Raw genomic sequence first — 144,179 nt, 5'->3', positions numbered from 1 at the left:
CCTCTGAGTGTCCCTGGCAGCTACCTGCTTTGCAAGAGCAGCTCCTTTCCTGGCTGGAAGGGCTCCAAGCCTCAAGGACAGAGATCACCCTGACTTTGGCTCCACTTTAACAAAAGTCTCCTTAGCAATAGCATTTGTACCTAATGTTTAAACAGATGCAATCAGGTTCTCTACCCAAGGCCATGTAGCCAGCTGCCAGCTATGGCTCAAACCCTAGAAGATGAACAATCACGCTAAGCAGATCCTATGCTTGGCCAAGTTTACTGGTTTCCTTCTTTTTGGAGAAAAGCTGGAGGAGCTGCTGCTGACAATGTGGCACAAACCAAACCGTCTCTCCCTGCCCCACTAAGTGCCCACTGGAGAGAGTATAGACCAGCCTTCTGACAGAGATGCTACTTTCATGCCTCATCCTCACAGAGAATGGTACGACAGATTCCCTAAAGGTACAACAGATTCCCTAAAGGAAACAGTGGAATAGAGGTCCAGGGGATAATCTGGAGGGACCTCAGCCCTTTCCCCTCCCCCGAAATTTATTTTAACAAAGATCTTGTAGACATCCGCCCAGAGCTGAAGCTAGGGGGCAGGATTCCCTATATCCTAGTGGAACAGTTTTCATCAACCACAGACAAATGGGTCAGAGAGATAGTGAGCCAGGGATACTCCTCCAAAAGATAGTGGAGCAAATAATAAAGCAATCAATTTGCAAACATCTAGAAGACAATAAGGTAATAAATAATAGTCAGCATGGATTTGTTAAGAACAAATCATGTCAAATCAACCTGATAGCTTTCTTTGACAGGATAACAAGCCTTGTGGATGCAGGAAGTGGTAGACATGGTATATCTTGACTTTAGTAAAGCTCTTGATACTATCTCGCATGACCTTCTCATAAACAAACTAGGGAAATACAACTTAGATGGAGGTACTACAAGGGCGCATATAACTGGTTGGAAAACCATTCCCAGAGAGTAGTTATCAGTGGTTTACAGTCATGCTAGAAGGACATAATAAGTAGGGTCCCGCAGGGATCAGTTCTGGGTCTGGTTCTGTTCAATATCTTCATCAATGATTTAGATAATGGCATTCCGAGTACACTTATAAAGTTTGCAGATGATACCAAGCTGGGAGGGGTTGCAAGGCTTGGAGGATAGGATTAAAATTCAAAATGATCTGGACAAACTGGAGAAATGGCCTGAAATAAATAGGATGAAATTCAATAACAACAAATGCAAAGTACTCCATTTAGGAAGGAACAATCAGTTGCACACAAACAAAATGGGAAATGACTGCCTAGGAAGGAGTACTGTGGAAAGGGATCTGGGGGTCATAGTGGACCACAAGCTAAATATGAGTCAATAGTGTAATGCTGTTGCCAAAAAAGCAAATATCATTCTGGGATGTATTAGCAGGAGTGGTGTAAGCAAGACACGAGAAGTAATACTTCTGCTCTACTCCATGCTGATTCGGCCTCAACTAGAGTATTGTGTCCAGTTCTGGGCATCACATTTCAGGAAAGATGTGGACAAATTGGAGAAAGTCCAGAGAAGAGCTGTTTGCCGGCTCAGGGAAGGGCTTAGGGGAGGGCAGAGAGTGTCTAGTGGGGATGGCAAGAGGCAGAGCGAGGCATTCTGAGGCTTTGACACAGCTTAAATATGAAATGGGCAACTTTTTAGATATCGTCTCCCAGCACTTCTTGCATTCCTGGGGTTGCCCATCCCAGCCAATTGTTGATCACCCTTCATACACTAGAATATTGTGTATCACCAAGCCAGCTGCACCTGCATCTCCTCCTCTCCCCAGTATGGAAATCAATGCTTGCACATTTGATTCACGCCATCTGACAACTTGGTAGCAGGATGGTCTAATCTGGGGCAACATGCTGCCGGATAATCCAACATGGCACAGGCACCAACTTTTCCCTGGGGGTGCTCCACCCCCACCATGCCCTGAGGCCCTGCCCCAACTCTGCTCCTTCCCCCAAGGTCCCACCCTTGCTCTGCCTCTTCCTACCCCCACCAGCCGCTTTCTGCCCTCCCCTAAGCCCTTCCCTGAGCTGCCAAACAGCTCTGCGGCAGCAGCCGCTCCCATCAGCTGATGAGCAGGAGTGGCAAACAGCTGTGGCTGGTGGGTGCTGAGCATCCACTATTTTTTTTCCCTGTAGGTGCTCCAGCCCCAGAGCACCCATGGAATCGGCACCTATGCAACATGGAGCTGCCTATCAGCTTAATCATGAGGTACATGCAAAAAGTGCCAGCAAACAGAGCTGTAAACAGGGGAGTTTCAGTGGGAATTTGAAAGGGGAGTTTGTATTGCGGTGCTTGTTTGGGGTTTGTTTTTCCTGTGGGTGCTGGTGCTCTGTAGTTTGTATTTCCCAGATTAACAGGATTTAGGTGGGACGGCTATGACAGATACAGAGGCAGCAGTGGGAGAGACCCATGTCGTGGAAGACACAATGGAGATGACTGGATGTGGAAGCTGCAGTATGTACGTGATACTGGAGGTGGTACCTGGAAAGAGTTTTGTCCGCATGAAGTGCAATCTCATAGAGCTGATAGAAGAAAGATCCGAGGACTGGAGATGCAGGTGGAAAGTCTGGTTGAGTTTAGAAAGGGGTTCAAGCGGATTATGGAGCAAAGACATGAGGCAGCTGAAGGGAAAAGCACAGACTTGCAGATGGAATCAGGACTGAAGAATTCTGAGGGGAGACTGCTGGGTGAAGAAAATGGGCAGTGGAAGCATGTGACTCAGAGAACCAGGCATAGGAAAAGAGGGGCTAGTGAAGGAGAAATAGAGCTCAAGAACAGGGTTGCAGAGTTAGAAAATGAAGAAGGGGCTCAGCAGGTGGTCACTGAAGGTGGAAGGGCAAGGAAGAAGAGAAGAGCGGCTAGTCCTATAGGAAAAGGGGATGAGTCAATGGAGACTACACCAAATATGAGCCCCAGGAGGATACAGGATGGGTTGAAGAGGATCACAAGGGAGAATAGGAATGGAAAGAACTTGCAGCCAGAGGGAATAGAGGATAGACCAGAGAATCACACCTTCACCAGGAAAAGGCAGGTCTACGTGATCGGGGACTCCTTACTGAAAAGAATAGACAGGCCTGTAACCAGAGCTGATCCAGAGAATAGAAGGGTGTGCTGTCTTCCAGGTGCTAAGATATGGGATGTGGACTTGAGGTTGAAAAGGATCCTAAAGGGAGTGGGAAAGAATCCACTGATCGTCCTTTATGTGGGAACAAATGATACCGGTAGATTCTCGCTGGAACGTATCAAGGGAGACTATGCCAGGCTGGGAAAGACGCTTAAGGAAATCGAGGCTCAGGTGATCTTCAGTGGGATTCTGCCTGTTCCTAGAGACGGGCAACAAAGGTGTGACAAGATTATGACTATCAACAGATGGCTCAGGCGAAGATGCTATAAGGAGGGCTTTGGGATGTATGGCCACTGGGAGGCATTCATGGACAGAGGACAGTTCTTTCGGGATGGACTTCATCTGAGTAGGGAAGGAAATAGACTTCTAGGATGGAGGCTGGCACAACTGATTAAGAGAGCTTTAAACTAGGAATCTGGGGGAGATGGTTGGGAGATGTCCAGGTAATCTCCACGCCAGATTTTAGCATTGAGAGGGAAGAAAACAAAGTAAGAAAGGATACAGCCGTGGGTAGGAGAATGGACATAAGAAGGAAGGGCAGTGTGAATACCAGTCTAATAGGTCATACTGGCTGTAGAATGTCCATGCCTAATCGGGTACAGAATGTGAGCGAGGCCAAACAGCAAAAATGAAGATGTTTGTGCACCAATGCGAGGAGCCTAGGTAACAAAATGGAGGAACTAGAGCTACTGGTGCAGGAAGTGAATCCAGATATTACAGGGATAACAGAAACATGGTGGAATAGTCGTCATGACTGGACTACAGGTATTGAAGGGTATGTGCTGTTTAGGAAAGACAGAAATAAAGGTAAAGGTGGTGGAGTAGCATTGTGTATCAATGATGAGGTAGAATGTAAAGAAATAAGAAGCGATGGAATGGATAAGACAGAGTCCGTCTGGGCAAAAATCACATTGGGGAAGAAAACTATTAGAGCCTCCCCTGTGATCATGCTTGGGGTGTGCTATAGACCACCGGGATCTAATTTGGATATGGATAGAGCCCTCTTTAATGTTTTTAATGAAGTAAATACTAATGGAAACTGCGTGATCATGGGAGACTTTAACTTCCCAGATATAGACTGGAGGACGAGTGCTAGTACTAATAATAGGACTCAGATTTTCCTAGATGCGATAGCTGATGGATTCCTTCATCAAGTAGTTGCTGAACCAACTAGAGGGGAAGCCATTTTAGATTTGGTTTTGGTGAGTAGTGAGGACCTCATAGAAGAAATGGTTGTAGGGGACAATCTTGGTTCAAGTGATCATGAGCTAATTCAGTTCAAACTGAACAGAAGGATTAACAAAAATAAATCTGCAACTAGGGTTTTTGATTTCAAAAGGGCTGACTTTCAAAAAATTAGGGAAATTAGTTAGAGAAGTGGATTGGACTGAAGAATTTATGGATCTAAAGGCAGAGGAGGCCTGGGATTATTTAAATCAAAGCTGCAGAAGCTAACTGAAGCCTGCATCCCAAGAAAGGGGAAAAAATTCATAGGCAGGAGTTGTAGACCAAGCTGGATGAGCAAGCATCTCAGAGGTGATTAAGAAAAAGCAGAAAGCATACAGGGAATGGAAGATGGGAGGGATCAGCAAGGAAAGCTACCTTATTGAGGTCAGAACATGTAGGGATAAAGTGAGACAGGCTAAAAGTCAAGTAGAGTTGGACCTTGCAAAGGGAATTAAAACCAATAGTAAAAGGTTCTATAGCCATATAAATAAGAAGAAAACAAAGAAAGAAGACATGGGACCTCTAAGCACTGAGGATGGAGTGGAGGTTAAGGATAATCTAGGCATGGCCCAATACCTAAACAAATACTTTGCCTCAGTCTTTAATAAGGCTAAAGAGGATCTTAAGGATAATGGTAGCATAACAAATGGGAATGAGGATATGGAGTAGATATTACCATATCTGAGGTAGAAGCAAAACTCGAACATCTTAATGGGACTAAATCGGGGGGCCCAGATAATCTTCATCCAAGAATATTAAAGGAATTGGCACATGAAATTGCAAGCCCATTAGCAAGAATTTTTAATGACTCTGTAAACTCAGGGGTTGTACCGTATGATTGGAGAATTGCTAACGTAGTTCCTATTTTTAAAAAAGGAGAAAAAAAAGTGATCCGGGTAATTACAGGCCTGTTAGTTTGACATCTGTAGTATGCAAGGTCTTGGAAAAACTTGCACCTTGAAGTCTTTAATCCATGAAGCTGCAATAAACCAGCTCAGACACAGGTGAGCGGTTTGTTGCAGGAGTGGGTGGGTGAGATTCTGTGGCCTGCATTGTGCAGGAGGTCAGACTAGATGATCATAATGGTCCCTTCTGACCTTAATGTCTATGAGGTGGCAAACAGTGAAAGTATGAATATGAGCTAAGTATGTCAAAGGGAAAAGGAACTGGACCTGGAGACAGCCAATATATTGTGAGGATCTCTTTGACACTGATGCAGGACCCAGACACAGATGCAGAGATGGCAAAGCAGCCAAGCCAGTTCAGCAGGAAGAGATCTTATCAGGAAACTTGGCGCTGCCAGCAGCAGGTATGTGGCTTCTTCTTGTGAAGTGTACTGGTGGGGCTCATTGTGCAAGCTCCAGGTTCTCATGAATGCTACCGTTCGTGTTTGGTAAAGGGTGGATATAGCATCACATAAGAATAGTCACGTCCACCTCCCCTCTGGCTCCACCATTCCTTCACCACAAGCAGCAGCTGCTAAGATGCCCCAACTCCACCTCACCCCAGCAGGTCACTCCAGCTGAAACACTTCAAGGTTAGCTTCCCCGTGACCCTCCACTTCCAGCTGCATGGGCCGCTCATCCTGCTTAGGGTGAAAGTATCAGCCTCAGCATGCACAGCGATTGGCTGACCCGTGATATGTGGCCAGGCTAAAAATCACGGACAAGGGAGCGTGGGGAATGCCGAAAGTAACACCAAAACTGCAGTGTGAAACTTCTAACATGAATAGAACTTTATTGCAAGAGATTGGCCATGGTACCTAGTAGGTAAAGCACTGATACTGCTTTGTATCTCTTAGCCTGTACATTGGACGACAGCATCTTTGACTCCTGATCCTTCTAGGATCCCCTGACGGGGGGGGGGGGGGGAGGGAGGGCTAATTTAGGGCAAACAGTGATTTAAAAAGCCAGCTCGTAAGTGACCAGAGATGCTAGCAAACAGTGGAGTTTTGCGAAGGAATTTAGAGATGGAGTGTGAGAGCTAGATGCACTTAATAAACATTCTCTAAACTTAAGCCAATAATCGTGGGTGGCAGGTAGGGGAGGCTGAGCCTTCCCTGGGCTGGGGAGCCTGCAGCAGCACCACCGGATGCTCTCCCTCCTGGCACTCCGGGGCTGTGGGTGGCTGCGGGAACTAGCCAGCCTGGGACAGGGGCCGGCAGCCAGGGTGGGAAGCCTCTGGGTTCCGGGGTGCACAGAAAGGCGGGGTCTCGGGAGGAAGGGGCAGGGTTGGGGGTTAGCCTCCCCAACCAGAGGTTCACAAGCTGCCCATGCCAATAATCCCCCAAAACACATGCACACACACACCCCAAACAGACCCTCAGCAAGAGTAAAACTAATGACAGAAGAAGTCCAGCAGCAGAGTGGGGGCTATCCAGTTTATTGCACTGAATTCCGCATGTATGTTTATCTGCCTTGTGGACAGGTGGCCTATGTGTGTCTTCAGTGCAAGAAGCTCTTGGCCCTCAGAGACCGAGTACAGGCTCTTGAGACCAGAGTGGCTGAACGGGAGATGCTAAGGGAGACGGAGAGGTTCATAGATGAGATTTTTCTGGGACACAATGGAGCCATCCCACCCCACCCCCCAGTCTGACAGCTTCTGTGTGGTTGAAGATGAAAGCCTTTGGGAAGAGAACATCAAGTAGAGAAAAGGAAAATGGTCCAATAGTTGGGACCTCTTCACATGATGTCATGGGATGCTCTCGCCCTGAGGATATGCCTCCAAGGGAGGAGACTCCTGTTATTAGGAAGAGGTGGGTAATAGTAATGCGGGATTCGATTATTAGAAATATGGATAGTTGGGTTTGTGATGACTGGAAAAGCAGCATGGTGAATGGCCTGCCAGGTGTGAAGGCTCCGGACCTCTCAAGGCATCTAGATAGACTTATGTTCAGCGCTGGGGAGGAGCCGACAGTCATGATACATGTAGGTACCAGTGACACAGGGAAAGGTAGGAGGGAGGTCCTGAAGGCCAAATTTAGGCTGCTAGGGAAGAGATTAATGTCCAGGACTCCCATGGTAGCATGCCCGCGCCATGCTCCGAGCCAGTGAGAGAGGCAGAACCACAGGCTCTTAATGCATGGATGAGATGAGGATGTTCAGAGGCGGGATCTAGGTTTATTAGGAACTGGGGAGCCTTTTGGGAAAGAAGGAGCCATACAGCTGAGGTTTTCAAACTGTGGGGCATGCCACCCTAGGGGGCATGGAGGAATGTTCGGGGGGGGGCATGTTCAGGGAGTCAGTGACACATGAGAATAGACTCAGTGGACCACCCAGCCTTGCATTTGTCTAGTTTTGTCTAGGCTGTGTGTGGGGGAGGGGGAGTGTCAACCAAAAATTGTAACTCAAAGTGGGGACTCAGTTCTAAAAGTTTGAAAACTGCTACTATACAGGAAGATGGGCTCCACCTAAACCAAAAACGGAACCAGAGTGATGGCATGTAAAAGGTTGTAGAGCAGCTTTAAAACTAAGGACCCGGGAAAAGCCAACCGATGCAGAGGAGCACTCAGTTCACACAGACGCATCCCTTAGGGAACGATTTATTAAAGGAGATCCCTATATCCTAGTAAAAAAGGAGATGATAGAAGTTGATAAAATACAGGTAGGAACTAAAGAGAAACAGTCAAACAAAAAAGAATTCCATTCAATTACATCACATGAAGGGAGACAACTAAATATTGACTAATTTTGTACTTGCTTGTGTGCAAATGCCAGAAGTCTAAATACTAAGATGGGTGAACTTGAGTGCCTGGTATTAAATGAGGATATTGATATAAAAGGCATCACAGAAACTTGGGTACAAAATATATAGGAATGACAGCATAGGTCATGCTGGTGCAGGAGTGGCATTGTATGTGAAAGAAAGCATAGAGTTAAATATAGTAAAAATCTTAAATGAATCAAACTGTACCATAGAATCCCTATGGATAGAAATTCCATGCTTGAATAACAAGAGCATAGCAGTAGGAATATACTATTGAGCACCTGACTGTGATGGTGATTGTGAAATGCCTAGGGACATTAGAGAGGCTACAGAAACAGAAAACTCAATAACAATAATGGGGGATTTCAACTATCCCCATACTGACTGGGTACATGTCACCGCAAGATGGGATGCAGAGATAAAATGTCTAGACACCATAAATGACAGCTTCTTGGCATAGCTAGTCCTGGAACCCACAAGGGGAGAGGCAATTCTTGGTTTAATCCTAAGGAGAGCACAGGATCTGCTCCAAAAGTTGAATATAGCTGAACTGCTCAGTTAATAGCTACCATAATATAATTAAATTTAACATCCTTGTAGAGGGGGAAATCCCAAAGAAACCCACCACAGTAGCATTTAAGTTAAAAAATGGGGACTATACAAATATGAGGAGGCTAGTTAAATGGAAATTAAAAGGAACAATCACAAGAATGAAATGCCTGCAAGCTTCATGAAAACTTCAAAATATTATAATAGAGGCTCAAACTACATGTATACTCCCAAATCATAATTAAAAAAAAAAAACAGTAAAAGCACCAAAAACATACCACCAAGGCTAACCAATAGAGTAAAAGAGGCAGTTAGAGACAAAAAGACATCTTTTAAAAAATGGAAGTTAACTCCTACTGAGGAAAATAGAATGGAGCATAAAATCTGGCAAGTCACATATTAAAGTGTAACTAGGAGGCCAAAAAAAGAATTTGAAGCACAATTAGCAAAAGACACAAAACCTAACAGCAATCTTTTAAAGTATTCCAGAACGAGGAAGCCTGCCAGACAATCAGGGGGGCCACTGAATGATTGAGGTGCTAAAGGAGCACTCACGGAAGACAAAGCCATTGCAAAGAAGCTAAATGAATTCTTTGCATCGATCTTCTGTGCAGAGGCTGTGAGGGAGATTTCCCACACCTGAGCCATTCTCTTTAGGTGACAGATCTGAGGAACTGTCCCCGAGTGAGGTATCAGTAGAGGAGGTGTTGGATGAAACTGATAAATTAATAAGTCACCAGGGCCAGATGGTATTCACCTAAGAATTCTGAAGGAATTCAAATATGAAGTTGCAGAACTACTAACTGTGGTATGAAGAAAAGGAGTACTTGTGGCACTTGTGAGTACTTTTCTTTTTGCGAATACAGACTAACACGGCTGTTACTCTGATAACTGTGGTATGTAGCCTATCACTTAAATCTGTCTCTGCACTAGGTGACTGGCAGACAGCTAATATAATGCTGATTTTTAAAAAAGGCTCCAGAGATGATCCTGGCAATTACAGGCCAGTAACCTTAACTTCAGTACCATGCAAATTAGTTGAAATTATAGTAAAGAACAGAATTATCAGACACATAGATGAACTTGATTTGTTGGGGAAGAGTCAACACAGCATTTTAAAAGGAAATCATGTCTCACCGATCTATTAGAATTCTTTGAGGGGGTCAACAAACGTGGATACAGTTGATTCAGTGGATATAGTGTACTTGGACTTTCAGAAAGCCTTGATGGAGTCCCTCAGCAAAGGGTCTTAAGCATCTGATGAAGTGAGCTGTTGCTCACGAAAGCTTATGCTCAAATAAATTGGTTAGTCTCTAAGATGCCACAAGTACTCCTTTTCTTTTTGCGAATACAGACTAACACAGCTGCTACTCTGAAACCTGTCATTAAGCAAAATAGGCAGTCGTGGGATAAGAAAGAAGGTTCTCTCGTGGGTCAGTTAAAAGATAGGATGCAAAGGTTAGGAAAAATGGTCAGTTTTCACAATGGAGAGAGGCAAATAGCAGGGTCCCCCAAAGATCTATACTGGTACCAGTACAGTTCAACATATTCATAAATGATCTGAAAAAGAGGGTAGATAGTGCGGTGACAAAGTTTTGTACCTGTCTGTAATTATGGGAGGAAGCAGTACATTAAAATAGGCGCAGGTGTTGAATGTCTGGTATACCAGGAAGGGATTGCTGGGCCAGAGTACCAGCTCCTAGAAATAGTCTTTGGGATCCACCTTGGCACCAAAAAAAATGGGGCACAAACCCCAAGGGCAATAGGGCTTGAATGGTTTCACACATTTGACAGGCATGCTATTGGTGAGTATTTCTAGGATAAGGAGCAATCAGTTTCTGGAGGGGTAGATGCAGGAGTAAAGCTCTGACAAGCAGGGTTATTGTTGTTGAGTATATAAAATGGGAAAGTTATCTGTAGAGTACAGCAGCAGTAGCACCCAGAATATTTTACAAGAATGACTGAGTGAATAACCAGGGAGCCTGGGATACAGATTTTTTTTCCCCTCTGGGGTGGGGTGGTGGGACATTGTTTTGATTTTTGAACAATTTTAAGGAAAACTTTTGTTTAGAACAAACAGCTTCTGTGACCATTCTTACTCACACCTTGCTTGTCCTTATGAACCTTCACCTCAGGTGATAAGTAGAATTCTCATTGTCATCTGCTATTCAGATGAACACACCTGGCAATTTAGTTTATTTGTTGCTTCAGAGGAAACTGGATCAAACTGCTATCACTTTATGCAGCATTAATGGGCTTAGTGTTTTATTTACTCTAAATGAAAGTGCATATCACATCAGCAACAGTGAGCATGAAAACAAAAATGTAATGGGTCACTTTTACGATGCAAGAGTGAAGTGAAGACATACCTGTCACGTGATTTACTTCTAATACTTGGTAAAGTAGTTTTAGGTGGAATAAACAGGGTATCCTAGTAAGACTCACATTCCTATTTTTTCCCCACTTCCCTATTTCACACACATGTTGAGACCGGAAGCAACTTTTCCCATGTTTTTATGCCAGTCCTTTTGGGGTTTTTCCACTGTTACATTGTTCATACCACCACCACCACCACCTTTTAAATAACATTTGCAATTGTTGTTCATTCATGCATTCAGTTTCATGACATGGGAGTGTGACTTGACACTAATAAAATCTTTCTGCATCCATAGTAATTAATTACAGTTTAGTAATCATTTTAAATGTTCCTACTATATAAATGTATTCATGAGCTTGCTTGTTACAAGCCAACGTCTGATACAGCCTTGTGAGGCAGACATAATTGCTTTTGGAGAGGTATACACATTGAAAAAAGTTTTGTAAATAAATGAAAGTTTGCTAGTGATGAGCAAGTGGGATGGGAGCTAACAGTTTGATGAATCATAGGAAATTCCTACATTTTTTTCAGGGGATTCTTTTACTCATGCATAGGGTCTTAAGAAAGTCATTAACCTTTGTTATTACAAGTTGTCTATTCCGTCTGGTCAGTCACGTAAACCATCACACTCAGATATCACGTGAACACGTGCCAACGTGATCTTAGTTACCCATACAGCTTCATTTATTTGGGAGCACATCTATACAGCAGCTGCGAGGTGTGATTCCCAGCCTGGGTAGATGTACACATGCTCACTGTGCTTGAGCTAGCTCCTAAAAATAACAGTATGGTCAGGACAGCTGCCTGAATATGTACCCAGGGAGTTGGATGGCATTGTACAATTAGTTAAACCAGTGCTACCTCTTGCATGTAAGCCCTGATGACCAGCCCTCCTGGGAAAAGGTCATATTCCCCGCACTTAAATAGCCAAAAAGAAAAGGAGTAATTGTGGCACCTTAGAGACTAACCAATTTATTTGAGCATAAGCTTTCGTGAGCTACAGCTCACTTCATCGATGAAGTGAGCTGTAGCTCACGAAAGCTTATGCTCAAATAAATTGGTTAGTCTCTAAGGTGCCACAATTACTCCTTTTCTTTTTGCGAATACAGACTAACACGGCTGTTACTCTTAAATAGCCAAACTAGTTCATTTCATGATGGGGATGGAGGAAATGTAAGGAGCCCAGAATTTGTCTCTTGGCTTTAATGGGAAATTGCATAATAAAAGGCTGCAGAATTCAACCTTAAATCTTCAGAAAGCATTTCCAGCCACAAAATCAGAGCCTCTCGTGTGGTCTCATTTCTTTGCCCATAGACTTTCCTTCTTCCAAAAAAAATACAGCTTTGCCTAGAAAGTCGCATATTTTCATTCTCCACTCAGCCATCCCACAAACACATAGCACCTATAAAGTACTCAACAAAAACATGAAGACCAATTCTGATCCCAGCTCCTGTATGCCACTCTAGTGGCATATAGGGAACGTAAAGGAACCACAACTGGCTATGGGAGAATTCTGCTTCTTCAGTAGCAGCTTAGGATCACCAGAACCCATGAGTTCAAAATAAAGAAAAATCTAATGTCTTAATAATCAATTTAATCTAATATAGGACCACAGACACCAAACCACAATTTCTTAACCCTAATGATGTGGTTATTGCTTGCTGCAGGACAAAGATAAGATTGCTTGAGTGCCTTACCTGTGCATTTCCACACTTTTAACAGGTTTTGATTTTTTTTTTTAATGGAATTTTAACTATGACTATCTTGAGTTTCTGTTGCTTGTTTTGAGGATAATTACAACATCCCTGTGAAGTATTTTACCCTAAATTACTGATATGAACTCTCAACCTTCACCCCATTTTAATGTAGTTTTTGTCTCGGAGTAATCTCTTACTGTCATAGTTTTAGATACTCAGTTTAATCAGATCAGATTTAAATAAAGTCCTTACTACTCAATATAGTATGAGTAAAGACAAATATGAACTGGTGGATGTTCTAAAATACTGTATGTAATATACATACAGTACTATTTACATGGATTTGCACTGTAGTGTACATAACTGTACATACTGTGTTATATTTATTTTTTTATTTTACATCTTTTTTAGATTATTATGTATATTCTAAATATGAAGAAACATTCTGGATCACACAGTGTATAATCCCCTCATACCAGCTAGTAATTTTCCAGTTATTAACCACATCATTTAATTTCTTGGATGTTTGCATAGCCCCTGTCTGGCATGAAGAAAACACGCTGCTTCTGATATCATGTGGCTACCTCCAGCGAGAATAGTCTGAGTCTACACACTGTCACAGCAATGCTAAATACAAGACAATCCAAAAAACAGTTCTGAAAATAAAATATGTGTTGGCAACTTGTGCTTCTGGGTATTTCTGTACATTTTGGGGGGTGATCTAAAACTGCTTTGATTGTGCCTTCCAGCAAATATAGGTACACAAAAAATGTTTTGTTATGTTTCATTTAGGGTCAGATCATTCCTGTTAGCCATAGTCCACAGTTATGGGAAGTGTACAGCTGCATCAAACCAGAGCAATCACCATGAGGCATTCTGCCTTAAGGGTATGTCTACACTATGAAATTAGGTCGAATTTATAGAAGTCGGTTTTTTTAGAAATCGTTTTTATATATTCGAGTGTGTGTGTCCCCATTGAAAATGCTCTAAGTGCATTAAGTGCATTAACTCGGCGGAGTGCTTCCACAGTACCGAGGCAAGCATTGACTTCCGGAGTGTTGCACTGTGGGTAGCTACCCCACAGTTCCCGCAGTATCCGGAAATGAGATTCAGAAGTTCGCGGTTCTTTTCCTGTCTACCTGGCCAGTGCATCTGAGTTGAGAGTGCTGTCCAGAGAGGTCACAATGGAGCACTCTGAGATAGCTCCCAGAGGCCAATAGCATTGAATTGTGTCCACAGTACCCCAAATTCGACCTGGCAAGGCCAATTTAAGTGCTAATCCACTTGTCAGGGGTGGAGTAAGGAAATCGATTTTAAGAGCCCTTTATGTCGAAAAAAAGGGTTTCATCGTGTGGACGGGTGCAGGTTTACATCGATTTAACGCTGCTAAATTTGACCTAAAGTCCTAGCCCTGGTCTACACTAGGATTTGAGGGGATAGCCACGCGGTGGGGGGAGGCAAAATGCGACCTTGTAACGAAAGCACATGTGCTATGTATGTAATGTTAACAGCAAGGTTTACCCTGAAAGAGTGTAGCCACTGTTTTATACAATGTGTCTTTTTAAATACCGCTGTCCCTTTTTTTTCTCCACCAGCTGCATGTGTTTCAATGATCACAGGATCTTCTCCTTCCCAGAGGCTAGTGAAGCTTAGAAAGAAAAAAAAAACACACTCGTGATGAAATGTTCTCTGAGCTCATGCTGTCCTCCCACACTGACAGAGCACAGACGAATGCGTGGAGGCAAATAATGTCAGAGGGCAGGAAAGCACAAAATGACCAGGAGGAGAGGTGGAGGGCTGAAGAGAGTAAGTGGCGGGCTGAAGACAGGGCTGAAGCTCAAATGTGGTGGCAGTGTGATGAAAGGAGGCAGGATTCAGTGCTGAGGCTGCTGGAGGATCAAACCAGTATGCTCCAGTGTATGGTTGAGCTGCAGCAAAGGCAGCTGGAGCACAGACCGCCACTACAGCCCCTGTGTAACCAACCACCCTCCTCCCCAAGTTCCATAGCCTCCACACCCAGATGCCCAAGAACGCAGTGGGGAGGCCTCCGGCCAACCAGCCACTCCACCACAGAGGATTGCTCAAAAAACAGAAGGCTGGCATTCAATACATTTTAAAGTTGTAAACTTTTAAAGTGCTGTGTGGCATTTTCCTTCCCTCCTCCACCACCCCTCCTGGGCTACCTTGGTAGTCATCCCCCTATTTGTGTGATGAATGAATAAAGAATGCATGAATGTGAAGCAACAATGACTTTATTGCCTCTGCAAGCAGTGATCGAAGGGAGGAGGGGAGGGTGGTTAGCCTACAGGGAAGTAGAGTGAACCAAGGGGCGGGGGGTTTCATCAAGGAGAAACAAACAGAACTTTCACATCGTAGCCTGGCCAGTCATGAAACTGGTTTTCAAAGCTTCTCTGATGCATACCGCGCCCTCCTGTGCTCTTCTAACCGCCCTGGTGTCTGGCTGCTTGTAACCTGCAGCCAGGCAATTTGCCTCAACCTCCCACCCTACCATAAACGTCTCCCCCTTACTCTCACAGATATTGTGGAGCACACAGCAAGCAGTAATAACAGTGGGAATATTGGTTTCGCTGAGGTCTAAGCGAGTCAGTAAACTGCGCCAGCGGACCTTTAAACGTCCAAATGCACATTCTACCACCATTCTGCACTTGCTCAGCCTGTAGTTGAACAGCTCCTGACTACTGTCCAGGCTGCCTGTGTACGGCTTCATGAGCCATGGCATTAAGGGGTAGGCTGGGTCCCCAAGGATACATATAGGCATTTCAACATCCCCAACAGTTATTTTCTGGTCTGGGAATAAAGTCCCTTCCTGCAGCTTTTGAAACAGACCAGAGTTCCTGAAGATGCGAGCGTCATGTACCTTTCCCGGCCATCCCACGTTGATGTTGGTGAAACATCCCTTGTGATCCACCAGAGCTTGCAGCACTATTGAAAAGTACCCCTTGCGGTTTATGTACTCAGTGGCTTGGTGCTCCGGTGCCAAGATAGGGATATGAGTTCCATCTATGGCCCCACCACAGTTAGGGAATCCCATTGCAGCAAAGCCATCCACTATGACCTGCACATTTCCCAGGGTCACTACCCTTGATATCAGCAGATCTTTGATTGTGTGGGCTACTTGCATCACAGCAGCCCCAACAGTAGATTTGCCCACTCCAAATTGATTCCCAACTGACCGGTAGCTGTCTGGCATTGCAAGCTTCCACAGGGCTATCACCACTCGCTTCTCAACTGTGAGGGCTGCTCTCATCTTGGTATTCATGCACCTCAGGGCAGGGGAAAGCAAGTCACAAAGTTCCATGAAAGTGCCCTTACGCATGCGAAAGTTTCGCAGCCACTGGGAATCGTCCCAGACCTGCAACACTATGCGGTCCCACCAGTCTGTGCTTGTTTCCCGAGCCCAGAATCGGCGTTCCACAGCATGAACCTGCCCCATTAGCACCATGATGCATGCATTGGCAGGGCCCATGCCTTCAGAGAAATCTGTGTCCATATCCTGATCACTCACGTGACCGCGCTGACGTCGCCTCCTTGCCCGGTATCATTTTGCCAGGTTCTGGTGCTGCATATACTGCTGGATAATGCGTGTGGTGTTTAATGTGCTCCTAATTGCCAAAGTGAGCTGAGCGGGCTCCATGCTTACCTTGGTATGGCGTCCGCACAGAAAAAAGGCGCGGAACGATTGTCTGCTGTTGCTCTGATGGAGGGAGGGGCGACTGACGACACGACTTACAGGGTTGGCTTCAGGGAGCTAAAATCAACAAAGGGGGTGGCTTTACATCAAGGAGTATTTCAGGCAGGACTTCACGGAGGGTTCCAAAAAGAAATGGTGCACCTAAGTTATTGTTCTTATTGGAACAAGGAGGTTAGCCTGGCCTCTGATTGATACATGGCTAGATTTACCTCGCTGCACCTTCTCTGTGAGTGACTGCAGTGTGACCTAGAGGAATGAGTCCCCTAGACGGGGGTGGGGGGGAAGCAAATGAATACAAAACAAATCTGGTCTATTTCTTGTTTTGATCCACTCCATCTATCTTTTACATCTTTGGCTGGTAGCAGACGGTGCAGAAGGACTGCATGCCATCCACATCTCACGGCTGCTCGCACGGCTGCCCAGCAGAAGATGGTACAGTACGACTGCTAGCAATCCATATCGCCTGCCTGCTCACCATAAGACGGTTCAATAGGACTGACTGCAGGACTAAAGAGAATGACCTGGTCAAGTCACTCCAAATTTAGTCCCTGCGCCCATGTCTGCCCAGGCGCTCCCAGCCAACGTGGCCAGGAGCACCTCAGACACGACGAGAACGGCTACCAGTCATACTGCACCGTCTGCTGCCAGAAGGCAATGGGTTGCTGCTACTGTGTAGCAATGCCGTACCACGTCTGCCAGCACCCAGGAGACATACGGTGACGGTTACCTGAGCGGGCTCCATGGTTGCCGTGGTATGGCGTCTGCACAGGTAACTCAGGAAAAAAGGCGCGAAACGATTGTCTGCCCTTGCTTTCACGGAGGGAGGGAGGGAAGGGGGGCCTGACGATATGTACCCAGAACCACCCGCGACAATGTTTTAGCCCCATCAGACATTGGGATCTCAACCCAGAATTCCAATGGGCAGCGGAGACTGCGGGAACTGTGGGATAGCTACCCACAGTGCAACACTCCAGAAGTCGACTCTAGCCTCGGTACTGTGGAAGCACTCCGCCAAGTTAATGCACTTAATGCACTTAGAGCATTTTCTGTGTGGACACACACACTCGAATATATAAAACCGATTTCTAAAAAACCGACTTCTATAAATTCGACCTTATTCCGTAGTGTAGACATACCCTATGTGTTTGTACAGTACCTAGCACAATGCAGTTTCAATCCTGACTGGAGCCTTTAGACATTTGCACAACACAAACTAGTATTATTATTATTTTATTTATTTATGAACGATAAAGCATCGAGGTTAACCAAGTCCTGCAGCTAAAAGAGATTGACAAAGTTCTACCCGGCATTTCCAAATATAGTGAATAATGACCTTTGGGAAAAGCTTTATGTGGGGAAAGATTGAAAAAAAGAGAGAAAATCACTGATGGGAATTGTTGGTCACCCAATGACTAGGGAGAGAGATGTCAGAAGGCTGCATATTAGTAAGAAGCCTTGTTCTCTTTGGATCATGCGGCTGGGAGTTTCTCCATTCAGTGACAGCAGAGGTGAGCAATGTGTTAATTCAGTTCCAGTTTTTAGAAGCATGAGAGTGTGTCAGCATTTTCCATAAAGCTCCCCTTCACCTTCGTGTGGTCTCTACAGGAAATTGTACAAATGCCGTTAACAAGTGAGTCGTAGGGGAACAACAGCGAGATTGACATAGTTGAAGAACTAGTTATTTTGTTACATCTTGCAGGATCAGTACTAGACTATGTGTCACAAGCTGCAGACCCACAGGTGACAGGCTGCACCTAGGGTGGGAGGGACCCCCTCACAGGGAGGCAGTGAGAAAGAGTGTTCTGCTCCTGCTCCTCATTTCCCCCCTCTGTACTGCATGCAAAGGGACAGTGTGAGCAAGCTGAGCTGAACCTCTCGCTGTATCTTGAAGACTCAAAAGCCTTCTGGGTAGGCCAAGATTTTGCCACTCCCCAGCACTGGGGCACCAGCCACATGCACACAACTGGTCAAGGAGAAAGAGGCATTAAAATACTACCTAGGAAGAGGCTGTGGGCCCCTGTCTCCCAGGTGCCTGACCTGATGCTCCTATTGTAGCCCTTAGCAGAGGAGTTTTTCTACCCCTTCCTGGTGGATTTTCCTGCCTAATCAGAATCCTAATCTTGCAACCCCTGGTTGGGCTTTATCTAGGGCCCCTCCTCCCTTGAGGATGCTGGCCTGAGCCAGTCTCATCTTTTTCGTGGAGCTTCTTTTCTGTCCCCAAATAGGGCTTCCTCTGGCCCCTTTCAAAGGCTGATCTGCTATCACTGACCAGGGTTTCCTTTGCACTTCCCCCCCACCTGCTGCCCACCTCCTGCCTCCACTGGGGTTTTCTGTGACCCCCCTCCTCCTCAACCTTTCTGTCATCTGCTGACCTCAAGAACATTGTGATTTGGGCCAACCTCTACCCAAGTGGCTTCTGCTGCTCTGGTGAGAAAATTCCTTCTGGGTCCCCTGTAACTTTTGCCCTTTCTACCTAATGGCACCTGTTGCCTGTGGCAGTTCCCTTCCCTCAGTTCTGGCACTGTCCTGCCACTTAAAGCTGCCGGCCACTTTGTGCTCCTCCTGCTTCCTCCCTTCTCTCCACAACATTTCTCTGCACCTTCAACCCCACAGCTTGCTCAATGCTGCACTTTTGTATGTTTCCCTCGGCTGTCCTTCTCTCAGCCTCCCCACCAGCCCATTTCTGCACCCAAAATAGTAGCTTTTTATTTCAGTCAATATACAGTTTTAATTATAAGCCCAGAGGTAGGAGAAAAAAAATATTACACAGGAAGGAGGGGATAACCTGAGGTGATTCTCAGGGGACCATGGATGTGCTGGAATCAGCCCTGCACTAACGTATATAAATCAGGAAGCAAAGCTGGTGTTCTAGCAAGAACTAGAGTTAGTGATGCTGGATTGCATCCCCTCCTAGAGGTTGTCCAAATCCCATTTGCATCATTTTAAAAAAGGCAGCAAGAGATTAGCAGCTAGTATTAAATAAAACTCCAGTCTTATCCACCTCCTAAAGAAAACCCACAAACCTTTCACTGCCTTTTAATTCTTCAGCGGACAGTTGAAAATATTTTAAAGTTGCCATAAATCAAGGAGATGTTTTTAGTCAAAATAAATGAGAGCAGTGCTTTCCTGAGAACTCCCTAGGCATCCCCAATCCAGGAAATGTCCGAGATTCCTGAGGAAAGAGAAGAACTAAAGTGGATGATATTCTGCAGTTTTGTCACTCCACATTTTTTTGAATGTTGAAACAGATTATCAACTAAGAGTTCAGTCTAAAAGTATTAATTCATTTAGGACACTTTAATGCCAGCTCCTCCAGCCTGTGACCTTCTGACTTTTGAAATATATTTAACTATTCACTTGTTTAAAGCTAGCAGCTTTGCAATAGGTTACTAGAAATTTGTTCTGATTAGTAACTGGATTAAAAATGGATTAAGAAACATCTTAACCCTGAATCAGATAATTAACTTTGTTACCAAAAAAACCATGACAAAACAAAACAACATCAAAAATATTTTGACATTATTTTCACTCAATAATAAAATTGCAGGGGGAGTTACAGGAAAGAATTAATCACCAGTTGTTTTACTATGGCTAATTTAAATTGTGATTTCCTCATATCAGTGATCTATCTACACAGATTTTCTTTTCCAGTCTTCAGAGAGAGAGAGAGAGACTCTTTAGGGACACAGAGGCTACTGCACCCTCTAGGCTTAGCATCTCCAAAGTAATCTGACAATCTGGTGAGAAAGAGTCCACCTCCCTCAAACTCCCATGGAAATACCCAGCACGCAAACCAGTATTTGGGTTGTGTAGAGAATGGGAGGATTTAAGATGAAATGATTTGGCAGTCATGATGAGGAGTTTTTTAATGAGTCAATGTGCTGGGAAGGAGTTATTAGTTATATCTATTACACCTGTGCCATAATTAATTAATAGCAAGACGAGGTGGGTGAGGTAATATCTTTTATTGTACCAACTTTTGTTGGTGAAAGAGACAAGTTTATGAGTTACACAGGGTTCCTCTTCAATACTGCAAACAATAATTAGTTAATTGCTTCTCAGCCAGAAGAAAAGAACTAAGAGGCTGTAAGTGATGCTTAATGGACACCTGGTCCTCATAAAAGGGGGAGAAAGTTTACTGTGAAGGGAAGAACCACAGGAAAAAGAGGGACTCCTGTAAAGGGTTGGGTGTGTAGGAAAGCCACAAATTTCACACAGTCTTCTCTGGTATTGGGGGAAGGAGATTGAAGACGAATCCAAAAAAGGGTAGATTTGTTAAGAAACTTTGGATGCTGGTCTGAGTTTGTGTTGCCCTGAAAGGGGTTGGATTTAGTTGCTTCTCAGTTGTAGGGCTGAATTGTGTACAGACAGAAGACCTGCAGGTGGCTCTAGAGGCTAAGATTCCTGAAACATCACACCCTGACACAAGGGGGTAGCCTAATGGTGTGCCATAAGTTTGCTTCTGACAGTCTTGGACCCGTTTGTTACAGTTGTGGAATGGACAATAATCTAATGAGATGCAGGGAATTCAGGGATCCCCCTCCCCCAAAAAAATAATCTCTGGGATCTCCAAAAAGTTGGAACAAAAGTATTAAAGCAGTTTCATTCCAAGAATAAAAAGTGGATGACTCATTAGAAAAGAATGAGAGAACAAGGAGGCCAGGACTAGTAGCAAGAAGTTAATGGTAGTAGCATTTTATTTCTGCAAGCTCCCTGCCCTGTAACCAGGGACAGAGGAAAGTGTGTGTGTTTGAAATGAGGGGGTCAGAGCAATTCAACCAGAGATTAAAGTAGCTGTCAATATTTTGTTAGAAATACCAGCTCCCTCTATTGAAGGATATGCTGTTTCTCCACACAGTAAACTGAGTTTCCCATTTGATTACAGATATAGCTGTGACAGAGGGTATTGCTGATAGCTTTGTTTGGTGGCCTTGCCAAATGCTCCATGCTAAATGTACCTCTCAGTTCCATACATGCAACCCTATTGGCCTCAGTGAGTGCAAGTAGAAATCTGCCCAGTGTGCCCCAGTGAAGGATACCTTGGCTCATTTATAATCGAGGTATTGGAGTGTGCCTGTCCTATGATAAGTGACTCTAACATTGACATTGTGGGGGCTATTGTTTTTCAGTAATATCAAATCACCAGTTTACAAGTAAGGTGTTTTTTCTAGCTACCAGCTTCACAATTTAAAACTGAGATCAAGGGTCAAGCTATATTATTTTTGGCACCATCTGAAGTATGGGATTCAGTTAACAATTGTGTAGGGTGTGCATAAGCCTGAAGACAGTCCAACTCACATTCCTAATGCATTGGGTAGCTCTGTTGTAGTAAGAGTAGCTAGATCTACAGGGGCCAGATCTGTAGGGTAAAAATGGGGCCCCTTATATAGTCACTTTTCTGAGCACAAGCATGCGGTAGTGTTTGCAAGAAATGTGTAAGCAAGTTGGCATTACGTACACAACAGTGACCTCTATTGGTTCAAGAAGGAATCCTGCACTTGTTTTTTTCTGTTTAAAACATCTAGAGTAATTTTTAAATGTATTATCTATAACATTAATGTGTTTAGCAGCCTGTCTTTAACTAGCAGTCTGTCAAATAATAGTATTTAACAACTTAAAGTAGAATACAACCCTGGGAACTAATCCCTGCAGACCGGCAAGATCCAGACATAAGTGCAAGCTGTCTGAAAACTTCTATAGGAAGGAGCTGAACTTATGGTCTTAAATATGCAGGCTCTATTTTCACTATAGATTCACTGATTCCAAGGTCACAGGGGACCACTGTGATAATTTATTCTGACATCCTGTATAAAACAGTCCATAGACTTCCCAAAAATTATTTCTGTTGAGCCAGAGTCTATCTTTTTAGGTGAAACTAGTATACCACAAGCAGTTTATATTCTTGCAATTCATCTGTTTTGGAGAAAGTTGGCTAGAAACTCCCCTTCTCCCCCCTGCCCCACAATGTTTGTTCGTTGGTTTAAACACTTAATGAAATCAGCTAACCCAAAAAGAGGAGTAAGGACAAACCATGAAATCCTTTTTTCCTATCTCTTTGGGAATCTCTGGTATTCCAAGGCCATATAGAATGAGTATAGTCCTCTTAAGACTGATAGGACCTGGGGTCAGTCCACCTCTGTTCTAAGATTTTGGGAGGTCTTATGGATGCAAGGACCAAGGAAACAGGAGATATTGGTGAAGGGATGCAATTCCAAGAATAAGTTTTATTTTAGTGATAAACTCGTTACTACTACTTTCAGGGCCTGGGGCCAGAAGAGCCTTGCAAAGTAGGTGAGGAAAGGCTCACCTCACTTCCAGCCAATCAAGATGAGCTCTTGAGAGAGGATCAGCATATATTCTTCCCCCTTCATCCTAGCAAGGGAGACACCAGCAGGAAAATTTCTGACTGCTAAACCTTCCAAGTCTAAAGGTAAAGAAAATCACTAGGGCTGGAGAAGCTGGCTGAGTCCCTGCAGATGGCTTGAAATACAACACAGCTCCACAAGAAGGGCTTTTGTTCTTGAAGGGAGAGAATAACTGACTGTTCAAAGTTCAGCCAGCTCCAGGAGGACAACTGGGTCTTCTGAACAGGGAAGGAGAGCTACCAGGAGTCTTGTATGGACTGAGAGCATGCATGAACTCGAGACTAAAATCAGGTTTGGATTCTGTAACTTTAAAAAAAAAAGGTTAATAAACCAGACCCCATAAAGGAGACATTTTGTTTGAAGTAATCAGTCTCTGGGTCACTGACTGGAAGAACCTGAGCAGGTGCTGAGTGTACCAACAGGACTACCAAAGGTGGCATGCCTTGGGCAGCCCCCTCTCCACTGTCACTGGTACCAGAAGTGGGATCTGAAACTCCCTACGGTCAAGAAGGGGTGACTGAGCAGCCAGGCACAAACCCGTTCCTTGACTGTGAGGTGTCCACCCTCCCAAATCAACATATGGAGGGATTACAATGACTCCAGGAGTTCCAGTTCCCATTTTTGGAAGTGCCCAGGCAGCCACAGGTGGAGCTACAGGAACTAGAAAGAATTCATAGAATCATAGAATATCAGGGTTGGGAGGGACCTCAGGAGGTCATCTAGTCCAACCCCCTGCTCAAAGCAGGACCAATCCCCAACTAAATCATCCCAGCCAGGGCTTTGTCAAGCCTGACCTTAAAAACCTCAAAAGAAGGAGATTCCACCACCTCCCTAGGTAACCCATTCCAGTGCTTCGTCACCCTCCTAGTGAAAAAGTTTTTCCTAATATCCAATCTAAACCTCCCCCACTGCAACTTGAGACCATTACTCCCTGTTCTGTCATCTGGTACCACTGAGAAAAGTCTAGATCCATCCTCTTTGGAACCCCCTTTTAGGTAGTTGAAAGCAGCTATCAAATCCCCCCTCATTCTTCTCTTCTGCAGACTAAATACTCCCAGTTCCCTCAGCCTCTTCTCATAAGTCATGTGTTCCAGTCCCCAATCATTTTTGTTGCCCTCCGCTGGACGCTTTCCAATTTTTTCACATCCGTCTTGTAGTGTGGGGCCCAAAACTTGACACAATACTCCAGATGAGTACTGGTTGCTGCAGATGTAGAAAGGGAAGCTGAGCGGCCTTACGCCTAATTTTGTGCACTGAATGCAGGCAAGAGGGGCATGTAAAATGGGTCTGCCTCTATGAGAGCACCTTGCTGCAGGAACCAGGTCAGACCCAGGGGCCAGAAGGAGCTCCATGCAAGAAGGATCTGGCTATTTTCTGTGCACTGAAGCTCCAGGATGAGGAGTAAGCTTCTGAGTCCAACCTCCTGCCCAAGCCATGATGTCTACACAGCTGTTTGTAGCACCATAGCGTGAGCCTGAGTCTGTAGACCAGGACTCTGAGACTCTCTGTCACAGGATTTGAAATACAGCATAGACATACCATGTGTACGCATGTTAACAGTTGCCACACCTCTGTATGGCCCCATAGGAGCTATGCACTATACTGGGGTATCAGAGGGGAATTTAGGGGAGGTTTCCTCTCTTTGTAACACCTGAGTGGCACAAAGGGAGTGAAGCAGGGGGATACCCTCATTCCTTATGGATAGGATTAGATGTGAAATATTTTATTACATGGCACCTAAGTGGGAGACTGGTCTGCAAAGGGGGAGAGTTGACATAATAGTGCACTAGTGAGATGGACAGAGAACAGGGAAGGGAAAAAGGAGCATATCCAGCTTAGTTCCAGACCTGGCCACCCATATTTTTCCATGTCACACAGGATTCTCCAAACGACCCAAACAAAGCTCTATTTTATTACAGGAATCCTGGAGTTTATCTCCTTCATAAAAACAGCTTCAAGTTTTCCATTTGGATGAGCTATTACCAGCAGGAGAGTGAGTTTGTGGGGGGGGGGGGGGGTGGAGGGTGAGAAAACCTGGATTTGTGCTGGAAATGGCCCAACTTGATGATCACTTTAGATAAGCTATTACCAGCAGGACAGTGGGGTGGGAGGAGGTATTGTTTCATGGTCTCTGTGTGTATATAATGTCTTCTGCAGTTTCCACGGTATGCATCCGATGAAGTGAGCTGTAGCTCACGAAAGCTCATGCTCAAATAAATTGGTTAGTCTCTAAGGTGCCACAAGTACTCCTTTTCTTTTTGCGAATACAGACTAACACGGCTGTTACTCTGAAACCTGAAATTTTTCAACAGCTGTTCAAAGCAGTTAAAGGGACATCTGTCAGTTGTAGAAATGTGACTTACTTTTCCCCCCTTTTTACCTTCTTAGCCATAAGATAATGTAAGTGAATAAAAAATTGCCACAAACAATCAAACATAGCCACTGCTGCATTGGTGGAGCCATGAAGTGTAGGTGCTAAGATATGTAATTTCCTTCTACCTGCAATCAGAATGAGCCCAAGTTTTGCTCCTTTTAGATCACTTCTCTGGAAAGATTTGTTTCTTTAAATCAGGCTTTCAAACTTCTGACAAACGTGTTGCCATCTAACTAAACATTATCTGGGTTAGGCAACTAAGTGATCACACTCGGGAGGGTAGAGAGTTTAAGCTTCTCGACTGTATCCAGTTAGATTTAGAGGAACCACGAGGGATTTTTGACTTCTTTGTAAGTGATTGTTGCACTCTAGAAGGGATAGGAATTGTATAGCACAAGAAGGAAAAAGACTGCAGAAAGCTAAAAACACTTAACTGGGGCAGAACTTTGGAACAGTAAAAGAAATTGCTTTAAAAGGGGGAAATTCCAAATGGTCTGGGCTAATACTGAAATAAACCCAACATAAAAAAAAAAACTCTGAGAAGCCTCAAAGAAACTTGTACACTGATGCCATCTACTGGCTATTGACAGAAGCAGCAGAAAAACTAAGGCTGCTGAAATCTGAGCGCTAAGTGAACAGTGCCCAATAGAAAAATAAGAGGATGGCCTTTCCTCAGGCCCTGAAATAGGCTATATAAAGTTCTGGCTGCCATGTAGACCTCAGAATTTTGCTGGACCCCTTTGGATGGCCTTGCCCCTCATCCAGGATTACAGGACTAGATGAGTTGACAGAATCTACAAGTAGGCTGTTGAATCCAGAAATGCTTTTGGTAGAGCCCCATGTTGTTCAAAAATGCAAAATAACACACGCAAAACAAAGGACATAAAACAAAAATCCCTGAAGCTGTGGGCTCTTGCAGCTCCTGTCCTGTGGGGTGGGGACCTGGCCCACCACTCTGGGTGTTGCTATAACCCTGTCTGCCTGGCCTCATCACTCAGGTTTGGCCTAGCCACCCCTACAACTCCATGCACCAAGTTGCAATGTCCAGAGCCGGGCCCAGACGCACAGGACAGGAACTGCAGAAGCCACAGCTATGGGGTGAGTATGGGAAGGGCTTGCTTTGTAAACCCTGATACCTCATCCCTACCCTCCTGGCACCCAACAGGACCTCCAGCTGTGAGGGGAAATGCAAAAAAAGAAAAGAAATTCCCAAAAGATAAAATGAAATATTACAAAAAATAACTTCACAGGGCTCTAGCTATCAGACATGCAGACCAGACTGAGCAGCTCTCCTTCCTGTAGTGTTGCAGGACTAAGAAGAGGTAGTGAGATTTCATTTTGGAGATTGTATTGCTTTCTGTACTTGAATATCAATTACTGTAGGCTATTTTACAGAGCCTACACTCTTTAGTGAAGCCTCAAGTAGCCACATTTTGGATTTTAACTAATGCTAGAAGCATGCTTTCCTTTGTAAGCCCAGGCAAATTAACTCAAGAGACTTAAAACAATAACTTTAAGCAATTTGCTTTTGATATTTTCTAAACTTATCCCTTTCATACAAAACCATTCCAATGGCAGGAACCACACTCTTACAATAGCCTTTAAGATAGGACCTCCGAAAGTCAGTTCTCCTTACTCTCTAGAAAAGTATTGCAAATGTATTAGATATACTAAAGAATGAGGATCCATCACATATGTAATGTAATACATTTGATGACTTGTAGTGTGTTATAATTGCTGCACATCAGTCCTAGTCTGACAATTGCTTGCAAAACTTTATTTTTGTTTCCAGTAGGTGCCTAGAAGATTAGTTGTATCAATTGATTAATTAACTGTTAATTGGTTAAGAGCACTAAGTGTCCTGATTTAAGACTTTTTTTTACTGTCCAAGGTAAAAGATGACATGACCTAGTGTTAAAATTATTAAGATAACGCTCCCTGGACTCAGTAAAAGAGGAGTTAACCTAACTAGATTCCATTCCAATATTGGCTAAAACACTTATCAAATTGGCCAATCTAGTTTGTTTGGATTTCAGCTTTAAAAATCTAACTAGCATATTGGCAAATTCATGGGATCAACTTTAGGCACAAGTAGTGTCCAATCTGTAACTGAGTATTTCAGGGAAATCTCAGCTCAAGTTAAACTTTTGAGATTGTTGGTTTTTTTAAAAAAAGTCTAATTTTAGCAGAATGGCAGTAGCTTGTTCTCAGCAATAATAATCGCCTCCAGAGTTTGCTATCCAAATATTGCAGCATCCTGTAAATATATAAGAACAAGTAAAAAGTTTAAAAGATTAGAAATTGAAACCAACAGCTACTGGTTTGCTTTCATTGTCCCAATATAAGGGGGTGAAGGGGTAGTAAGCAGAAGATATAAATGGTAAAAAAGTAAATTAGACTTTTAAAAAACTTTCCCTTTCATAACACCTGCATTAATATATAATTTCAGCATGACTGTATTTCTTTAAACCAGACTTCAGAAAAGCATGTAAATTAGAAAATGAAATCAGACACCAAAAATATTTTGAAAACCTATAAACACAGGCTACTGGGAAATGGCTGTGTGAGGAGATCTCCGATGGGGGGATGGGGGTGCAGATCAGGAGCATAGGAGAAAGAGTGCCTGTGGGACTGGACCTTAGATGTGACCACATCCCCTCTTCTATTAGCTGCTGCCAAGGGAGGAGAGGCTAAATGCACTTGTCAGCTGTGGCTAAGAAGCAGAGCCCCATCTGGATGCAGTACTCTAGAAGAGGAGGGTGATCTCTTTCCACAGAAATAAAGAAAATCCCACCCCTGAGTCATCGGCTCTTCTCAGAGGGAGGAAGAGAAGAAGATAGAGCTTGCTCAGCATGACCAATGAAGGTAAATTATTCACACTCTCTGTCGCTTTCTCATGCAGAGGCAAAGTCTGCAGCAGGTTAGCAAATCTTTAAGCTGCATGTTAAAGAACCACGGTGTCAATTAGAGCTGGGTAAATGGTTTTTTTTTTTTTTTTTAGAACATTTTCACTAAATCTTAATAGCTTTGGGAATTAGCCCTGGCCTCATCCCTTTTTGCTCACTTTTCTGTGAACATTGGTGCAAATTAGTGGCTGTTTGGTCATTCCTCAGTGTTAGTGTGCAGCTGGTTGGAAGACATTTTCTCAAAGCTTCACTTCAGTTTTTTACTATTTTTAATTTTCAAATGGGTTTTTTTTTTTTGACCATCTGTGGCAATGGTGACTATTCTTGTGCACATGCAAACAAGGGTCTTCACTATTCAAACCACAACAGTGCCTGGCTGTAAAGTTTGTCATCCGGCCAGAGACCAGATAGGATACTGTGTGGCTTAGGTGACCAATTGCGTATCTCAAATAATGAATAGCAAAGAGCTGAAGACAGAGTCGAAGTGAATCAATTTTGAACAACCTATATATTAACATAAAGTGTTAGTCAAACAACTATGAGGAAAAAATAACTTCTATTAAAAAAAATCCACGTCTGTCTGCAGAGATGTCATTAACACCAGAAGATTGTCAATAAATACTCTGCTTTGTCCAGCTCTGGGCTGAGGGAAGTGCCAATTTATGAGTCAATACCTATGAGAACTGTCTGAGCCTTAGTGAATCCCAGTGGCTAAGCTCAGTGCCACTGACTTTCATGCCCGCATGAAGTGCTGGGGGCTTCTAATACCAACGTACTCCAAATGGTAGCTGATTCCTAACAAACTCTGTCAGAGCTGTCAGCGAAGCATTAGGAAGAAAAGAATATTGTCTAGCTAATGGCCTGAAGTATTGGGGGAGTGGACTGGAGGCTTTGAGTTGTAACCGTCGCCACTTCCTAACCTTTGTTTTATTTTCTCCTTAGAAAAATATTCACAGATAAAATTGTCCATCTCTTCCCTTTTGCCAGCTTCATTACTCTGGAACTTCACTGACTGCATTGAATTGTCACCATAATAAAGCTGCATCCTTCGGTTTGGCATTTCAGTGATAACAGATTGCCAAGGGTCTGGGGAATTTGTGGGTAGCAGCAAGTCTGAAGCTGACTTCCCAGCGGCTTCATAGAAAATAACTTCCTCCTTCTTTCCACCGATTCCTATTGAAATCCTTGTTGAAATCTGTGGGTGTAATAGCGTCACCGCTGTTTGCTGTCTTCATACCTCATGTGTTCTGGGACAACCTAAGGTTATTTGCAATCTGGGTTCTAGCAGAGAGAAACCCTGAGGTTGCCAAGACTGCAAACATCCCTGATGGAATTTCACAAGGGCAGAAATCCTTCCCCAACCGTGTTTAGGGCCCACGACTCCATGGGAGCTGCTTCAGTTGCTGAGGGGAAGTGGGATCAAAAACAGAACTCCAAAACCTGCCCCTCTACCTGGTTTCTGATTGGCCTGCAAATGGGTGAGGTCAGGTGTCATGTGACCATGATAAAGAATTGCAGGAAGAGTCACTTTCTTCTTACAATGAGAGAGGAACTATATTAGAAATAAAAACAACACTGTCCTTGAAGTCGTTCAGTCTCCCACCGTGCTTAGAACCTTCCCCAGCCCTTTCCTGCCTTGCTTCCTGCTACAGTTTCAAAGAAACAGTACATGTACCCTCACAGTAGGGGAGAGCTGAAGGCAAGCAAAACTGCCAAAGTTGCCAACTGCAGTAAGGCCCAGCTCCTCAAAGTCATTTAAACACTCAGCTTCTACTGATTTCAATGGAAGTTAGGAGCCTAAATATTTTTGAGGATCTGGGCCTAAGTTTCTATAGCTACTCTCATGGCACAGTGAAGAAGTAGGTGACTCTTTCAAAACCTGTCACACATGTGTCTCTTTTCCTGGTGAAGCTGGCTGCAAGAGCATCCTGTGGTGAGCCATAAAGCTGCACATGAGTCAGCAGGGGATAAAAGGCTGATGCCACAAGGTGACGAGTAGCTGAAGGGAGTTTGTGTTGAAGCACGAGCAGAGATGAAGAGCTGAGCTCTCAGGGAAATGTTGGAGCACAACCCTAGGGGGAGGAAGGGTAATCACATTTTTATGCTTTGGAATACAGCTTCACCTGGTGTAGGGAACCTGCTGTGGGATTGCGAGAGTCAATTTGGCCTTGGTGTTGTGAACAGGGTCAAATGCTAATGTAAGAAATGATCACAGGGGAAATGGGGATGGCCAGTCTCATGATGCTCCTCTCTCTTTCAAAATGTTCTGCAGAGATTGTCCTGAGGAGAAATTGCTTTGATAAGAATGTGACACGTGGTCCCATTTACTAATCAAACTGCCATAATATTTTTTTGGAAGTGCCCTTAATAAAAAGGCCATTCCATTGTATGAATCTCTTCATCACTAGGTGATGGCAACTTTTTAGGATCCTAATATAGGGAGAGAAATATGCACATATTTTCAGACAAGCATCTTTCTCCTATGAAAACTGTACATAAATTCAGAGTACAGCTTTTTTCCAGAGTCAGTATTTAGACACATTGTAGCCATCCTCTTCAAGTCTCTGTTAAATGGAAAATTGATTTGAATGATGCATACCCCCAGGCTCTATATTGGTTTTTTAGCATCCGTGAAATGTGTTTCCCATAAAAGAAATCCACTGTCCTAGAGATTAGGAACACTCAGAGTGAGGAAGACAGAAAAAGCTTTCATACAAACCCAGAGCCCCTGCTATCAAATCTTGGTGTTTTGCCAGATTGTCAATTAGACATTGTGGGGCCAAATATCTCAGTAGCAAACAGAAGAGCTAATGCTAACAGAGAAATCCTCTACGCATATTGATGGGAGAGGCTCAGTGTCTTGTAAAGCTGTTTGATTCAAGTGTACTGGTCTTGTACGTGGTGTGAGAACTGCTTGAAAAGGCAAAACAATTACCTCAAGGAAAAGGGTAAAAAGGCAACAAATCTTTAATATATCTTAGTCTGTGTGTATCTATATGTGTGCCCATAATATGAAGGCACGGGTTACAGCACCATAGTTAAGGTTGAGCTAAGTTTTATAATTATTTAATTCTTGCTCTACATGTGAAGAAAACACTATCTTCCCCAAAACTACAGCACTTACTCTGAGTATACTATGAATTTTATGAGAACTTACAAGTAAATCTATTAATCAATTTACATTTAAAAAGTTAAACAGGTCCTTTCAGATATTTAACATTTGGTATTAGACCTGTTTTGTCCCAAATGATCTCAGGTAAGGTATTATCTAGCTACATAAAAATTGGCAGGGGGTGAACCTTGAACTGATCTGGTGCAAAGGGTAGGGTATTTTCTGAAGAGCCTTTAAGTGATTAATGATTACTTTTTCTCACTAATTTTCAGCACTGAAGTTTCTCCTTCAGCAGAGGATAAAGAATAATGTTCTCTTTTAGAGAAATTTGCCAAAAATTGCCCACTTTCAAAATGGCAGCCAGCTCCTATTGTTTTCAATGGGACTGAGATGACTGACTTTCTTTATTAAAGGTGGCCAATTCCTCCTTCCATCTGCTCCTTACGTTTCTTCTCTCTGCATCCTGAAAGCAAATGGATCACTGTATTCTAGGAATGCTGGTGTCTCCACTCCTACTGGGAGCAATAGTAAACAGTGACCATCTTAACTGGGGAGACCTGTGGAGAATAATGCAAGAAATAACCATTAAACCAGTAACCTAAAATTTCTTTGCAAAACCTACTTAATGCACCATATCTAATCAACAGGAAGAATAGGTGTGGGAGAGGGGGTAGGGTGGACAGTTTGCATGATACTGTAATGGGGAATAGTGGAGGACTGAGGAAACTCTCCATGTGTGTAAAAAAAGTAACACAGTTTTGTAAAGCAGTTTAATTGCTCTTCATATTGTGTCTGTGTGAAAAATTCCTCGTAACTGTGAATCTCTAGGTATTGCTGTTACAAATTAGTATTCCTGGAATGTATTATGAAATATCAAAAGTTCACAATGAGATTGACCGTTGAGCCTGACGTCTGCTTTATAGGCAATCACAATGACATGACTCATTAGGCTGACATAAGATTCTCTCTATTTATAATGTACTGGTTGATCCTAAAATAGACCGGTCTCAAGCATTTGTGGATGAGGAATATGCTGGTGGAGGTAACCCTGCTAGGTACCAGCACATCAGGTCAGTATGCTTGTTTTGTGTCGTTTGTGGGCTAAATTCATCCCTGGTACAGGTAAATTGACTGCAGCAGAATTTACAGCAGGGAAGAATTTGGCTTAGTAAGCTTAAAGAACATTAAATTAGGGACTTACAGCTTCTCTTTATTTTTACCTCCCTGGTGCAGACCTCAAATCTTGCTGATGTACAAAAGAGTTTAAGTACCAATTACTGTCTGTCAAATCATGCTGTGTATGATGTTAATTATAAATGTTACCCTTTCAGGTAGTGTTGATTCAGTGAAATAAGCTTAAAATGACCTGAAATGTGTGTGAGGCTGGAAGGTGCTTGAGTCAATTGTTCTCTAAATCACTTCAGCAATTCCTTCTCCTCCAAAATAATGTTATGTCATCTTACTTTTTATGAAATCATTTTTTAAAAAGTATTAAAACTCAAGAGACAAGTTGAGTGAGGTAATATCTTATATTGGACCAATAATATCAAGGTCTCTAATATCCTGGAACCAATATGGCTACAACAATATTGCAAACAACATATTGACACTAACATATTTATTGAATATCCTGCTCATAAAGCAAGATTGTTCCTAAAACCTAGGGAGGTTGTGGAATCCCTGTCACTAGAGGTTTTTAAGAACAGGTTAGACAAACACATGTGAGGGATGGTCTAGATATACATGGTCCTGCCTCGGCATGGGGAGATTGATTAGATGACCTCTCGAGGTCCCTTTCAGCCTTACATTTCTATGATTCTACGATTTATGCTGGCCATTTTGGAAGGGGCACAATTTTATTGAAAGGTTTCAGAGTAACAGCTGTGTTAGTCTGTATTCGCAAAAAGAAAAGGAGTACTTGTGGCACCTTAGAGACTAACCAATTTATTTGAGCATGAGCTTTCGTGAGCTACAGCTCACTTCATTGGATGCATGCCGTGGAAACTGCAGAAGACATTATATACACACAGAGACCATGAAACAATACCTCCTCCCACCCCACTGTCCTGCTGGTAATAGCTTATCTAAAGTGATCATCAACTTGAGATGATCACTTTAGATAACTTGAAAGTCGGTGGGAGTTGTGTTTGTTCATGTCAATGAGAGCAGGATTGGGCCCTAAATGAAAAAAATTAAACAAATTCGGTATTTGCTTGTTAACCACAACACACAATTGTTTGTTATTAATAGATTTAGGAGTATGGGAATTGCCATGCTAGATATGGTCCAGCAAGTCCAATATCCTGGCTCTGACAGTGGCCAGTGTCAGATTCCATGAAGGTGTAAGAAACCCCATATTAGAAGATTCTTCGTAAACCTTATCATTCAGAGGCTGGCTTGTGTCCTAACATAAGAGAATCTGAGGCTGATTGAATGTGTATTGAAGTAAATGGAATGAGTCTCACTGATATCAATGGGCATTAGACTGGGGTTTATGTGTGGTCTAACTTTAAAAAAAAACCCATCTAATGTAACTGTTGGTAATCTCACTATCCATATAAAGGTCTAATCATTTTTTTCAAGTCTAAGGTCTCGGTCAAAGTGATGTTTAATGACAATGAATTCCACAGATTAATTATGTTCAATTGAAATGAAATATTTCAGTTTTTAAATTTGCTGCCTTACAACTTCATTGAATGTCCCCTGTTCTCATTTTATGAAAGAAGGTAAACAGGAGTATCAGATTTAACTTTTCTGTAACATTCATTATTTTGTATGTCTCTATCATGTCCCCTCTGATTGATCTCATTACCTGTCTCTGATGTCTCATTACCTGTCTCTATCACGTCCCCATTGACTGATCTCATTACCTGTCTCTGAACCCCATCTATTTCTATTTCTAGTATGTCCTTTTTTTAGATTTTTGGCTACATTTAAAGCCCCTTCAGATGGGAGAGAATAAGGAGCCCAATTGCTTAGCAGGGATTTCATGCACCATATTGTACTAGCATTGTATAGATGGCACTGAATTCCTATTGGCTACTAGGGTCGATTTACACTGCAGAAAACAACCCTGTGGCAGTGAGTCTCAGTTGATTCAGGCTCGTGCAATGGGGCTACAAATAGCAGTGTAGACTTCCCGGTTCCAGTTGGAGCTGGGGCTCTGAAACCTAGTAAGAGGAGGAAGGTGTCTCTGGCTCTGAGAGACACCCGCTTCACCCCAGCATCTGGGCTCCAGCCCAAGCAGGAATGTCTACACTGTTATTTGTAGCCCCATTGTGAGAGCCTGAGTCAGGTGGTCAAACTCTGAGTGTAGTGTAGTTGCAGTGTAGCTGTACCCTTAGGTTCTGAGAGGTCCTATATTTGAATGCTCAGGAGCTGTCATCAGGAAGATGAGCTCAGCTCTGAAACTTACTTTCTCCCTTAGTCCAAAAGAGCCTGAGTTTGTTAAATCAGGGCATGGCGCCATGCCCATCTGCTTACTTATGGTTTTGCCTAAAGTGTATTATTCCTGCTTTGATGGTGATTTCATTTTTCCTTAATTAACATTTTTTTTACTAAATTTTTGTTGGAGGCACTGAAAAATAGTAAATAAATAAAATAAAATGAAAAATGTAAAAGATTAACTGAAAATAATATTCTTGGAAGTATTGTATCAGAGCAGAGAAATAATAACAAGGAAAAAATAGAATCATACATTAAAGCAGTCCATGATAAAAGACAGGAAATTGGTTCTAATTTGGAACTAATATTTCTGTTGAAATGAGTTGCACCTGCTATTCACTGTTCATCGTCTGCACACCCTGGAGCTATTCCGGATGCTGCCCAGTAAAACCCTCTGAAGCTACATACTCCACTGCTATATATGAGCTGATAGTGGGATTTCTTATTCTTTTAGCATATCAGTGCAAAATAATTGTTTCTGTTTATAAAGCATGCTGTGATTTTTTTTTAAAAAAAAGTATGTGGTATTGGATAACTTGTTTAATATTTTCCCTTGCTGAGCGAAGAATAAAGCAAGAGGCATCTCTAAAACAGGGTACCTGGTACCATGCTTGTAATTTCCTCTGCGTGGGCCTGTATAAAAAGAAATGGATCTCAAATTGACACAAATGACATACTGTACAGGCAGTTATACCGGACATACTCCTAAAAAGACTTTGAAGCAATTTTTTATGCTACTAATAGGTGCCAGATTGATGGGCCTTTGTTTTTGTATTATGAGATTGAGAACTTATGTTTTCCCTATCCAGCTTCTCTATACCATTCATTATTCTACATACTGTTATCATAGCCTCTCTTATTTGTCTCCTTTTTAAGTGAAAGAATACCAGTCTTTTCAGTCCTCTTCATAAGTAAGCTTTTTTCCTAATAATTTGTCATCTTTCTCAGTGTGAACTTGGAAAAATGTCATAGAGCAAGTGTACTCCTCGCACTGTACTTGTGCCTGTGTCTGTAATATATGACATTTCTGAAGCTATTGTGTCTTCTATCAGACAAACTAATAGCTACTTCCTTTGATTCTCATAGCTACTTATTTAATTGAAGGGAGCAATACAACTCATTCAATAGGGAAACCAGAAAAAAGTGGTAATACTGGTGAAAACACATGTAACCATGCCTTTGTGGGTCACAACTGAGAATACCAAATTCAGGACAAACTGCTGAGAAATAGGGTGGACACACCCCAAAACTGAAGGTTATTCTCCCATGAGATATACCAAAACAGCATCAAAAGTAAACTTCTGTTTCACCACACTGGCGAACAAGAAGTCATAAAAGCAATTTCCTTAGGCATATGAGTCCTTCTATCACCACCAAAAACACTAGACTTAGAGATGAGTGGTTCTTTAAAACCAGTCTTCTCAAATAAAAGGTTCTTCTGATCTCAAAGGACCACCCACACACCCAGGTCAATATACAATTCAGATCTTACCCAAAAATCACGCTAATCCTTTAGTATCTAATATCTAAAGGTTTATTTATAAAAAGAAAGAAAGGTGAGAGTTAAAATTGGTTAAAGGAGCCAAATACATACAATAAATGCAAAGTTCTTGGTTAGGGTGACCAGGTGTCCGGTTTTTGACCAGAACACCCGGTTGAAAAGGGAACATGGCGGCTCCGGTCAGCACCACCAACAGGGCCATGAAAAGTCCGGTCAGCGGTGCTGCAGCACTCATGCAGGCTGGTTCCTACCTTTCCTGGGCCACCGTGCTGTGCCCTGGAAACTGCCAGCAGGTCTGGCTCCTAGGCAGGGGGGACCACATGGCTCCACACACTGCCCTCGCCCTGAGCACCAGCTCCGCACTCCCATTGGCCGGGAACCAGGAGAGCTGGGACGCGGTGTCTACGGAGGGAGAGCAGAATGCCATGTAGCTTCCTCCCCAACACCATCTATGAACTGGACCTGCTGGCCACTTCCAGGGTGCAGCATGGAGCCAGGACAGGCAAGCAGCCTGCCTTAGCCCCACGGCACCACTGACCGGAAGCCACCCAAGGTAAGCCCATGTCCCAACCCCAGCCCCAGCCATGAGTCCTCCCCCTAAACCTGGAGCCACTCCTGCATCCCAAACCCCTCAACCCCCGCCCTACCCCAGAGCCTGCACCCTGAGCCCAGAGCCTTCATTCCTCCCACGCCCCAACCCACTGCCTCAACACATAGCTCCTCTCACATTTCGAATCCCTTGGCCTCAGCCTGGAGCCTCCTCCTGCACCCCAAACCCCTCATCCCCAGCCCAGAGCCCACACCCCTTCGCATGCCCCAACTCCCTGCCCCAGCCCAGAGCCCCCTCCCGCACCCTGGACCCCTCGTTTCTGGCCCCACCCTGGAGCCTGCACCCCCATTTAGAGCACTTACTCCTTCCCATACCCCAACCCCCTGCCCCACCACAGTGAAAGTGAGTGAGAGTGGGGGACAGCGAGCCACTGAGGGAGGGGGAATGTAATGAGCGTGGGATGGGGCCTCGGGGAGGGGGCAGGGCTAGGGTGTTCAGTTTTGTGCCAATAGAAAGTTGGCAACCCTATTCTTGGTTCAGGCTTGTGGCAGTGATGAAATAAAATGCTGGCTTGGAAAGTCTCTGGTTGCTTCCAAATCATTGGAAGGACCTCAGTCCCTTGGTTAGAATGCTCTCATTAGTATAAGTTCATAGTCCAGAAGTCTGAGCAGGAAAGAGTAAAATGGAGGTGTTTCCAGGGCCTTTTATATCTTCTGCCGTGTGGAGAGAATCCCATTGTTCTTACTGTGGAAACTGGCAGCAACAAGATGGTGTTTGGAGTCACGTGGACAAGTCAAATGTCCATGCATGATTTCACCTAGTCACAGCAGGAAAGTCCATTAAGAGTAGATAGGCATCTTCCATTGTAAGTTAAGTGAACTTTAATGGGCCAATCTACTTGAATAGTTCCTTCAAGATGTGCTGGCTAAATACCTTCTGGGTGTTACCCCAGGACCAAACATTTGAAATACAGGTATAGAGCCAATACTCATAACTTCAAATCCAAAATGATACATGCATACAAATAGCATAATCCTATGCAGAAAATCATAACCTTTCCTTAGACATCTTACATGCCACATTTTGTACAAGATTTGTTGCAAATATATAACAGTGGTTGCAACAATGATCTATATGGTCAGATTTTAATCAGATAATATCACAACATGTTAATCCTGTTTTTAATAATTTTTTAAAAAGGTTCAATGGACAAGCGAATAATATATCTAATATAAAGTTGTTATATTTGAGATTTCTCATTGGTGTCACCTAAACAAAGTGTGTCCTATATTGGATTTCGTGATGAGTAATGATATTAACAGCACTGCATTTTATTTTAGAATAATCTATCCACATAATTATGGAAGACTTTGACATAGAAATCGCTGGACAGGCACCAAAGTATTCTACTAATGTGGTTGTAGATGACAGGTAAGTGTTTGGGTCTCACCTCTTGTCCTAGTTTGGCTTTGTATGTTGTTTGGGTTGATTTTTTTTTTTCAATAGCTCAGTGGGACAAACTGTCTCAAACAACCTTAGTGTAGCTTTCAGAATGAAGCAGGTGTCGTAGCTGGTTTAAAGCCCCTTAAACTGATGAGTGAAGCAGTCACCCTTCATTCAGGGTAAGAAACAACAGTGGTCTAAAAAGATGGGCTCATGCTCCCCCAATGCCACTCAGGAATTTGAGCTATGTAAGCAGAATGCTAGACTGGGCATCCTTTGGCTAAGGGTGTGTGTGTATGAGAGAGAAGCCAGAGATACTATGTCTCTTGGGGGTAAGGGTTAAAACCTACACTCCTGAAAGACCAACCTAACTCCCAGTGCTAGGTTGACAGAAGAATTCTTCCATTGACCTAGCTACTGCTTCTCGTGGAGGAGGTGGATTAACTTGAGTGCTGGGCAAACTCCTCTCATCACCATAATGAATGTCTACACTGAAGTGCTACAATGGCACAGCTGCAGTGCTGAAGCTGTACTGCTATAGCATTTTAAGTGTAGACATACTCAGAGATGAGCAGACAGAGACAGCGAGAGAAAGAGAGAGCTTGGACAAGCACAGGATATCCAGAGTGTGACCCAAGGAGAAGCCAAAAGCAGGGCCTTCTGGGTCTGGAGAAGCTCGCTAAAGAGGCTTGGGGCTGTAAGCAAACAACTAACTCCCATTGTTTGATTCCTCCGGTATTCAGGGAAAACAGGACGTTCCTTGTAAATAAACAAACTTGCTTCAAAGAAAACATCTGATTCTATCCTCAATTTTCCCTCCTAATTGGAACAACTTGTAACACCCTGAATTTGGCTAAGCTTTCGGGTCAAGAAGGGTAATGCACATATAGACGCCAGCTAATGAGCCTTATTGTCTTCTCACAAAGGTTTTCTACTGGTGTAACTCCACTGACTTCAATGGAATTACTCCTGATTTACATCAGTTTAAGTGAGTCTGGGTTCAGGCTCACTGGCTTCAGAGTGGATTTCATCATTAATTCTCAACGTTTTGTGTCATGTGCCCAGAAATGGGTTGAATTTCTTGTTCTTTACAAAAGTGTTTGTTTCTATTTTAAGTAAACTTGTGCTAATCTGAGCTCCCGGGGACTGCTGCTGTTGGAATGATTTTCCAAGTGTTCCACCTACACAGCCATTTTCTCTAATTTCTCGTCTCAGAGGAACTGTGCAGGCTTTCTATTGATTTCTTAATAATGTATAAAAAGATATCCAATATGCTGCTCTGCTTTTGGCATGCACTCCAGTCTGGCAGCACATCTCAAGGGCTAGAATCGCAAGATGGCTCACAGAGATGTAAATTACAGCTCCCTGTAGCTCCCTACTCCTGAAGGGGGTATTCACCCTGGAGGAAGGTGTTGCCACCACCTATCCTTCTGCAGGGTTTTTTGAGGGTAGTCAGCTTTAAATGGCATAAAATCCCCTTTGAGGCTGAATCGGCAGATCCTGGCAACCCATGGCTATGCGGCATCCCCAACTAGTACCACCAACTTGTGGGTTGTGATGGCCCCCGGTAGCCTCCTTGGGGTTGCAGTTTTTGGATGAATGCTGTCATTTCTGCCAAAGATTGGTAGGGTCACTGTCTATGCCAGCCACTGGGCTGAAGCTGGGCCACAAACTGTGGTTCGTTTGACTGTATCTTACATCTTTCTTCTATGTGGTTTAAAAAAAAAAAAAAGCTTTGAAATTAAAAGGTCACTGACGATAACAATCAGAGTGAAATTCTGTGCTGTGTCTTTAAGAGAAGCAGCACAGAATTCAGTCACTTTTTGTACCCTTTCGATTCTGGGCTACTGTGTGAGGTGGAGAGGCCCCAGGAGAAACTCAGCCCTGAGGGCCTGTCTAAATTCCAAAAGTCTCCCCAGGCTGCCCTATGGCCGACAGCACGTAGACTGCAACCCCACCCCTGGCATGCCCTTCTCACTGCCAACCAGGGGCCCAGCCAGCCTCTTCCTAAGGAGGGGGTCAAGTGGCAGAGGTCAAAAAGTGTATGGGGCTAAAAGTCTATAATACTCCTTATAATACATGTACAGATAAAGTCTATACATGCCACGTTTGCTCCACACTGACCTATGGGACTAGCTAATCAAAAGCTACACAGCTCTGCGCATATGCTGCATTCCCAATTTCCTCATCGCCGGGATCCTGCTTTACACACACGTTGCATTCCGAGAGGCATGTGTGTATATGGGGTTCCCCCCCACACACACATTTTGCATTGCCATGCAGCAAATGTGTATCTTCCCCAAACCACCATCTCTCCCGGAGTGGGCCTAGAAGTGGAAGAGGTGGAGGAAGCAGAGTGAGGAGATGGCATCTTGGAGTTCTGGAAAGCTGGGAGCTGGGTCCAGGGGTCCCGGAGGCCAGTGTCCCAGGAGGGCACCCTATCCCTGCTCCAGCTCATGCTGGTCACTGACAGCTTCAATAGCTGTTTCTTCCCCATCTCCAAGGACCTACCCTGGGTGAGAGAGACTGGCTGGGACCTCTGTCCCCTCTCCTTCCCTCCCACCAGAGAGACCTGGAGGACTGTTGCTTTAAAAGAAACAACTACTAAAGTTTGGGCCTTAATTTCTTGTCTTTTAATATGATTCCCAGAAAATCAAGTTACATTTTTATTTTATATTACTAATCCAGCTTTGGCGAAGAAATGAACATCTTATGTTACCTGTGCAAAAAAAAAAAGAAAAAAAGAAACAAAACAACAGTAATGTTTTTACTATCCCAGTTGTATAATTTCCTTCTTTACGAACAGATTTGCAACCCTTCTTCCCCAAAACACAAAACTGTGTGTCTCCCAAAGATAATATATAATTGCTGGGGGTTGGAATTAATTTAGGTGAGGAGATCTACACGTGAGTCTTTCAACCCCTCCCTCCTGCCCCCCCACCCCAGTCACATAAATTTTCCCACCTGAATCAATAGAATTACTCCACATGAATAAAGAGAGACAAAGTAGGTGAAGTAGTCTCTTTTAGTGGACCAACTTCTACTGGTGGAAAGAACAAGACTGAGCTATCCACCAACAGAAGTTGGTCCACTAAAAGATATTACCCTATCTACGGTGTGTCTCTCATATCCTGGGACCAACACAGCTATACCAACACTGCAAACATCACACAAATAAAAACTACTGATGTGGATAAGAGCTTTTAGGATCATCAAGCCCCATGGTCCTGATATTGACACCACCTCCATATGCATATAGGGATCCAGCCGCATGGAGCACTTGCAGGATCATGGCTTTAATTTGTGTTGCCTACTTACTACATACTCTTTTTCTTTTGCAATTTGTGTTTTTTATATTTTGTTTTAAGATCCCATTAAGGTTCAGTGGTTACCATGTCTGCTAGAACAGCCCAAGTTCAAATCGTATTAGAGCCAACACAAATGGGCTAGTGGTTACAGCACTACTTTGTGACTCAGGAGACTTGGGTTCAGTTTCCTGCATTGCTCTAGGCTTCCTGTATGACCTTGGGCAAGTCACGTGATGTGAACTCCTGAATGTATTGAAGTCAGTGGTGGAATCCTGATAGTTTTGTCATTAATCTCCCTATCTTTCATCCCCCATCTACAAAGCAGGGATTATAGTAGTTCCTTACCACACAAGGGTGTTGTGAGTGTAAGTACTCTTAAAATACTGTGATACACTCAGATCCTATGTGTAAGGGGACTGTTGCCCCCTTACTAACATTCATTGGGGGTGTTTTGGTTGTCTAGCTCCCAGTACTAAAAAGGGGCAAGGGTCGATGGGGAATCAGGACCCTGAGACTGACAGCCCCCAGGAACAATGTGGAGAGGCCAATGCTCCAGGTCAGCCTGAATGACAGGGCGGGCAGGCTAATCAGGGAGTCAGGAGGCTAGGGAGGTCCCATCCTCCGTGTGAGCTGGATTTGCCTGGGTCAGACAGAGTGGGGCCAAGCTAAGGAGAGAGCAGGGGCCCAAGCTGAGTTGGGGAGCAGAGCTGTGCCAGATCCAGAGGGACCAGAAAAGCAGCCCAGAGAGAGCAGACCCTGTCCTGGGAGCAGAGCTGCAGCAACCAGAGCCAGAGGGGCCAGAGCAGCAGCCCAGGGAGCTGGAGGCAGAGCAGCAGCGGCAGCAGCAGTGCAGAGACCGAGTAGTGGAGCTGGGGCTGGAGGGGGCTGGAGCAGTCTGGAGCTGGGTGCGGTGAGCAGCTGGGGACAGCGAGGGGGACCCTGGGCAGCGGGCCCAGCAGAGGGAGACGCCTCAGCCAAGAGGCTCTGCAGGCCAGGCTTGGATCATAACCCCGACAGGACGGGGTTGACACTGGGAAGAAGGGGCCTATCACTTAGAGCCTGAGAGCGTGTGGCCACCACCAGAGCAAGTGTCCAACCCACAGCATCCCTGCAGCACAGCCAGGCCTGAGAAGAAGGCCTGGGACTTACCAGGAACAGACTGTGAACTGCCCTGGCATTCCAGAGACACCGTTTGTGATGTTCCCTGCCACAGAGCGAGTTGATGTGTTTCCTTTAACCTTTCCCATTTTTCCTTATTCTTTTTAAAGTTAATTGTTGATTAGATAACTTGCATTTGCTTTAACTTGTATGTAATGGTCAGTGGGTCAGAGAAGTGCCCAGTGCAGAGAGAGTACCGCAGAATGGGGACACCCTAGCCCCTGTCCTAGGTGACCGCAGCAGGGTTGGGGGTCGAGCCTCCCAGGAATCCTGGGTCCAGCCTTGTTGGGGTTACGAGGACTCTGCCAGACAGGAGAGTGGAAGGGGAGTCCTCAAGGGAGGCCACTGGGTAAAGGAAGTGGGAGCGAGGACTCAGATCCTTTCGCTAGCCCACTTCACCGGGGTAACGCAGAAGCCAGGAAAGTTCCGCACAAGAGCAGGAGTATTCCCCCGCTTACTTATGGCAATGGGGGCTATATAAGTACATAAGATAGCTAGGAAGTAAAATGTTGTACATATTTGTGCCAACCTTGTGTTCCGTATTTAATTTCTATCTTTCAGCAGACACAAAGAAAAAGAAGAAAAAAGCAAACCACCTGAAATCGTTGGTCCAATCACAATTGTAAGCAAGAATACAAACTTGTAATGATAGTAACTACATGTTGGTCTAGTACACATGCAGTGAAATGTGAGCTTTCATTTCTTCCAAAATCATACTATTCCAGGTTTGTGACATTCATTTTTGTCCGTCAGCTGCTTTAGAATTGTAGTTAACGCTGTAACAGCTACTTACAAATGCTGCTCTCCATGCACATGAAGCGCTCCTAACGCCATCTGTAAGCGTTTCACCACACAGGGTAACCCAGGAGAGCAGCCCCTTGAACTTTTCTATACTTCTTTTATATTTCCATTGATGACGATAGGACATATAATCCAAACTACTATTCTAATGTTACAAGAATCAGAGCATTAACTTCCTTACATTTTATTGTACATAGTTTATTTTATTAACTTCCAGACAACTAGGAAGTCATGCTGGTTTCCACCGAGTAAAATAATCTGATATGTACTTCTTTTACTGATTCCCATCAGTTTCGATATGCAGACGGGCTGGATATAACTCTTATGATATTTGGAACAATAGCAGCAGTGCTGAATGGCGTTTGCCTTCCTCTGATGTCACTGGTTTTTGGTGAAATGAGCGACAGTTTTGTGAGTGGTTGTATATCCGAGGAGAGTTTACGTAAGGAAACTGTTCATATACTTTCTTTATTTTGCTTTTGTTCATGATATGTTCCTCACCCATTTATTTCCTTATGATCACCTTAGCTTTCCTGTGAAAGGAAGGGCTAAAAGTAAGTCTAATTTGTCTGTTTTCTTTTTATTCCCGTAGCAGAGCTTGGATATGTGGGTATTTTCATAGCTAAGTAATGATCATCCTTACCTTAGAGAAAAGTTTGGGAGGTAGTAAGTCTTCATGTTAACTTAGTAAATTTCTTCAGTTTCTTTTATATGTTTAAACTTCACTCATCATGGCCATTCGTTTTATAGGTGAAATTCATCTCTTGCTACAAATCTCACATAAGGCTTAATAGTCCTTGAGAGGACTTAAGCGGTGTTGCAGGCCTCTGCACAGGGATGATTCCACCTTACAACAATGGGCAGTGTCTTCCTGAAAAAATGCTTATGTAGAAGAGTTACTGATTTTAATAAATTCCTATCCCACTATTCTCCTTGATTCTGTATTCGCAAAAAGAAAAGGAGTACTTGTGGCACCTTAGAGACTAACTGCATTTAGCCATATGGAGTGGAAATCTATCAACTGCATGAAAAAACTTGTACAGATACGGTTAGTCTCTAAGGTGCCACAAGTACTCCTTTTCTTTTTGCGAATACAGACTAACACGGCTGTTACTCTGAAACCTGTCATTATGCAAGGCACTGCATTTAGCCATATGGAGTGGAAATCTATCAACTGCATGAAAAAACTTGTACAGATACAGACAGACATCATCTTCCTTTGGTTAGTCTCTAAGGTGCCACAAGTACTCCTTTTCTTTCTACAGATAGTGGTGACCCATTAGTATTCTTCAAGATATCACTAGCTGTGTTGCCTATGGAAATAAAGGCTTCTGCTCTACTTTATTCAGGTTGATGGTGCTCGGTAACTTAATGTTATAACCATGGGTCTGGAACCTCTCTCCCCACTTCATTTGTACAGGTAGAGGACAGTGAAAAAAGGCAGAGCTGGGATGGGGAGCACGGAAGCAGAGGGGAGGGGGCATTTACTTCCCTCAGTGGCTTCTATCACCCTCAAAGAGAAGAGAAGGGCAGAGCATGTAGCCCATGGCAACAAGACTTCTAAGAGCTCTTTGCTACCGGGGAATCCAGACAATGCAGGGAAAAGCCATCCCCGGAGTAGATAGTGATCCATTGGTTTGTGCTTTGTAAACTCATTTAATTCTAGTTACAAATAATAGCCTCTTATTTTTATGGTACGCAGAACCAGAAGGTCACCAGCAATGTACAATAGCCTGAAAGGGAGTTTTCCCTTTCTTACGCTCTCTTTTTTTTAAAAAATATGCACATTTTTTCTGTTTGCTGTGTTATTTTAGAAATTCAGGTGGTGTTTACCCCCGTAGCCTGGAGAGACTCTATGATGCCTACAGAATTAGTGGGATTATTATATCGGGGGAAACCTGAGCAACTAAGGAGGGAGGAATTTTAATCCGATATAAACAAAAACACCTGTGTAACTCAAAGGTCTGAGAAACAGTTGAGAGAAGAAAAGGTCTCTCCATAGGAGATTCAACATGGGTGCCTCTTCAATTGAAGGCAGTGAGACCTTCAGCCCTCTGGCTATCTAATGTATACTCCAGTAAGACAGAGAAGACAAGACTTGACATTTCTGATGTTTTAAAGGTGTTTTTAGAGCTTACGTTTTACCTTATAAACAACCACCATCTTAGCTTATGTAGGCAAAAGTGGATGTAAACTGGATAAATCTGGGCTAAAAAGTATTACCCTGCATAAGTGTTTTTAATGAATATGTTTGTGTGATTATTTTCAGCTATTCAGTGTCGCTTTTGAGCATGAGGGGGTGGGGGGATGCCGAAATCTACATGTAAGTGAAACACAGGCATATAATTTTAATGGTGATATGATAATGTGACAATTACTGAGTTTAACCTCTTTGCTGCTGATTAACACACCAGGCCTGTATGTCAGGCACAAAATAATTTAAATGGGCATAGCAGGTATGCTACAACTTTCATTTTCAGTGGAATGTTGTAATAAATGAAATGATACTGCATGTTGTCACAACACATACTGGTGTGGAGAAACAAAAAATAATTAACAACTTACATTGTTGTATGTGGTGGTGGTGTAGCCGTGTTGGCAGTGCTTAATTTTTGTGCCAGGTCTGAGCCCTGGCATCTCTAGACTTGGCACTTCATAATCTCAGCACCTCTGGATTTGCCACGTCAGTTATGAATGTAAAAAAAAAAATTGCTTGAGCCCCAGCACCTCTTTCGTTACAAATTAAACACTATATCTTGATATCGAGATATTAGAGATGAGGTGGGTGAGGTAATATCTTGTCTCTCTCACCAAGCTTGTCCAGTACAAGCTTTTGAGCTTACCCGGAATTCTTCTTCAGGCCTGCTCTGTGTAAGCTTGAAAGCTTGTCAGTCTTACCTATAGAAGCTGGTCCAATAAAAACATTACCTCACCCACCTTGTCTCTCTAAAAACTGACATAACTTTTAAACATCTTTTTTTTTTCAGCAAGTTCAGTGAACTGCAGTCAGTCACAAGTGCCTTTTGAAGAGCAAATGACAGAGTAAGTTCAAAGTAATTATTAACTTTGCGTTGACTAACAGCTGTTAAGGGTACAACAGATAACAGACTCTAAGTAAACTGCCAGTGGAGATAGTTAATAGCATTAGATAGAAGTTATTATTCATCACCTTTCCTATAGCTGAGAGAACCAGACTTATCTGCTGTATTGAATTATATCCCCATGACTACTTTCACTTCTGTCCCAACCATTTTACCTCATGAATAAAATAAAATGAATGAACCTGATTCTCTGCTCACATACGTTGCTGTAAATCAGGATAACTCCTGCTGCATTGATTGGAGTTACTCTGGTGTAAAGCTGATGAAAGTGACAGAATGGGAAGAAATAGCTGAGTGCTGTGGAGAGCAAATGATGGGATTTCAGGAGCTTCATGTAGAATTGTGAAGTAATGAATAGCCATTTAAACTCCTTAGCCTCTGAAGATGTAACATTTTTATTGGCCTTTTCCATAACGATGATGAAAAGGTTTTAATCTTCATTGCAGAAAAAGATAGGAACTCTGACCAAACAGTAATAGGCTCTTAGATTTACAATGTGTATTGTGCGGAATCAGCTGAGCAGTGAGAGGTCAGCAGAGGACAGAGTGGTGAGTCTGTTGAGGGTGAATCTACTGCTGCCCTTCCAGCTCCTGACTGGAGGGTGACGTAGGGCAGCCAAGAGGGGAAAGCGCTGCTTAACTGGGGGGGCGGGGAAGGAGGGGGAAGACCTGTAGGAACAGCAAAGGAAGCAGTTATTCCTAGTGGTTGGGAGTGGATGTGGTGACTGAGCTGGGTTTCCAGAGCTCGTTGTGACAGGTGGAGTCTGCCTCTGTATAAGAACCACAAATCTCACCTACGCGTGTAGATAGCATCATTTTTATAGCGTAAATAAACAAATTACATCAGACCTGACTCCCAGACATCAACTTCTCTCCAACAACAGAAACTGACCTGCTGCAAAGCCCTGAAATCAATCACCACGCAGCCAGGGGACAGCAATATTATCTGCATATCAGAGGCCTGATTCTGCTCACACTTGCACGGAGTTGAGTGGAGTTATACCACTGTGAAGGAATCAGGCCTCAGCTTTTGCTAGATAAATGTCTGTGGTTAACATCGCCACAGGAATTTGGGATTTTGCAGTGAAACCCTTAGGCCATGTCTACACATATCACGCTGCAGCTGTGGTGGTACAGTTTCACCACTGCAGTGTGTGTGGTGAAGATGCTCTATACCGACAGGAGAGCTCTCTCCCATCGGCATAATAAAAACACTCCTGAGACTGGCATAAGCTATGGATAGAGCGCTGTGCACACTGGGACTTATGTCAGAGTAAGTATGTCACTCGGGAGTGGAATATTCACACCTCTGAGTGATATAAGTTTTGGTGACATAGGCAGTAGTGTAGACATAACCTTAGATGCAAAATTATATTACCTTTTTATTTATAACAATAACCAAGTTCCCTTTCTTCCAAGTTGCCACAACTTAAAATACTTTTTTTTTTTTAAGGTTCGCTTTATATTATGTCGGAATTGGAGTGACTGCCTTAGTGTTTGGCTATCTACAGATTTCGTTTTGGGTTTTGGCAGCAGCAAGGCAGACAAAGAAAATAAGAAAAACTTTCTTCCATGCAATTCTTGGACAGGAACTCAGCTGGTTCGATAGCAGTAATAGTGGAGAGCTTAACACACGTCTGACTGAGTAAGAGTCTTTATATTTTGTTTGTTTGGGGCCCTGTACTGCAGCCCTCAAGTAGTCCCAGTGGGTAGAGATTGCAGAACCGTATCCGTAGTCAGTTTTTAAGCCTTCTGAGAGCATTTCTCTTTGTTCTTGTGCCTGAGCTGTATATATTTCCCCTGAATGTGAAATTCTGGATAGAGAAGAGCAAATGGTTTGGGTTTGTTTTTTGTTTTTTTGCTTCCGTGGTCAAACCAAAAAATCTGAGGAGAAAAATAATTTCATGTCAAAGAAAAACTGATTTTTTTTTTTGGTTGCCAAAATGAAGAAAAAAAACAATTTCTGGTCAAATGAAACATTTTGTTCAACCAGAAACAAAACCTGAGTTTAACCAATCTAACTAAATTTCTAAACAAAACAGTATTTCAAAATGAAAAGTTGAAACATTTTGTTTGGAAAATGTCAGAATGAACCTTTTTGACTTTTTTTTTTTAAAATATTGTATTCACCTAAAAGTGTTCACCAAATTCAACCTGAATTGCCAAATTGATTCATTTAACCAGAAAATATTCACCCAGCTCTAATCCTGGACAGTTAAGCCTTGTTTGCATTAAGAACATTTTGCGGGGCGCAACTATTTAGTAGTGACTAAACTGGGGCTGAGTGGGGACTAATAGGCTACACCTGTGTAAAATGGGCCTTTATACAGGTATTTTGTGGGCTAATACTGCCATCAGTTTCACCACTGGGAATTAAGAGTAACTCTTGCCTTCGCTTGAGTTACTCTGAATTTACACTAATGTAACTGAGGGAATGTCTGCAGTGCTGTTGTTACCCGTGGTGCAGACCTTTGCTGCAGCGGCAGAAGGGGTTTTTCCATCACTATTTTTCATTCACCCCCTTGAGGCAGTTGCTAGGCTAATGAAAGATTTCTTCTGTCATCCTAGCAGTGCCTACACCAAGGCATAGGCTGTCTTAACTATCTCTCCCAGGAGTGTGAAATTTTTCACAGCTCTGAGCAAGGTAGCTGGGTCAGCTGAAGTTTTTAGGTGTAGACCAGGCCTGAGATCTGAACTTGTCGACTACAGCTTTAACGACAAAGAGCCTAGGGTACTCTTTTCCCCCATATTACAGGAAATATGAGCAGACCCAATCTTAAGTCCTGTAAAGTGCACTCACAAACTGTGATAGGGTAATAAATAAATCAAATTATTAGATATCTGCCTGACCTCAGCCCTGATCCTGCAGACGCTCATGTGCTTAAGTCTATCTGAAGTTAATGGGATTACTCACATGCTTAAAATTAAGCATGTACGTAAGTGTTGTGGAGGATTACTTTGTACATTCCTTGCAAATAAACAAGATTGCATCAAAGGTAGTTGATTCCATTGTTCCAGTTAGGAGGATAAACTGAAAATCTGCAAGACCCCAAATTTTTGGCTAGCCACTTGGGCCAAAAGGGGTAACAGTAATAATAAATACTGTGCTACAAAATGTGTATATATAAAAATTAGGGCTGTCGATTTTAATCAGTTAACTCACGCAATTAACTCAAAAAATTAATTGCGGTTTTAATCGCACTGTTTAACAATAGAATACTGATTGAAATTTATTAAATATTTTGGACGTTTTTCTACATTTTCAAATATGTTTATTTCAATTAAAATACAGAATACAAAATGTACAGTGTTCACTTTATATTTTTATTACAAATATTTGCACTGTAAAAATGATAAAAGAAATAGTATTTTTCAGTTCACCTCATACAAATACTGTCACGCAATCTCTTTATCATGAAAGTGTAACTTACAAATGTAGATTTTTTGTTACATTGTTTTGTTTTTGAGTGCAGTTATGTAAAACTTTGAAACCTACAAGTCCACTCAAGTCCTACTTCTTGTTCAGCCAATCACTCAGACAAACAAATTTGTTTACATTTGTAGGAGATCATGCTACCTGCTTCTTGTTTACAATGTCACCTGAAAGTGAGAACAGGCTTTCGCATGGCACTGTTGTAGTTGGCATCGCAAGATATTTACGTGCCAGATGTGCTAAAGATTCATATGTCCCTTCATGCTTCAGCCACCATTCCAGAGGACATGCGTCCATGCTGATAATGGGGTCTGCTCAATTATGATCCAAAGCAGTATGGACCAAAGCATGTTCATTTTCATCATCTGAGTCAGAAGGTTGATTTTCTTTTTTGGTGGTTCGGGTTCTGTAGTTTCCACATCAGAGTATTGCTCTTCTAAGATTTCTAAAGGCATGCTCCACACCTCATCCCTCAGATTTTGGAAGGCACTTCAGATTGTTAAACATTTGGGTCAAGTGCTGTAGTAATTTTTAGAAATCTCACATCAGTACCCTCTGTGTTTTGTCAAATCTGCAGTGAAAGTGTTCTTAAAATGAACAACATGTGCTGGGTCATCATCCGAGACTGCTATAACATGAAATATAGGCAGAAGGTGGATAAAACAGAGCAGGGAACTTACAACTCTTCCCCAAGGAGTTTGGTCATAAATTTAATTAACACATTTTTTGACATGTCATCAGCACGGAAGCATGTACTCTGGATTGGTGACCAAGACATGAAGGGACATGTGAATGTTTAGCATATCTGGCACGCAAATACCTTGTAATGCTGGCTACAAAAGTGCCATGCAAATGCCTGTTCTCACTTTCAGGTGATATTGTAAACAAGAATTGGACAGAATTATCTCCTGCAAATGTAAACAGACTTGTTTGTCTGAGCAATTGGCTGAACAAGAAGTAGGACTGAGTAGACTTGTAGGCTCTAAAGTTTTACATTGTTTTGTTTTTGAATGAATTTATTTTTTGTACATAATTCTACATTCTAAGGTCAACTTTCATGACAAAGAGATTGCACTACAGTACTTGTATGAGGTGAATTGAAAAATACTATTTATTTTGTTTTCTTACAGTACAAATATTTGTAATTGAGAATATAAAGTGAGCACTGTACACTTTGTATTCTGTGTTGTAATTGAAATGAATAGATTTGAAAATGTAGAAAACATCCAAAAATATTTAAGTAAATGGTATTCTATTGTTTAACACAGGGATCGGCAACCTTTGGCATGTGGCCCGTCAGGGAAAGCTGCTGGTGGACCAGGACAGTTTGTTTACCTGAAGCATCTCCAGGTTTGGCCAATCGCAGTTCCCACTGGCAGCAGTTCATCGTTTCAGGCTAATGGGGGCTGCGGGAAGTGGCGTGGGCTGAGGGATGTGCTGGCTGCCGCTTCCCACAGCCCCCATTGGCCTAGAATGGCAAACTGCGGCCAGTGGGAGCTGCGATTGGCCGAACCTGCAGACACTGCAGGTAAACAAACCATCCCGGCCTGCCAGTGGCTTTCTCTGACGGGCCGTGTGCCAAAGGTTGCTGATCCCTGATTTAACAGCATGATTAATGTCAAATAATTTTTAACCACTTGACAGCCCTAATAAAAATGAGAGAGAGAGATAGTTTAGAGTAATATCTATATTATCTTCAGCTGAAAAAATTGCTTTTTTTCCCCCCTTAGAGACATTAATAAAATCAATGATGGCATTGGAGACAAAGTCGCTCAGCTATTTCAGAACATGTCAACATTCACAGTAGGCATAGTGATTGGCTTTGTGAAGGGATGGAAACTTACACTTGTGATCCTGTCCACAAGCCCCCTCATAGTATTATCAGCAGCATTTTGTTCTAAGGTAGGCAAGATTTTAAAGATTTAATATGTAACAAATTTCTTGGGAAAAGGGAATTTCATGGAAACCGGTTTTGCTATATGCTTGCCAAAATTACAGTTACCATAAAGCTCAGATTTCCACTGGTGAAATCCTGTGACTTCATTCTTATGTGTGAATAAACGTACATTTTGATCTCTAAATTACCTAATTACACTTTAAGTGTTAACTTTCCTTTAGTAGGAGTTTAGTAGGAGTAGGCTGCTCACAATTCCTAAGAGTGTGGTTCATGAAAAGAAAAGAAAAGAAAAGAAAAGAAAAGAAAAGAAAAATGCCTGATTTAAAAAAAAAAAGTTTTTTCTTTTGCACAGAGAGACAGGTACATAGATATATTTAGGCCAATTCAAATCATTTTATCTTTAAAAATGGAGAAACTGTCTAATATTAATTAATATTAGAAAATCTCTTCATTTTAACAAGTAAATTATCGAGATAAATACTGTGTTGTCTTTATTAATAACAAAAAAGCTTCCAGTAGGCTCATCAGAAGATGATAGGAAAGAGAATGATTCTCCTAGCAATGATTACCACTGATTACTACGTTTGGATTAGATACTTATTCTAACAACGATCTGACTTTCACTATATCTCAAAGGCAAATCTAGTAGGTTTTATTCATTTATTAGAGTGATAAAAGAAAACTCTGAGACAATAAGCAGCTAACACATGCTCAGGGCCATTTATTTACTCTAATACATGTCATACTTTGGATGGCTTTGAATCACATACAATATGGGTAACAATGTCAGATTTCAATGATTAACATAACTAGAGAAGTTTAACTTCTCAGACAAGAGATACAAACACAGGATAGCTATTGATCACATGTACAGAGCACATCATGTATGACATGTAAATTTGTATAATGCTACAGCCAGTTTAATGTGCTTAAACCCAGTTAAATTTCAGAGTCAAAAAAATAAAAGTCTCAAATCCACCCAGTCGGGTCCTTATTGAAGGCAGTGCTGGAATCCAGATGCTTAAAGACATAACAAAATGGCTTGAAATGATGGAATTGTTAGCAGTAGGACAGAAATAAATAAAGATGGGTCTTAAGGCCACATGATTTAGTGCTGAGTCAACCACTCAGGCCTGATCCTGCATTAGGATATGAACCCATATCCTCTTTGAAGTGTGTAACCTATGGCAGGATGGATCCCTAAAACAAGCTCAGGTGCCCATTCCAACTATTATTTTCACCTCTGTCTCATCTACAATATATACTTCGCTGCCTTGCCATGAGATAAAATACCCAGTTTGATACCCAATTAGCAAATATTATCCTGTCTCTGACCCCAAAATTCATCAAAAACTTTGAAAACTATAAGCAGCATAATTGCCTTATGACACTTTCCTTCCTGTTATTCCCAGACCTCTCGAGCTGTTAATTTTTGACATTTTTAGAATGTTCTAGATTATCAGTGTATGAACTGATACTCTGACTCCTAACAGCCAGGGGCGGCGACTTATATGGGCCCGTGGTGTCCGGACTTCAGCAATATTCAGGGCCCAGGGGCCCGGCTCCACCAATGTTTGGGGCTGGGTCTCTCCCCCGGCCCTACCTGCCACCCCCGCACACCTCTCCCGAGTGTCCCTCGGCCCCCACTTGCTTCCCCCAGTGAGGCAACAGTGAGGGGCAGCAGCAGGGGAGGAGGTAAACATGTGATGGTAGCCCCCCTCCTCACCAGCACCCACCACAGGGGAGGCGAGGGGGCTTCCTGGACCTGAGAGGGGCCCTAGGAGCACATGCAGTGACAGTGGTGCGAGGTGAGTGTGCTGCCGGGGGAGTATGGGGGGCCCCTCCCCCGGAGCTCGCTGCTGTCGGCGGGGAGAGGGCTGGGGGGAGTCCTCCTCTCTGGCCCCAGGCCCAGGGCAATCTGCTTGCACCCCAAACTCCTCATCCCCAGCCCTGCCCCACCCCAGAGCCCGCTCCCCCTGCACTCCAACCCTCTGCCATACCCCTGAGCCTCTCCCAAACCCCTCAGCCCCAGCCCCAGCCAGAACCCTCATCCCCCAACACCCTAACCCTCTGCCCCAGCCCTGAGCCCCCTCCTGCATCGTGAACCCCTCATCACCAGCCCCACCCCAGAGCCCTCACATTTTTAAATTATTTTTTAAAATATATATCGGCTTACAAAGCAGGTGTTGGGGAGCAGGACTTGGACCTGTTCTGGGGACCACCAAAAATTATACAAACCTGCCCGTCCCTGCTAACAGCTGAAAGTAGTCACTTTTTGCTTAGCAGCTCTGAGACAATTTACATATAAACTTAATTCCCCAGAGGATATTCTACCTTATTATCTCTCTTCCCCTTGACCAAACTGAGGGATTTAAGGATGTAGGCGACGGTGAGTAGGGCTGGCTGCAAAATAAGAATTCCATTCTGAAGTTTCAACATTTATTTTTGTTCTGCAACAGGACAAAACAGACCTTTCAGGTTTTTTTTTTAAAGTAGGGCATGAGAAACCTACCCCAGAACAGCCAATAGCCAGGTGGTTAGGGTACTCATCTGTAATGTAGAAACTATAGGTTCAGGTCCCTGCCCTGATTCGGAGCAAGGATTTGAACATAAGTTTCCCACATCCCTGCTGAGTGCCTAACCACTGGCTATTCTGGGTGCTCTCTCATTTTCACCAGAAATCCCATTCTGGGCAAAAGCTTGGTTGAAGCCAATACGTTTCCATAAAGGTTCCGCTTCAATGAATCTTTTCTGTTGAAAAATTTCCGAGCAGCTCCAGTAGTAAGTTTGAATCTGGAGTAAAAAAAAATTTTTTTTTTGTAATATTTAGCCTGAAAAAGATATATTTAAGGGAATTAGGTATATTTCTTAGTCTCAGTTTTCTTGTATTGTCAGTGATGGTAGTAGGTTTGCAGTAGCACCTAGAGGCCACAACAGTATCACGACACCATACTACTCGGTGTTACGCACACACACACACACATAACAAAAAGATAGTCCCTGTCCCAAAGACTTCACAATCTCGGTAACAGATTATTTGTAACAGGTAGTGGTCCTCCTAAACACATGACTTTATGATTTTAACATTGTCTTTTGATATCTTAAAATGTATAAATGAAGTTGAGAAGATTCAATAGCTCTCCCCCAAAAAAACCCCCCTGGGCCTAGCATTTTTCTCCTGGCCTCACTTGGCCCAGAGCAAGGTCTCCAGGTGTGGTGCTGGGAATCCCAATTAATGAACATCCCTGCACTCATCCTGTTTAGGAAGGTCTAGTAGACTGCTGGGACAGAGTTTATAAGATCTCAGATCTTTATGCTTCTAAGATCTATTCCACAACAAGTTCTGTACATATGGAATAGCATTTAAAATGCTTCCTAGAGGTCCAGTTCTGTAAACAGTATTGAGATAGTGCATACTTTCATATGCATGGTAGTATTTGCAAGATTGGATACTTGCTCAGACACAGAATAATGCCCCAGGAAGCACTTCTAAAGATCATTGTGAATCTGGCAGTTCTGAGCTCAGAGAGATCTGCCACTTTGACCTGCTTGAGTAACATAATAAACATGAGGTATAGAGCTACTCTCGATTTGTCTGTGAAGTTCACTTCATTCTGCTCCCATTGACTGTAGATGATCATCACATTAACCAGTAAGGAGTTAACAGCCTATGCCAAAGCAGGTGCAGTAGCAGAAGAAGTCCTGTCATCAGTGCGAACTGTTGTAGCCTTTGGAGGACAAGAGAAGGAAATCAACAGGTCTGACTCTCTCAATAGTTAATGACTTCTTTAATTTATGACTTTGTCTGCAGCCACAATGACTAACATATTTGTTTGTCTTTTTAACAGATATACAAGTAAACTAGGAGAAGCGAAAAACCTTGGTATAAAAAAGGCTATTGCTTCTAAACTGTCTGTTGGTTTTTTGTATCTAATTATAAATGGATGCTACGGGCTTGGGTTTTGGTATGGAACTACCTTAATTCTTGATGAGAATACTGGCTATTCCATTGGGACTGTCCTAGCTGTAAGTGTCATATTTTAACATCAGTGTCTTTCTACTAACTAACTTCATTGTGAAGGTGATGCTGAGTCTATGATATGTTGGCTATAGGCAGGGACAAGAAATATCGTATGTATGGAGAATCCACAACTGTTCAGGAGCTGGGTTCTTTCTTTAATTTCCTGCAGAGTTAGTTGTGTTCTGTAAAATATAAGTTAAAATTAAGTTCCTTGCCCTTTTGGTTGTGAAGTTGTGTTTGGATACTGGGATAATGGGCACTAATATAAGAATTTAGATAGGTAGAAGAGAATCTTCACAACATAACTGGTTTGCTGTTGTCTTTTTAATGTAACAACAAAGCAGATGTAAAATTTTCCCCCATTCTTCTCAGTGAAGTGTTCACTCTGAGGTCAAATAAAGATGACTTAAATCTACCTGGTTTTGTACTTCACAAGTCATAGCTGTTTCAGCTAACATGCTTATCTAATAGAATGAGTCAAATAGTGATTTCTTTCATGGTATTAGTTTGAATTTATATAAAAATTTGTCTCTGCCATATTTGCATCTCTTCTGTGTTTGTTTTCAATGAACATTCATGCAGTTTGCTTTACCAGCACAAATCTGCATAGAAGATGAATGTTAAATTTACTTTCCAGAAGCATTCACACTAGACACAAGGATTATTATAATTGCAGTCAGAGATCAGAAACAATACTATGCAACAATATGACCAGTCACAACCAAATAGCAGTAAATGAAGTTAATTGAAAATGTAATCAGACAATTTAAAATAACTAACAAATTAGAGAAAATCATAATCTGTTTATGGATATTCCACAAACAGAAGAGGAGGTGAAATTTGCCTAATAGATTCTTCCTCACAAATTATGTGATCAACTATTAGGTAGTGTGGCTGTATATACTCCTCACATCTTGTGTTTCTATTCATTTGAAAGATGTTCTATAGAATAAAGTTGAAAGTTTGACTGTGTGGAGTTTTTAATTGTTTGGGAAATTGAAACTTTATTTTCTGATTGCCTTAAAACTCAGAGTAATAGTGAGGTTTATGGTGTAGTCAGCTAAAGATATGTTGGACTTTCGCAGTGTGGTTTGCGGGTTTTCTGAGTTTTCTGTAAAACATGATCTAGCAGAGGTAGATTCACTTTCATAAAGGTTCACTTTCATAAACCAGTAAATATTTTTGAATGACTTTTTTGTATTTTTAACAATATTTGGTGTTAAAATATACTACAAAAAAGACAAGTAGAATAGAAAATAAAAATAGTCCTTTTCTTTCTGTCATGTAGAAATTCCATAGAATTTTGCCAAAAATCCTTCTCAGTTTCTATGGTTCCAGACTATAAGGTATTGTGCTGGCATTCCAAGGTTTAAACTTAATTCTTTTGATACTTAGGAATATCTTGTGAATGACATACCAATGCTGGGGCTGATCCTGCGGTCTTTTCTGAGGCATAGCTCCAATGGTCATAAGTGGGAGTGTTGCCTAAATCAAGACTATAGGACCAGCCTTTAATTATTGATTTGTTTTCAGCGTGGTTTTCATCTTCTTCTTTCTCTAGGTTTTCTTCTGCGTAACTTTCAGTAGTTATTGCCTGGGCACAGCAGCACCACACTTTGAAACTTTCTCTATTGCTAGAGGAGCTGCCTTTAAAGTTTTCAAGATAATTGATCAGGTATGGATCCTTCTACCCTGTCTTCATAAATGAGCTATTATCTTGTATGAGAGCACTAACAATGCCAATAGAAAAATAAGGTAGTAATACAAAAAAGCCATGGTAAATTCCATTGAAAAATAAAGGAGGAAAAAATTAGTGTTTGCCAAATGGAAAAAGACCAAACTGGCTTAGAAAGAAACATGATGTTCAAGCTCTTCAAAGGAAATTACAAATAATAGAATGCAGTTACCAAAGCAAAGTAACTATGGCAGCCAGCCTTAGCCCTGGTCTATACTAGGACTTTAGGTCGAATTTAGCAGCATTAAATCGATGTAAACCTGCACCCGTCCACACGATGAAGCCCTTTATTTCGACTTAAAGGGCTCTTAAAATCGATTTCCTTACTCCACCCCTGACAAGTGGATTAGCGCTTAAATCGGCCTTTCTGGGTCGAATTTGGGGTACTGTGGACACAATTCGACGGTATTGGCCTCCGAGAGCTATCCCAGAGTGCTCCATTGTGACTGCTCTTGACAGCACTCTCAACTCAGATGCACGATTGTCTGCCGTTGCTCTGACGCAGGGAGGGGCGACTGACGACATGGCTTACAGGGTTGGCTTACAGGGAGTTAAAATCAACAAAGGGAGTGGATTTACATCAAGGAGTATTTCAGGCAGGACTTCACGGAGGGTTCCAATAAGAAATGGTGCACTTAAGTTATTGTTCTTATTGGAACAAGCAGGTTGGTCTGGCCTCTGATTGATACATGGCTAGATTTACCTCGCTGCACCTTCTCTGTGAGTGACTGCAGTGTGACCTAGAGGAATGAGTCCCCTAGACAGGGGCGGGGGGGAAGCAAATGAGTACAAAACAAATCTGGTCTATTTCTTGTTTTGATCCACTCCATCTATCTTTTACATCTTTGGCTGGCAGCAGACGGTGCAGAAGGACTGCATGCCATCCACATCTCATGGCTACTCGGCAGAAGATGGTACAATAGGACTGCTAGCCATCCTCATCTCTTGCCTGCCCGGCAGAAGATGGTACAAGAGGACTGCTAGCAATCCGTATCGCCTGCCTGCTCACCATAAGATGGTTCAATAGGACTGACTGCAGGACTAAAGAGAATGACCTGATCAGGTCACTCCAAATTTAGTCCCTGCGCCCATGTCTGCCCAGGCGCTCCTGATAGACCTCACAGAGGCGACCAGGAGCACCTCGGACATGACGATGACAGCTACCAGTCCTACTGTACCATCTGCTGCCATAAGGCAATGGGTTGCTGCTGCTGTGTAGCAATGCAGTACCACGTCTGCCAGCACCCAGGAGACATATGGTGACAGTGAGTTGAGCGGGCTCCATGCTTGCCGTGGTATGGCGTCTGCATGGGTAACCCAGGAAAAAAGGTGCAAAACGATTGTCTGCCCTTTCTTTCATGGAGGGAGGGAGGGAAGGGGGGCCTGACGACATGTACCCAGAACCACCCGCGACAATGTTTTGGCCCCATCAGGCATTGAGATCTCAACCCAGAATTCCAATGGGCAGCGGAGACTGGGGGAAACTGTGGGATAGCTACCCACAGTGCAACATTCCGGAAGTCGACGCTTACCTCGGTACTGTGGAAGCACTCCGCCGAGTTAATGCACTTAATGCACTTAGAGCATTTTCTGTGTGGACACACACACTCAAATATATAAAACCAATTTCTAAAAAAATGACTTCTATAAATTCGACCTAATTTCGTAGTGTAGACATACCCTTAGATTGCAACTACCCAATGCTAAAACAGGTGTGGTGTGGAAGATATTTTAAATGGTAGAATAAAAATATGGAATATTCAGGCTATAATGATATCTCCCTCCCTCAATTGTGCATTTGTAAATTTTTTGCTTGAATTTTAATTTTTTTCCACTCCCCAGAAACCAACTATAGATAGTTTTTCTTCAGATGGACACAAACTCGATCACATAAAGGGAACACTTGAATTTAATAATGTACAGTTCAGTTATCCTTCAAGACCAGATGTCCAGGTAGGAGAAACACCTATTCTGTGCTTTGTTGTAGTCACAGTGACTACAGCTTGAAATATGGCATATTACTTGTGTATTACACTAAAAGAGTTGTCTGCTTTAGAGGATAGGATGGAAGCACAGCAGATTGGAGTCAGGAGGTTGACTTGAGTTCCATGTGTAGAGGAAACATAAAAGAAGGCATGGAGAAGGGGTTGTTAACCAATATAACATTTGAGCTGAGTGAGGCAAGAAAGGTGTGGCCTCTAAAAGGAACAAGAGAGGAGAGATTGGAAGGAGCAAAGTTATGCAGGGTCCTGAAGGTGAGCCTAGGGGCTTGAATGTGAAGCAGGAGGCCAATGGAAGGACTTCAAGAGCGACTGAATGTGATCAGAACCATGACAGCAGATGACTGTTTGCTGCAGAACTCTGGGCAAATTAGAGTACGTGAGGTGTCAGGAAGAGCAGGTTCCAGGGGTTGAGGTATGAGACAAGATCAGAGCCAGAATTTGCAATGGGAATGAGTGGGTTTTGAAAATGTAGCAGGGATAAATCTGGCAGGATTTAGTGACAGAATCTCATTAATTTGAAATTGTTCTACATTTTATTTTTTTAACTACCGCAAGGTTTTGAAAGGTCTCACTCTGAAAATTGACTGTGGACAAACGGTGTCACTGGTTGGAAGCAGTGGATGTGGTAAGAGCACGATGGTCCAGCTGCTTCAGAGGTTTTATGATCCACAGGAAGGAGTGGTGAGTACAGCCATTCTAGAGCATAGTACTGTTTATATAGGTATTAAAATAGTATTATACAAAGAATTCTAGCTATACAAGTCCTCAAGTCAAAAGGAGACAAGTGGAGCACAAAGTTGGGGTTATTGCAACCAAGTGTAATACAAAAGATTTTGCAGCAATCAGCCGCTGTTCCTCCCATCTGATGCTGGGAGATTTAACAAATGTCTAACTCTTACAAAGTGAACCTTACAACCCTCAGAGAGTGGATCACTTGGAAGTTATATAAATCACTGGCAAGCTTTTTAAATACTGTAGTGTGTTTTCTGTTCTGAGCAGCCTCACCTTTTACATTAGGAATTTGTTGCAGATGCTGGGCTTGGATTTAGAACACTGAAACACACACTCAGCTGGTATCCTGCATATTTGGTAGCCTACTTGCTTAACAGTGTTGTTTATAGGATTTCCTGTGGAGGGTAGATATTGTCTTGAATTGAAATAAATACAATGTTTAATTATTAAATATTATTTAGAAGGGACCATCTAAATACCGATCTGTCCTTTGCTGGCAGATCTTTGCCAATGAGTCTGGCCCCAGATCTCACTTTGAATCACCTGCTACCTGCTATTCATATCTAGCTCCAGTAGATCTAGCTATGCAAATCTACACTCCTCAGAGGGACCTGGGGGCTCACGGTATTCAATATAGTAAGTGATGAAAGGAGAGAAAGGCTACTGTTTTTTAAGCTTAACTACTTTAGAGGTGTTCACATGCTGTGGTGATAGGGGCCATATATGTATCTAAATCGATTGAGGTAACATGACCACATAGGAAGGTGAGGGCACTGATTAGCCATACTTAAGTTACTCCACCCTTGCTGCTCACTCCACAACCTAAACTTCTTGTCCTGGCTCTGTGAATTGGGATACCACTTACACAAGCGAGTTTTGGAGAAGTGGGTCAGGGTCCTGATAGGACATTCTCTGGGCTTCGCCTTCGCGCAGCTCTATCCTCCAGGCCACTACGTAATGGTGATCCCCTTCATGTGTAAAATGGGAAAAAACAGCACTGTAACAAAATACAGCCAAGCACACTCCACCCAGGCTCCAGTGTCACACAGTCCTGTGAAAGTGCACATACAAGACCGGTGTTCAGCTCAACGATTGCCTGATGCTTATATCTATCCTCTCCTATTTGCTATCCAGACAAAGAATTTTCATGGGCATTTCTGAGCACAGCTAAAGTTTAAAGTGCCAAACCTTGTGTTACCTCCTCCACCATATGGATTACCTGCATAGGACTGATCATCCCATTTAAGATACATGATGGTTGTTCTTTTTTCCCTTCTATCCTCCTTGCACCATGCGTCATGCAGGCTTTAGGGTGTATGTCAATAAACCACGATACCATATGCTTGATAAGCAGAGATGGCCTCTGCTGGTTTCAAGTTTTCCTCTCCTGCAAAAATGAAAAATATCTCCAGCCAACTCTATGTAAGGGATGGTAGGATTCAGATTGAGGGCCCTTTCCTTTTTCCATTACTTTGGCCCTACTGCAGATGTGGTGCCCAGCAGAGGCAAATCTCCACTTAGTATATGGAAACATGAACATATATTTAACTAGGAGGGTGGTGAAGCACTGGAATGGGTTACCTAGGGAGGTGGTGGAATCTCCATCCTTAGAGGTTTTTAAGGCCCGGCTTGACAAAGCCCTGGCTGGGATGAGTTAGTTGGGGTTAGTCCTGCTTTGAGCCGGTTGTTGGACTAGATGACCTCCTGAGGACTCTTCCAAACCTAATCTTCTATGATTCTATGATCTGGCCAAGGACTATTTCTTCACTGAAACAAAAATAAATCCTCACTTTTCTCATGAATCCTAAATCTACCCTGCCAAACTGAATGGGAACATTTTGTCCTAAACGTTTGTAGGTTTAGAAATATTCAAGAACAGGAGTGTCTTTTTGATCTGTGTTTGTACAGCGCCTAGCACAATGAGGTTATGGTCCATGACTAGGGCTTCTAGGTGCTACAGTAATACAATATAATAAGAAAAATAATAATATACAACCTGAGGATCTCATAGTCTTATTTTCTTTAGATCACAGTGGATGGACATGACATAAAGTCCCTTAATCTGAGACATTACCGAGAATTCATTGGTGTGGTCAGTCAGGAACCTGTTCTGTTTGGGACAACAATTAGAAACAATATAAGATATGGTCGAGAGGATGTAACTGATGAAGAAATTGAGAATGCAGCAAAAGAAGCAAATGCTTATGATTTTATCATGGAGTTTCCTGATGTAAGTATGGTACTGAAAATAGCCGGCATTCTTAGAAATGAACTGAAATAAAGTGAGATGTTGAGATATCAGCATAAAAGAAATCATTTTTCATGTGTGTGTGACAGAAGAAATTTGCAGCAATTGCAATGTTTCTCTAAATTCTCTGAAACAGACACCTAAGGAAATGGAAACATATCGGGGCTAGGGTCAGGGGAGGGATAACTGTGAATCCAAAAGCTGGGAGCATGGATGACTCTGATATAAATGTATCTTAAAAGTAAGAACTATAGTTGTCTTTTCTTCAATCTCAGCCCCAAGTTGAGGGATGACTGCCCCTCTGCAAAATCACAGAATATGGGTAACCAAAACTCAGCAACAGCTGATAAATGTAAGCAGAGAAACATTGATTTTTACAGCCACCTTGTGGCTAAGAGTGGAAATTGCAGTATCATTCAGAACTTGTATTTTCAGGCATATAATGTGGTGATCAGGGTAGTGCTTATGGCACAAAGGCCCCAGTTCAACAAGCACTTGAGCATGTGCATGACTTTCAGGCATGTGAGTATCCTCACTGTCAATAGAACTACTACGTGCTTCAAGTTATGCAAGTGCTTCGGTACCTGGCTGAGTCAGGGCAGCAGATCTGACATGTATTTTGTTGAGAGGTGCTGCGGCTGAGTGGATAAGATTTGGGCCTTTCACATCAGAAACCTGTGTTCCAGTACCAGATCTAGCAGAAACTCCCTTGGGCTGTCCCTCTGGTTCTTAGTACCCCCCTCTGAAAAAATTCCATGACCACCTGCTTGTGGGAACATTTTTGCTACTGAAAGTGACTTTGGGTAGATTTCATTTCAGATGGGATTGGTGTCCTGCACTCTGTGGATCAGACAATATAACCTTAGCTTTCATTTCACTAGGGTGCTCCCCCCACCCCATAATACATAATTATCTTGCTTTCACTGTGGGCCTGATCCAAAGTTCATTGAAATAAATGGGGTGGAGGGGGCTCTTTCCATTGACTTCAATGGAGTGTGTATCAAGCTCTATTTAGCGGTTGTTTATACTGCAAAACTGATGGTGTCTCTGCTGTTTTCTCAGAAATTTAATACCCTTGTAGGAGAAAGAGGAGCACAGATGAGTGGTGGCCAGAAGCAGAGAATAGCCATAGCTCGAGCTTTGGTGCGCAACCCTAAAATTCTCTTGTTAGATGAGGCCACATCTGCCCTGGATACAGAAAGTGAGTCAGTAGTCCAAGCTGCACTGGAAAAGGTAAATGCTGGGTTATTGACATAATGTCTAGTTCCATCTTCTTGAATCAAGTATATTTTTGTTCAAAGCAAGGAGTAGATTAACAAGATTATTATTGTACTGCAATGACAGGGATGATTTACTCAATTACTGCTAAATGCTGCCCAAATGCTACCCAACAATGCTGTAACCCCACTGAGAACAACAGTAACCACGTGGTAATTCTCACCATGGCCCAATCCTGCAGTGAGGCTCTCTATGGATGAGCCCTCATTGCAAGACTGGGGTCTAAATCACTAAGATATAATGGATGTGTGGTTATGAGGCTCAAAAGTTGCCCTGATGCACATGCAAACCCATTGGCTACCATCAGATTGTAAACAGGGTGCAAATCATTGAGGGCAACATCTGTCCTTTGGCAAATAATTTGTCACCATTAGAGCTTTTAGAATAAACATCTTGTCCGTTTCTTGAAAATCAATTTCAAATACACAAACATCTGAATTGGTAGAATAGATATTTCTGTACTTTCAGATCATCAGCACAATGCTAACAAAAATGCCAAATGGGGTATTAAGAAGTGCTACAGTAATGTTAATCTTTTGAGTGTGTAAATATTGATACCTTCTAGTTAATGCTTTTCATAGAGATGTGCAGTGCTGAAGAAGTGTGCATTGATTAGTATTCCACTGCATGTCATTCATGGCTACTACCCCCAAAAAACAGATCCTCAGCCCTGACAAATGATTTGTCTACATGGCACTGGCAAAGTCCACCAAAGGGGTGTGATTTGTGAAGCCTGGTAAAGTGTTGTGCTCTAACTGCCCTTTAAAAAGTACCTAGTTCATGTTAACATAGTCCTGTTTCAAATGGGACTACATCAATCTGAACCAGGTACCTTTTAGGGTATGTCTACATGGCAGTTAAACACATGGGAGTGGGCCCATGTCCACAGACTTGGGCTCCTGGGGCTTATGATGTAAAACTGAGGGTAGACATTTGGGCTTGGACTGGATCCTGAACTCTGGGACCCTCTCCCTCATGGATGGGTGGGTTCCAACCTGAATGTTTACACTACAATTTTGTAGACCCCAGACTGAGCGCCATGAGTCTGAGTCAGCTGACCCAGGCCAGCCTCAGGTGAGATATTGCAGAGTAGATGTATCCTGGGTATCTTTATGCCAATCTGGCAGCAAAGAAGGCACCTACAGAAGCCTCAAGAAGACAGTTGAGAACTCCCCCAGGTCAGGAAAACTCCTGGGAGGTGTCAGACTAGCATAACCAACTTCATGCTACCTGGACCTCTACGGAGAGGCATGCTGGGGCACGACCAGAGCACATGCTGCTCCATCTGCTCCTCTGCAACGAATCAGTCCCCATGAGACGGTTGCACATGGCCTAACCTAGAGCAGCTCAGAATTTAGCTTTTTGATTTTGAATAGAATCTTTAGGGAGAGAGTCTAGAAAAGCAGGAGAAGCAAAACAATCTTTCTGATTTTGTTTATTGTGGATGCCAGCAAGCAGGTCTCCTGTAGCCCAGCAGAGAAGGAACCACGGCGCGCAAGGTTATAGTTGTCAGTTGTGGAAAAACTCATGGATTGTCAGGATGTTTAGCAAATGAAATCGATGGGAGTAACTACAGTCTCAATATGAGCAATTAGAGTAAATTACACTAAATCTCCAAGCCACAGGGGGCGCAAATTACAATTTGGTTGTTTGTTTACAGGCCAGCAAAGGTCGAACCACTCTTGTAATAGCTCATCGGCTTTCCACCATTCGGACTGCAAATGTAATAGTGGCCATAGCGGGTGGTGCTGTGGCTGAAGTAGGAACACATACAGAGCTGATGGAGAAAAGAGGGTTATATTATTCGCTTGCAACAGCACAGGTACGTTGAATTCACAATTTTAGATATAAAAGCTAGAAATGAGAATGTAGATGTGTCTTTTGTTCGCTTAAGTCTCTTGGGTACCTTACAAAGATACTGAAGTTTTCCTGTGAAAGTCCTTGTTTGTGATATATCCACTTCATTTATTTAAAAGATAGTGTAATAAGCAGGTCACACATATACTAGTACATGCGTTAAGTTCTTTACTCTGCCAAGAAATTAGAGCACAATGGTAACTAAAAGCCAAATCACTGCCTTCTGCAAAAAACCAAGATTGTTCTGTTCGTACATGTCACTGGGGTTTGCTCCTCCCCCCATGCCTCCCCAAACCCACAGATATCCCAGGATGTGCTGAAATCAGGCCCCCTTCCCCACCCTCCAGCTTCCTCGTAGCACAGCTCCTTTGGCAACTGCTCTGTGTGGAATCCCAACTAAAGGGGTGGATGGAAGCTTTCACAGCACACAGGTGGTTCCAAAGAAAAGGTAAGAGTCTAGTCTGTAATTCTATTTCCTGATTTTGATGTTAGATCCACACTATACACAGAATCTGTCAGAATCCAGACGCCCCCTAACTTCGCTACACAACCAGGCGCTTGTACAATTACAGTTGCAGTGCAGGTGTGTATACACAATTTTCAGCATTTCCCCCCCAGCAGCAGTGCAACCCCTTCAATGGTAGAAATGGTGCTAGCATACTGTAGGCAGAGTACAGGCATTTTTACTGCCGTGTTATCTAAGCAGGGTTAGAATAGTGGCTGATCTACGTGGTTCTGTCACCGTTACAAGCCCAACTGTGAGAGAGGTGCTAGTAGTTGTGTTTAATGGAGACAAGGCCTGGACTGGCACTAAGGTTGTGACAGTGGAACAATTTTAAAGCAGTGTTTTTCATACCATCCGTGTTACCATGGTTTTAAAACCACTCCTGTTAACAACACAGTTTAAGAATGGCCAGTAGATATAACTAGGCTGTTTTTAAGCCATATTTTAGAAAACTCTTGAATATACTTTGAAAATTGTTTGTTTTTAAAACACAGTTTCGAGACGAGTATGGCCGGCTCTGACCCTGGAAATAGTGTTTGAAACCATGTTAGTAGGAAACTTTCTTATATGCTATACTTTAGAACTGTTGTGCTGTCATGGATTCTTTCGTCTGTGCGATTCAGAATCAGCCCACTTAAATACTCTGGGGTAGTGGGAGGATAAACTAGAAGGAAACTCAGAAGACATTGTTTCAAAGTACTAGGGATGAAATCCTCCCTCTCTCAGAGTCGATAAGAGTTTTGCCACTGACTTCAACGAGGCCAGGATTACGGCCTAAAATGGAAAAACAAACATGTATTCTCATGAGTTTTGCAAATCATTTAAAAAACAGAATTAAAACAATATGTTAAAGTATTTTTGAATGTATTGTTTGCTTTTACAACCTTTTGGGCCCACTTCTGAAAGGTGCTGAGCAACCTCATTTCTCATGGAACTCAGTGGAAGCTCACAGGAATAACTGCACAGGATTAGGCTCTTTGGAAGAAAGTGAGCATGGCTTCCTTAATGCTTGGCACAAAATGTTAGCTTTTTATGTAAACGTGTAGAGAACACAGAAGATGCCTGTAGCTGGATTTCAGGACATGAGGCATGAGAATCCAATAACTAGGGGAAATGCTCTTATGTTTCTGCCAAATAAGGGTATGAGTACCAAATTTAGTCAGAGGACTAAATCCAAAATAGCAGTCAGGGTCTCACAGAACCGACATGACACTGCAAATGGCAGTGGAGTCTATCTAATGCAACTATACTGACCTTTTGGATATATTTGTGACTGAATTTATGTTGTGTTAAAGTCTATTAAAACAGAAGACCATGAAGAATCAACAGAAACTATTACCTTAAAAGATCAGGAAGAAGTATTCCCCATCAATGGGTTGATTTCCAAAAGAGCAAGCATAAAACATGTTCCACAAAAGGAGGCTGAAGAAGAAGCCGCACCTGAAGAGGTAATGGTTTACTGTCGCTTAGTCGAGGCTTTTTGGTTTTGGTTTGGTTTTGGTTGGTTGATTTGTGGGTCTTTGTTTTAATCCTAGAAAGATTCAGCAGCTCAGTGGTAAACCTTCACAGTTCTTCCTGAGAGATCAGAATATTTCTGAAAGGGGGTGTATATCAAAGATTATTTCAGTTGGAGTCAAGAGGACTGCGTCCTCTTTTTAAAATTGTATCACTGATTCAATGTGCGACTTTCAGCAAAATCACTTCACTTCTGTGTGTGTTGTTTCCTCATCTATAAAATATGGGTAATACATAACCTCCTTTGTAGAGCTTCTTCGAGATCTTTAAGTGAAAGGTGCTACTGAATGTAAGTACAAAGTATAATTATCCATATAAAGTTTGCTGTTAAGAATATTCCAGAGTGTTTTTAGAATGGATTTGGGCCAGTCCTGTCATCTGTAGTCGTTCCATTTACCTGTCTTGTTCTCTACTAGTCCAGGGTTCTTAAACTCAACTCTTCCTGTAGGCATCATAATGCAGCTCAGCTCTCTTAAAAATGTAAAATTGAATTGTATTTGACAAAAATGAAAGTTCTGATTTTAATCTGTTTTTCTTTTCCAGGCACACCTTCCCAAAGTTTCTTTCCTCAAGCTTTTTAGATTAAACAAGCCCGAGTGGCCTTTCATTGCACTGGGGACACTAGCTGCCGTTATCAGTGGAGCATGTCACCCTATCTTTTCCATCATATTTGCTAAAATTGTAACAGTAAGTGGAATACGGACTTTTCCACAATGTAATTGTAGAAGGATGCTAGTTAAGTTGACCTGATTGGTATCGTTGGCCCTATGTACACTTCAGTGAAACCAGGGTAGTTAGAATAATTTTTATACACAGTTCTTCATAAAAATATGCTAGCATATTTTCACCACTGTTTCTTGGGTCACTGAGTACCCAACATAAGCAGATTATAAACATGGTTTGTAAAACAATTCAGAACATAGAAAAACCATGTTTGCATCTTTCTATTTAAAAATGATTCTGGCTAACATAGTTTCTCTGTAGTATAATAATCCTTAGTATTCATAGTGCACTTTTTCCCATTCACAAAGCACTTTATGAACATTAATGAATGAGTCCTCACAACGTGTCTGGGAAGGAAGGATTATCCCCGTTTTACACAAACTGAGGCAGAGAGATGTGAGTTGTCTGTCCACAGCCACGGAGGATGTGATGGTTGGAGCATGTTGTAAAAAAAAACCAAGACGTTCCCATTCCTATAGTTTAATCATAGAATCATAAAATATTAGGGTTGGAAGAGGCCTCAGGAGGTCATCTAGTCCAACCCCCTGCTCAAAGCAGAACCAGTCCCCAACTAAATCATCCCAGCCACCGCTAATCGCTGGCTCACGCCTTCTTTTCCTCTCTCTAATGTGGATGGGGGTGGTCTTTCTGCACTGAATAAAGTAAAGTAGGGCCTCTTGTAGCGCTCCCATTCCTGAAAAATTATGCCTATTGGAATATTATCAAGAAAAAAGGTTTCCAGATAGCATCAGAGGGCTAACTTCTATTAGGAAGTTACTGACCAGCCAGTTGCTAACAAGACTGCTTTTTTATTCCTTCAAATTTTGACTTCAGTGCTGTGTCAGCGTTCCAAAGCCAGGGAATGGGCACAATAATTACTGCAGTCTCTGACACCAGTGCCTAGAGGTCTGAACAAAGGTAATTCTCTGTAGCCAGACAGCGGAGTTACAGCACCATGACTATCAGGAGGGAAGCCGGTGTGAGGAAGAAAAGTCAGTGTGAAATTTGAAAATTTAATGCTTAGTCCTCATTAATTTTAACCTTCAAATATTCATTCATATAAATGCTCTCCTCTCTTCTTCCCCAAGTATGTAAGAAACTCCATTCTAGTCTATATAGTGTTATACAGCATCTATTAATAGGCTGGCTGACAAAACATCTGGATGTTTTTCCTTCTATTTTTGCAGATTTTTTCAATAAAAGATGATCCGGAGAGGATCCAGCATGAAGCTAACATTTTCTCCATCACATTTGCTGTTATAGGTGGTGTTTGCTTTATCGCTTGGTTTTTGCAGGTAAACTCTCATAATCAATAAAACAATTGGTCGGAACAGCAGTTTGCATTCTAGTAACTGCTTTAATCAGCTATTGATTTAAAGTTGGCAGCTGAGGGATCATGGCATGATGGGATGGGGGAATGTCTGTCTGGTTCTGCAGCTGTATTGTTCAGCTCTTGTTGGTTTTTTTTAATTTTATATTCACATCTCTCCATTGTGCGCTATGCTTGTAATAAATGACTGTACTTGATTATAAATAGCATCAGACTGCCATTTAAATTACAAGTAGTAAAAATCAAAGCTCTGAGGCCCTACTGTTCTTTTTTTCTTGCAGGGATTCCTTTATGGGAGGTCAGGAGAAATCCTAACAATGAGATTAAGGCATATGGCATTTAAAGCCATGCTGCGGCAGGTTAGTGTTAAAGTTTTTCTTATAAATACATCATTTTTTCACTTGCCTCTCCTATAATAAATTGTGAATGGATTAATCCACCCTCTTTCCTCATACACAGCACAATTTTACTGCACCACCTTTCACATGAAGATTTAGGTATTAATTATGTGTATGCTTACTCTATCCAAAGTAGGAGAAGAACTATGCTAATTCTAACCATGATTAACCACTATTATTGCAAATTTCCTTTACTACTCTGAACAGAGATTTGTTTGACTGGAAATCGTGTTAGAACCTCATTATGAAAGTATGCTACATTCTACCAAGCTAAGACCCCATTTACAGGCTAAAAACAACTACACCAAAAACAGTCATTAAATTTGGTTGAAGTTCAAGCTTGTTCTAACAACGGGGATAGGGTTTTGAATCCCATTATAATATGATTCAGTCCCATCCATGCAGTCTGGGCTATACCATCTAAGAACAGAGTTGCGTGGCAACCAAGTTTAACTGCAGTTGTGAGAGAGAGAGTGTGTGTGTGTGTGTGTGACCTGAGGTTACCACCTACTTCGTTTTAAACCAGATGGTTTTTTTGAATGACCAAATTATATTCCTGCTGAACCTGGTTTTCTTTGGTCTGCTGACAGATGTGCACCATCATCCTAAACATCATTTTTATTTATGTCAGGCACATGCTTGTCTTCTTTGACCAGTGGCACTGAGCAATTAGGAGGCCCCTGGTGTGAATTTTAATCTTCCTGACAGTAGCACCTGAAGTAAGATGCTCAGTACCTGATGCTGGCCTAAGTTAGTGCATTCAAGGAGAGATGTGTTGAGAACCACAAAGAAAAGGAATCAGGTTTCAGAGTGGCAACCATGTTAGTCTGTATCAGCAAAAAGAACGAAGAGTCCTTGTGGCACCTTAGAGACAAACAAATTTATTTGAGCATAAGCTTTCGTGGGCTAAAACCCACTTCATCAGATGCATGCAGTGGAAAATACAGTAGGAAGATATAAAAGGAACTTCACCTCAGCTGAGAAGAATATCTACTGGCTGCCAGTTAACTGCTTATCTGCCTGCACTGCAGAAAGAATTATTGCTCCTTATTGCTCTGCCTACCTGACACTCACAAGTCCTAACTAGGCAATTTAGAGGCAAAAAGAGCAGCAACACTTTCTTGAGCAGTGTCCTGGAGTCCCTGCATCTTGAAGAGATACCAGGAAGGAGAGAATAAAGAGTCCTCCCAGCATCCTAGATTTGCTGCTTCTGGAGTCCAGGGCACAGAAATAAAACATCTTCCCCACAGGGAGGAGCAGAAAATCCCTGCTCATACTAACGCGGGCAGTGTTCATGACTTACTCCAGGAGGAATGGTTTTATAGGTGGAGCTAGGAACTTTTTTTTCCCCCTGGAGTCGGGGGAAGGTTTGACTGACTGAAAGATGGCAAACTCTCTGGGTTGTCCATAATATGTGGGGTTTTTTTGGCTATCTTCAGAAAAAGAGATCCTTCTCTGCATTGACTAGGGAATCCATACTAGAACTCGACTAGAAACAACAGTGTTTAAACATAGTTTAACATGATTCTATCTCCAATAAGGACAAAATAAGGCTCTCACACAGCAATACTAAGAAGCTTAAGATATGTATTTTTAGGTCACATCTACACTGTAAATCCTATTTGTACCAAGTGACTCAGTTACAATATAGTAGTCTCCTGATGTGGTTTAAAGACTGTTTTGTCATGTAGATGGAACTGAAATTAATTTCAACTATGCTCTTGAACTGTTCTGCATTCTTTGACTTTTGTAAGTCTGTGATTCACAACCACAGTAGAAACATGGTTCTACAATGCATGCTGTGATTCTGCATACACCAGTATATAACACTGTCATTGGATGTGCATTTTGTAACCGTTTCTCCCAGTGCAGTTGGAATTTCAGTGTAGATGGGACCTAAGAGAAGCTGGAATGGGAAACTACTGTCTTATTCAGGAAGAAACTATGTGAAAAGTCTGGGGGTAGGTTACTTCCTCCCACTACATGTACCTTGTTGAGAAATTTTTGAAACTGAATGAATCACAATCTATATGAAACAGATTTATCTAATATTTACATGGTTACACTTTATAAAATATCATGTTTTGTTTTGGCAAGTGTTTGTTTTATCCACGGTTTTGGTTTTGTTTGTGTAATACTATTCTTTTTCCTGCCATACACAGTGTACATTTTTCCATTGCTGGAATCTCTTACATTTTGTCCAGTCTCTCAATTCTAGTGAGAGCAGTACACAATTTTATCCCCAAAACCTAGCAATCGTAATTAAGCCTGCCAAGAGAAAACGATTAATCAAATCTTGACAGTAATCTAAAGGCAGTGGATCAAGTAATTCCAAGAAGAAAAGCACGGGAACAAAATAGCTGTTGAATATTTTGGGTGGCAGAGAAAAATATTTGGTTTCCTTTGCTGCCTGCATATTGGTTGTTTGAAGGTCAGACAGATCTTTCTACAGTGTTTGTCCCTTCTGCAAATCTCACCATACCTGTTTCACGGGTTTGGCTGGTCCTCCTCCCTCCCAGCTTTCTGTGCAGTAGGACATCATAGAATATCAGGATTGGAAGGGACCTCAGGAGGTCATCTAGTCCAACCCCCTGCTCAAAGTAGGACCAAGCCCCAACTAAATCATCCCAGCCAGGGATTTGTCAAGCTTGACCTTAAAAACCTCAAAGGAAGGAGATTCCACCACTTCCCTTGGTAACACATTCCAGTGCTTCACCACCCTCCTAGTGAAAAAGTTTTTCCTAATATCCAACCTAAACCTCCCCCACTGCAACTTGAGACCATTACTCCCTGTTCTGTCATCTGGTACCACTGAGAACAGTCTAGATCCATCTTCTTTAGAACCCCCTTTCAGTTGAAAGCAGCTATCAAATTCTCCCCCTCATTCTTCTCTTCTGCAGACTAAATAATCCCAGTTCCCTCAGCCTCTCCTCATAAATCATGTGCTCCAGCTCTCTGATCATTTTTGTTGCCCTCCGCTGGACTCTTTCCAATTTTTCCACGTCCTTCTTATAGCGTGGGGCCCAAAACTGAACACAGTACTCCAGATGAGGCCTCACTAGTGCCGAATAGAGGGGAATGATCACATCCCTTGATCTGCTGGCAATGCTCCTACTTATACAGCCCAAAATGCCGTTAGCCTTCTTGGCAACAAGAGAACACTGTTGACTCATATCCAGCTTCTCGTTCACCGTAACCCTTAGGTCCTTTTCTGCAGAACTGCTGCCTAGCCACTCGGTCCCTAGTCTGTAGCAGTGCACGGGATTCTTCTGTCCTAAGTGCAGGACTCTGCACTTGTCCTTGTTGAACCTCATCAGATTTCTTTTGGCCCAATCCTCCAATTTGTCTAGGGCCCTCTGGTGGAGCAGTGGTTTGCCTCCCCAGCCTTGTGGTAGGCTTTCAAAGCTCCTTCAGTTTTACCCTACATTGCAATGTGTCCCAGTCATGGCTCCTTTCTGTCATGCATCGTGAAATCTGTCCATAGATATCATAATTCCTACAGCTGGAGCGCAGCTGGGACTGCACAGCCTCCTGTACCCAAATGCTGATGAGGTCCAGCAGCTCGGCATTGCTCCAAGCGGGGGATCACCTTGTGCGTGGAGCAGGCATGGCCACCTGAAAAGATGCCCTGAGACCACTGCACGTGTTACTGAGCAAACAGGAAGGGGACTTTCAAAATTCCAAAGTAATCTACAGGCTGGGGATGATGGTTGGTCACCTGAGGGCAGGGCAATAGAGTTCAAACCAATGACCAGAGAGACGAGAACAGGTATTGTGGGACACCTCCCGGAGGCCAATCGCAGCGCTGTAATCAACCACAGTGTCTACACTGGCACTGCAGTGCTGTAGCCCAGGCGCAGAAAGCTCTACGCCTCTTGGGGTGGTTTTTTTACAGTGCTGTAACTGCGCAGTTTCTGTGCACAAAGTGGCTTGGCAGTGTGTACACCTCGGGAGTTACAGTGCAGAAAGCTGCTTTACTCCACAGAAACTTGCCAGTGTAGACAGGGCCTAAACCTTTCACGCAAAGGCCTGATTCTCAGCCCACTGAAGTCAGTGGGAAGACACAATGGTCTTCAGGATGAGACCTGTATTTTCTAATGGCCGGCAAGTGGAAATTCTTGGCTTATGAGTGCTGAACCATGTTTTCTGCAATGCTTTTAATTTTTGGTTTTAAAAACACTTAATCTAATCTCATATTAAAACCATTTTAGCCTGACCTGAAGCCTTTTAAATCCATTTTAGCAAACTGTGTCCCTGTACAAGTGTGGAAGGGGCCATGGTGACAGAATGAAAGTACCCCAGCTAAATCTACCATCTGCGTCAAAATAGTGTTCATAAGCGATAGTGAAGTTTAGTTTAAAGAAATATTTGAATAACTAATTCTTTTTTATGCCTTCTTCACATCACTCTGTATATATACAAATCAAGTCCAGCAATTAACTTATCTCAATCCCAGCCTTGAAATCGGAGACTATATTGATGCTGACAGGTCAGCTGGTTTCCTTTTGTAGCCCATAACTGATCTTCAGTTGATCAGTAACTAAAAGTCAATCTGATATATAGGGCCACCCAAGGCTCCTAAACTAGCATGACATCCATTCTGTAAAGGCTAATTGCTGGCCTCCTTTACTTTCAGACTGCAGGATGCTGGGCATAAGAAGATTTATAGGGAAGGCCCCAGAGTGTGCAAGAAGAGAGGAGGCTTAGAGCATAGGACTTCAAGAAAATACAAAATCTAGGCTATCTTCAGAGTTCTGCTATTGCCTTGCTAAGAACACACAGGACCAACATTTTAAAGGGTCTTTACAACTATCTCTGATATTTGCAAGAATATAAATTTTAAATGCACAAAAAATCATAGACCATATCCTCAACAGGTGTAAATTGGCATTGCTTGGCTTGAAGTAAAGGGAGCTACATCAGTCTACAGTGGGTTATTATCTGGCTGCAAATGGATATTTGTATTCATAAATCAAGTAATTGCATGCACAGATTGGTTAACGTGATTTGCATGTGTAACTATCCACATTAAATAGAGAGGTCGCTTTTGAATAAATACATGTTTAGTGGTTTTTTGTTTTTCATGTGCAAACAGACATACTCAGACATTGAAGATTTTGTTCATAATAAAGCAAGAAGGGGAGAAATGACCATGCTCTCACTGAGTAACCACATTTTTCTGTTTTGTTCCATAGGAAATCTCTTGGTTTGATGATAAGAAAAACAACACCGGAGCTCTGACAACAAGATTAGCCACAGAGGCAGCACAAATTCAAACAGTACGTACCGTACGGGAGTGTGTGTGAGAGGGAGAGAGAGTTTTGTATCTGTGTAACGCTAATATTAAATATGGACCATTCTGCCAGGTTACTTACAACATGACACTATCTGTAAAGCTAGGGACAAGCACAGCTATTCAGCTGTTAGGAGGTTGGTGGCCATGAGCATTGGATCATACTAGTGGAAGGAGGAAGGCAGATTTAGGGAGAGATGGACAAGACTGGGAAGAGAGAAAGCAAGGAGGCGCAGGGTTACTGATAAAAGGTGGAGAAGAGGGGACAGATATTTGAATGGAGAGAATTAGATTTAGAATGAAGGGACAAAGGGAACGCTAGGGAGTCGTGAGCTAGAGAGGAGGAGTGAGTGAAGCAAGCATTATGCAGTACATAGGGGTCTGAACTACAAGTTTGGATTTGGATATGAGCTTTCCTAAAGTTCATGAGTGTTTGGATATAGGGTTGTGGTTCAGCCCATTGTAATGATACAGGGCAAACTTGGAGTTCCACAGAGTTCAGATCTGGAGTTTCAGATTAGCCTATCTCTAGAAGGAACAAGGGATGGGTGAAAGGGAGAGTGACTGAATGAAAAGCACTTCAGCTGAAAGCACTATATAAATGTTAGTAGAGATTGTGGGGTTCAGTTTTAAATTTCAAGCAGTCAATAAAAGGCCAAGCCTGCTATTTTTCAAGAACTCGTTTTAAAAAATAAACATGAGGGGAAAAAATTCAGGCGCTGTCAAGATTCCTTAAGCAGAATTAACATCCTGTGTCCACTGTAAGTTACTGTCTGAATCACTCCCCATGGCTTCTTTGTTGGTCACTAACAGCTGTGAGAAGCGCAGCTTTTTTGGTGGGGCTCTCAGTGTGGGAATGGAGGTTTCAAACAACAGATAAGACTGGTTTTTAAAAACAGTAACCAGTACTGGATGACACAGCCCGTTTCTGCTGGGGGAGATGAGGCCAGAGTGAAAGATCTCTCTCTGAAAGCTGTGGGGGGGGTGTGTTTTTGTTTTTTTAATCTGCTTGTTATCAGGTAGGGCAAAGGATTGTATTTAAAACCCATTAGCAAATTACAGTTTTCACATATTACCCGATTACAGGCAACAGGTACAAGGCTTGGTGTAATAGCACAAAACATCTCCAGCATGGGATTGTCTGTCATCATTTCTTTTATATATGGGTGGGAGATGACTCTGCTGATCCTAGTGATGGCGCCGGTGCTTGCTGTGACTGGGATGCTGGAGACCAGTGCGTTGACTGGATTTGCCAACCGAGATAAAAAGGAACTGCAACAAGCAGGAAAGGTAAAATACAGCTTCTTCATAACACAGCTAATCTAGTGGAACAAACGAAGTATAGAAACTTCTATTTCTAATCTGGTCTGTAATGTGACCCCCCTCCAGGGTTCGTTTTCAATACACCATCTGTTTTTTCATTTTGTACGGTGCCTAGCACAACAGGGTCTCAGTCCATGATGAGGACTCCCAGGTACTATTGCAATACAAATACATAATAATAATAATTAATAATAACAGTTACCATTCCAGTTTATATAGTTGGTGGGGGGTGTATGTGTGTATGCTAATACCCCACCAGCACTCTATTTTAATTTTTCCCAAAAAAGAATAAATCAGTAATCACATATACAAATCAACAAGAGTTCACTCTTACTTACCGTTCAAGGACTCAGCTGAAGCACCCCCTCGACCAGACCAGCGAATCTCAGTCTAACTTCGCACATTTAGGTGTATATCCGGAGTTAGGAACATTGAAATAAAAGCACCTGCATTTATTTCTGTGATTAAGCCTTTGCACAAACAAACCAGCTATTTATTTTGCTGCATTCAGTATATTACCACCGTAAGTATAAGTAATTACATTCCTCTGTAAAAAAAATTTTTTACCAATCCCAGACTATGTTGAGAAGGACCAGTGGTGATTTTTTTCCATCTCATTTTGTCTTTTGATTTTCCTGTTTACATAAAGGTAGCAACTGAAGCTGTGGAGAACATTAAAACCGTTGCTTCATTAACTAGAGAGAGCACTTTTGAACAAATGTATGAAGAAAACCTGCAGAAGCCATACAGGTCAGAAATGATTCATGTCATGTTAAGCCAGCCAATCCCAGTGGTTATCAGTCATGTTGAGACCATGTGCATTGCCCTTTCCTCCATTGCAATTGTCCCTTTTTGTTCTTTTTCTATTTTATTTATCCATTTAAAATATTACATTAAGTTAATAGTCTGCAGAGAAAAAAACAAAGGCAAACAAACAAAATTAATACATCATATGGCTGTTTTGTTAAGGAGGATATCATCTTGAGGAAAGAATGAAAGAGCTTGCACATCAAGTGTAATTCAGATAGTCCATAAAGCATGTTGTTAGTGATGTATTCTAAACAAATTACAATATTTTGTGTGTCAGCATAATTTCTCTTAAACTCACTGAAAAGATGCTTGAGTGGGAAGACTGGGGTAGTTTAAATATACAGTATAAATTGCAGTTCTAGGATCCAATCCTGCAAACACTTATAAATATGATTTCAGGCTCAGACTGGTACGTGGTTCTACAGGGAATTCTCTCAAGACCCAAGCGGTAGTGGATTAAGCACAGGTCCTGCTGCTTTCTTGGTCTGAATCCTGGCTAGCACTGGCAAGGGTCCAGCTTAACTGAACTGCTGTTAGAACTGGTGGGAATGTATTGGTAAATTTCCATTCTGTAGACATGGCACAGAAGTAGTGGTGGGGCTAGATATCCTATCAGTCAACACAGGCCCAGACCACCCTTGGAGGCCACTCTTCTCTCCTGTCCCAGGAAACCCTGGCCTCCCTAGTTTGATGCTGCATGATTTTATCCATGGAAGCAAAGTTATGTGTAAGTGTGTCCAGGATCAGACCTTTGGCTAAAGCTGTATGCTACATAGTTTTTTTTTACAGTTTCATTTACCCATAACTGGACCCATAATTCTCCCTCATTCTTGCATCTCCACCACTGGAAGCAGTGTGGTGGTTTTCGTGTAGATCAGCCTTGAGCATTTTTGACATCTATGCATGCTTTCCACTCTAGAGAAATTTGGGGTGTCTATTATGTGTGGCCTCTCTAGCATATCTGGGAGTGAAGCTGTACTAGCTACAGCATACATAAGCCCAGTTTCTCTCTGAACAAGTAGAATATCCCTCATATTTTTACAGTTGTTCCATGTTTTTTGTAAATACTGTATGTTGCAGAAATGCTCAGAAGAAAGCTCAGATCTATGGTTCCTGTTATGCATTCAGCCAGGCTTTTATGTATTTCACCTATGCGGCGAGCTTTCGGTTTGGAGCATACTTAATTACAGTTGGAAGAATGACCCCGGAGGGTGTTTTCACGTGAGTCTCATAAATGAACAACTATTCAAAGTGTGCCATTTTACATCTCCCCTTAGATCCCCGAGGAAATCCCCCAACACCCATCCTCCTCATCTCACAACACTGTCACGGAGATAAATTATTATCAGACTAAAAGGAGGCAAGTTTATTTTCTGTATTTGTTATTGAAATACAACGACAGCCCCTAGTGAAGCACGTTAGTACCAATGTCTGCTTCAAGGATTAGAGAGTTTTTGTGACAAGTTTTGTTAATTTCAGTAAATTCAGCATGTAAAATTGGTTTCAATTTTTCCACTAATGTTTGTTTGCATAAACAAACTTGGGCACTGGGTTTGCATGCAGAGAGATCTGCACAGAGATCCATCCACGTGGACCTCTGCAGGATGGAGGCCCTAGAAAATTATCATTTACTGAAGTATTATTTGCTGCCTGTTTCTGATTATTCGGATACATAGAGTTTTGCTTGGGGAAGGAAAAGTGTGCTATTAAATTAAAGTTCTGTCATTGACCCAAAGGATATCCAAATTCTGATATTACAGAATATAAACAAGCCCACTGGGGCAAATTCTGCTACAAGTACAGAGGACCAGGAGAGTTCAGCTGCATAACAAGGGGTGAGAAGGGTAGTGTTTGAGGGCTGCATTCTCACAGCACAGAGCTCACTTCACAGCACCTCTCTGTACACCAGGGTACCTGGGGGCAGAGCAGCCATGGGCCAGGGAATGATTGGAGCTTGCCCCATGCCATCGACAGAGGGAGCCTTTAAAGGCCACAGAGACCATCAAACTTCAGCATCTAGGCTGAAGGGAATTCCTACATTCATATGTACCCAATGCACAGGAGCACTGGAACAATTTGTATGTGGGGATGCTGAGAGCCATTGAACCAAATGGTAAACCTGTATATAATGGAAACTGCTTCAAGCCGGGGGTGCAGCCAGTCGCGTAGCCAGGTGGAGGGAACAGGGAGAATGATCCAAAAAGAAGGTGCTATCCGCTGCGGCACTTCTACTCACCCGGCAGTGCTCCCTCACTTGCTCCGGGTGTCTTCAGCGGCACTGAAGGTCCTGCCGCCGAGGTGCCACCGAAGACCCGGAGCGCCACTGGGTGAGTAAAAGCACCGCAGTGGGAAAATTTCCTCAACAGGGGAAAATTTAAAAGGCGCCAAGACATTGACAAGGTGCCACTTGTGTTCAGTGGGAGAGTGGCCGCTGCCCCGCTCCCCCCTAACTACGCTCCTATGGCTGCACCCCCAGCACCTTAGTTCCAGCACCTATGCCAATGCACAGTATTCAGGCTGCACATTGGAGCCTTGATACAGCAACCAAACCATGTGCTTAAGGACTTCTTTATATTGCACCTGGATGTGAGGTTTTGGATCTTAAGATTAAAGTAGGGGGGATGGTTACAAAGAAATGATTTTACAATTAAAACCACTTGAAAATGGCTTCTCAGTTTATGACAGTATTTATCCCTGCATTAGGCATTCACTGCTGCAGAACAGATCTTCCTTCTGTCCGGTTACCCCGTCACATTTTGTGGTACAAGTCAGGAAAATGTAGGGATAGTTTTTACTGGGAAACAAGGCTTAGGCACATTCCATTCATTTGATGACACATCTTTGGAGCCTGCCTAAATCTGGTGTCACAGTCTGGCAGCACGTCTTATTTATTCTTTCTGTGCCTAATCATATATGCTAATAATGTTTGGGGAGTTACTGGCAACAGAGGTCAGACACCGCTGCATAGCAGATGATCAAGAATTTAAAACAGCCACCCAGGAGTGGGAGAGGCAGACAGAGAAATTACAGTAATGAAGATGGTTAAGTATTGAGCATGACTGTTCATGACAGAGATGTGGTGGTAGAGGAATATGGCTACTCGAGACAGAGAAGCGAGTTCTGTTGATGGACAGAGTACAGCACACAGGTATCTGGAAAGTGAGGGTTCCTCTCACTAGTGAGCCAAAGATCTATTACTGAACCATTAAAAATAATGAAAATAGGGGCTGGGTGTCTTCTTGCTGACACTGGAGTAAATCAGGAGTACCACGGTTGCAGTTGGTAGTGTGTTGAAATCAGAATCTGGCCCAACATCTCTTGTGCTGCTTTTCTTTACATCTGAAAATGATGCCGTCTGGTTAAGGCACATGCCGGTACTAGCTAGCTTGGTTATTCGCATAATTTGCAAGAAGAATTGAGAGAGAGGAAAGCTTGCTTCTTTTGTCACCTTCCTCACCCCCACCAACTCAAAATGGTGATGAGGCATAGAGTAAGCACTCATAACCCTAGACCAAAGACGTCCAGATGTTCCCTAGCTGAAGGCCTCATTATAAATTTGCCAAAAGCATAGGGGCTTTCAGACATAAAATGGAGTATCTGTATCTATCATCTTCTTCCTCACACACACACCCCCGTGTGAACTTTTAAAATCTAAATTTAAAATTCCTTGACAGACAAAAGGCCTGACATGTATGCTGGGAAACTACAGTGTCTCCAATACTTGTAAGTATAAACCACCATATAAACCACAGCATCTGTGTGGCAATTGCTGACATTTTCTTTAGTAATGGAATTATCTGAATTGGTATCACTCGCTTCAAAGCAGAATTCTAGACATTTTATGATATCTCATTTGAATCTGCTTGGGTTTTGCCCCAACAATTTATTATATATCCAAATATATCTCCTCCTTGAATCTACTTTAAAAACTTTCCTTTACAAATATTATGATTTTATTTTGATTAAATGAAGCCAGTTCACATTTTTAGGCTGCAAAAGTGTTACATCAACAAATCTTAATAAACACTCCAATAACACATTAGCAAGTGGAGTGCTCAGATAATTAAAAGTAGTCATATCTTTCCAGTAGCTGCAGGAGTCATTAAGTGACACTGACCCAGTATTTCCAGAAGATAGCTGTCTACCATGATAGTATTGAGAGTTACATTTCAAATCAGTCCCATTACCAGGAGGCTCAGCAAGTGATAGAGAAATCTGTGAAAAGCTTGTGCACAAATTTGTCAGAGAAAAGAGAAGCTGTTTGCTGTGTTGTGCTGACAGAGAAACACCAGATTATGATGAAAAGGAGACTTGTGATAAGGAAGAAGCATCATAAAGTTTTAAAATCTCATTAACGGTAGAGATGTCTTTTATCCCTGTGAGACCTTTACACAGTTGAGAAATCCTGAAAGGTCCAAGAGGGGGAATAGTCCATAAAGGCTTTCAATAACCTTTTGACAATGCCCCTCACAAGAGGCCGTTAAAGAAATGAAGTAGCCTGGAGCTGAGAGGTAAAGTTCTGTCATGGATTAGAAACTGGTTAAGAGTAGGGTGACCAGATGTCCCGTTTTTAAAGGGACAGTCCCATTTTTGGGGACTTTTTCTTATATAGGCGCCTATTACCCCCCACCCCCATCCCGTTTTTTTCACAGTTGCTAGCTGGTCACCCTAGTTTAAGAGACAGAATACTAAGAGTAAGAATAAATGATCAGTTTTTAACCTGCAAAGAATTTTATTAGTGGGATGCCCTGAGGTTTAATACTAGGACTGGTGTTAATAAGTAATATGGCGCAGATGACACATACTGGAAAAGAATGTGAGGAACTCCAGAGAGATTTAACTTCAGAGAGCAGGTTCACATAATCCTTTATGAGTTGCGTTTTCACCTTCCTCTAAAGCCTTTGCTTCTGGCCACTGTTGGAGACAGGACAGTGGAGTAGATGGGCATGGACATGTCAGCTGGCATGTCATGGAGAGCATATTTCAAAAATATGTGGCATTAATTGAAGTTAAAGCAAAATACAGTTCCTTTTATTAACCGCCTGCTCCAAGCACTAGCCATGTGTTGTCCTATTGGGTTTCAGTAGGCATAATAGTATATAGAAAACTGAGGGCTCTCTGGATGGTACATCCTCCCACAGTTGCAGGAGAGAGGCAGGTTGGTTTTATGCTGAAATTGATCGTCGTTCTGACACAGCACTGTGCTTTAGAAAAGTGGCTATTTTCTTGGCAATGCCTGCTGCGTTTTGCAGTAGACAATGAGAAACCAGAGTCATAACAGCAGGAACAAGCCAACATTAAAGCATGCTAATGGGTGATATTCCGTCAGCAAGGGCTTTCACAATATTGGATCCGATTAACTCCCAGGAAGCTGGGAGGTGTAGGTTTTCTGGCAGCTAAAATTTGCCCAGTGAAGTGTGCCAACACGACAAAGCACCTATTCCTCCAGGTCAAGAAGGGTTGACAGCTAGCATATCCCCAAAATAGGGCAGTGTTTGCTGTGGAGGTGGTGAAATCAAAGCAATATGCTGATTCGGAACATCGCTTTGATAGACTTGGTATGACAGGGCACCTACAAAGCCAGGCTGCGCTTTTAAAACTGCCCTTACCTGACTCCCATGGGAGCACAGCGGGCATGATGCACTCCTGATTTCATCATTCTGTGTAGACACATTCACTGCCAGCTTCCAACAGGATGGTTGATGAAGAAGCAAATCTAGCAATTCCTCTGGGAGAGGAGCTTATAGTTTTTGTTATTTTTGTAGAAAAATGATTCCACTGATTTTTACTTTGATTTTACAAAACATTCAGGGAAGACTAATTGTTTGTAACATTGCTCTCTACTTGAAGTCACTGGAATATTTCCACTGCAATATGTGTTTTGTCAAATGGCATTTATCACTACAAAACTTTCATCTGGAAAGCTTTGGGGGCTCAAAGAGAAGGGTGGAGAGAGAATAGTAGGTTGATTGGGCCATTCACCTGAGCTGTGAGAGATCAAGCTGTAACTCTCCACTCTGTCTGAGTTTGAAGTGATCTGGGATGAAGAGCTCTGCTCTGAATCAGGCAGAGCAGGAACTTAAATGTGGGTCTCACACAGCAGTGATCTAGACACCCAGCTATAGAGTGACATACTCCTCCTTTCAGGAAAAGGGTTGTTTTTTTTTAATTCTAATGCAGAATAAAAGAATTGGAAACCGCAAAAGTTGCTGTGAAAGGGAATTGTCGTCCTCCAGTCAGCCGTAGAAGCTAGTCCCTCAGGGACTGTACCTGGCTCATCCAGCAGGTCCTCTTCCATACTGTTATTTACCAATTTGACACTTGAAGTAGCACGTACAGGAAAGATTGTATGGAGCACATGTATGCTGACAGGAGCCAGACTGTGCAGATAAGCTCTTTTGAAAGAGAAAAAGTATTGGTACCCAGTCAGAAACCATGCAAGTATTGATAGACTGCCCTGTTTCCCTCTGTCTTTCTTTGTATTGGATGCACACCCTCTTGCCTAACTGTAACCTGAACTAAACTGAGCATGATAATCCTCATGAAGGAATACTGTGTTTGCCTGCTTTATATAAGATGTATTGTGGAGTTCTCTTCTTTAACTTATAAGAAAATCAGAGCCTCATGTCACGGAAATGATGGCTGAACAAGGTCTTTGAAATTATAGGTCAGGAACAATAAAGGTCTTGTTAGGATTACACGTAATCTTTGCTATTAAAGTAAGATTCTGTTTGTGGAAAATAATGGCTCAGGTTTGAGTGAACTCAGGAGAAATACAAGATGGGGATGGTCCCAATATTTTAAAATGCCCCTTTTTTGTTGTTGTTGAAACTAACAATTAATGGGCCTTATGTTTCCAGAGGGCTTTAGGCCCGACATTTTCAAAAATGTTTTTGGTGCCCAACATGAGATACATTAATGGGGCCTGACTTTCAGAAGCCATATGCTCATCTTATATACTTAGCTTCTAGCTGATCATTAATATTATAAAATGAAGATTGTGATCTAGAACCCAATTAACAAGATCAAAAGATCAAGGTCTTCATGTATCTGCTAAAACATGATTTTTAGTCTCTTTAGTCTTTCACTCAGAGTAGATTTATTATTAAATGATTATAACCTCTGCTCTTTATAGTATAAAACATTAGGTATGGATAACTGACCTTAAAATCAGTGCTTAAACCTGATCGCATATGATATATGCAAAAATTCTTGAAGCACATGTATCTATTCTACGTAGCTCAATCTGCTCATATCTACTATATGCTGTATATGTATCACTATGCTTTGGTACAACTTCAATCAGAGTGTCTTCTTGCAAATGCCTGTGGCAAAATCAGTTTAAGCATCAGTGCTGTTCATGTGGATACATTAAACATTATTTTTGCTGATACTGGACTTTAATTTATATTTATTATGTATTTATTTTGGAAGGGAATGTAAAAGGTTAATGTAGTCCTGAAAAGTTATGCAGTAATTTATTTGATAGCACCCAAAATTGTACTAGATGCTTCACAGATGAATGACAGGACAGATACATTCCTGTCCTGTCATTTGCAACAATAAAATCACAGGATTATTCAGTTTAGGTGTACTCACAACCTGATAATTTAATAATATGGACCAGATTCTTGGGTTTGGCCCATACAAGTACACTATTTTTAAAGGGGATTTCTCTATCCCATCTCTAGCTGAGGAAAAGGGGAAAGATTCTCATCCAGCCATTGGACATAGTCTAAATTTTAATACTGACCCAATCCTGCTTTATAATCCCAAACATGTTGTTATTTAATTCCACTAAATCCCTAACCAAACTATCCCTTTATACATAATTTTCCCCGCACCCTCCGGGATACATTCCTCAATTCTCCCTCATAGAGCTAATCCTAGCTGTGTTAGTCTCACAATGGGTGTTCTTGTTTTGCTGTATTGTTTTACAAATTTAAGCAGTTATGATACGTCAACTAAGAAAGTGCAGCCATTTCCTGTATGGTTTTATTAATTAATTGATTTTTCAATTAAGAATCTATCAACTCCCATTTTTTTTACCAGAATTCCCAGCTCCTAAAGAGCCTGATCTCCTGTAGCTATCCAGGCTTACAGAACTTCCTATTCCAATTTCTCTTCCCTCAGAGACTTGACCTTAGTATCTCCACTCCAGTCATGCGTTTGGACAAAAGGACAATCAGTCAGAGAACTCATAAGCCTCTTGAGTTCTGGTTTTCCACTGCTGCTCTCCAGCAGGGTGAGAAGAATGTGAGGTGAAGAGTTCCTAAGCCTGAGCAAGGTCCTTCCCTCTTGGTCTTCCTGCCTTGAGTCCCAGTCTTGCCACTGACACTGTTGCTCCCTAGTGAGAGATTTGGGGGGGACTAAAGAATTCCTAGGACCCCCATGGATTATCCCTGTCCATCCTAAATCCCTACAGAGCTACTGCAGCTGCTCTTCTATGCAGGGGTGCCGGGGATATGAAGGGCTCCTGGGTCACAAGGCAAAGCCCAATGTCATCCTTGTACTTGAAAATACAATCTGCAGTGGTTGTTTGCTTATGTTGGTTGTTAGAGGGGAAAGAGGTGTCTTGCACTGATTTCCTTTACTACTTAAATGTCTGCTGCATGTCATGACCTTTGAGAAGCTAGCGCTTCTGTTGCTTTTGCCTTGCAGAACGAAGCTGGCATCTAACCAGAAGTTACTGTGTTTTCCTTCCTATAGAGTTTTTTCTGCAATTACATATGGTGCTATGGCACTTGGCGAGACGTTAACATTTGCACCTGAATATGCCAAAGCCAAATCAGGAGCCGCACACTTGTTTGCTCTGTTTGAAAGGACACCAGCCATTGATAGCTACAGCCAAGAAGGAGAAAAACCAGTGAGTGCAACTTCAGTTCTAAATGTACTGCACATGTCCTTGTTGCTAGCAGTTATCTCACCTCACTGAAACTTCTGCTTAGAATAAAGAAAAAGACAGGCTGGAAGGGTGGGTGTTTTGGGCTATGGTGAGGTGACAAGCCTTTTATCCATTCATCTCAGTACTTTTGTTGTTTATATTACAGCTGTGCTCAAAATGTACTGACACCTAATAATAAGTAACCTGTTAGTAATTGATTATATCCCTGCTAAGCTGTACACTGTAGCAAATTTATGAAACCTTGTGCTCCTAATACTGTCACCCTTGTTTTCTTCTTCTTCATCCTCTGTTGTGGTCTACACCCACCTGTCCTGTCATGTCCCGTATTTAGGCTTTGATCCTGCAATGTGTTCTACATAGGCAGACCCTTACACTGCACCCACCCCCAATGGGGAGTGGGTCTCCTGTGCCAAGCAGGTTGCAGTAGCAGGGCAAGTTCTTTGGGGGCAGGGACTGGCTTTTATCTTATGTTTGTACAATGCCCAGTATAACAAGGCCCTGATCCTAATGGTAGCATCTGGTTGCTACTGTGATACTAAAGATGCAATCCTTGACACACACACACAAAGGTCATAATCTAAAAAGACAAGAATCAGAACAAGGATGACCTTGTTCATCAGAGACTGAGACCCTTCCTCATTATTTGGTTCTGGTGGTGCCCATAGAGCAGGTGACATTAGATTAAATAATTTTTGTGTTTGGCTAAGTCCTGCGAGGACATAGCACATTACCATATACAGAGACAGAATCAGCTGCTACCATTGTCTTCCCTGCTAAGACTGAGCAACTTCTTTTCCTGGAAATGTAAGCATGGAGTCCAAGACCTAAAATTAAAGATTGATTATAGTAGAATAAAATTTGAAGAACAGTTAATAAGTGTTATATGGAACAGTTAGTCACCATCACACCCAGCATTGTCAGGATCGTTTAGAAATCTTTTGGTGAAAATAATAAAACAGGGGATCTGAGTACAACCAGGACATTTTTGGAATATGTCTGTAATAAATATTTCACTTGACTTAGGTGTTTTTAGGGCAAAGTGTTTAAAGAAGTCTTCTGTTTAAGTTTTAGAACACATGTGACATGAAAGTATTGCCCATCTCTTCTCACAGGCTACATTCAAAGGAGGTTTAGAGTTCCGTGAAGTGTCTTTCACTTACTCATCTCGCCCAGATGTTCCCATCTTGCAAGGCTTGTCTCTTCAGATTGAAAGAGGACAAACCATGGCATTTGTCGGCAGCAGTGGATGTGGGAAAAGCACTTCTGTTCAGCTTTTACAGAGATTCTATGACCCTCTCACAGGGCAAGTGGTAAGATTAAATTTTGATAATATCTGCACTAGTGATTTTATTGTTGTTTTTCTAAGCATGTGTTCCTACTTAAGCGTCACTGCTATTTTAAAAGCCCCAGTGACCAAGCTGCAGTGAACTGAGGCCAACTGGGATGCCTGATCTTATATTGATTCAGCAACTACTGAGCAGAGTGTGTCATGCAAGTTTTGTGGTCATTAGGTCAAATTCTGCCATATTGTACCAATTATAGCTGAAGTGAGTGAGCAGATTAGAAATTTTGGTTTATTGCTTCTTCCACTGGGCTTCTTCGCTGTCAGTATCCCACGTAACATCTCTTTTCCAGAACTAGGCCCACAAACATCAACTGTAAATTTTAAAAAAAAAATAACATCTCACAGTTTTTAGTCATAGTGAAAACTGTGTCCTCTGATCACTGACCTAAAGGAAATGTTACTTTTGGAAACTATGTAAATTTAATCTCATGGAGAATGATTGATTAATGACCAAGAGGAGTCCTCTTTGAGTCCTCTTTGCTAATGAACTGGCGTCAGAAAACAATGTTCCTTATAGTGCTACGCCACTTCAGAGATGGGCAGTACAAATCAGCTGATTCAGGCCTGAAACACCAGCGGGATCCCCAAGCTTTGTGACTCTACTCTTTTGGAAATACACAGGTGGAAAACACATGGCTCTCAAATTCATTACACAACCCCAGTTCACTTGCATTTAGTTAGAGTAATCAACCTTTGCAGTTAATCTGTGCTATGTTTATCCTTAAAACTTGCCTACACCAGAAATCTGCAGCAGTTTAACATAAATTAGTTTTTTAATCAATATAGTTAAGCTGATGCAACCCCCTGCATGGACTCTTATTTCATTTTAAGATTGCCTTCTTGTGGTTTAGCTTTAACCTGTTCCCAGTGGACTTAAGCTAACTCCCACGGTCTTCCCTGTAACCAAGCCATGTGGTGCGTCATAAGAGATACAATATAGCCAGGGAGCTGGCCCAAAGGGGACATGAGGCACAAAACTACAACTCCCATGAGGCACTGCTGCACATTAAAACAATGCAAGTTAATGTCAAGCTAAGTCAAAACAAAATATTGTAACACTTTCAAATGAAAATTTTTCAGAACTTTTCATTTCATGAAAAAAAAATATATTTTGACTTTTTATTTTGATTTTGGGATGAAAACAAATGTCAAAATATTGGAATTTCCCACGAGATCGAAATTTCAATTTTTGCTCAGCTCTCATCAGCACCAACACTAAAAACCAATGACACAATCAACACACTTAATAAAGTCAAGATATAAGGAGCTCAGTACTGAATGAGTCAGCTGACATCGGAGGTTGTTGCTGGTGCTGTGAAGTCTTCTCACCTGTTGCTGTGTCTGGAGGGTTTTTCAGAGGGGTTCAATATTCATTGCTGTTAATTCTTGATAGTTCTTTGAGTAATAAAAAATTATCAGAATAGCAAGAACTATCAGAATTGTAATGTTTGTGAATAAAGTCTGATTGAAATATCAGACACCCAATCTTGACTTGACATTTGTTGTTGCTGACAGCTGTTTGATGGCATCAATGCAAAACATTTGAATATCCAGTGGCTACGCTCTCAAATAGGAATAGTCTCCCAAGAGCCAGTGCTTTTTGACTGCAGCATAGCTGAGAATATTGCCTATGGGGATAACAGTCGGAATGTGCCATTGGATGAGATACGAGAAGTAGCAAAAGCAGCAAATATTCATTCTTTTATAGAAGAACTTCCTGAGGTAATCAAGTGACTCAAGTGTTAGGATATATCAAATATCAAGGTACTGAAAGGTCTGATGATTTTGATATTACAGCACTATTATCCTTATGTAGTTTTCTACATTATTGAAATAGGAATATTTGATTTAATGTTCAAATACTACTTTGGTTTTTTAAGTGAGATGTACTATTCCATGGGATTGTCCCCATCACCAGTAGGTCAATAGCTGAGGCACAGGGAGTGCACAAGACCAGTAGCAAGGGAGGGTATGTCTCTGCATTGCTCCCAACCTCAAACCATGCTCTGAGCCACAATGGGAAATCCAGTAATACCCCAGAATAGATTTTCTACTCTTTCTGCATCACAAAATTTAGAGGAGGGGCGGTGGGTAAAAGGAAACTTGTAGATTTATTTTTAATTCCACCTACAGTTGCAATGTAATGTAAACAAACTTTTACTTCATTAACTGTATGTTCTTATAACAGAAATACAACACCCGGGTTGGAGATAAAGGAACACAGCTCTCAGGTGGCCAGAAACAACGAATAGCGATTGCAAGGGCTCTTCTCCGGCAACCAAAAATTTTGTTGTTAGATGAGGCCACTTCTGCTCTTGATAATGAGAGTGAAAAGGTAACTTGCCTATGTTTAATTATAACGTACAACAATGTGTATCCATGGACTGGAGGCAGTAGTATGGAAACCAACAATAGTACTAAAGAAAGGACAAACATCCCATTTATTTTCATGTAGCGTTTAGTTTGAAACTTGGAGTGGAGTGGGTCATGCAGTATCAGACTCGGCCAGCTTTCTGACGGCTAAGTAGGGATCACAGCATCCATCGTTCCCTCTTGGGTATTTTCCTTTTCTTTTTATGACACAGTGTTAGTTGCTGTGGTGCTGACCTGCATATGAAGGGGGTGCAAGCACTGGAAGCAAGTTCTGTGTGCGTTTTAGTTTGGAGATAATCTCTTAGGGGGTTAATTTGTCTTCTGGTTTTTGAACACTTGAGTTTACCTACTCTACATTTTTTTTCCCACTATCAGACTCTGCTTTATTGCTATTTTGTGCTCCCACCTTTGGCTAACTTCTAACCTGGCTGCTGCAGTCAGGCAGTGCTCTCCAGCTTGCTAACTCAGATCATTTCACATTCGTCTCCACTCTTCCTCTTCCTCCCCGCCACCTCTCTCTAGTATCTTCCTTGAAGGAAGAGAATTGCAGCTGTGTTTGTACAGGCTGTGCAGTGCCTAAGATTATTTTATGGACTAATGAGATTACTTGCTCAGGAATGTTTTAAGACTACTGTAGACCTTGCTGAAGCCTGCTCACTACCACTTAATACAGCATTGCACTGCTTAAGGTCACAGTAGCACGTCCCGCTCTTCTGTAATTTAGCTGGACATACCTGCTGATACCATTGTATATTTGAATAAGTGTCCTAGAAGAATAACTGTACAAATAGGACTGTACATTCTGAATTGGTACCCAATTGAACTTGCATTATTTTGCTTATCTGAACTGAGATGGGTATAGTAGTTCTCAAAATGAGCTTAAAAGCAGTGATTACAGTGGTGTGAGAAAAACACTGGAAATCCAACAGAATCCTGTGAGATCCTCCAGAACTTCATGGGATTTCATGGATTTTCCTGCGACCTTGGTACAGCCACAGCAGGTCACTACGAAAAGGCCAGATGTTCATACCCTGACTCTCACTGAGTAGCACCTTCCTCCACAAGTAGCTTCATTGAAATCAGTGGTGACAGAGTATGGCCCTCAGTGCCTTAACGGCCAAATAGGAAAGAAAATTGTTAAAATCGTCTTCCCATTTTGGACAGACATCACTCTCCCTATACTGATTTTGGAGGAAGAGCCACATGCGTTTTGCCAAGGCCCTGTCTATACCACAGATTTAATCATGTTGAAACACCATTGAGAATCTGTGGTTACTTGTCTGGATGGTGGCAGGGTGGAGGAGAAATATGTGTTTCCTAGGTTAGGGAACTATGTTTTATCTTGCACAGTTAACAAGTTAAAGGATGGTCCCTAATACGTTTTGTGTTTTCTGCCCTCAAAAGCAAGACAAAAATACATTATACTATGGTCACACTACAAAACTGCTCAACGACTATGATTAGATACTATAAAGCCTCTGCCAGCATAGCCCCCTCATGTAGGCACAGCATGCACTGGCAGAAGGAGTTTTTCTGCTGGTGAAGGAACACCCCCTCCCAAAGTTAGCTAAGCCGACAGAATCCCTCTTCTGTCCGCCTAGCTGTGTCTACACTTGAAGTTTTGTCAGCAGAGCTATAGCTCTAGCAGGTGGTTTTTTTTCACACCCTTAACTGACTTAGCTATACTGATACAGGTTTTACGCCAAGCCTGTTTTAAATGTGGCTTTGTATGTGTAAGTACGGCCTAAACTTTTGTGCCATGGATGGAAGACTGTTCCTATACTTAACCTCCCCCCAAGAGAAATATTTATTTTGGCTTACTGAAATGTCCAGACTTGTCTTTCCCCATGTAGACCAGCCTTTAGGGCAGTGGGTGCAGTAGGCAAATTCAAAGTTGAAATTCCCTACTGTGGCTGTAATTGTTGAAGTGTAACACAGAGAACCTGCAGCCTTCTTACCACTCTTTCATCCTATTCAGATCAGACTTGGCTAAATTTGATTTAAAAATGCCTGTGACCTGTGTACACTACATCTTCCACTGGTGGAAGTGTGCTGTTGGTCAATTACAGATCCAAATTTTGCCAGTGTAGGGGCAACAGTTCTGAGAAGGTATTAAAACCAAGTCCATAATGTCTTCTGTTTTTTTCCCTAGGTGGTGCAACAGGCCCTTGACCAGGCACGGAAAGGAAGGACCTGTATTGTGATTGCACATAGGCTGTCCACAGTACAGAACGCAGATGTCATTGTTGTTATTAACAATGGAAAAATAATAGAACAAGGAACTCATCAACAACTAATGGCAAAGCGTGAAGCCTATTTTAATTTAGTAAATGCACAAACACAGCTCTAAAACAAGGATAGCCCCTGAGGCCTTCTTTAGAAATGAGCTGTCAGGAAAAAGAGTAGTTAGCATGCAGAGGATGTGATCTGACCTTATGGGCTTACCAGCAACTCTTCTTTGGACACACACATGCTCCGCAGGACCTGGAGTAGTTTAACTTGCTCAGCGTTCTTGCCTTTGGAGTAGAAAGATGCCCTTTTTGCGAAATCCATGTTGGAGAGGTTTAAACCATAGGCTGGGGTTTAATACTGAGTCAGTGGGAACATGGATAAACCTCTCTTTCTCATGTTATCTGCAGACCATGTTTCAGTATTTCCCTCAGGTGGGCTACTCTGTTCCCTCTGCCTGCTCCATAAAATATGCAACTGGACGGGAACTCTTTGCTTTAGCAGATATGTAGAGATGTAGCTATAATTATAATTATATATCATTTGAAATCAATGTTAGAGTTCTTCTTTTTTTTTTTTATAAAAGTTGGTTTAAATCATTACATGTTTGCTATTGTTGAAACTAGTGATGGGCCTGACCTGATCAAACAACCTAAAATTTGTAAAAAGTTTAGATCCATATTCAGGCTTCATTACATAATGCATCTTGAGTTTCAATTAGTTACTAATCCACTAACTCATAAATCCCAATTTAAACTGTTACAGAATCCCTGCTAGGGATTTTAATAGGCTGTATTATTTTTAGATCTGCCATTGAGTTTATGGGTATTTAAGTTTTCCTTCTGCTTCTTTTCTGCATTAGAAATATTGTATTTTATTATTATTTGTATTGCCATAGCACTTGGGAGCTCTGATCATGGATCAGGACCCCGCTGTGCGAGGTGCTGTACATACACAGAACAAAAAGACCATATCTGCCCTCAAGAGCTTACAATATAAGTGTGTACATATAAGACGAGACAACAAATGGGTATAAAAAGACAAGGAAACAATGAGACAATATCTTAATTTCACTGTTTTTGTGGAGTCTTTAAGGATTAGAGAACTGGCTTAGGAATGTTCTCAGCTCACAACTGATGGTGGAAGGTACTGAATCTTCCCAAAGCTTTGCTCCCAAGTGTTTGTCAAGAATTTGAGTTAAATGAGTGTGAACAAAAATCCTGTCCCTCTCAGTTTGCTCAAGTTTCCATCTCTTGCAATGTCATAATCCTACTAGTTCGCCATTCCCCAAAGGAATTCTGCAGCAATATGAAAAAATCAAGCGGTTATAATTCTCCTTTAAAAACAAGGCCTTGTCTCTTTAGCAGTCACTTTTAAGAGTGGCCCAATTTCCAAGAGACATTTTATATTTAATCAAGTTCTTATGATTCTGTTAAGGGGGTTAGGAAATTATAAACTAACTGTGAAAGCTGTCAAAGGGTTAAAAGTTTTTTTTTTCTTTAAAATGCTAAAGGCTAAATCCTCACATTATCTGTGCATCTTTTTTTAGAAAAGCCACTTAAATATAGTCTAATCTTGGCTGCAATATACAGGTTATGATATATGGGATCCTTTCAAACTGTGTGTGTTAAGTGTGTTCCGAGTTTGGGGTAAATTTATCTCCCAAAGGTCTTAGCCCAAAGCGTAACTAATTCAGATTCTGCTATGCAGAGCCTAGCATAAGTCAGGCCAATCCTACTGAAAGGTTTATTTCTACCTATAGGTGAAGTGACTAAAGCAGCAGCTACAGCTTCCTCAGATATGGATAGATATATAGAATTCCCTATTATATCACTTAATATAATGAAGTGTCCTTAATTCAGAACAGTGTAGACATTCACATGTATAAAATATATAAAATGCAAATATTAACAATTGAAAGCAATCTGGATTAAGGACACTTCATGGAAGAATACATTCCATAAATCCACAGATATTCAGGCAGTTTATGAAGCATCTAATCCTACTCACATATATTTCATCCTGCATACAGGGAAACATTAGATAAGTGTCCCTGTTCACAGCATGGAATATGACAGTAAGAGACAGCTTCTCTACACTGGCCTGCAAGGTGGACTATGGAGGGGTGAATTGCACAGCACACCAAAGAATTGTGCTCTAACTGCCCCCATGTGGCGGCTGCTGGCGCAAACTAAAAGGTACCTAGTTCATGGTAATAGAGTCCCATTTGAAAGAGGTGTGCTCTGCAATTCACACCCCCATAGTCCACACTATGGCACAGAGAAGACATAGCCTTAGACATAGTCTATTTCTGTTTCTCAAAATATCCAGTCTTATCTTACGATATTTGACTAAAAAAGGCTTTTCAACCAAACAAAATGTACACACAAAAAACAATTTTCAACATTTTTCAGGTTTTCATCAAAAACAAAAAAGAGTCAAAATATTTGGATTAAAATTAAACAAACTTCATTTTCATCAAAAATATTTGGGGAGGGGGGAATAATTTCCCAACCAGCTCTGATTATTGGACCTCCCACCCAGAACCAGACCAAGTGTGTTCCAGCCCATTCCAGCTTATCCAGAGTAGTACATTAGAAGTTCGGCCTCTTTCATTCAGATTAACAAATCATTTTATAATGCTACTCATATCATGCAGTTACTCTTAATTACCATGGTTTATCTTCACAGATTATAAAACCCGAAGGGGCCATTATGATAATCTAATCTGAACTCCTACACAGCACAGGCCAGAGGACTTAATTTCTGTTTGAACTAGAGCATGTCTTCTAGACAAAAATCAGTCTTGATTTTTTTTTTAAATTTTCCTCAGAAGAATCCAGCACAACCCTTGCTAAATTGTCCCGCTGTGCTGGTTCATAACACCATTGAAATTTAGCCCAGCTGCTCCTCCATCATGACAGAAGAGTGGCAGGGCCAAATCTGCCACCCTAAGAGCTGGTCTACACTAAGGCTATAAATTGACCTAAATTAGGCTACTTCACTTATGTAAGTTACGTAACTGAATATGAGGTAACTTAGATTGACTTACAGCAGTGTGTACACCACGCTATGTCAATGGGAGATGCTCTCCCGCCAGCTTACCTTCCGCCTCTTGGGGAGGTGAAGTACAAACATCAATGGGAGAGTGCTCTGTCATTGACTTAGCGTGTCTTCACCAGACCCATTAAATCGACACCGCTGCATCAATCGTAGCAGTCCTGATTTAGCCAAAAGTATAGGCAAGCCCTAAGTCTGTGAGGATGGAGGTGCACACTGAAGTTTTACTTAGGACAGCAGATTGTCTTGAGTGGCCTCTGATCCTAGATCTTTGCAAACTGTGGCTGGAGAAAGCTTTGTTGATGAATCCTCACTGTTACCTTTATTTTCATCATCTTTAATCATAACCCAGTAACAGCCCTCACATTGATGCATCATTCCACCTTTCTTGTTCTCATAAAAAAATTTCTTAAATTAATGCTTCATGGATAAATCCTTGTCCAGTTTAAAATTATACATTTACTAATTGATTTAAAAATATTGCAGTATACAAATTTTCAAAGAGACTCTGCAACACAAATTAAAATGTTGTTACAATTATAATGAGAGGGCGACACAGCTTTTTATTTATTTGTACAGTAGCTCTGAACTATGGAAACTCATCAATAATATTCTGCATCAGTTCCAAGTGCTTACCTTATGTTATGACCCCCTCCCTCCCCACCAGCCCTTCCCTGCACCCTTTATTTCACCACTGAATGCCCATTTTTCTACTTTTGCCATAAGAGTTGTCATAGTTCTTTCCACACTGCTTCACATGCATGGAGCATTCTCTGACTTAAGCCATAAAGCTGTTATCTTCTCCTCAGACAGATCCACTCCTACTCTGACACCCACAATAAATCAACTAATGAGTAAAGGATGAGTGGGTCAGTAGTTGGAAATACCTGATTTTATTTATTTTTAAGATCCCAACACATTCACATACTTTCAGTGATTTGGAAACTTTAAATTGTGCAATAGCTAACCTACATGGGGTTATATTTTCATTACCTCTAACCCTTCTTCGTCTTGTCATATCCCTTACTTTGTCTCATTTCACTCTTTTTAGGGTGAGGGCTGTAAGTATGTAGAAAAGTGTGTTTGTGGGGTTTTTTGGTTTTTTGGGGGGAGAGGGTTGTACAATGAGATACCTAAGGTATACAAAATTGTAGTGTAAACAGGGCAAGGTATATTTTACCTTAATTTAGCTAGTCAAGATGAGCCTAAGATGAGATTTATCGTCTCAACCAGATAAATTAGGAAAAATTACAACTTTCCCCGTCTACACTAGAGTTTTACAACATGTTCGCTATCATGTTGTAAAAATATACCTTTTTTCCTAATGTAGACATGGCCTGTGTCTACCTGAGCACCTACCACAAGGGCACCTCAGTGCTGATTGGGGGCTTTGAGCACTACCATGGTGTTAACAGGCAAAACAATAATCTGTATATTGAGGAGAAGATAGGATGCTTCTTTGGTCAGAGCACAGGAAGGAGTCAGAATGTCGGTCCAACCCTACCACAAACATCCTGTGTGACGTAGGGCAAGTTACTCAGCCTCTTTGCCTTAGGCCAGATCTACATTGCAAAGTTTTGTTGGCATAGCTATGTCAGTCAGGAAAAAAATCCACAACCCAGACCAACATAACTATGCCAGCAAACACAACACATACCTATGTAGACACAGCTATGATGGCAAAAGAGTCCTTTTGATGATATAGCTTATGTCATTCAAGGGGACAGTTTACCTATTCCAACAAAAGATCTCCTTATGCCTGTAATGGGCTTTGCTGTTGTAATGATTAGTGTAGTAGACAGCATCTCCACCAGGAGATGGGGCTATATCTTTATCTTAGTGTTAAGTTGTTGTCTTGTATGTTATGTTGTTGATAGAACCTAGGGTGTAGCAGGCTGTTCAGTGCTGCCTGTGTGTGCTGGAGTTGTTACTCACATAGGGTGACCAGATGTCACAATACTAGGGGCTTTGTCTTTAGGGCTTGTCTTCACTACCGCAGTACATCTGGTGAAGATGCACTAAGTTGACGGGAGAGTGACTCCTGCTGACATTGTGTGGTGTAGACAGCGCTTTAAGTCGATGTAACTTACGTCGCTTAGGAGGGTGGGTTTTTTCACATCCCTGAGCGACATAAGTTACATAGACTTAAGCAATAATATAGACAAGCCCTCTTACATGCGACTATTTGCCTCCCCCCCGCGCGAAAAAGTGTCCCAATTTTTCACACTCGCTATCTGATCACCATATACTTGCAGTGTCCTAATAAATATCCATGAATCTATAAACACATATTACACTGTACAGATGTGCTGTATCAGCAAAGCCTTTCTAGTGTAGATTTTACCTTAGTTTCCCCATTTGGAAAATAGGACTCAATGAGCTTTGAGAATCTTGTCAGGAAGATACTGTAGAAGTGCAAAGCATTTTCAGATTAATTTCAGAAAAACAGCAACATTTTAAGATCTGTATTGTCATAAAAATACCCTGTTTTATCTAATAAATTCAGGCATTATTACCATAATTGATTAAATGTCTTTGTAACAGTCTTCAATAGCTGGACCTTGCGACTCAACCAAAGATGTCACTTTCCTTTAAGCATCTATTTAGTTTCATTGTTGCTTTCCTAACTTAGTTCTACCTGGCCAACTTAAATTTCCATCAGAACTCTGTAGATTTCCATAACCCCTCCTCTTTTTCTTTTTTTTAGGAGAATATTTTTTATAAACATGACACTCACAAGGTGCTGCATCTTGACTGTGATCTTTACAAGTAATGACTGCAAAGCTATGACTCTTGAAGAGTCAGGCCTGCTCTTTATTTAGCCTGAAGGAGATTGAGTCTCCTCCTCAGTAACTGAGCATTCTGTCTTTGCAGTATTCCCAGGGTCTCCAGTGCAGAGCATCACCGCTAGACCAGTTTAATATCTTGGTTTCCTGCATGGAAAAGTGCCACCACTAGATTAGTTTGCAGTGGCACTTGCACTGTGCTAGATAATTCCCCAGAAACAGGATAAAATATTTTAAAGTGTGTAAGGCCTTGGCTACACAGGGAAATTGACCAGCATATTTATTGCAGCATGGGGAGTTATCCCAGAATACAGGTTTCTTCTACGATATTTCTACTCACATTGGTAGTACTACGGTTGTATTTCTTTCCTTTATGGATTATTGCTACAATGACCTTTCGCACCTCACTTACTAAACCGGGAAGGAGCGTAGCCCTAGCACTATTTATGCCCATTTTAGAGAGTGTGGCCTAACAATATTTTATCCCATTGTGTAACTTGTTTTAATACTTGTACCATAAATAACATATACGATATAGGAATGATAGATCATAGGTTTTTATTAAAGTGAGTTTGTACCCTCATAAGTCTAAGTTTAAACAGTTTAAGGAACTTGTGTACAAATCCTCTAGTTGTAGAGTTAGATTCGCTGCAGGGCATTTAACAGAGCAAGAAAGATGTGGTATATAGCCTCCATTGATTTTTGTATTTGGCTTCTCTGACATCCAGGGCATTTTACCCCAAGATATTACTTAAAATAGAGGAATACTTCTCCTTTTACCAGAAATAGAATTCTAAAGTGTGTACAAACAGGATCTGTGTAAAAACGAGTGTCCTTTGAGCACTAAGTACCTAGTCTGTACATAGGACTAAACATCAATGAAAAATGTAGTTTTCCATGCATCAGATCAAAGCAGTAAAAGACACTATGAAAGTATATGCTGTTGCCATATATTCTTCATCATATTTGTTACACCTTTTCTGTTTTGTAAGTAAAATGTTTAAACTTAAGTGAATTGAAATGATGGAAGACTAAGGGATCCAAGAAGAATCATAGCAGGACATGTTCAGTTATCCATACCAGCTCTAACTTGGCAAGACAGAAAGTGGTTGGTTGGTTGTAGTTCTGGATATCTTCAGAATCCAGATATGATCACAAGAAACACCTGATTACTTTTATATGGGCAGCTTCTAGTTACATACTTAATTATACATATAATCTAGAAACAGTGGGAAAGTGACAGCCAAGTGAGGTATTCTCACACCATTCATAAAACTTAAAGATCTCTAGAGATTGAATTCCTTAGATTCTGACTACTGGTGAGTGTCATGTGTGGAATCAAATTGATGTCTTTATTTTTAGAAGCATGCTTTTCTTTGATTTCTGTAATTAAAATAAGCCAATAAAATGTTCGTTATACATGTATTTTTTTAAATAGTTAATTGATTACTTGGCAACTTTTTTGGTTCCAAATATCATTAACTTTTTTGAATTTATATATGCCAGTGTTAGCATTTGGTAGCTATTGTGTTTTAACTATAAACATGCAATTGAAAAAATAAATTTACCTTAATGCATTTTGAGTTGGCACAGTATTTTCAAACCAATAAACAGTGCCTTAACAACCACTTATCACATTTAGTTTTGGTTGCATGACTATAACTCTATGGCCCAGGTTTTCAGAAGAGACTGATGATTTTATTTGCCTCAATTTTTGCATACTTCACTTGTGACTCATTTAAAAGGCCTGATTTTTCATCTAGTGGGTGCTCAGCACTTTCTGAAAGTCAGAGTATAGTCAGCTATCTCAAGTTGGGTACCCAAAAATATTCCATTTAAAGAAAAAATCTTGGCCTCATGCCTAGTTCAAACTATAACCTTACATATGTCTAGACAAAAGCTGCCCAGGGGATGCTGCTTTGGTTTTTGTAGACCATGGTTCAAGAGCTTAACTTCCATTAGCAGTGCTAGATTTGTTTCTTTTAGAGGAAGGAGACAAGCATCTTGCTCATTTTGGCTGCTTGTATCTCTTATTGCAGGACTTAGACAAATCCTGAGGTTGTACTCAGTTTCCAACCTGGTCTTTTCTCAGGCAAAGTCCCAGTGAACTCAGAAAGTTTACCTGTATAAAGACCCTAAAACTTGGCCTATAAAAGGGCAGAAATCAGTTTTGTCATTTAAATTATTAGAGTTGTGTTATGCAGAAGTTAGAACGTCCCTATACAGTTAGTTATAACTAACAAGAGTCTAAGGGCAAGATATCAGAACAGGGATTTACCCACATTATGATTCCTATCAACATGTAGCTAAATCTTTGTGCTGAAAATGTACCCGTTAGTTACCAGTATTACACTCCGGTCCTTCCTGTATGTGTACAAACATGATAAACTAATGAGAAGGTATTTGTAATATTGCTTTTGGTATAAGCATTCTTTCACACACACAGTTTTCTCTGCAGAAACTATATAGCATAAAGTATACACAGTGTGACGTAAAGCCTTTAAAAGCAGTAGAAGAAAGTCACCAAACATTACACCACTGACAATCACTCTGTTTCATAAGCAGTACTCTCGCTGGCCACCAAGTGACGTGCCGACTTCTGCATATTTTCCAGATTTCCCTTTTTAAAACCTCCTCTTAACTCTCCCATTATCATTTGGTGGAAAGCCAACAGTTACCTTACAAACTAGTCTTTTTACCTATCAAATAATGAAATCAAAATGAAATACCACTAGGAAACAGAAAGATGTCCGTTCTGACGTAAACCTACATTTTACTCTTTTGCTTTCAACTTTTGTTAAAAATCTCATTGAAAGAGGCAGTAGAAAAATCTGTACCTTCACTGTTTGCCTTTTTTGGCCAGGTGTTATGCCTAACAGATAACATAGCCTCTCCAAGTTACTCCAGACAACATTTCATAACTGACTGTTGCCCTATGGATTGAGTTTAAGGTAGCTTCAGGATACTTGGGGTAACACTGTGGGGGGGAGAGTGGGCAAGCGGCTTGTACTGGGATCTGTTTATAGTGGCCACATCTGAAAAAAGTTTTGCAAGGTCCATTTTTAGAAATACTCTCATGGCTTTTGTACTTCTGTTTGGCAAAGGTCTACTGCACATTCTGGCAGATTCTTGACTGTTATTAGAGAGCACTTTGCAAACACTTACTAGCCACTTCTATGTAACTGAAGTTGGTAGCTAAATATTAACCTCATTTTGCAGATGGCTGAGCGGTTGTTCATTTAAACGGGTAGTGTATTAGAGACACAATGTCAGAGGCGGGGATTAGAATATAGGAGTTCCTTGCTCTCAATCCTGTACTTGGTGCATTGGACCTGTCATATCACTGAGTTGCTCCTATTGGTGGCCAAAGGTCATATTGGCTGCTTTCCAAAGAATGCAGTTCAAAAGGCACTTCAGATGTGAAGAGTGGTGGTTCTCAACCAGGAGTACATGTACCCCAGGGGCTACACAGAGGTCTTCCAGGGTGTACATCAACTCCTCTATATATTTGCCTGATTTTACAACAGGATACATAAAAAGCACTAGTGAAGTCAGTGGAAACTAAAATGTCATACAATGACTTATTTATACTGCTCTATATACTATACAGTGAAATGTAAGTACAATATTTATATTCCAGTCATTTATTTTATATTGATATGGTAAAAATTAGAAAGTCAGCAATTTTTCAGTAATAGTGTGCTGTGACACTTCTGTATTTTTTATGTCTGGTTTTGTAAGCAAGTAGTTTTTGAGAGGTGTAGTTTGGGGATACACAAGACAACTCAGACTCCTGAAAGGGGTGCAGTAGTCTGGAAAGATTGAGAACCACGGGTGCAGAGCAAGCAGCGAAAAGCTTGGGTGATACTGACCCCTCCAGCCATGCATTGCTCTGGAGTGCTAAAGAAAAAAAATCTGTGTTTGCACGGGGCCTAGAAGATAGTTGTACAGGTGATCATAAATAATCAATTGCCTTCAACATTATAGAAGTCTAGTTAATTTTTTAAAAATGTATTTGGAAAGTGTTTTCATTACGAAGCTTCCCTCCTCTCAATGGAAGGGAGTTAGCCACACAAACTCAGACCCTACCAATATATGTAAACACTTTAAGAGGTGCAAGACCAGACTCCAAATGATGGGAAAAAATAAATCTATTATCAAAACAAAGTAAGCATATCTACCAAATAGATAGTAGTGTCTCATGTACTAGTACTCTTACTATCCTAAAAGAGAAATCCCTCTTTAACTGTCCAACTAAATAGAAAAAAATCAATAAAATGCGCCTGTATATATTCCAACAATGTCATGGTATATGTATTAAAAATGAGGGAGGAGAGGAGAGAGATTATCCTGCTAATAAGTTATACCGGCAAAAGGTGGGGTGTGTTTAACTGTCTCAGAGGAGATGCTACTGCAATGATATGGCAATTATAATTAATTTCTGACAAGGGAGGATTGGTTAAAAATAGGTGGTTAGATAATCTGGTTTCAGCATTATTAAAAATATTCACTTACTCCACTACTACATACTGGTTGCAATGAGAGTGACAGCTCAGAGGCTGTTAGAGGCGTAGGGAGAACATAAAGGGGAGGGAATAGGTCATGTAATGGAGTATGGGTGGGCACATGCAGGCACCAAAGCTTCTTCCTTAACATAGTTCAAAATCTGATCCTGGGTTATGTGTAACAGAAGGCACTAAATTAGGCAGCCTAACTCCTTTCGGTTCAGTATAAGTAGGTCCAATTGCAGTCTGAAGACAGTTTCTTTGCTGGTCATTACTTCTTCACTGTGGGCCTAACCCTGCAGGCCTTGTTCCATCAACAGTGACAATTGTTATCTGTGGAAATTCTGGGCTGCACCATCGGCCTATGAGAGATTCAATTTCCCATTCAATGTAAACATGACTAGCCGGTAGCATTGTTAGAGTCTTGGGTGAAATCAATGTAATGTTGATTGTGTCATTGTTTAGTCCCTTTCAAAGCAGTTGCTAAAAGACTTGTAAGAATTTAATAAAGCCTTTTGCTCCTGGATTCAAGTAAGAAAGCTTTCTTACAAAACCACGGGGATAGTGAGCTGAATTACCTGTGGAAAAATTCAAGGCAGCAAAAATAGCACACCCATCGCTAGCTGGAGAAAAGAATCTTCCTGACAAGTGTCAAAAGAATTTGTTTAAAAACAAACTGCACAGTAGTTGGAAGCATTCCTCTGGGATTTAAATCTCCCAAGTGCAGTTTTGAAAATGGTATGGTGTAGTGCTAAAAGTAAGTGCTTAAATTGCTACTAGCAGATCTCAAAGCGCAACTACACTGTCAATTCTCCCCTGCCCAGTTTTGAAAGAGATCTGTAAAAACTAAATAAGAGCAATTTTTCAAAATACGGCGTTGGTGCCGCCACGGTTTGCAAGAGTCTCGTATTTTGATGGGGCTTTGATGTGTGACAAAATAATGTGTTCCTTTTCTTGGCATTAAGCGAAAGCACCTGCAGACCCGCTCTTCTTCCTTCACCCCTCCCCGTCTTGCACAGAAAGAATAATCAACCGAGAGGCTAACATCGCCAAAGAAATACTGTTAGCTGATCGCTTCCTACCCTCCCAGCAATCCCGGCGCTTCACCGACCAGATTGCAAGGAGCGACTGTTTATACTTAAGGGAACATCAATTCTGGGATCCGATTTTTAAGGCAAACCTACGGGTGGGTTGTTTCCCTGAGGCTGAATCTCTCTGGCAAACAGGTCAGTGCAGGTAGGCTGCGAGCATGGGCTCCTCTGTGGAGAATTGATGTTTAAACCGCGGCTCCGGCTAGCGCTTAACAATTAAAACCTCTAATGAGGATAACGGGCGAAGGCGTTTTTAACAACAACCAAAAAAAAAAAAAAAAGTCGCTAATAAACCGTAGTCGAGCGGAGGGGTAAAGACGACTTCCTAAAGGGAAGGGAGGGACTTGGCTATGATCTCCAGTAAAAGAGAGAGGTGAAAGCCACTTGGGGCTGCTCCTTGTGAAGCCTCATTTAGCACCGAGTGTAGCAGGGGGATTCTGGTCGGTGGTTGCAGCGCCGTGGGAATTCCCACTCCAACAACCCGTGAAGTGTTACACCGCATAATTATGCACCTTCCGAGGCCCATTAGAAGGTGTCAGCAGAGAAAGAAATTCAATTTCAACTCACCCCCGTGTGCTTAATGCTGCAAGGCGCTGACTCTGCCTAGGCACAATGGCGCGACTTCGGAAAGGGCAGTCTAACTTCTGCGTGGCTTTGATTTCCTGTAGGTCAGCCCAGTTCTGCGTGTGGCTTTAACTCGGGTGAGTTAGTGATTCGCTTCCTTAAAGAGACGCTACAGCACGAGAGAATGATATGAAACGCTGAAGGGCAGCGTGTCGATACATATAGTTGTATGTATATAAATACACGTATATCAAGGCACGTCTCTCATCAGATTATTTCCACGACAAAACACTGTGTGGCCTTGTGCTTGAAATGCGGGGTCCGCGAATTACAACCTAAAAAAATGCCACCAGAAAGTGGAGCAGAACAGATGAAGCAGAGTGTGGCTGTAAAGCTTGTCCATTTCACCCCCAGAAGTTGCTCCAATACAAGGTGTTACCTCATCCACCTTGCCTCTCTAATAGCCTGGGACCAACACGGCTACAGCAACCCTGCAAGCGGGAATCCGCTTTGTAAAGGTACAGGCCGCCTAACGAAGCCCTGTTGCTTCTTGAGCACTAGCTGGCTCCGGATGACTAAGAACCTGCGAGAGACCCCTCATTTTCCTAGCAAAGCGAGCCCGTCCAGCGCTGGAGAGGGCTATGGGACTAGAGGTGATCACTCAGACCAGTGCAGCAGGTACAGGCAAGGCCGTGCACCTGGCCACCGCCACTGGCTCACTGCACCAATCACAGAGGGCCCCGTTCTGATTGTAGGGGAGTCTCTGCTCCAAAAACCGAGTCGATGGGGTTTTCACGGTATTTCGGTGGGCAGCGTAGGGGAGCCACCTTCAGGCCTGGGTCGTGCACCGCCGCCCAGCAATTGTTGACGGGAAGGCGTTAAAGCCGCGCGAAGCCAAGCCCCTCTGAAGCCAGGCCTGCAAGAAGAGGCGACGCTTTGCAGAGCCCCCGCCCCAGCCAGGGGAGAGCTGGGGGGCGAAGCGACGGCAGGACGCAACGCGGCTGTCGGAGAAACCCCAGCAGAGCCAGCAAGCGGCTCACGGGGGGGCCGGGCCCTGCAGCTAGGAGCAGAAGCCAAAGTGGGGCGGGGTGGGAGCCTGGGCGCAGGGCGCGGGCCAGTGATGCTGAGAGGGGGGCAGCCCCACTAGCCGATACTGCTCCGGACCCTTGTAAAGGGCGAAGGCGGACAGCGCTTGGACACGATCCGCCTCTGCCTTGCGGAATGGGGCAGCTACTGGCCGAGCCAGCCCCTCCGCTGGCGCTGAAATTGACTCCAGTGCGGCCCGGCGTTCACCCACGGCCCCTCAGTCAGGGCCGCCCCCGAGCAAGGCAGCGCCCAGATTTACCCGGACCCACCGTCCCTACTCATCCGAGTGTGAGCCAGGCCTGACAGTCGTGTCCCCCCCCCCCCCCCCCGGCTTCCCCCCGCCACAGCCTAGCTGGAGCTGATGAAAAAATAATCAACAGAAAAGTTCAGGGCATAAAGTCCACAAATGCCTGGCAGCTTTCTGCGGCCCTCCTGTCCAGCGCCTGCCTCCCCCGCAGCGCGGAGCGGGGCCGGACGAGGAGAAATCCCGTCTGGAAAGCCCCCACCCTTGAGTGCCCTGTAGTCCCGGCAGGGGGAAAGCGCAGGGTGGCGCTCTGAGCCTGCTCAGGGGAAGGCAGGCGGCCTGTCCAGCCTGGGGTGGAGGGGGCTTGTGTGGCGCGCCAAGCAAGGCTCGGAGCTGAAGGGAGGAGGAGGGGACCCAAAAACACCAAGTCCTGCCAGGCTGCTGCTGCGACACGGCAGGCAGGGACGCAGAAGAGGTGAGCCCCCTCAGGTGGCTATGTGACCGCTTTCGCCTCCTCCCGAATCCACCCCATGCTGGATTCAAACGCGCAGGACAAACCCTGGCGTGAAATGTTTGAAACGTGCTGAAAGCCCAGGGGGTGTTAACTCCGATCGGAGAAGCTGCGCTTTGTCAGCGCTCATGGCCACGTGCATTCATTATACCTGTATCAAGGTGGGGCTGGCCAAAAGGAGCAACGGAAAGAAGCGACAAGGGATAGCTCCAAACATATTTAAATGTAAGCTCAGATCCGCTGCTCGAAATAAGTAGGAGTTGGCTTCTAGCACTTGTCCTGAGAAGGGGAGAAGGCTCCATGGCCAGGTAAGGGAGAAGTCGTTGAAGTGTTGAGACAACTACTGGACAGTGTCATGATTTTGGACATTCCTCTGCTCCCTACCGGTCCTCACCCCAAAACGGGCGTTTGGTCCCAGCTTGGGCTGAATCAGCGACCTGGGAGCAGGGACTTGTGACCTTTGCCCTCCAGAGGAGATGAGCAGCACACACGCGAATAGACACACACGCCTGGCATGGAGCAGTTTCCTGTCCTCTAGTTTAAGTGAGTCTCGTGGAAGATAAGTACTGCGCCTGCTAAAAACGAAATTCCATAAAGGCGAAAAACAAAGTTGCTCCTCTATGGCTGGGGCCATTAAAGACCCTTTCAAAGCACATAATATATAACATAATTATGCCTCCTGCTGAGCTATGAATGGTCAGATTCCGCTTCCAGTAACCTAGGTGTAAATACGGAGTAACTCCGTTTAAACCAAAATTTAGCTCCCTGTTGTTTTTTTAAACGGCACTTACCGGAATCCGTAATAAGGAATTAAAAGAAACTTTAAAAAGTAGCAAAGGGTACAGTTCCAAACAGCATTAAAAGCCACAGGTCTAGAAACTCAGAAATGCTAACTGAAGTGGTTTCCCCAGTACACACTTTCCTGATGCATAACAAACAGCTTCTCTGAAAGGTTCCAAGCAAATTAACCAGAAAGCCTGAGAAAACGAAAGAAAAGAAAGAAACAGACGATAGTAGTAAAGTTAAAAGTAATCAGTCTAAGATTTAAAGTACATATTTCACAATCAGTTTTTCCTCAGGGAGGTTGGGGGTTGGGGAAAAATCAAGCTCTGATTCTTAAAGAGTCCCTTTAATATAATAAAGTAGAGTATAATGAAACTAGCTGATTATGCAGCTCTCTTCGGTATGTTAGGAAACACCAAGCTACTTTGAATTAGAGTGAAAATGTTTCACCCTTTCATCAGATCTGATTAAGCTCTGGAAGCACTAAACCTTATGCCACCACGCTATTAATACGTTCACACGTTTTCCTTGCCATTTCTTCTCAATGCCAAATTAGAAGTGGCTTCACCAAACACAGCTGAAGTTTGCCAATTTTAGGCAAGCGCGCATCTACCTATCTACACACACACCCCTATATAATATACATTCAAATCGAGTGAATTATTTGTTAAATTCGAAGCCTTCCTACATTCTTACAGTACTGACTTCTTGAAGGCTATGAAAATGTTGACGGGTGTATCGTGGATCCGCATAGCATGAAGTGTTTAGCATTCATTTTCCTTCTTACATTATCGGGGGAAAAGGCCAGAAACATTGTATTTATTTAGTATCTTTATATATTAGGCTGATGGGGGATGGAGGGAGGGGGCATTTAAGCAGAGTCAAAAATCCATAGTATTTTTAACCAACTCAACTGCAGGCACCTCCTCTCTCTACCCTACTGAAAAGTGTAAACTGCAAAAATGAAAAGCTGGAATTAAAGGAAAAAGTAGGACACGAAATTTGATAGACATTGCTACAAGCTTGTGGAAAAAAGATTTAAAAGGTCAAAGAGCAAAGGAGAATGGCCGCAATAATTCTAAGGCGCTTGGAAGGTGGGTTGATGGACACCGGTTTGACCTGAAGGTCAGCAACTAGTTTAATTCTACCTTGGTCTACACAACGCTTGGTTTAAACGCAGGATAATTTGCAGTTGGTATCAAACAACTCAATGCCCTTAACTAGATGGGTTTAGTAAAAATAAATCAAGCCACAAAGGGGAAAGAGACTGGAATTTTGCTCCCGAAGAAGTTAAAGGAAAAAAAATGTCTACTGGTATACAACCATCAAGCATTAAAGGACCAGTAAGCTCACACACCTTTGAGGGAGGAGGAAGAGTTTTGTCATTTGTAGATCCTGTTGTAAACCTGCCCCAATTCCAGAAAGCTAGCTCCATAAATTTAGCAGAAGTCTTCTATTTATTGTCACGTTAGCCTCCTTCTCTTTTAAGTGACAGACTGAAGGAGCATTATTATGAGTTACCAGAAGAAGCATTCCTCTTACCTTTAACATTTAACTTTCCTTTTAGATTATTCTCATTTCCTTGAAACCAAACCAAACCACTACATTTTGCATATAGATGTAAATAGAGCTATGTTTAAATACATTAATCCCATTTAAACATCATTAAAAAAGAGGCACAGCGAACTGTTGCTTTGTTTCAATGGAAAACTTTGCAGGCCTCAAACAGCAACATTTGTAATAAGGCTGCTGAGAAATTTAGCTTTATTTAGCATAATTCCTGTTTCCAGTTTATTTTAAATGTCCATAACTTTATAGGATCAAGTTCCTGGGTGCATCACTCCTTTACAATTGCTAGGAGATGCTATAGACAGTTATATATTTCACATGCAAGCACAGAGTGCAATTGTGGAAATCTCAGTTCTGTGTACATATTTCTTTTGTTACTGAATTTTGAAAGGATTCAATAATCTGGCAGAATGCAAGTTCTATATTTAATAGAACAGGTTAGGTTTTCAAAGAGAAAAAAGTTCTAAGGCAAGAAGAGTTGGCTAGGACTTTTCACCAAAAATTAAAAATTGTACTCATTCCCATAATATCAGTAAGAGATATTCAGTTCTAGGAAACCCTCACAGTGATGTTCACTGACATCTGTGGACAATAGCCAACTGATATAGCAACAGTTTTAGTCCTCCTAAGCTTTATGAGCTTCTTGTTAATAAACTACAGTCCTTGAAATTAACAGATTCTGGGCCCAATAGAAAAAGGTCCCTTAGTCAGGATAGAATAATTCTTCATACACAATGGTTTGTTAAGTCTCTCCCCCCCCCATGGCTATACAAAGTTGGGGTTCATCATGTTCATTAACTTTTTGTGGGTAGAGGTGGTGGTCCTGTGCTATCTAAAAAACATCCCCAGAACATTTCATTACTTTAGATTTTTAAGAAATAATTGTCTTTTTAATATAAATTGACCATTTACAATCAATCGGACCTAAAGGGGAGGAAAAAAAATTAAAGAAGTATATGCAACCCAGTTAATTCATACACAATGCTTTCACAGGATCAGCACATAGTAGATGCGAATACATTTTCTTTAATTTCAGCTATTGCTGTAGTTTTCATATAGACTGACTAATTATCCATTTTAATGTCTCAAGTATGGTTTGCATTAGATACTATAGTTTAAAATTAGATTTGATTCCTTGTATTCCCTTGTTGACATTAAAATATAGAGAATTATTCAGACTGTAGGAGTTTCAGGTAAATAAAGAACCACCTACAGTGACTGGATTAAAAAAAAACAATTAACTGACCTAATGGAATGTTTTATCTGGAGTTTATTAATACCATTTAAAATATTACAGATAAAAATCAATTACATATTTCATGCATTTAAAATGCAAATCTAAAATGTTCCAGCGAAAGGCTTTCCATTTCAATGTGAAATATCCAAATTATTTCAACATTACAATGAGACAAATAGTTTGCAGCATTTGCAAACAGCTAATGTAGTGTCAGGAGTGTTTATTAACATTTATCAATATTATTTTCAGGAAATACACATAGGCCAACATTAGTTCAGTTTCACTTGGACAGTTTATTTAATACATGGGTTTTGGCAAACCCACTTTATGAAATATAGGAGAACTCTCACTTTAACTATACCTGAACTGCCAGCAAATGCAAATAAGTACATGCTCCATTAAATTAAATGTCATTCAACATTTATCAAATATTGTTTGCTTACAGGTTTATGCCTATCTAAATTAATATTCAAGCAAAAACTATATCCTGAAGTGCGATCTGAGGATACACTTCAAGAAACAAGTCCAGGGAAAAAAAAGGCAGTTAACTAGGACTGCAACAATAACGCTTAATATTTTTTCGTGACAAAAGAAAAAAAAGCTCAAGTGTACTTCAATATATTTTCAAATATTTACTAGAAGTAATGTACAAGAAAAATACTATACAAAATCGTCTCCTGAACAACTGCAGCTCACACCGATACACTGGTGGAGTTATATTTAATTGTTAGCTAATCTAGAACGATTTCCCCAGTTGTACAAACCATTAGATTCAGATGTATTTTACGAATATTTTATTTTCCTATTTCTTCCCATCATCCTCTTTTTGGCATTCGATCTACAGCTTCGCTTGAAACCAAGGATGCTTCTTCACTGGATTTGAATTTAATTACCAAAAATAAATTTAATCCTAATTATTTTCGGTGTACCGTGTGAATGTACAGAAACGGGACTATACAAATGGACGGGTGGACTAGCAAACGAGATTAAATTTGGAAAGTGGGGTTGAAATCTATTTTTCAAAAGGACAAACACAGTCACGCTGGTCTCACTGGAAAGCAGTGCTTTTTTAAAATAAATGATTAGCTCGGGATCGTTTTAAATTCAATATTAGCGCTGTGTTTCAAAAACAACAATTGCAAAATGTGTTTCTAAAAAAACTTTGAAATGATAGTTATAACACTCCAAAATCATTCCCTCCATCGCCAGCAAACAAGCCCGCAAGATGTGCCTCTTCTTCGGCAACTTTGAATTGCTCCCAGGCGTATCTCTTTGATGGTTGGGGTAGGTTGGTTTTTTAAAATGATTATTTATACGCGTAAAAAGCTCTTGACCTGTGAAATGGCGATTACGTTAGGCATTTAACAGCTGCAGAGCACGTGATTTTTAAATAAACACGGAAGGGTTTTATTTTATTTAGGTGGTTTTTTTGTTTGTTTGTTTGTTTGTTTTTTTGAAAGAAAAGTCTCCAATCCCATTTGCACCCAAGTGCTTCAAGTGGCAGCACCGGGCGCTTTCGGCCCCCAACTTTCTCAATGAGACACACTACGCTGGCCCACATCTCACGCTAGTTTGTCCCGATCTGCCTCCTCCTTGGCCGATTTTCCCCTAGGGCTTTTCTCGTCCGGCCCCACGTTCCCCTTAACCCACGTGCGAGCGAGGCGCGCTTGGAGGGGGCTGCCCGGGGGCCCGGCACCGAGACAGGAGCTGAAGCTGCGGGGAAGGGAGGCCCTGGGGAGAGTGTCCATGAAAACAGTGCACGTTACTTACATGTCCATGGCCCCTTTACACAGTTACTCCCGCGGGGGAGCTGGGGAGGGCGCCCAGCCCCAGCGTCTCCCCCGCCCCCCGCCGCAGCCTTCACTCCAAGCCGTTCCGGTGGCCGGGCTCCGGCGGCTGCAGCAGCTCCGGGGAGTGGCACGGGGGGCTGCCCGCCACGCTGTGCTCGCTGTCGGTGTCGCTGCCCTTCTTGCCCCCGCTGCCGGAGCCGCCCCCGCCGCCGCCCCCTGCGCCCCCGCCGCCGCCGCCGCTGTGGGTCTTCACGTGCTTGCTGAGGTGGTCGCTGCGCATGAAGCGCTTGTTGCAGACGGGGCAGGCGAAGCGCTTCTCGCCCGTGTGGGTCCGCAGGTGCCGCTGCAGCTCGTCCGAGCGGGTGAAGCGCTTGCCGCAGAAGAGCCAGTTGCAGACGAAGGGCCGCTCGCCCGTGTGCCAGCGCAGATGCGCCTTCAGGTGCGAGGTCTTGCCGTAGACCTTGCCGCAGCCCGGGATGTGGCAGCTGTGCAGCCCCTTGCGCCGCAGGCTGGCCCCGGCCGGCCCCAGCCGCTCCGCCTCCTGGCAGTTGGGGCAGTCGCAGGTGGCCCGGCCGGAGTAGCGGCGGGCTGAGGAGCGGGGCGAGCCCCCCAGCGGCGCGGCGGGGCCCCCGCTCAGCATGGAGCCCCCGGCGCCGGCCAGCGGCGAGGGGGCCGAGTCCGGATAGGAGCCGGGCAGCACGGGCTTAAATCCGTCCATGAGGTGCTGCCCGGCGGGGCTGAGCAGGTGCGAGGAGGCGCCGCTGCTGAAGGCCGAGTGGCCCAGGCCCGAGTAATCCGAGTTGTAGCCGCCCAGCGGCGAGTGCAGCGAGGTCTGGAGCCCCCCGGCGGCCGGGTGCAGGGAGCCCTGCAGCGCCGCCGCCCCGTTGGGGTTCTGCACGTCGATCCAGCCGGCGCCCACGTCCCACCAGCTGGAGGCGCCGGCCGAGCCCACCTCGCCGGCGCCCAGGCCCGGGTGCGAGGGCTTGAACCAGGACTCGTAGGGGTGCGCCATGCCCACGCGCGGGTAGATGCCCTGCAGCCCGTCCACCGACGTGTGCACCTTGGAGAGGAAGACGGGCTGGTGCGCGGCCGCCTCCTGGGACGAGCCGCCCCCGCCGCCGCCGCCGCCGCCCCCGGAGCTCACGGGCGCCTGGAAGACGGAGTAGTCGTTGGCGAAGGGCGAGCTGGCGGCGGCCGCGCCGCTGGAGGTCAGCGAGAAGGCGCTGGAGCCCGGCGAGCCGCCGCAGCTGAAGGAGTCCGAGACCAGGGCGGCCGCCGCCGCCGCGGCCGCCGCTGCAGCCGCCGCCGCCGAGGAGCCGTTCCGAGAAGCGCCCGCCACCCCGAAGCCCGACAGGCTGGAGCCCACCGCGTTGCAGCTGCCCGAGGAGGAGGAGGAGGAGGAGCGTTTCCAGGGGTGGAAGCCTTTGCCGAAGGAGGACGCGCTGTCCGAGAGGGACGAGGGAGACGGGCTGGGGCTGCCGATCTTATTGCAGGTGGCGGCGAGCATGGCCAAAGGAGTCGAGCCTAACCTCGGTTCTTCCTGCGGAGAGGGGGACAAGAAGGGCGTCAGCTTCGGAGCCTGCTCTCGAAACAACCCGCCCGCCTCCCATCGCGTCTCTGCCCCTCTCCCCAAACCGCTGACCCAAGCTCGCTCCATCGCTACCCCCACCCCCACCCCGAGAAGGGAGAGAAAAGTTTTTCCAGGCGTCCTCTGAAATGGGCTGGCTAACGAGAGTTGGGGTTTACGTAGCCTCTGGCTAGCTGGGGTATTTTAACGCTGATAAACCTAGAGGGGGTGGGGGGGAAAAGTTATTTATTTCCGCGATGCTAAAACTAAACCCCCTCAGCCCGGAGGCAGCTACGTTGCAGCTCGTCCTCCTTACCCCAGGATTTAACAGGTTCGCTTCTCTCAGGCCGAAAAAGACCAGGCTGCAAAAAGCTGCGAGACAGTCTTATCTACGTACCAATAAACAAACATACAAGTTCAACGTACCTGCTGGACGCGACGGGCTGAAAAATGTTAAAGGGAAAAAGAAAACCGCAATCTGTTGCAAACTAGCAATTGCACACGGACGGGAAAAGTGCTTTTTTTTTCCTCCAGCAGTCACATGTAAAGAAGAGAGGACACTTCACCGGGGATGCAGGAACAGCACAGCCCCAGCGCTGTAGGTTGCTTCTACAAATGCCCTTAAAAACCTTTTCCTGCACACTGAAAAGTGACTCTGGCCCCTTCCCCCCCCCCTTTCTTTTCTCCTAAACTCACTTGTACTTAAGAAAAAAAAACCTCAATAGAGGAGACTGATAGCCCTGGTCAAGACAGGGGCTATTTTAACCCCCTCCAATCGACAATAAAAAGAAACTAATTAAACCAGCAAGAGAAAAAATCCTTAGACTCACCCCTAGAAGTGAAGTTGCCATCACACAAAAGTGCCCTCCTCTCAGAGGATCTTTTTTATATTGATAAATCAGAGGCAGTGTTTTTTTTAGAGGTGTGCAATACAATGATCAGTTCCGCCCATTCCACCACAATTGTAGCTCCCTCTCAGGCTTTGAAGTGCCGCTGAGTCCCGGCCAGCCAATCTACAGCCTCGCCGGGCCTCTCCGAGACGCTACTGCGTGAGGTCATCAGCCCCACCAAACGCAGGCGGCAGCGGCTCTCCAAAAAGAAAGACGCAGCGAGCGCCTGCAAATCTAAGGGAGCGTGCCCCCAAGGACAGGGTGCCCCCAAATACTCAGTGCAAATACCCGAGTGCACTTCTGCTTCCCCCTTCCCAGCCCCCTTCGTGACTCTAAAAACTCCCTGCAGCATTTTCAGTTCAGTGAGTGGCCCTTGTTTCAGTCGTTTGTAGATCTTGTTACTCTCCTGCCTCGCCCCCCCCCCTTTCCCTTTAGCAGTGTGTACGTAGTCGGGTTTTTGTGGCTAGAAGTTATGGAGTGTGCCTTCTGGTGGACTTTTTTTTCGTTTGTTAGGTATCTGGCGTGGATCCAAAGGTCCCACTTTCCGGGTGGGGTGTTTGTTCCCTTATAGCTAGCTAGTTCGGATTGCAGTCCACTTCGGTTTGCTTTCAGACCGTTTATCTTTTCAAGGGAAACAGGCAAATAGTTCAGTACAATGACTGTCTCCCCGCAGTGAGGTAGATTTCTGTCCGGATTCCTTTTACGTTGCTGTTGCTTTGCGCAAACGTTTTTGGCAACCCAGACTAAGCCATATATCAGGCGCGTGAGGACAGTGCCAGTTGCCCTAGGTTATAGGTACGCGGAGATCATTTGGCGTGTATATTTTCAGAAAGTGTCACCCGAGTTTCAGGAATACAGCAGCTATACAACAGTGTAAACAATATTTCATGTGCCCTCTTTGTGTATTGAAAATACGCAGTTTAATCTCCTCTCCTCTGTCGTCCAAATGTTGATAGTTTAAAGGTAGGAGTTATTAATACTGTGAGCAACGGTGAGCTGCGTTGTTTTGACTGGCCTACTATGTTTGGGTTGGGTTGTTGGGTTTTTTTAATCAAATGCATCAGAGCTTCCTAAAATTCAGAAAAAATACAGCTGTCCCTGGGTGAATACAGCACCACTGGTGTACACTTCGGGTAGCAAAGTCGGCGTGGATGTTTGTTTTGGTTTTTGACTTGTTTCAGTGTTGCGGGGATATTGACCGTACATCATATCTATTGATTAAGGGGGTAACGTACATTATCATACTTTGAAGTAAGAGGGAAGTAAATTAATGAACTGCTTTCTTTCTCTGAAGACTGACGGTTACCATAAATGTCGTGTTTCTCTCTGCGAGCTGCTCTGAATGATTTTAGCCTGTTGAGAAGGCGTGACAGGCCAGCCCAGAAGGAGGAAGGGGTGGGGGAAGGAGGGAACTCCGTTTAACAAATAAAAAAGAATTAACTTCATTGCTTTGGTCTCCTTCTATAATGATATTCATTTTACAGACCTAATGCACACTTGTTTAAATTTCGGGTTTAATTCTAATCAATACCATCATCCGGTGGGGGGGGGGAAGAATTTTCGTGAGAGACTCCCTTGTATAAATGCTTATTAACTTTTATCCTACTTCCTTTAGCTGTTGGAGCTGGAGTGTAACTATTAAGACACAGATCAGAAAGCTTAAGAGCAAAACACGCATTTTAAGCTATATGCTTTTCAAGCGGAATAGAAAATCTTATTTTGTGGCGTGCCAGAGGCTGCATAAAGATCATTTACTCTCAGCCTGATAAAGTTCCTCTATGTATGTTCCAATACATGAGCAAAGTACAATGCTTAAGTGGTATTTTTTTAGATAACCTCTCTAGTTAGGTCTTTAATTAGATCGCTTCCACATTTGTCTGCATTTTGTATGAAATGAACCTTTTATGAAGTTTGTGTGTTCCTATACTTTTACTAACTTTTTTAAAATTTTGTTCTGAAAGATTTTATTTTTTAGTTTGTTTTCCTCTGTCGAAATAAATAAAGCAGTGAAACATGGACGTTGGAAATAATAAAAAACTCTTACAAAAATCATAGAGTCACTATAATGGGAATTTGACAAAAGGTTTCAGAGGAAAAACAAAGGCAAATACATAATCGTAACTGAATAAAAACACAAAAATAGGGTCAGTAGCATCACTCTGCTGGTCTGATAGTTTCACTGAAACTGGAAAAACAGCAGCTCTGAAATTTGAGAGAAGTGAGCTGACCATTTCTGAATTCACCCCAGGAACATCTGTAACCTCCCCCTTTTGTATACATTGCCTGCTGGGCAGAGGATTTAAGAAAGCTTACAATTTTGTTTGCATTTGAGTTATTGACCACTACACTTAAGGGTGTATTACAGCAAGATAATATGCAGGTTTGTGCGGAGGAGGGGAGGAAAAAAAGCTAGCAAGTAAAGGCTTTTCCGAAATTAATTAAAACTTTTTTTCCATTTGAAGTTTAATGTACTGGGGTAGATAAATGTTCGTGCTGTTTCTTGAAAACCTGTGGGATCCACTTTCAATAAAGCGAAAATCTATTAGTATTCTGTATGCATCTGCGGCATAAATTTCATTTGAATTTCAAATTTAATAAACCAGGAGGTTTTTAATCATCCCTGGTTTTATTTGTTTGATATTAACATGCTTATTGACCGGGTCTGTTGACCAGTTTGATCATTACAGGACAGCAAAAAGTTAATTAAAACGACCACAGCTCCTTAATCATATCATCTGTCTCATCCATGTCGCTTCCTTTATTACAGGCTATGATGGATAGTCTCCCAGATTAATTTCTCTGTTTCTTCGATTTGGACAACAGCTTTGGGGACCTAATTTACATCCTGGGAACAACTTGCTCAAGTGTACCAAACACCTTGTGTCTACGGTATACATTAGCAATTGAAGAACTTTACCCGCAAGGAGAGCTTTCGGTAACCCTTTTCTCGGACCAGTACCCTGATAATCAAATAAATAAATGCTCCTCAGGGTTAGCTGCCTGCATACAATGTGCTTTAGAGGGGGGCTCTTTCTGTTTGATACAATGGAAACATAGTTCCTCTCCGGCTATTTCAGAAGGAAATAGCTGGAAAGGATTTAATCTAAATAATGAACAAATCACACCTGGAAGGTAAATATTAAAAATGAGACTATATTGCAAGTGTTTGTACTCTATGAGTGTGTGTTTTGTGTCTATAATACCTGTGCGTGGTTGTGATATATTAATAATCGTGTAATATCCTGAATGTTATAGGATCACAATTAAATCGCTTAGTGTCTAAGTAATTATGCACATTTTCTCAGCCGTTTCCGGAAGCGTAAAGTGAAGGCTACAGCTTAGAGCTAAACCTGCCTGTTTAAATGTAACTGGTTTAAATTCAGGTTTTGACATATGCCTTGGGGGGGATCTAATTGACTTGGATTCCTTACCCCCTCATGGTCACTGCATTGGAAACTCCTATCTTGGACAGGGGTGCTGATAAATAAACCCTGCGGGAGGTGAACCCCCGGGTTGGGGTGGGGGAGGCAGGTCCCTCCGGATTCTGGATTTGCACAGTTTTGAACCCCTGGGGTTTATGGCCAAAGTTTCTTCCGTTCTTGCATTCCTGCTGAAAAGAAAACCTGGACAAACTGTAGCAGGTACCTGTGGATTCAGACGGGCACCCCCTTTTACATTGCTGTTCTAAAGCCACGTTCACCTGGCTGTGTGTCTAATGATTTACTGAGCGGTGACAACAAACTCTCCAGGCTGCAAGGGCTCAGCTTGGGAGGAAAAATGGAAGATGAAAAAAACATAGACACCTTCCAGAAAGGACTGTACTGTTATTACCGATGATAATTTACCAATAGTAATGATTAATGCTATTATTTGATTGTCAGCCCCATCTCTCTGGCTGCTTTTGGACGTTTCTCTCATTACGTAATTGGGCAAATTCGTTGATTGCAGCTGTGCAGTAGGGTATCTTGGTCTAATGAGAAGCAGACTCTGCTGAAAGCAGAGAATCCTTTTTCTAGCTGTATTTATTACCGAACACAATGTACCTAATTGATATCTCATGTCGTACCTGCAAGCGCAGTATTGTTCCCAGTCCTGTACGCGAACTCTGTTGATTTGTTTTCAAAAACATTCACGATTACTTCTAAACAGCCTTAATGCTGCCGCTTTCTCATCTCAAAAGGGCTGAAATGTCTCAAAATGGGCATCGCTCCTCTGCCTTAAAGCCTGGCTTACTTACTGAGTCATTTTCGCAAGGGCACAGATTGATCTTCTATTTTCAGCTAACTGAGGAGAAAAACTATGTTGAGTTTGGTCAAAAAGAGGGCACGCGTCTCTCAAATATCGATGCCTTTGCACTTAGATTACAGTGTGAATACAGTATGCACATATTATTGTGTTTCTGGGGAGAGAGAGAGAGAGGTGCATTCGTATCGCAAGCTTTATAGATGGGGGTGTATACAATAAAACTGAGCAACATTTTCACGGGGATTGTGTAACTGTACACCAGCGGCGTTCCGAAGTGATCGTGTAAGTACATGAGACACGTTATGGAGAGAAAGTGAGCTTCTAACCTACGTGCGTGTGTATGCCTGTATTTCTGTTATGCAGAGAGAGGGGGACAGCGAGAATGCGCGAGATAGACCTCCTCCCTGCAATACAGTAGGTCGCTTTGGTTTTTCCTAGAATAGATTTGTTTAAACTGGTTTCTGTGTTTCTATTATATCTCACTTCCTCACAGTTCCCACTTTACAGTTAAAAACTACTACATTCTGGTCCTTGGAACTATTGCTTTCTTTTCATGCTTGGTAATGCTCCCAGATTACCCAGCGTCTCCTCCAGACGGTTGACAATTGCAATCGCAGTTTCGGAAAGATAAATGTTACTTGGGGAATTCTGTTTAATTACAAATAACCTAGGAGCTGCTCTGGGTCCGATGGTTTAGCCACACGTGTTCGAATCATTGTACAAGCTTTACAAGTGGGTGACAAGAAACAGGAAACGCCTGAGAAATCGGTGTGGGAGATCTGACGCTCCCATTAATAGTGATTGTCTACAGCCAGGTTATGCCCTGAAAATAGATTTAAAAAGAAAACAACCCACCCACCCAGTCCACGCACACCCCCAGAGCACCAGAAGTCACGGTTTGCAGAGTATATACAAGAAGAAAAAGGAAACATTCCCACGGGTGTTGACATGCTGCCACTTGCAGAGAAAGGACAACCTGAAAATAAATCCTTGTCGATTAAATACAAGAATTCCTGATCCTCCGATAATGCTGCATACCATTAAACAGTTGAAGCTCCCGTTTTCCGGATCGTCGTGATAGACAGAAGTCCTGAGATTTGCTTTGAAAGAGTCCAATATTGATCTATTTACTGTTCCGCTTATAGTATAGCTGCCACCTTTTTTTGTAGCTATCTGCCTATATAACAGAGCAATTAGCGTCCCCACTGCCCTCTCCCCCCTCCCCCCCCCAGTCGTATTAACTGGGGGGGGAGGGAGGGGAAGGTGGCGACCAGGTTATTCTCGTAACCTGACCTGGCTGTAAGCGTGAGATGAGCAACACTGAACAGATGTCCCCATTTAAGCCATTCTTTTCCCACATGCCTGCTGCTGGATATTGCCAGCGCACAGGAAGCTCGCTTCAAACCTGGCCCATTCCCGGTCATAATGGCCAAGTTATTCTGGACCAGTGAGCACGAACAAAATGGGCTTCAGATCGCGTGCTTTAGAATAATTCCAGTCCAGGAAAAAGCTGGGGGGGGGGGAATAAAACCTGTTAAAAACCATTTTGCGCTCTGATCGCAGGAGAAGAACTTGCTCAAAAGATCGTTATTCCCTCCCCTCCCCCCCCCCCGGCAAATATGGTATAATTTACAGAGCAACTTAATAATCCGAGGGGCACTGCAAAAGCCCTTTGCGTTGTAAACTGCTTCTAATTACCTGCCAGAGCAATTAGCTGACTATCACGAAGAAATTAGATCGCTCAATGTAGCATAAATAATGCGAATAATTTTGTAAGGAGAATGGAAAGCGAGACCTGGTGTTTCTTTATAAGGAAATAACACCTCGTACTGTACGAACCCTACATGAACACATATTAATGTCTAGGCATGCATGGAAATGAATCCGAACATGAACTCTCTGGCTTTGATTCAGCGCTTTCTTCATTTACATATGCGGGGTGAAAGTCGGCTTCCAGGCGTTTAGATATAGAGCTCTTCCAGATCACAGTAATTAACACATAGAGACTTCAATAGGAAAACCTGTTTTCCAGATGATTTTTACAATGCTGCTTTATGTTTCATTTGGCACTTTAAATAGCTGGAGTTGTTTTCTGGCTGCATCTCTGCTATCATCTGTTGAGCATATTTTGCCTAGAATGCTGACCAAAATGTAGGAGCAGAATTTTTGCAGGGGTGGGCAATGTACTGTGTATGCCCTTAGTTTGGGGGGCCATTTCTGTTTCTTCTTCTAATACAGGATGGTTTCTACGCAGATTATATATAGTTTTGCTACACGATTGTCTTTTTAAAAGTTTATGTCACTCATCCTTTATATTCACGTCTCTTGGTATATTGCACAGGAAAACAGAAAATCTTTGCACGATCCTCAGTGGTTGGAAAGAGTGTTTTATCTCAAGGTGAAACTTGTTTCTGAAACCAGATGTTGCAGAAAAGAAACCGCATTCTTCAGAGGAAAATCTATTTATTTAGGAATCTAGATATCAAGCTATTTAATAACACAGTTTAAAAGATACTGCGTCCTCTATACTGCTGGAACTTCAGATCTGGAATTTAGTAAGGACATTTTGTTTACAAATTCGTGCATACCATATACTGTAAATAGTCTCTGATGACGATGTAACATAATGTAATGGTGCGTTCATTTACAGTTTAATTTAGTAGTGACTTTTTTTGCTCAAGTTGATCGAGTTCTGTACTTTTCTTTCTGTTATGTTTCCCCCCGTCAGAAAGCTACAAGCAAAGTGGCAATACAAAGTGAAATTGATCAAATCACAACCTGCTAGCTAGTTACTATAGGGCCTGATTCTTGAATTAATACATTTCTTTTGGCGTCATCTGGATTATTTGCAAACACAATTGACTAGGCGTGTGTCTAATATATATAAGTACATACATATACCTTTATTGTTTGAAAGTTATCTCTGATAAAAAAACCTCCGTTGATGATAAACCTTTCCATAACTTTCCAGTAATTTGTGTTCCCCTGCTGTGATACTATCATTTCAGTTACTAAACTAGAAATCATTTATAAAAAGTCTTATGTACAAGTAGTATTTGTAATATTATATGAATATGATTATTATCATACTCCAAGATTTGAATGGGGAGCATTTAAGTGTTTCACAGTCTCCACACAGAATACACTTAATTTGTACAGAATGAACAAACGTTAAGGATTCTTGGCTGCTAATTAGAGAAGGCTTTGAAGCTCCATTACCGGCAACAAAATTATTGTGGTCACTTTAGGATAAATTCTGCAGTGCTTAATGGAGCGAAATTCCCAATGAAGTCAATGGGATAGAAGTCAATGGGCATTTTGCTCTATTAAGGACCACAGAATGTGTCCCTCTGTGATTTAGAGATTACACACTGGTATCAATAAGATGTGAAAAAAATAGGGCCAGACTCTACTTTTTGTTACAACCGTATAAACTCTATTGGAGTTTTAACCTTATAAACTTTCTATTTCGTGGAGCTGCTCCGAATTCACAACGGTTGTAACTCGGAGCAGAATTTGGCCCTGCAATTCTTCTTTTTGGCTGTTACACGCAAAGTGCCAAATCCTGCTTGTCCTCGTCAAGCGAGTTGGGCCCTCTGGCTTCACTTAGATGTCAGGGTGGCGGGGAGGGCAGAATTCAGCTCTAAATACTGTTTCAAATGGATATTAATTTCTATAGCACAAAGGGACACATTTTGTGCTTTTTAATGGAGAAAAACTCCCATTGACTTCAATCCCATTGACTTAAATGGGAATGTTGCATCCTTAAAGCGAGCAAAATTTGGCCCATACTGTGCTATCACGTAAATATCGAGCTAATTCACAATCCAGAAGTGATGGCAATATAGTTCACATGCCCTAGTTCAGACAAAACAATGTCCTTCATTCCCGCATTACTGTGAAAAAAATCCCACCCCCCTCCTCCGACTCGCTCCCCAGTAACCCAGACAGGTTGGTTTCTAAATTTGTCTTTGGATACCCAGAGCATTGCATGAGAACACAAAAACGAACCCTGGCTTCCACGTACAGTAGTATGTCACTTTGATACTAATATCAGCCTTGGGAAGTCCGTCTGAAACCATGGCCACCTACTGCTGTTAATGTGATTTGACAGCCAAAGATGCAATGCACTGGTTTTAAGTCACTTGCATTTAGGTAACGCCTTACCTCGCTAGAAGCTTATTATACTTATTGAAAATGGGACTGTCCATCTACATGTACAGAATAGCATTGAAATCAATACAAATGTTGCTGCCTTGGTTAGGGACTTCTTCTAGTTAAAGTTCGATTGTTTCTCTCTCCTTGAAAAAATAATACAGCGGTGATCTTCCCTTTTCCCCCTGCAAACGTCAGACCTTATCCAAAGGACTTTCGGGGGATACAGAACTGATCCTCCAGGAAGCTGCACATAACACTCGGGGGTGGGGGTGGTTCTGCCGGAATAATTCATTGTACAAATCAAAGGTCAGACGTTTGCTTTTCCGTTGTTTATCAACCACAATAATTAACTCTTCTATTTTTCCCACATACTGTGTTATAATGCAATAAAAGGCTGCCGTATGAAAGCCACTTTGGGTAAACCTCTTCAAAGGGAGTTCTAAAGAGTCAAGTTATACATTGCTTTTAAACGCAAATGGCTAACGTAAATAATGGGTGAGATCAGCAGAGGCTTCTGGAGCTTCCATGTATACGCCAGCTGGAAATAAAAAAGCCACGAGTTCTGCATCAAACCCTACAGGAGATTCCGGGAGGTGAACTCTCTTGCCCCTTCCCCGAAGGGCCCCCCCTCCTCGAGCTGACTGAGCTGAAATTTCGGGCCCGATCCTTCAACCTTTACTTCGGAGAAACTCCCTCCGAATGGCGGGATTGTGCCTATCACCTTTTAAAAAATGCCTTGGTATTTTCATACACCCCCCTGGCCGTGTCAAATCTAACCTACGCAGGGAATCCGGGATAGCTGAGCTGCAGGAATCTTGGCAAATGCTCAACTCCTGCCTCTGTGTCATTCTTTTGCAGCTCTGCCTCAAATACATTTGGCTACATATAAAATATGCCAGTCCTGGAGTATGGCCTCTTAGTCAGTGAGGCTTCCCCCGCCCCTCTCTGAAGGAGAACTCTGTTCGCATCCCTAAGAATAAGTTTGGTTTATAGGTTTCAGAGGAACAGCCGTGTTAGTCTGTATTCGCAAAAAGAAAAGGAGTACTTGTGGCACCTTAGAGACTAACCAATTTATTTGAGCATGAGCTTTCGTGAGCTACAGCTCACTTCATCAGATGTTTACCGTGGAAACTGCAGCAGACTTTATATACACACAGAAATCATGGTTTATAGTTTGCCTGCTCCTACAAATAGCGTAAAATGGGCACGAGTGGCGCCACGGTGCAGACCAGATGAACTGGACCTACAGTGAAACAAGAATATATAATGCTCATAATAAAGACAGCTTTTTAATCAACAGGCCTGTTCGGTTTTCAGTGGTGTAGGGACCACAGAGAGTTCTTCTGAGGGATTCGATTTCCCAGGAAGCTTTAGTAGGAGCCACAATATTATCGGCGCCGCTGAAAAGCGGGACTTTTCTTTTTGTATGTTCTTCCATGCATCTCTTTGGCAGGTGCTTACCAACTATTCTGCGACTGCGATGCAACAACAATTTACTGGTGAATTTTTGTTGCCTAATTTCTTACTGATTCGCCCCTTCATGACCAGAAGCAGATCCAGGTGCCTACAGGGGGGGAACAATCTTGTGAATCCTGGTTAAAAAAAGCAGGAGATAAAGTAAATGCCTGGCCAAACGAGCAGGAAAGTAGGGAAATAACTGAAGCGTAGAAAGAAAAGGAGGACTTGTGGCACCTTAGAGACTAACCAATGTATTTGAGCATAAGCTTTCCTGAGCTACAGCTCACTTCATCGGATGCACTTCGTCGAAGTGTAGAAGTAGCCAAATACGCTGTAAGGAGCCGTGGGATGGAGCGCTACTTACCAATGGGATACAATGGGGCTAATTTAGAATTTAAAAATGTGGTTCACTCCTTTCGACCTGAGGTGGGCAGAGATTTTACCAAGGTGAGGGCTTTTCCCAAGTCAGCTCTTGGTAATGCACTTCGATGTGCAAAGTGGAAGCTCTCCTTCCATCAAACACAAGACCCGCTTGAGGACATTTGTCCCCCTGCCTTCTCTCTCCTAGCCATTGGCCGTTCCTAGATCCCTTACATCTGACCCTGTGTTGTGGCTCAAATCCCGCCTTCCGTCGCATACTCTTGATACTGCCCCTTTCGAGCGGGTGGGTCGCACAGGGTGTGGGACTTTTGAGATGTCTAAGTCAGATTCACATGGACCATTTGGGATCTGGGGCAAAAATTGGGGATTGGCCCTGCTTTGAGCAGGAGGTTGGACTAGATGACCTCCTGAGGTCCCTTCCAACCCTGATATTCCATGATTCTGTGATTCTATGGACAGCGCCTGGTCAAAAGCCCGTTGAAATCAGTGGAAAGATCCCCAGTGACTTCAATGGGCTTTGGATCAGGCCGTTGGTGAGATTTTCTGCCATGATGGGGGGGGGGGGGGAATGCTACAAAAGTCAACAACAGGAAACCGGCAATAATAGCGACGCTGGGGGTGTATTTCACGGACAGCGAACTGCTTTGGAAGGACAGTAGCGGTAGAGGGGCTTTAAGTACTTGAGTTCAATTCCAGAGTATAGCCACAGCCTGGCAGTTTAGATCCGAAGGATTCACAGCCTTTAGGCCTGCACAAGGAGAGGCCAATGCCAGGACTAACAGGGTGTTTAGCTAATTATCTAACGACGTTCTGTAGGAGAGAGTGGCGAGATAAAAGGCCAGAATGAACCTGTGCAAAGGGAACAAGTAGGAACACGTTGGCATGGTCTCCTCCCTGTTCCATGTGAAAGGGCAGTGCACACTCACTATTGTGCAGCAGGAAACTGTTTTCCAACCCGGGTCAAAATCAGAGTCTAATCTTACCGAGGGCATACATTTCCTGCAGAAAAATAACCACATATACACACGCAGAAGGGGTGTACATATTACAGCGCAGCCGGGGATTGCCCAGCCCTGTGTAAAACTCTATCAACAAGGTAAGTTCATGATCAGAGAGGGGGCTTCTGAGCTTTGGATTTCCTTTTCGGGTTGCTTTGGTGCCCATGTTGTGGGAGGACAGCAGCGGTCTCCACCGTTCCCCTGCATCCAACACACACACACTCCCTGAGCGCTGCCCTCCCCACGCTCACCCAATTAGCGCACGCGCGCTCACACTCACTCCCTATGTGCCACACACACTCCCACACGTTCTAACACACTCCCTCTCAATCACGCTGGCCCTCAGCACTGACAGGCGGGGAGGGTAAAGGACAAAAGGCAGATCCCAGCTCCGCACGGTGGAGCCCACCCTACTCAGCCCCCCTCCGCCCCTCGGATCCCACCCCTTCCCCCGATCCCGCCCTACTCCGCCCTCTCGGTATGAGCACCGCCCTTGCATGTGAACGGTAACAGGGGGACCCTCTGACACGGCTCTGTGTTGATCTCTCTCTCTCTGGCTCTCCTCCCCCGCCCCTTTGCGCCTTGTTTCTACAGGAGGATGTGAGAGAGATTAGGACCCGAAGCACACGTGTTTGCCACTTGTTCTGCGGGCAGGTGCAAGCAACGGGGTTGCTATGAATGGGCACGAGGGGCTGTGCCCTCTTGTGAGAAGGGCGCTCACAGTGGGGGCGCTCCCCCCCCCCCACATACACTTTCCATTTCCTCTGGGCGCAGCCTACACACACAGCCGCAGAGCCTCTCCTGCAGCTCCGAGTGCCTCTGGCTGGGGACAGGCTACAGAGGACACTTGCTAGTGAAGCTGTGGCAAGGGGTGGTCGGCGGCGGGCACTTCAGATCCTTTGTCTCTGATTAGCAGGGAGGAGGGGCGGCGACTTCCCACCTTTACAATAACCCCGCTGGCTGCACCCTTTGTTTTCCGGGGGATTGCGTGTGTCTGTCTAATCAGAGCGCAGTGGCACTGGGGAAATACGGAATGAACAGCAGAGGCTGGAGCGGACGGTCACTCCTGCCGAAAGTTCTCCTTCCTCCCACCCCAGAGCCCCGATTAAACCCATTATTAGCTCTCGAACTCAACTGGGGGGTGGGGGGGGGTTAAATGTGACCCAAGACTCTCCAAAACTTGGAGGCACAACCCCCAAATCCTTAGAAGGGCCAGAATCTCATTCCCTTACTCATGCTGAGTAGCACTTTACCCCGGGATGCGTCCCCTTGAAACAAATAGGACAGTGTGGAGTAAAGTATTACTCAGTGCACTTGAGTGAGTAGTAACTGAATCTCTCATCTTTTTGGTGTTTTTTTAACCATGAAATGAAAAAGAAAATCGACAACCACGTTTTGACCTCGAATGGATATATTTTAATAATATTATTATTTAATAACATTGAATATCGTTTTAATAATAAATAATATAGTAACTGATAATATATATTTGCCTTTACCCCAGTTATACTTACAGTAATCTTTGAGTTACAAGCTGTTAGTCCTTCTTCTAATGCCCTGATTTATTATAATCTAATGCAATCTGTGCTGTATCCCACTTTCTTTTAATATAGAATTACTTATTTCATTTAGTTAAATATAGAATTACATATTTAATTTGAGAATTCTAGTGTCTTGCCCTTAACATTCACCATCGTTTTAATGATCATTTCTATTATGTGGAGTACTGCAAACTTCTAACTGTGGAAAATGCTTGGAGCTCAACACATTTGTATATATAGTAGGCTATTTACAATTTGTTAGTTTTTATCTTTGGCTTTATGGGCCAGATTGAAAAGCTCCCATTGACTTCAGTGTGGGCTCTGAATCAGGCCCAATGTGAGAACTAAATTTCATTAGTCAACTACTCCCTTAGCTCAGAATTCCTGGTGTCTTAATTAAACGTAACTAATGTAATGTATCTCTTAACAACTAGCAAAGTTTTAAAGCATAACTTTTTTACTAAATTTCAAAAAGCAAAATCTCCTAAATCTTATTTTGCAACATCAAATAAAAAGTTATATTACTAATTAAACAATAAACAGCAAGATATTAGTTTATTTTCCGCAGGATCTGTGTATGCAGGTTTCAGTCCAACAGATTTTTAACCAAAACAAGTCTGCCCCTTTAATGATTGCTAAGTGTTTCTGATGGGAAGATTATTCGGCTATATGTTGTCATGTGAGTTTTTCAAATACTGCCCTTCAAATTCTACTGTTCATCATGTACATTTTTCAGGACATATTCTATTTCCCCCTTATACTCTTGACTGATGAAGAATTTAAAGATACTGATAAAAAAGTACTCTTCAAATATATGTTTGTGTCTACACTGAAAGTAGATCAAACAGATATCGAATATATTAGCTTAAAAGGTTCAAATGCATTTATTAAAAATTTGCCCTTTGGATATGTTTGAAATTAATTTCTCATATAGGATACAGCCACTTATCTGAGGAGAGCTTTATATTTTGTCTGTATTGGTGGTGATTGCTAATTAGGTATAATACATGAACTGGAGACAGTTTTAAATCCCAGTTTAGGAACCTAATTTGTTTAGTAGTTGATATGGACACCTTTTTTATTCTATGGGGGAATGGGCATTAAGTCTACTATAGCTTATTGTGGGAGTACTGTGTGCTTAAAGTCATTGACCAGATAACATCATGTTAGTAGTTATTAATTTATTCATCTACTTTCTGCTACACTAGGAATACTGCCTACAACTGTTAAAGAAGCAGCTGGCTTTTTTAGCCATATAAATTGGGCTCTGAGACTGTCAATCTTCTTTATTGGACAGAGAGGAGTTCCTGCCTTCTTTGAAAGAGTAGCTCTACATCTGTCATCCCATTCACCAGTGTGGCCCAAAATCAGGGAGACTACAGCTGTCCTGTTCCTTTCAGATACTGCTGGGATAGAGAGGTAGGAGGACTGAGTATTTGGTCAGCATGTTCATCATGCATTAAGCAAGCTACTACAAGTCCTTCCATGTAACTGTATTGTTTTCCTGCTGCTTGAATAAGAGAATATGAAGTTTAAAAGGCCTTTGGAATGTTGATTCTGCTGTGTGTTTCTATCTAATTGATTTAGTCTGAACTTGCATTTGTTAATCAAATACATTTTTATTGACTAAAATTGTTAGCAATAACTTACATTTAGGCATGTATACACGTGCATATAAATGATAGATTTATATGAGTATAAATAAAGCAGAAAATGTTATTTATTCTTCCAGGTTTGGAATGACACCACAACTGTCATTGTGTTGGCATAAAGATGGGAAACAAGTGGCTTACATTAGCTCATTCACTGCATGTAAAAACCAAACCACATCTTTTAAACACACACACACACACACACTGGGAGAGAAAACCAGTTGCCACTTAAAAGGTATCTGAAACTTAAAAGGAACCTGAAATTTTTATAATGAAGATATCCTTCTCAGCATTCAATGGCATTGAAAATTAAGTTGTTAATTACAGTTAGCACTGATGTTGTCACCACATAACAATAAAATAAACAGTCCATGCTGGTTGGTTTCCAAAGTTATGAGCTGCAACTGTTATTATGACAATTGAGAGTCCGAGTAAACCTCATACTATCAAGAGATAGTAACTATTATTATTATTATTAATAATAATAATCATGTTTATTATGGTAATGCTTCAGGACCATCCAAGAATGAGGCCCCATTGTACTGGGCTCTTTACAAATTCACAGTAGTAGACAGCAGTAGAGCTTACCATCTACACCAGTGCATGCAGCCACTTTTCTAGCTCTAAGTCGGAGCCTAAAAAGGCCAACAATGGTGCAGGTATTTCCAAGTACCCAGATCATCAGGAATTGCCTCTCCACAGACTGCTGGCCACTGGGGCTAATTGGTCCTGCCCTCTTTTCTCAGGGGGCATTGCAAGCTTAGCCGTGCTTGCCACAGTGCAATCATGCATGAGAGGGCGTACACTTCTGATCTGACCACAAGTGCCAATAAAAATTATAACTAGGGTGACCATATTTCCCAAAGGGAAAATGGGACACCGTGTGGGGCTAGCCCAAGGGCCCCTCCCCACACAGGGCTGGCCCTAGACATTTGTCTGAGCCCCATCCCCACCTCCCACGTGGGGCTGGCCTGAGCCACAGGCCTGAGCCTCCCTCCTCATGTGGGCCTGGCCCCCATGCCAGGCAGCATCATTGCTGCCCGAGCCCTGCCTGCCCCCAGCATGATGCTGGGGCTGGCATCGCTGCTCTCTTGGGCACAGCCTGCCCCCCTCCCCAGCCCTGCCTCCCCACTTGTGCAGGGCTGGCTTTGCCGCTTCCCCCCCCACATGTTCCTCTTTTTTGACAAAAGTGGGCATTTGTCCTGTTTGCTCTTCCCAACTGATCAAGTTGACAAGAACAAATGGGACAAATGCCCACCTTTGCCAATAAGGTTGGGACGGCCGGTAAAGGCCTTTAAAAAGAGACTCTCCTGGCCAAAACAGGACATATGGTTACCCTAATTATACCATTTGGCCAGACCTGAAACAACGACAAATCTTTTGTCATAAATCTTATTTACAATCACTGAAAACGTCTTACATTTTTAAATGACTTTTTTCAACAGTAATGATATTTTCCCCCTGATTTTGAAAATCAGAGTGAAAATGATTTTTTTTTTAAATACAGGGAGTCCTTTTTTATATTGCATGTTTCCAGCAAGATGGCCAATGCTGGGAATAGGCTCCGCTCACTTGAAATCAATGGGAGCTAAGCTCCTAGATACTTTTGAACATTCCACTAAGCACCTATCTGCAGCTTGAGGCATGTAAATACCTTTAAAAATTTGTCTTGAGGTCCAGAGACCTTTGACTCATCAGTAACACCAATGTAAATGAGAAGAGGATCTGGCTCCACTTGATCTAACCTACACTAATCTCATCACTGCAATACCTAACGTGAAATTCACTCCTGGGCAGATGGCATACATGAAATAAGGCTAAGTGGACCTTAATTAGTGTGTAGGGTTTGTATGGGCTCTTTGCCCAGGTATGAATTTCATGCTAAATGCCTATAAAAGAATTATTAGTATGATGTCCTTCATGTGCTGTAGTTTCCTCCCTCCTTTCCTTGAGGCAGATGGGAAATGAAACAAAAAAAAATGCATCTCAATTTATAGTCAAGCACCCATCTGAAACACTCTCTAATAGAACATGGTGGCCATTGAAAGACCTAGCTTAACCTGACAAGCACTATTAGGGGACCTCAACACTTTAAGGCAGGGGATGTGGTCTGGACGGACAGGTGGGAGGTAATGTCATCCTTAGGGTGGGAGGGGATGTCATAGAATCATAGAATATCAGGGTTGGAAGGGACCTCAGGAAGTCATCTAGTCCAATCCCCTGCTCAAAGCAGGACCGATCCCCAATTAAATCATCCCAGCCAGGGCTTTGTCAAGCCTGACCTTATAAACCTCAAAAGAAGGAGATTCCACCACCTCCCTAGGTAACACCTTCCAGTGCTTCACCACTCTCCTAGTGAAATAGTGTTTCCTAATATCCAACCTAAACCTCCCACACTGCAACTTGAGACCATTATTCCTTGTTCTGTCATCTGCTACCACTGAGAACAGTCTAGAGCCATCCTCTTTGGAACCCCCTTTCAGGTAGTTGAAAGCAGCTATCAAATCCCCCTTCATTCTCCTCTTCTGCAGACTAAATAATCCCTGTTCCCTCAGCCTCTCCTCATAAATCATATGCTCCAGCCCCTTAATCATTTTTGTTGCCCTCCGCTGGACTCTTTCCAATTTTTCCACATCCTTCTTGTAGTGTGGGGCCCAAAAGTGGACACAGTACTCCAGATGAGGCCTCACCAATGCCGAATAGAGGCGAATGATCACGTCCCTCCATCTGCTGGCAATGCTCCTACTTATACAGCCCAAAATGCCGTTAGCCTTCTTGGCAACAAGGGTACACTGTTGACTCATATCATAATTTAATCATGTGATTGATCACGCTAAACCAAAGGCAGGAAATGAAAAGGCAGGGTCTGCTTCTCATTCTGAAAATTGTTTGGATAAGATAGGGGCTGCTTCTGGGGCTGTCTGCAGAGGACGACCCGGAAGATGTGGTGGCTGTGGTAGTCGTAGCTGGGAAAATGAGTCTAGATGGAGGTGGACTGAAGAAGAACTCTAGGGAGGACTGAGTGATGGCTGAACCAAGCCATAGGGGAAGGCTTATATCCTTTAGGAACAAATTATTTCGGTGACAATGAGCACTATAAAGTAAACTACGCTTGAAGGGAAGGCTTAGGATGGGAGAGACTCTATAACTGTTGAAGATATTTTGTGATCTTATTGAACCAGATACCAAGAGGAGTGGTGTTGCTAGAGACTTTATCGAACTGACCCCTGGGAGGGCTGAGAAAGGATTTGAAGTGACCTAGGGAAATAGAACCTGCATCCATGTGACATAGACAACAGGGAATGGAGGCATGGATACACCAGATCCTAGAGAAGTATGTTGTGGTCACCCATACAAATTTTAAATCCACAGCTTCACAAAAACAACGCTAAATAAAATAAAAACTATCTGTTTCCACAACACCCAACTTTACTAGCAACAAAAATAATCCCTGTTGCCCCACATGGGACCTCAAATGTTCATATATTTTCCAAATCCTGCCTCAGGATGATTATCTCGTCCTCTCCTCAAGAAGCTGAGAAAAAAGCTGGCTTCTCACTGTCTGGAAGGCAAACCAAGCTGGATTGTAGCCAGCCAAGACTGGAAACAAGTTCCAAAGTTGAGGGGCCTTCCCATAGCATAACTACCTAGCAATAAATATTTCCTGTTTAAACCAAAGAGGGCTGACAGGTATCTGCTGATCTCTATGACAGTAGTATGGCATTGGAAGAGAGGCAGTTTCTCAGGTAGTCAGGTCCCAGTCCATTTAGAGGTCTCTAGGTCAAACTCTATTCCTAAACTCTATTCAGAAGACAGGGCAGTTCATGAAACAATGGTGGTAGGTGATCTAAGTATGAAATTCTACTTAATGATTAGGCAGCCATGTTCTGAACCAGATCATACTGCTGAGAGGTTTCAATGTGTTTCACTCTGTACAGCATGTGAGTCTAACATTGAGCTGAAAAAGACAGGAATAACTCTAGCAGGGCCTGAATAAAAAAAATAAAATAAAAACTAGCCCTGCCTTGCCATCTACAGCTGGAAAAGCAGACTTCTTGCTACAGCCACTAGGCAGGCATCAAATAGCAGCTCAGGAACTAGACAGTCTCCAGAATTACAAACCAAAGTGACGACGGATGGTCACACACTCTCAGTCAGGGTGCTGAATCAATCTGCTCCATTTTTCTGGTTGCTTCTGCCCATCTACCAACATTCTCTCTGCTATGTGTTGATTAAGTCACAGCCTGCCAGTCCCAGCCAAGCCCCAATTCCCTGGAGACACTTACGTTTGTATTTTACTCAAGTGTATGGGCCAAATCCTATGCTGTGCCCATGTTTTTGAAATAAGATACACAGAGCATTGATTTGACATAGGATGCAGGACATTAGCCACAGAAAGTAAGAGAAAAGATGTTCTCCTAGTCTGGACCAAGATAGGAGCATCTCCTTGTTTGTGTCAGGCAGAGAGAAGCAGCAAGTGGCCCACTGGACTAAAACTCATCCTCTCCATCTCTCAGAAGAAACAGCAGACAGGGACAACAGCACCCAGCCTGAACCATCAAACTCCTGCGATCAAGGGTGGGACAGGCTGTGACGGTGCCCCCCATAAGGCTTTATGGAAATATGCTTATGAATATATATGACATAACTGGAATATGTTCTATGCTACATATGCCATGTAACATATCTATTTAAAGGTTATGATCTACTGAATCTGTTACTCCTATTTGTATGCATGTATCATTTCTGTATTCGAAGTTATGAATATTGGCCGTGTACTTGCTTGATTTCTAAATAACCTTAGTAGAGCATTTGGTCAGTTCCTGGAGAAAGGAATTCGCAAAGTTAAGTGCCCAGTCAAGAAGCACTTAAGGAACAATGCATTTTGGAATGTTCCAATCCACATAAGAAGTCTTCCTGGAGACATTCAAGATACCATGTGGGCTTCTGCTTGTAAAAACTGTGAGTCATGCATGGACATGTGACTTGCCCAGGTGACTCCAGAACTCCATCTTGGAGCTGGACTTTGCATAGGAGAGAGGAGGGGGTCTCCACCCACAAGAGAAAGTCTATTTCAGCCCATGGGAGACTCCTCTATTTTGTCTTCAGCTCGCTAAAGAGAGAGCCTTTCCACCCCCAAGAAAGAAACTGGAACAAAGGGCAATAACTACAGGGGTGTGAGTGATTGTGGGACCCGGATTAGAAGGAGATCAGTCTGTAAAAGGAAGCTTACCGGACAGCTCAGTGGTTTGAGCATTGGCCTGCTAAACCCAGGGTTGTGAGTTCAATCCTTGAGGGGGCCATTTAGGGATCTGGGGCAAAAACATGTGGATTGGTCCTGCTTTAAGCAGGGGGTTGGACTAGATGACCTCCTGAGGTCCCTTCCAACCCTGATATTCTATGAAATACCTGTCTATGAAACTGGTGAGGTTTTGTCTGTATTAAGTTTTATTAGACATAGACTTGCGGGTTTTATTTTATTTTGCTTGGTAATTCACTTTGTTCTGTCTGTTACTACTTGGAACCACTTAAATCCTACTTTCTGTATTTAATAAAATCACTTTTTACTTATTAATTAACCCAGAGTATGTATTTAATACTTGGGGGGAGAGGGAAACAGCTGTGCATATCTCTCTATCAGTGTTATAGAGGGTGAACAATTTATGAGTTTACCCTGTACAAGCTTTATACAGGGTAAAACGGATTTATTTGGGGTTTGGACCCCACTGGGAGTTGGGCATCTGAGTGTCAAGGACAAGAACACTTCTGTAAGCTGCTTTGTTAAGCCTACAGCTGTTAGGGGACATGATTCAGACCCAGGTCTGGGTTTGCAGCAGGCTAGCGGGTCTGGCTCAAACCAGCAGGGCACTGAAGTTCTAAGCTGACTGGGCAGGAACGCAGGGGCAGAAGTAGTCTTGGAACATCAGGTGGCAGCTCCCAGGCGGTTTCTGTGATCAACCCGTCTCTCAGGCCTCTTAATCAACATATGAAGTTCTGCTTAAAAAATAAAAGGAAATCAGTGTGTGACTATTTTATCACCCCATAGAAACATAGAGGGGAGTTATTGCTGTCCTAGGTGTATAGGAAATTCAGTGGGCTATGTGACCTCAGGTAATTTGCATTATTGCCAGGTCCAGGCATTCACAAATCGAGAGTCAGGTCTCAACAAATCATGAGATTGTCTTAAAAATCATGAAATCAAATTTTAAAAATGTGAGGATCTTTTTATTTGCCTTTCAGTGTTTGAGCCTGTAGGATGAAAGCTGTATACTTCTTCATGCATTTATCTACAACCATGAGGTCTAGAACTTTCTTTTTAAATTTTAATCAAAAGCTGAGATTCTCATGTAATCATCTGATTCTGGGAACTGAGTCTTTCAAAAAAAACCCAGCAAACATTGTGAGACTCAAACTACATTTGTGAGAGTTGGTAATATTGCAACTGGCTCATTGGGAAATAATGACTTAGTACATCCCCAGTGTCCTAATGTAAAGACGGGCCCTGAAAGTCAATAACCCAAGGCAAACATATAAAGGATGTGTATGGGCTCAAGTTTATCAGAGTATTTGTATCTGTCTTACGAAATGATCACACTTAGGTTCCATATCATTTCTGGTGTGCCGGTTGTGTTCATTGGAACCATTCAAAGCTTTATTGTAATGATTCTGTAAGTTATATGAGACAGACACAGGTAACTCCACAGTCACTGAGGGTTAGCTTGAGATAATTTTTGTAGAAATCTTTGATAGGGATTGATGATTTCACTACTGAAGTAAATGGCAAAACGGCAAATGATTTCAGTGAGACCAGGGCCCTTTAAAATATTTTGCATACACATTTCAGATATTTTTTTTATTGTGGAAATTAATACTTTTTTTGCCTGCTGTTGTCAATTGTACATACATTGGACAAGTATCCAGTAGGAAAAATCCAAGTAGATAGCACTCACATGTTCATGAAAATAAATGGAACAAAACAAATGGAACCATGATTACAGTAATAAAAACTCCTAATAGTCAGGGTGCTGTCCAGGACAGATGTCCAGCCTGGGTAGCAGGCTATGCACTGGATATATGAACCGAGGGCCCAGGAAAAGGAATCCTTCGAGGGCTTAGAGAGAGGAATCCTTACTCCCATTTCACAAAGCAGCTGTAGAGTTATTCCACAGAGGCTGCAGCCCCAGGGTAACCTTGTGGGGGCAGAAGGATGAGGACTGGGGGATTCACCCAGTGAATTGTCCTGGTCTGTCCCACCCTATTTCGGCCCACATCTTGCACCTTATGATCTACACCCCTCTGCATACTGGCACATAGGGAGGCTTCAGCTTCATGCTGAAAGTACACGCCCTCAAATCCAGCTCCACCACATCAGTTCTGCTGCCATGGGGAACATCCTCAGCCACAGGTGATGGGGTTGTATATGTCCCTTAAATTATGAAATGCAGTCATTATTTGTGCCTAATGTAAATTAAATAACAGTTCAATTGTGCCTTTGCAAGTGTAAAAATAAATTCATTTCTACAAGACGGAAACATGAGCATGAAGAACTTTTGTGGACTTTATTCTTTTAAGGAAGAGGAGTCTTTAGCTGAATGAAAACCAATTTTGCAACTTTATTTTAAATCCTGACACTTATGAAAGCCATTTAAACATGAAATGGTGAATGGGCAGGGGCCAGCTTTAGGGGCATGTGACATGGGTGGCTGCACAGGTCACCAAAAACTAGGGGGCACCATTCATGCAATGTGAGAATTTTGCAGTATCATGATTGTGCTGCTGATTCTGCTTCTTATCAGCTACCCGCTTGGAGCTTTGATGGCTGATCCGACAAACCATAAATAATAGAAGGTCAAACTGAGCAATGTTGTTCACTCTGACCTTCTAATACTTCTGGTTTATTAGATCAGTCATTAGAGCTTCAACAGGCTGCTAAGGAGCAATGTTCAGGCAGTGCAGCTGGCAAATTTCTGCCTGACCAAAGATGGGCTCTCTGAATAGAAGTAAAATAAATTTTATTTAATCCTTGTATAAGGTGTTTATTGTAAGACCTGTTAGTGCCATAAAACACAACGCAACAAAATACCCAAATACAAACACTGAAACAGACTAAAAGTTGCCAAATTTTCAAATATAATATATGGATAGACAATGTGAAAATCTGTTACAAAAACAAAGCTAATAGCCATCAGACAAATCACCTTAACCAAAAAGGGATCATTTCTTGGCTATCAAGAGGATAACAGTAACGGTGAAAATAAAGGGGTGGCAGGTGCAACATGTGGATGGGTCATCAGAATAGTCAGAATAGGCCACAAATATATATGTTTATCATTACCACCTTTTTATAGGTGGAGCTGGTTCTGCTGCATACAATGAAGCTTGCCTAACATGTTCCATTATAAGACCCTGTTTTCAGCTGTTTATAAACTTTGTCAAACTTCCGTTGTTTAGGCAGAAATTTTCCATGCTGAGTCTTGGCCAAAGGCAGATCATGTTTGCAGTTTCAACAAAAATGATTCAGCCAATTCTGAACATGAAATTAGGGACAAACACATTGTTTAGCCAATCTTAAAAAAAATCTTACATTTTTTTAGAAGGTCTAGCTTTGGAAAAGGGACTCAACATTTTGCAGGGGTATTGCCCTGCAAAGAAGTCAAAGAAATGCCTTTTGCTGTTCCCATGAAATCCACCCACATTTTGCTACGTTATAAGTGTCTGAAAATAGCTGTTTGTACATGCTCACTCGTAACTTGTGAGAGGTTGGGAGATTCCATCTGTGTTGAGCGGGAGCTTTTCTAAAGTTGGTCCTCTCAGCTGTTGGGGGCATTGTGGCTCTGGGCACCAGCACTGAGAGTAGGCTGACTGTCTATCCTGTGCTCACAATGCTCCTTCTGCTGGTGTTCAGACAGCATGGAGGAGAAGGAGGAAGCTGTCTGACTCAAATGCAGAGAGATGAGGAGCAGAGGAGAGAAAGGGCAAGCTAAAGGAGGCAGTAGGAGCAGAGTGTGATCAAAGAGAGGTTGAGGGGGCAACAGGAACTGAGGGACATGCTGGATGGGAGACACAGTAGAGGACTGGTGCAGAAGGGTGCAGGCTTGGGGGAGTAGGGTAGGAAGAACATTAGAGCACACTCCCCTTCACAACTGGAATAGAACTTGAGATTCCTGAGTCTCCACATTCTTCTGTTGTCTAACAAGCAGCTGTGAAACCCACCAGCAAAGTGTGTGCCTCATCCACCTTTAGTTGCTAGTACACATAAAGGTTAACAGCCTAAAATCGCTACTGTCACTCTGTTACCTTAAGTGTCAAAAAGATCTGTGCTTTATAGCTAACGTCCCAACCCTGCTGTTAAACTATATGGGAGTGGGAGGGGGGAGGAGGATCAGTATGATTCCATATGATGGAATTGATGTTTTTTCAGCTTGTTTTTTAGGGGGAAAAAATTAAGAAATTTCATTTTAAAAATCTACATCAAAGGAACGTCAAGGTTGCAAACTCAAGCATTGAAAAGTTATGAAATGATTGCAACAACTGTTAGCATACCTGCAGCTCCTTCTACCTGTCCAGGATCCCTCCATGTTTGCCTGGTCAATCTTAATTTGGCTCCCTTGTGTGTATACATTACGAGGCAGTCCTTAATTACATGATCACATACTAGTTTTTGTACAGTACACTTGCCTCATTCTGTGCACCGGATGAATGGTGCTCAGGGAATGAATCAGAGGACTGGAAGATATGTGTAGGGCATGACGCTGTTGAAGAAACTGGAAGGTGTGTAATGAATGAGTCAGGGATAGGTAGTAAAGAAAGCATGGTCTTGTGGTTAAGGCAGTTGAATGCTACTTTGGAGAGTTGGATTCTGGCCCTGCCTTTGCCACAAAGTTCCAGTGTAATGCTAGAGAAGCCACTAAACCAGATTTTTCACAGGTGACTACTAAGTGTGTGTGCCTCATTTTCTGAGGGCACCACTTGAGGCCTTTGGGGTTGATTTGCAGGAGTGCTGAGCGCTCACAACTTCAAGGGAAACTGATGAGAGCTGTGCTTTGCAGACATCAAGTGCTATAAAAATGCTAAGTACTCTGAAAAGTCAGGCTCTAGGCATGTAAGTTTGAGCACCCCAAATGAGTGGACGCTTTTAACAATTTTGTTCTTAATACCTCTGAGCTTTAGTTCTCCATCTCTACCGTGGGTATAATATCCTATTTCACAGCGGTGTTGTAAGGATAAATGAATTAATGTTTGTGAAATAATCAGAAACTATGCCCATAAGTGCTACCTTGAAGACATTAATGATTCAGTGTTCAGACAAGGGTGTGAATGGTGTGCAGGAAATAAGATATGGAGCCACATATTGAATGATAAGGGTAAAATGAAATAGTGAAGAGCTGCTCACTCAGTGAGCCCCATCCACCTTGTGCATTGAGAGAAGTAGGGGTTCTGCTGAAAAAGAAAACCCAGTATGTGATCATGTAATTAATGACTGTTATAATGCATATGCACACGGAGCCCAAATTAATGTTACACAGGCAAGCTTCATTCTGGAACTTTGAGTGCTTAACTTTGCAACATGAATGTCTTTTTAATATAAGGTTTTTGTGTAATCACTAATCTACATTAATATTTTCTTTGTGAGTAAGAGAGGTGATTTGTGCCCTTGAACCCAGTGACTGCTCACTTAATGGCGTCATTTGGCCAAATTCACTCCTGCTACAACTCTGCTGATTTCCCTGTGATTTCAATAGAGTTACACCAGGGATGCATTTGGCTCAGACCATCATCTTAGCCTCATTACATATTTTTAGTACCTGCTGGGTACGAGTGGACCAAAACCAAGTCTGTTATTCCCTAGAACATGTCTTTTGGCTTTACTTTATTTTCTGTCAGGTTTTTTGGTGGTTAATGCAGCATTTGGAGAATCAGATAAACTTCGGTCCCAGAAATGGAAGTATTACCAAAGCAAAAATTCCTATATTTACATATAAATATCCCCATTCAGCATGACTGAACACCTTTCTCATTTATAATGAACTGTCAACAACCACAACAATCACGTTCTAAGACACAGATGTTAGATTAAACTGACCGAGAATATCTCTGATCCAAAAACAGTCTTTCAGAGTCTACCTGATGCAAACAGATAATCCTTACGGAACCTATTTTGTATTACGGCGAGATTCCTAGATATGACTGCACTATCCCAGCCAAATAATTGATCAAACCTTTACAAGAGAGACTAAGATAGCTGCCTCATCCTGTGTCACGGGCAGGGAAAATAGCTCTATGTTTAGTATGTCATCTATCTTTAGATCAGAGACCAATAGTTTGGATTTTTATAGTGACCTATAGCAGTCAATGAATATTGTGGTCTTCCATTAACCACAGCATTGTCATTTCAACTGGGAGGTAACAATGTGTCACCATCTGATTGAATGCTTGGAGTTCCAGAGAAGAGGCGAATATATTTTTAAACAATGTTTTGACTGAAAATAATAATACAGTTAAAATATTTGCTTTTCCCCCTTCTGCAAATTCTTCTTACCTCAATTATAGAATAAATTAAATGGATTTAATAACAGATTTGGTTTGATATTCAATATAGTCCTGTCTTTTACATGATTTTGTCTATATGCTATAGACACCAGTTTAGGCTGCAATTCAGGGAAAAAAGCATGCTTAGGAGCATCCTCAATCAGAAAATAATTTAAGCATTAAATCCTATTGATTTAAGCATGTGCTTAATTTTAAGCATGTGCTTTTAAGTACTTTCTGAATACAGATGCTTTCTCAAAGAGGGGTCTTACTGTTTTTTACATAATCCTCCATTTTGTTCTTCTCTCTCTCTCTTTTTTTCCCCCAGACACATAACTTATTATCTATCTACTACAAGATTAAAAGTATTCTAAACCACATAAGCTGCAAGAAATAGCTATCCTGTTGATTTTAAAAAATATTTATAATATTCCATCTAATGTATTCAATGAATTATTTATCTTTTAAAGAGATACAATAAATCTTTACCTACAGTATTTCATGATTTTCATAGTAGGAATAATAAGTAACATGATTTGAGTGTGATTGGAACAAGGTATATTTTGGATTCAATTTAGAATATTTACTAGAAATCAGAAAATAAAATATGGAAAATAAACTGTGGACATTATTAAATTGCTCATTATAATTATTTTTTCAATGAGGTATTTCTATTCAGGTTAGAGACATGGAATAGCTTGGATATTTATATATTTTAGGAGCAGCTCAGGTGTAGAGGCACTATCATGATTTTCAATGTCATTGTTCTCAGTTACATTGGAGTGAATCCAAAGCAACTGCATTGATTTCACTGGATTCACACTGGGGTAACCCAGAGTAGAATTTGACCCATTGTTGATTTGGGGGGAGGGGAGAAGAGATGAGAGTGCAAATAACTCAAGATTAGCATTTGAAATATAAACCCTCTACAAGAAGATCTTTGTGAGTCAAAAACTGTCTCAGTACCCTTTAGACCGGTTCACAATTCAAGAAATGGGCCATCTAAAATTTGAAATGTTTACAATTGTAAAAACTGTATCAAAATACTAACTCATCAAAATACACTAAGTTGTCACAGATGTTAATTTAGGCTCACAGCAAACTTGTGACAGAAGTGAGGCTCTTTGTTCAACATCCATTGATACGTAGAGGAGAGGGCTGGAAAGCAAGATTCCTGTGTCATTTCTGCCACTGGCATGTGGCTGGCTGGCGGCTATCAGGAGCTAATTAAAGGATTAGGTAGGTTGTCTTCAGTCTTGAACCCTGAGCCGTTTTTAGTGGTATTTGAAAAGGAATCTTGTAGAATATTTATGTTTCATATATTAATTTCAGGTTATTTAGAGCTTTATCTCTTGTCCTGCCCCAAAACTTAAACATTGCCATTTCTGTTGTGGGAATTGTGGGAATAGAAGCTACAGCTCAGGTTGAACTCCAATTTAGACTATAATCGCTGCCTGCTTGCCCAACACACAGTATATTTTGTATGGACTATTCCGGACTTGGTCTTGTTCCAGCTGGAATCAGTAGCAAAACACTCATCAGCATCCAACTATCTATGCCCATACACTTTAATATTTGAGCAGGAGCAGGCTCACAATCTTGAAATCACCTTGATGTACAGTTTTTCTGATGACTGGTAATATATAAATGTGTGACATTATCAATGTTTTAGTCATCAAAATACCTAATCTTCAGAACATAGGAACCAGATTGACTTAAGTAATTTCAGTTTAAGACACTTTCCTACTTAAATATGTCTCCTGTAAAAAGCTATTCCAAACATCTGTTTGCATAAATGACATAGTAATTTGCATCTCTTGACTGGATTGCTGATTCTGTTTACATTTTTGGGAATAGTTTGTCTTAATATTCCAGTTAGTCAATGACATTTGACCGATAATAAGACATACAGTGCTAGCATACCTAAATAGATGAATTCTTGTTTCGCTTTTTTTTAAGGCAATCTTCTCTTTCCCCTCTCTTCTGAATTAGAGTTGCATATAACCATCTAGTTAATGCTTGTACTGCTGATGCTTCAAAAGGTTTCTATAATAACACAAATAAAATCAGCACAAATGTAATTCTCAGCTCTCGGTCGTACAAGTTAATAGGTTTCCTTTTCAAAACACCTTTTTATCTACTAATAATAGAACACTATATATCTCTAATATATGTATATGAGCAAATCTAAGAATAGCATTAATATGGCAAAGCAAATCGCCTGTCCACCTATTGGTCATTGCCAACGTTATGGGTCAAATTGAGCTTTGGAGTGAGTGGGTGAAATTACATGGAAGTCAGTGGTGTGAAACCAGCTTTCATTAGGGCTAAATGTGATCCTATGGGATAAATTCACACATCCTGGTTCTGGGAGATATAAATTGCACCTCTCTGTGGCGGCTAGGTCTCTCCTGCTTGAGGGAGATTCACCCTCCATTGTCCTCTCTCATTGAATCAGCACAATCACATGCACCTGATCATACCTCTGTTCGGCCAGCACCACCCAATTTTATGGCTGCAAAGACTCCCTACAGGTTTCTCCCAACCTGGAGGAGAAGAGGTAGTGACCACTCACTGCCACTGCAAACTCCCTCTCTGAAGGAATGGCCACTTATGGAGTCTTGTGTCTGAGTGCACACCAGTGGAAGCCAACATCACTCAGGGTGAATTTAGCACTAACTCTTCTTTCTTACCATTTTTTCTTTCAGTGCCACAGGAAACTGTACCCTAGTTAAATGATGCCTTTACCCCCCCTTAAACATATTTAGGATCTGGCTTATCCAATTTACCAGCGTACCACAGCTCCTTAGCCCTTCCCCCACTGCACTCCAGCCAATCAGCAATCTCTCTTAGTGATGAACCACTGTCACAATCAGACTGGGATTTTATTTCACAACTTCCTTTTTACCGAACTAGGAAATGTATCCCCTCTCCCACACACAAACCTCAAAAAGAATGAAAGAACTGAGAACATGATTTTAGCACAATATTTTAGATAAATGTCCATAATCATAGTCTAATAAAAATGCCCTGTTTGAATCAGCATTTAAAACCACAGTGAAGAAGACATACCTATTCATTTACGAACACTGGGCAAAATTCCACTGTCAGGTATATCCATGCAACTCCACAGTCCTTGCGAACGGAACAAAAATAAACTAACACATTTTTAGTAATAAACTGCCACATTTATTTATTGTTGCTGATATAATGGTAGCACCTAATGGCTCCAATCAGGACTGGGTGTTGTAGAAACACAGATAAAGCGACATTTCCTGCTCCTGGATGTTTGTAGTCTAAAGGCCCAGTTCTGCAATTTGTTACCCGGGACTAGACTGCTGTGCACTGAGATGCTGTGTGGGGGCAGAAGTCTGCTTGCATGCAACATGTGGCAGGATTGGGACTTAGGGTCCCAGTTTTACAATACTTTATGCCCATGCTTAACTTTAAGCACACGCATGGTCCCATTGACTTCCTAAGACAACTTGTGCTTGAAGTTCAGCATATGCCTAACTTACTGTTTGCAGGCTCAGAGCCTAAAGACAGACAGAAGGATGGGGCTGGGATATAATGTACAAGCAAATGAACATGGCAGTGAATTGGCACAGTTCTCTTAGCAACATATATTGGTTTGGTTTTTAATTTGGGGGGTAGAGTTAGGGTTCAGGGAATGTCAGAATGATGGTGTTGTTGAGAGTAAGGGAGAAGCAAAAGGAAGGAAGGGTAAGAGGGACAGTCATAATTTGTCACTTATCTAACTGTGATCAGGTGGTAGGATCTCTAGGCATCATAGAGGAACGTTACAGAGGGATTTGAAAGAGGATAGGGATAGGATAGACTTTGGGGAGTTTATATCCATGTACCTCTTCAACATCATTGAGAAAACTTAGGTGAGGTCAAAGACTGTAAAATTCTTTTAAAACCCCTCAGTGATGGAGGAGAGTTCCTACCTCCTTGGAACTATCGTGTCCATTTTCTATGCTAGGCTCCTGACTCTCTGGAACGTCCAGAATGTAGTTTCAGTTTAAAAACAACAACTCCACCTTGATTAAACAAAGTGTATTGTGGCTGCAGATAGCATAACAGTGCTTTTATTAAACCA

At 42.5% G+C, this 144,179-nt stretch overlaps 2 protein-coding genes across 12 annotated transcripts; one reads left to right on the top strand and one right to left on the bottom strand.

Moving 5' to 3' along the window:
* The first annotated feature begins 27,866 nt into the window (after positions 1-27,866).
* Positions 27,867-98,013, top strand: LOC140907554 (ATP-binding cassette sub-family B member 5). Of its 11 annotated transcripts, XM_073333762.2 has the most exons (29): positions 27,867-28,021; positions 38,010-38,100; positions 43,140-43,200; positions 43,671-43,821; positions 44,645-44,728; positions 46,367-46,421; positions 47,933-48,124; positions 51,643-51,814; positions 55,443-55,567; positions 55,658-55,835; positions 57,392-57,505; positions 59,408-59,518; positions 60,124-60,249; positions 62,327-62,530; positions 63,611-63,781; positions 65,487-65,648; positions 67,484-67,636; positions 68,247-68,390; positions 69,614-69,721; positions 70,038-70,115; positions 75,350-75,433; positions 76,534-76,737; positions 77,420-77,520; positions 78,661-78,801; positions 86,290-86,446; positions 87,598-87,795; positions 89,346-89,552; positions 90,019-90,165; positions 92,356-98,013. In XM_073333762.2, the coding sequence occupies exons 2-29, from the start codon at positions 38,030-38,032 to the stop codon at positions 92,551-92,553; spliced, it is 3,897 nt and encodes a 1,298-aa protein (XP_073189863.1). In that variant the 5' UTR covers positions 27,867-28,021; positions 38,010-38,029; the 3' UTR covers positions 92,554-98,013. The 11 variants fall into 11 exon arrangements, 9 of the variants coding, with proteins under 9 accessions (XP_073189863.1, XP_073189854.1, XP_073189853.1 ...); XM_073333753.2 differs by lacking the exon at positions 44,645-44,728; XM_073333752.2 differs by lacking the exons at positions 27,867-28,021; positions 44,645-44,728 and adding an exon at positions 32,178-32,244.
* A 12,341-nt stretch (positions 98,014-110,354) lies between these two features.
* SP8 (Sp8 transcription factor) lies at positions 110,355-114,076 on the bottom strand. The gene is made up of 2 exons (XM_073333763.2): positions 114,056-114,076; positions 110,355-113,198 (listed from the first exon to the last, which is right to left on the bottom strand). The coding sequence occupies exons 1-2, from the start codon at positions 114,074-114,076 to the stop codon at positions 111,729-111,731; spliced, it is 1,491 nt and encodes a 496-aa protein (XP_073189864.1). The 3' UTR covers positions 110,355-111,728.
* Between the last annotated feature and the right edge of the window lie 30,103 nt (positions 114,077-144,179).

The sequence above is a fragment of the Lepidochelys kempii genome, chromosome 2 (assembly GCF_965140285.1).
Source record: "Lepidochelys kempii isolate rLepKem1 chromosome 2, rLepKem1.hap1, whole genome shotgun sequence".
Taxonomy (NCBI): domain Eukaryota; kingdom Metazoa; phylum Chordata; order Testudines; family Cheloniidae; genus Lepidochelys; species Lepidochelys kempii.
Note: the sequence above shows the minus strand (reverse complement) of the source record. Positions and strands in the feature narration are given on the sequence as shown.

Excerpts from the sequence above, each read along its gene's own strand:
- LOC140907554 (XM_073333762.2), top strand. The coding sequence starts at position 38,030 with ATGGAAGACTTTGACATAGAAATCGCTGGACAGGCACCAAAGTATTCT. Across the intron at positions 43,822-44,644 it reads TATATCCGAGGAGAGTTTAC|ATAGTGGTGACCCATTAGTA; the intron begins GTAAGGAAACTG and ends TTCTTTCTACAG. Across the intron at positions 70,116-75,349 it reads TTAAAGCCATGCTGCGGCAG|GAAATCTCTTGGTTTGATGA; the intron begins GTTAGTGTTAAA and ends TTTGTTCCATAG.
- SP8 (XM_073333763.2), bottom strand. The coding sequence starts at position 114,076 with ATGGCAACTTCACTTCTAGGG. Across the intron at positions 113,199-114,055 it reads TGGCAACTTCACTTCTAGGG|GAAGAACCGAGGTTAGGCTC; the intron begins GTGAGTCTAAGG and ends CCCTCTCCGCAG.